The sequence below is a fragment of the Lonchura striata genome, chromosome 18 (genome assembly GCF_046129695.1).
Source record: "Lonchura striata isolate bLonStr1 chromosome 18, bLonStr1.mat, whole genome shotgun sequence".
Lineage (NCBI taxonomy): Eukaryota > Metazoa > Chordata > Aves > Passeriformes > Estrildidae > Lonchura > Lonchura striata.
This window is the reverse complement of record NC_134620.1, coordinates 1,982,974-2,124,124: the sequence shown is the minus strand read 5'-3', so window position 1 is coordinate 2,124,124 and position 141,151 is coordinate 1,982,974. Positions and strand designations below refer to the sequence as shown.

The window sequence follows — 141,151 nt, the reverse complement described above, 5'->3', positions numbered from 1 at the left end:
ACCCAAATCATTGTCTGGTATCCCATAAATCCAGTTTATTTTGAGCTCTATGGCCCTGAAATGCCTCATTTTGTCTCTCCCTTGCTCACTGACTTGTGAATTAAACAAGCTCCCCAGGGATGGAGCAGCACAGGTGCTGGATTCCAGAATCCCAGAGGGATTTGGGTTGGGTTGGAAGGATCCTTAAACATCATCTCTGCCATCCGCAGGATTATCCAGGGTGTCATCCCACATTTCCTGGAACAAGCCAAGTGCAGCATCCCCAAACCCACAGCTGGACTCTGACATCCCCTTCCAGGTGCTGTTCGTGGGACTCCAGCCTTCCCTGCACAGCCTTTCCCTCCACACTCCTAAGGAAAAGTCCTGGGACACCCAGCACCATGTGTGTGTCCATCGGAGCTCACCTGATCCCAGGATTTTGGGAGGTTGGGGACCACCAGCTGTACAAAAAAACAGAGCCTGAAGCAGCATCAGCAGCCAGGGAAATTTTGCTTTCAGGGCTGGGTTTTGTCAGAATGAAAATGTCTCTAGAAAATTATTTTAGTATTTCCCTCAGCATTTTCTATTATTCATTAAAAAATTAAAGCCAAGGGTTTATCTGAAGTGGTTTTGTGAGAAGTTCAACAGCCTGCACAGGAAAAACTTGGGGGAAAAAAAAGGAGTAGTTTAGGAAAAAATATTCAATTCTCTATCAAAATAGGACTTAACTGGGGAAATATTAAGCAGCTGTAACAATATTGGATCAGGAGGGAAATCGCTGCAGACAGAAGCTCATTTCTCAGAGCTGACTTTTCATCAAAGCTCTCCCTTTCCTTCGGTCTCAGAATTTCAGTTGAAAATATGATTTCGCATCCCTACAGGAATCAGGAACTTTCTGAAATCAATTTTGTTTAGTCAAGAATCCAAGAAAAATTTGGTCAGGAAATCCTTGCCCATCTCTTTACATTGCAAGTGACTCCCTGTTCCCATCCCCCAGACCCCTCTCCTGCACATCCCAGGAATTGCTGGTTAATTTGTTCAGAAACACTCACAGTCCCCAAAGAGGTCATTAAGCATTTCTTGGATTTGATTCCCTCCTCACTGTTTTCCTCTTTTTATGCTTGATCTTTTTTCTCCTCTGAGTATGATGAAAGTCTCACCTGGCATCTGGACTTCCCATTTTTGTTGGGATTTGGGGCCATAATGAGCATAACAGTCTCCCTCAAATACTGATCCTTATCCAGGGAGCTGCATATTCATGGGAGGGGCCCAAAGGAGCTGGGTTTGCCATAAATCCCTGAGCACTGTGGAATAACTGATGGCACCTCATCAGTTCCAGGCTGGTGTGGCTTTGGGATGGTGCATGGGGACACAGGAGCGGTGCTGGGCATTCCCAGGAATGCCTGGGAATTGAACAACATCATGGACATGCTGGCACATCTGCATGAGCGGCATTCAGGCTTTCCAGAGCTTTCCCTGGTCCTTGCATTTTCCCTGATCCTGAGCACCCAGGATGAATTCCCAGCACATGGAGAAGCCCTCAGCAGTCAGCGGGAAGAATGCCCACGGATTCTCCACATGCAGCATTCCAGCTTTCCTCAGCATCAAAGGGCCTCTTTGCTCTGTTCCTAATTTGGCTTTTTCCAAGAGCAAAACCATCCCCATTTTCTGATAAGAAGGCAGGCAGGTGCTGCCGAGGAAAATGCTGACACTTCCCCGCTGAAGTGAAAGGTTTTTCATGGAAGCTGTGCCAAAGGCAAGGATTTGGTCAGCTGGGAACCCCTCGCTGGCACAGCCGGGGTTGGCCTCAGGCTCTGTGTACGAGGGGGCTTCCAACAAATCCCTAATTGGAGAATTCGGTGCTGCCTGAGCAAAAAGCAAACAGCCACTGCCAATTTCTCCAGGTCTTAAAAGCACTGGAGAGGGAGATTCCTCTCAAGGATAATGAGCCATGGAATATTTGTCACAGAGCTGAGCAGCTGATGTGGCACTGCCGAGGCTCGGGGCGGCTGCTGGGCTGGGCAATGTGCCCTGCTTCTTATGAGATCCTGCAGCTGGGGGTTCCCGGGGATCCCCTCAGCCTGGGAGAACTTGGAATGAGCGCCAGCTCCTGCCAGAGCTGGGCTCCTCCCAGGAGCAGGAGTCCCAGATGGAGCAGGGATGTGTTGTGGTGCCCATGGGCATGGGGGCAGTGGGAACAGCACAACCTCATCACTCTGCACAGCTCCTGGAAGGTGGCTGTGCTCAGGTGGGGCTGGGCTGTCTCCAGGCAGCACTGACAGAACCAGAGGACACAGTCTGATGCTGCACCAAGGGAAATATAGGTTGGATATTAGGAAAAAGTTTTTCACTGAAAGAGTGATAAAATACTGGAATGGTTTTCCCAGGGAGGTGGTGGAGTCACCATCCCTGGATGTGTTTAAAACAAGCCTGGGTGTGGCTCTGTGTGCCAGGGTTGAGTTGAGGTGTTGGGGCTGGGTTGGACTCGATCTTTAAGGTCTCTTCCAACCCAGTCACTCTGTGAATTCTGTGATTCTGTGAACCAGGACACCTCAGCATCTCCGTGGTGGGTCTGCCCAAGCCCTCAGGCTTGGATTGTTTTGGCTCCCAGAGCTGCCTTGGGGCTTGGAAAAAAGCATTTGGAAAGTTGTTCCTCTGAGCTGAGGGATTGCCCATGGCCTTTGGGAAACTGCCTTTGGAAAACTGCCACTTCCAGGTGATGCACCGGGCCCAGGAGGTGAAAACACCTGGAAGAGCTGCTGGGGGTGGAGCTGAAGGGAGAACACATCTGAAAAATATTCCAGAAAAACTGGAATTTGCCTTCAAGCAGCACAGGCACATTCATGCTGGAGAAAGGCTCAGGAAAGGTTCTCCAGTCCCCAGGGAATCCAGGGCTGCGTCCTCATCCTGCTTGGAGGAAGAGCTGGGGACTCCTTGGCTCAAGCCCAAGGGTTTTCCTTGGCTCTGGGGGTGGCCCTGGATGATCCACACACAGGTGTCTGTACTGGAGCCATCTCCAGGCAGGGAGTTGGATCCCACTTTGGTGCTTCTCTCTCAGGGAAGGTTTGGATTTGCCAGACTGGCAAGTAGGACAGCTCCCAGGAACTCTGCCAAAGGAAAACCAAATACAAAAACCCTCTGAAGCAAGCAAGCAAGCAAACAAACAAAACCAAAAAACAAAAAACAAAACAAACAAATAAAAAAACCCCACCAAAACTCAACAAAATAAACCAAACAAACAAAAGAACAAAAAAAAAAAAAAAAAGAAAATAAAACCAAACAAAAGTGACTCTCAATGGTTGGGTGGGATATTGGGCAGGAATTGTTTCCTGTGAGGGTGGGCAGGCCCTGGCACAGGTGCCCAGAGCAGCTGTGGCTGCCCCTGGATCCCTGGCAGTGCCCAAGGTCAGGCTGGACAGGGCTTGGAGCAGCCTGGGACAGTGGGAGGTGTCCCTGCCATGGCAGGGGTGGGAATGGAATGGGTTTTAAGGTCCCTTCCAACCCAAAACATTCCATGATTCTGTAAAAAAATTTAAAAAGAAAACTCTGACATCACTATTTGCAGTCTGGGCTAGCTCTGTCCCAAGAAACCTTGGTGCCAGTGAATATTCCCAGTTCAGCTCCATCCAGACATGAAATCCCTTCCTTGGGAAGCTGGAGCACTGTCTGCTCTCCAAGAGTGGATTTGTGTCACTGTTCATCCCCACTGGCCTTTTCTAACTGATTTTTTACTGAATTCCCATATAGTCCTGTTGGAATGAGACAGCCCTTGGCCTGCAGGCTGCAGATCCCTTCCTGCTGCTCTGCTCCTCATTCCTCACCCTTCCAAGTTCCCTTTGCTTCCAGCTAGTCAGAGCCCACCGAAGCCCTCACAGCCTTGTCCAGCTCTTCCCCTTCCCAACTGGGATTTTTTTGGAGCTCATTCCTGTACTCAGGTGGGAAGGATTGATGATTATTTCCCCATCTATTTTCTTTTGCCTTTATCAATCTTCATTCTGAGCAACAAACTCCCAGCCTGTGGATGCTGTTGATTCCTGCTCCCTTTCCCACCAGCAGCCTCAGATTTGGCTGCTCTCTAAACACACACCCTGTGCAAATGTTGCCACCTTTTAATGTGCTCCTTTTCAGGTAGTTTCGGAATATTACACATCCCAAATCCCAGCAGAGACCTTTGGTGAGCATGCGTGGCAACCACTTCCATTTATTTCTGCTCTTTATTCTTCTTCCTTAACCCATGATGTGCTCCCACCAAAGCCAAGGTTCCTGAGGAGCTCCTAATGAGGCAACATGCAGGAGGCCTCTGGGAAATCCAGGATCAGCCTCCTCTCCATGTTTGCCAGCTCCTTCAAAGGGCTCAGGTGTCTGAGGCATTTCTCCCTGCTGCTCATCCATTCTGCACTGCAGCTCTTCCCAGTCCTGCCAGGGCAGCAGTCAGACTGCTCCGTGCTTCCCAGCTTCCCTGGGAGCTCCTTTCAGACCTTGGCATCTCCTCTGCCACCTCCCTTCCCTCTGGCACCGGGGCCAGAACCCCAGCAAGGGGTTCCCAAGCACAGGGAAAGCTCAGCAATTCCATATCTGGGCTCCTTGATGTCCTGGCTTGTAAGATCAGCATTCTATTTGCCATCTGTTGGAGGTGGGGCAGGTATCTTTCTTATCTCTCCCAAGAACAATGTCTCCCTCCGGGGAGAGATCTTCTGTTAATGGGCCATTAATGACTCCCTGCATGGCTGGGAAAGTTCCATCATCCCATGGTGAGATGCTCCACCCAGAGGGAGGAGCCAAGCACCCCTACCTGCATAAAATCAGCATTTTTGGGACACCAGAGCAGCCCTTTGCTGGATTCCCAGAGGAGCAGCTTCTTCCCTGCTGGATCCCCAGAGGAAGACCAGGCCCATCTACTCCATCCCCAGACCTTCAGAGAAAACCCCACCCTTGTACAGAATCACTGCTTTTCAGCAGCATTTCATCTGCCACTGCAGGAGGAGCAGCCACCATTTAACTGGACTATCACCAACACCCTGACTCCCCAGGGTGTCAGGTTTCTGACTCCATTACTAGCTTTGTTTGTACTAATTACATTTATTATTATTATTTTTATTTCGTTTTTCTCCTAGTAAATAACTGTTATTCCCATTCCCATATCTTTTCCTGAGAGCCTTTTTTAAAATTGTGGTAATGTGGAGGGAGGGGGTTTACCTTTTCCATTTCACAGGAGGCTCTTGCCTTCCTTCACAGACTCCTGTCTCTTCAAACCAAGACACTTGACAAAGGCTGTGACTCCAGATGGGATGGACAGTTTGTCATTATTCCCTTGATGGATTCAGTCTGAAATCCCCTCTTCTGGCTCCTCAGCTCCTCCGATTTGTCTCTCCCAGCACCCAAAGACCTTGGCCAAGGATTGTCCCCGTGTTCCAGTGCAAAGAACCAACAGGAACAGGGATTTTCTGCTATCACTTCTCCATAACAAACCCTCCACCACCCTTGGCTCACCTTTGGCTCCTGAGGGATTCAGCAGGTTCCCTGAGCTCCTCTCCTCCCCAGGATTTGCTGGGGGAGGACTGAGCAGAGCTGAGACAAGGCTTTGCCCTTCCCTGTTTTTTTTCCATGGTGGTTTTTCCCCAGTGTCCATCCAAGGGATGGGGTGTCCCAGTGAGGAGCCCTTGGTGTGGCCTCTGCAGCCACGCCTGGGAGCAGCAGAGCTCAGCACCTGCCTGCATGTCCTGCCACTGCTTGGAAATGGAACGTGTGGCAGAGCTTTGGGAAAGATTTAAGGAGTCTTGGGTATTTTCTTTTTAATTTGGCGTTTTCCCCTCCATTAATTAAAAAACATTGGGGATGAAATGGAATTCTTCACCCACTGCTCCCCACTCCCCTTGGCACCTTCCTGGAACCCTTCCAGCAGGGTCTGGAGTTGCTACAAACCCAAAGCAGCCCTCCTCAAAGCAGAATCATGGAATCATGGAATGGTTTGGGTGGGAAGGGATCCCAAAGCCCATCCCATTCCAAGCCCCTGCCATGGACAGGGACACCTTCCACTGGCCAGGTGCTCAGAACATGTGGCTCAGCTGGGCTGAGGAACACTGAAGAGGGGAGGGAAATGGGAATACAGCTTCCAACCATTATATACAACCCCACATCCAGGATGCCACCCTCTTCTCCATCACAACAACCATAAAAATGGCCAAAGTCCTTTAAATGCTGGGAAAGCCTTTCCCCTCTACCACTCTGGGAAAACCTTTAAAACCTTTCCCATCTGCCAGACTGGGAAAACCTTTCTCTTCTACCAGACTGCCTTTAAAACACAACTAAAAACCCCAAACTCTGAGCTCCTTCTTACCAGGCCCATGTGTAATTGGTGTTCCAAAATTCCATGACCCACCAATAAATATCCTTAGAGGAGCTCTGTGCCTGCTTCTGGGCTCTGCCCACCACAGCCATGATTTCCTGCTCTGCTCCACACAATCCCTGTCCCCCTGCCCACTGCCCGGATTCCTGGAATAAATGTTTGATTGTCATGAGCAGGGAGCTGCAAAGGCTGCTCCACGCTGGCACCCCATGGCAGCCATTCCTCAGGCTTCTCATTAGTGCTTAACGAAGAGCTCTAATGAAAGCCTGAGGAATTGGAACTGGAAGGGCACCACCTGGACTGGCAGACTCCATCCTGGGCATTCCAATGCTCCATTTCCAGGGAGCTGCCAGGGTGAGGGGATGAAGCTGCAGAGGAGCACAAGGGGAGGATGTGCCCACATCCATTCACACAATCCCTTATGGATGCAGCTCCCAGCAGAGCCTGGAGCTCCTGGAAGTGGTGGTGGCACAGCGGCTGCTCCCAGCATCACGTGGGGAGCAAGAACCAGGGTGCTGTAGTGGCCTCTATCAAATCATGGAATGGTTTGGGTGGGAAGGGACCTTTTTGAAGCCCACCCCTGCCATGGCAGGGACACCTCCCACTGTCCCAGGCTGTTCCAAGTCCCATCCAACCTGACCTTGGGCACTGCCAGGGATCCAGGAAGAGTCACAGCTGCTCTGGGCACCTGTGCCAGGGCCTGCCCACCCTCACAGGGAACAATTCCTGCCCAATATCCCACCTAAATCTATGCTCTTTCAGTATAAAGCCATTCCCCCTTGTCCTGTTGTCCCTCCATCCCTTGTCCCCAGTCCCTCTCCAGCTCTCCTGGAGCCCCTTTAGGCCCTGGAAGGGCTCTGAGCTCTCCCTGGAGCCTTCTCCTCTCCAGGTGAGCACCCCCAGCTCTCCCAGCCAGGCTCCAGAGCAGAGGGGCTCCAGCCCTTGCAGCATCTCTGGTTCCTCCTCTGGACTCTCTCCAGCAGCTCCAGTTCCTCCCTGTGCTGGGCCCAGGGCTGGGGCAGCTCTGCAGGTGGGGCAGAGGAGCAGAAACCCCCCTGCCCTGCTGCCCAGGCTGGGGCTCAGCACAGGGCTGAGGGGCTTTCAGGGCTGGGGCAGGTGCAGCCCTCACCCAGCAGCACCCCAAATCTTCTCCCAGAGCTGCTCCCCAGCCATTCCTGGCTCCTTGTGGACTGCCCCAGACAGGGGCAGGATCTGCTCTGTGGCAGAGCAGAAGGACAAGTCCTCCCAGTGGGGATAGGGCTGTGGAGCAGCCTCAGCTGCAGGTACGGAACTTTTTCTGCCTTTTGATTTTGGGCCAGAGAAGGGCCCTTGGCTGGGCACGAGGGGATCTCTGCTGAGGATCCCATGGCTGGGAGATCTGTGCCTTCCACCTCCTGCGTGTCCACACTCTGGCTTTTCCTACCACCTCCATTTATTCGTGGGCTCAACCTCCCTTCCTGAGTTATCCCCCCAGACCAGATCTCCCCCCACAGCATTTATTCCTCGGGACAAATCTGCCCCAATAAAAGCAGCAGTCGGAGCGCTGAGCGCAGCCCCAGCAGCAGGAGAAGCTCCACACAAATTCCAAAATGTCACTTTGGAAGTTCGCACTTCATCTTTTTTAGCTGTGGAGGGGAAAGATCCTCCTCAATGCAAATTAGCACTGCAGCAAAGATGCCAAAGCTTCTTTGCCTCCCCCAGTCGTGGTAAGATTCAAGATTGCTGCATGATTAAGCCCTGGCAGCTTTGCCTCCCCTCCTTTTTCTAAAACAAACATTAAATTATGAAAATAAATGTAAAAAATCCCTTCTGCTCCTGCAATCTGGATGTTATGGATCCAATGGACCACAGTCAGAATATAGAAATTCAAAAGGTTACAGAGAAATATCAGCTCTTCATCCTTCATTTCACAGCCTTTAAATCAGGATTAAAAGATTGCATTAAGGCAGCCGAATATTAGAGAGGGAATTGCCTGAAATTTTGCAGGAATACTTCTAGTCAGGGAAAATGTAAATGTGGGGAAAACAAAATGTTTTGCAAATCCATATTTGTTTTGCAGCTTGTGCATTTATTAGAGACACTTGGGCAATGTCACATTCCTTGGGTTCCCATCATTGTGCTTTTGAGAGTTTGAGGTTAATTAAAAAAGGAGAGAGAGAAAAGAGGATGTCCCAGTTTTCAATTGAGATGTATGTGGTTTGTCAAACTAATTTTCACTTTAGCCATAAGAAATTCTTCTTTGAGTTTCTGCTTTTCCAAAAATTTCAGTTTGGCTTTAGCTTGGAATTGAGTTCTGTGATTCTGTAAAAGATCTGGGTTTGTACACAATTCAAGTTGCCACCAAATCCTCTCCTTTTTGTGTTTCCCAGCTCCTCAATTTGCATCCCAAGTTTAGGGAGCTTTTCTCTTTAATTGCTCCAGTCTATTTTAATAAATACTCAGTCAGCAGATCAGTCAGAGGCTCTTCTCCTTCCTTTCTTCTTCCTTTCATCTGCAAAAACCCAGATGAGATCTGCATCAGGGCTGGGAACTGAAGGACACGGGAAGGGACGTTCTCCATTCCCAGCTAATTTTCCTGAGAAAGGCCCTGGGAAATTGTCGTGTTTGACATTTTGGCATTTGCTGGGGATGCTGTTGTCCTCCCTCCGCAGAGGTGCTCGGCATCTCCCTGTGCTTGGAATGCTGCCCATGGATGGACCAGAGCTCCACTGGGAGCCCCTCCATGGAGCCCCTTCCTTGGAGAGCCACAGGTGGGAAGGGAAATCCCAGTGGAAAATGGGAGAAATCAGAGGTTTTGGAGGAGGGGGCCCAGGAGATGGATACCAAAATTCCCAGGAGGACTTTTCCATGTGCTGTTCAGTGAGGAAACGCCACAGCCAAACCATGGGAGAAGGCCAAGGGCACCATGGCACTGCTCCCCTGCATCCCTCAGGCCCTGGGCAGGAAGGAAGGAGAGATCCCAGGCTGTGGAACACAGCAGGTGCCTCCCATGTCTTCATAGAAGATTTCCATCACCCAGGAAGGCAGGAGAGTGTTTCCATTTCCTGGGCAGATAGTAATGGGAAAGAAGGAAAAAAAAAAAAACAAACCACTATGGAAAAACGAGGGAAGGAAGTGTGCAATGCTTGATTGAGTGAGAAAACTTTTTGGGGCTTATTCTACATTTATTGTGGGAATAAAGTAAACATTTCTCTTTCCTGGAGCAGACAACCTTCATTCATGCTCCCTACCCTCCTGACAAAGCTGGATTTCCAGCTGGGAAACCCAACAGCCATGGCTGGGATTCAGTGAATCAGCCACCAAGGGGTGGGGAAAGACAAAGAAACCCCACACCCTGGCTCCAGGAGGGAATTCCCAAACCCAGGCTCCAGGTGGGAACTCCCAAACCCTGGCTCCAGGTGGGAATTCCGAAACCCTGGCTCCAGGAGGAAATTCCCAAACCCTGGCTTCAGGTGGGAACTCCCTAACCCTGGAGTGGGAGAACCTGGGTAAGGAGCAGCTTCTGCCTGTGTAGAGCAGCCCACAGGGACTGGGGGAGCAGCAAGAAAGGAGAAATTAATCAGCCCAAATTTATCCTTTGACAGCCTCAGCACATGGAGCCAAGTGGAGAAAAATCCACGTTTCAGCAGGAAAATCACTGCTGTCACTTAGAGATCTCCCTGAGGGATTCCTGGCAGGGAGGATCCCTCACTGCTGACCATGATGGGACTCTGGATCATTCCTGGGATGGAGACTTCTCCATTCTGCCCCAGTGTCTGTGCAGACAGATCCTGCCGGGCACCTGATCCCTCTGGCACCCACGGACATCCAGAGGGAGCCCCATGCTCCCCCTGTTCTGAGGGACACATCCCATCCTCCTGATCCCCTGCTCCCTGTCCCTGTTCCCAGAGCAGCTGGGGCTGCCCCTGGATCCCTGGCAGTGCCCAAGGCCAGGTTGGTCATTGTGGTTTGGAGCCTGGGACAGTGGAAGTTGTCCCTGCCATGGCAGGGGTGGCACTGGATGGGCTTCAAGGTCCTTTCCAACCCAAACCATTCCAGGATTCTGTGTCTCTTCCCCATATCTCAGTGTAGGTTGTGTCCATACAGCCTCTGGGTTCCCATCCCAGCTCCAACACAAGCCAGGTGAGCAGCTGGGGATTAATATTCCCCCTTTCCTACAAATCATAATTAGAAAAGAACCCCCAACATAAATAACCCAATTCTTGTCAGAGAAAATGTTTCATTTGGCACTGAACCCTAAAAGGAGCAGTTTCACTTCACCAAAATCTCTTTAAAGTTGTAATTTTGGGTCAACCTCATGCTATTATTTTTTTCTGGCTCACTGGCTAAGTCCAGGGAACAACTCCTCGCAGATCCTTGCTCCTGACACTCCGACGAGGCAGCCGTGCCCCCATCTGCAAGGAGCAGAAGGAGGTGGAAGATCTGAGCTGTCACCACCACACCTGAGCTGCTGCCAGCTCCCAGGGCCCACAAAAACAAGGGATTTGACAGGAAAGTGAATTATTCTCTGAGTTCCTTCGCCCGGAGCGGTGAGGGCGGGCGGGGCTGTGATTCAGAGAATGGATGTGGTTTGGAGATTCACGGAAAAGCCGGGGTTAGGGAAGGGAAATGAGATGCCACGTCAGAGGCAGCATTGATGTTTCCAGGAAAGGCAGAGCAGCCCTCAATGAGAGCCCAGCACCTCCATTCAGGGCTGTTCCCAATTAGACTGATTACAGCCACGACGGATCCTGGCCCAGAGCTATCGATAATTAAATATTCGCAGTTTCTTAGCGACATCCTGGGGATTTTTTTCCACTGCAGGACAGCTCTGTGCTTGTTGCTGCCATCGCTTTCAGCCAACAAGGGCACATAAATCTGAGAAATTCACAAAACAGGGAGAAATTACATTGTGAGTTCAACATAACAAAAGGAACAACATTTCCCAAGGATTTCAGCTGCAGGTCTCTGTGGGAATCCAGATCTTCCCTCTGGCTGCCCTGGGACCCTGGCAGGGGTCAGGAACCCCCCTGGACAGAGCCCCCAGAGACACTGGCTGTGATCTCTGGCCATGGAAAAGAGTTTTCAGTCTTACAGGATGAATTACCAGCTCTGAGTGTTTGATATCAGTAATAATTAAGTGTGGCATGGGTGCAAAAGTAAAATTTTAGGATTCTAGATGAGGGGTCCAAAGGGGACAAGATGGAGGAAATTAGGTGTGCCTTGTCCTTTTTCTCCTTCTTCATGCCCTCCATGTCTCACTGCGGTGTTGGCATTTTTCTGTTGGTTCAGGCTGGGGACACACTGTCCAACGTAGGTGACAGATATTGGCACGTTCTTGTAAATGCAGCCCAGGGAGTTTCTGGTATTGAATGTTTGTCACATCCCACTGAGGGCAGAGCCCCACACGCTGCCCTGCAGGACAGAGCTGGGCAGGGCAGCAGAACATGTGAGAGATCAACAGAATAAACAACCTGGAAACCAGCACAGACCAATTATGGCTTCTGCTTTGGCAGCGGGGCTGACAGACAGAGACTTTCTACAATCTCAGAATCACCAATACCACAAATTCCACCAGATCCCATCTTTTTTTCTAGCAAATCCCACATCCCTCCCTCCATGGGGGGATTCCAGAGGAAGCTCCATGTCTGCCCAAGCCCTGGCACCTGTGCAGTGGTGATGGGATGCAGGTTCCAGGCAGGACGGATGGAAGGTGGGTTTTCCTTTTCATTGCTCATTCTTGGATTGATTTCCAGTGGTTTCCACTGTGTCCCCTGGATTTTTTTGTCTAATTTCCATCTCCATGGAAAGGAGGAACCAAATCACACCTTGGTAGGAGGGACTGACACCAGCATTTTCTTGTTTTTATATCCATGATCAGGAGCTAATTCCTCATGGTTTGTGGAATGCTGGCAGCAGGATGCCCCCAGCGAGCAGAGAATATTTGGGATTCAGAGTTAGGGAAGCAGCCTGGCATCAGACACAGAATGACCTTGCTCCTTCTGCCTGAAATGGGAATGCATGGCAGAATTCCCTCCTTCCTTGAGAAAATTGAAGGATTGGGGTCCACCAAAGCAACACCCAGGAACATGTGGGTGGCCCTGCCTCGGGCTATAGTTCAGGAATATCCAAAATTTCCTAAAATGTCATCTCGGATTGCTGCCTAAAAATCTCTCACTTTGGGCTCTTTGTAGCCCCAGGGCTCTGGATTTCTGTGCAAGATCCAGCCCTTCCAGCCTGGCCCCCTGGTGCAGAGTGTGTCTGGTTTTCAGAGGTTCTAACAACGGATCCGGAGCTTTTTAAAGAGCTCCTGTTATCAGGAGCGGAGTCCCTGCGTCATTCCCAGCCTCAGCCTCCCATGCCTGCAATTTCCTACCCCTGGATCTTGATCTGTGCTTATCTACAAAATTAGACATTGTTTTGCTATCAGGAATCTGCACCCTCCGGGGGGATTTTTGTGCTGTACTATTATTCACAAACTTCACTTTAATAAACTGAAGGATGGAGCTGCTTCTGTTTGGCACACTCGGTTTCCCAAGCCTTGACTCATCCTTGTGAGGCTTTGTCTGCCTTTTGCAGCATGACAACGTGTTTTAACAATGTGGATATCAACTCTAGGGGCACAGTTTATCTCTCCCCATTGTTGGATGCAGAAATCACAGCACCTCTTTCTCTCCACTTGGCATTTCCCTATGAATAAATTCCTGGCTCCTGTTCACCATCCCCATTTCCTTATCTGGGAGTGAGCTCCCATTAAGTTGCTATCTCTGCTCATCTTGCAGTCATTGGTGGGGTCATGGCTTCATCATTTCTCATATCACCAATCTGATCTGTGCTGTCTGTGCCTTGATTGAGGCTCTTGTGTCTGGTGATGCACATCGATCACACAATCACAGAATGATGGAATATCCTGAGCTGGGTCCCCCAGGATGACCCAGTCCCACCCCTGTCCCTGCCCAGACCCCCAACAACCCCACCCTGTCCATCCCTGGTGTCCAAAGGCTCCTGGAGCTCTGGCAGCCTCAGGGCCGTGCCCATTCCCTGGGCAGTGCCAGCACCTCTGGGGGAAGAACCTTTCCTGATCTCCAGCCTGAGCTGCCCTGGCCCAGCTCCAGCCATTCCCTATCCCAGGGCAGAGATGGGAGCTGCCTGGGGAGGAGCTGCAGCTCCTGTGAAATCACCCCTCAGTCTTCTCCAGCTGAACATTCCAAGTCCCCTCAGCTGCTCCACAAGGAGTTGACCCTTCCCAGCTGACCTGGAATTCTCAGTGTTTTTCCTGTAGCTTCCCCCAGCTCAGCTAGGCAGGAGTTGAAAGGTTTGGGGCTGGAAAGGTCCCCAAGGCAGCAGAGGGTGGGGGGCAGCTGCCAGCTGGGGCTGGGCAGCTCCGTGGGGATTTGCTTCCCATGCGGAATGACACCATGGGGAAAAAAGTGACTCCTCACCCTCTTCCTCAGTGAGAGGAGGATTCTAAGTGATTCCTGTGCAGGAATTTAAAGTGCATTGAGAGGAAGCTGCCAGTTACTCATATCACACCTTTCTCCTGCCCTGCTCTGTGTTTTCCATCATGGCTTTTACCAGGATATTCCATTCTTCCCTTGCCAGTTGGAAAAGAGCAAGTCCCAGAGCAGCTGGCCACTTCCCTCACAGCATCCCAGGCTCCTGGAGGAGCTCAGGAGTGACACCTGACAGCTCAGAAGTGACACCCAGGCCCCGGAGCTGCAATCTGGTGCTTGTAGGGCTCACAGGGAGCTGCTCTTTTCCAAGGACAAAGCCATGGGAGTCTCAGCTCCTCAGCCATAGCTCTGTGTGCACCACAGCCCTGGGAGTGCTGCACAGAAAATCCACCCAGCAGCTGCAGAAATCCAGGGGAATTCCCAGCGTTGCTCCAGGTGGGATGTCAAGCCAGGCTGAGCATGGCTCTGGGGTTTGATCCATGCAGGCCCAGCCGTGCAGGACAACACGGGGCTCAGGAGGGCACAAGAACACCCCAGCAGTGCCAGGAGCTCTCCCCAAAAATGCATATCACCCAGGCTCCTGAATTACCACCTGGCAAGAGGACATGGAACAGCAGCTACCTGGGAGAGGATTTTGCAGGAGCAGCCAAGGGAAGGAGAGATCTGTGGCCAGAGGTGCAGCTCCATCCCCTCCAGCTGCAGCAGCCCTGCAAACCCAGCTCCTGACACCAACACCACACTGGGACAGTACTGAAATCATAATCCCATCATGTTAGGGGAGAAATTCGCTTTTAAGTATAATAATGCACTTTAAAATAGAAGAGAATTGGTTTGCAATTGGTTTGCAGAGCAGCCCCTTGCCTGCAGGTGGGCAGGGATGAAGGCACAATCCCAGGAGTTTGTGCCTGTCAGGAAAATTAACCCACAAACTCCAGACGTTTGTGTCCAAAAAGGAGACAGAGGAGTCCTTTTATTTTATTCAAATAAAGGGAGAGGCTATGGGGCATTCCCCTGGGGGTCTCTCCAGTTTTTGGGGGACACAGCCACCTTTTTATCCTAATTCCTGACCGCATTTCCCTTCTCTCTTTTCCAGCTGGCTGAGGTACTTGAGAGGTACTTCCCAAAACACCTCATACTAAAGATTCCCCTCTAACTATAACCTCCCTTTTAATTTTTAATTCTTATGGAATGCATGCTTCCCCCCCATTCGTTCTTTCCTCTTTCAATATCCAATTTCATTATCAGCCAACCCACAGTTTGTTTGTAAAAGCAAATATCTTTATTCCATTCATCAGTCGGTGGAATCCTCCCCATTGTTTCTTTTATCTCTCAGTGCTGGTTTTATCTGCCAGCAGACCCACAGCTGGTCTGGAAGGACAAATCCCTCATCCCAGGGCTGCTCCTGCCTGGCACCTGTGGTGGCAGTGCCCTGTCACACACAGGGGACACCAGTGCTGCTCTTCTCCCATCCCCTTCTCTCCCCAGTGGCCATCCAGCCCCTTTTTATGGCTGAGGGAGAACAGCTGTTCCAGCAGCACCTGAAATTCACCCCAAATGCTCTGTCTGCACAGAATGCTGCACCTTTGGAGGCTGAGGGATGAACTTTTTGCCGCTTTAAGGGGGGCAGCTCCTCCTCTCCTGCTCTGAGAGCCTCTCTGTGCCCCCTCAGAGCTCTGCCCCAGTGGCAAAGGCACCCCAGCAGCCCAGGGCTCCTGTGCCAGGAGATCGTGGTGCTGGGATCCATCCCCTCACTTCCACGGATCCCCAGTGCTCTTCCTCCAAAGAACCCCGGCCAGGAAGTTTCCTGCTGCCTCCCTGCTCCCCATCCCTCCCCACACAAATGAGGCCTCCCAAGCACGTCTAATTCCCATGAATAATTTATGCAAAGGAATAAGTTCCTGATGGCAATAAACAGGATAAATACAACTCCCAGAGACCACATTACCAAGCAGAATTCATTTTTACACGGATATAAAACTGTTATGATGGAGTAAGGGGAGAAATAATCTCCATCAATAACATTCCCTTATTTCCTCATTGTTTTATTTGCACAGGGCTCTGTCTCTGTGGAGTGCCCCATCCATCCAGCTGTCCTGGGGATGCCAAAGAAGCTATTCCAGCAAGGACTGGATTAATCATTTCTCATCAGTACCCAGACAATGGTGGAGCCTGTTCTTGTTTCCCTCTCAACATTAGATCACTTTGAGAACAAGCAGGGTGAGACCTAAACTTATTTTCCAGGTAGTGAAAGCCAGCCTTATTTATAAAAATCCATATTTTCCTGGTTAATTCCACACTGGCACTCAGTGCACAGGACATAAAACGTCATTATTGGACACCAGGAGTGTTTGAATTCCGAGCTAAAAGTCCCTGGAAATGCTCAGTGTCACTGGTAGCTTGATTAGGTTTTTGCAGATGGGTTTTTCCATTTGGGTCCAGATTATCTTTTCCCATTATTTCCCAGCTTTTTCCATTCGATCATTCACTAAAGGGTTTGAGAGGCTCAACAGACACCTTTTGAGGCAGCATTTACTTAGCAGTGGCTGCATTCTGTGCCCGACTCTAATATCCATAACAAGCATTCCCTTGCCATGGATGTGGGAAAAGGGGCCTTGGTGGGTAACTGCTGCTTTTCCTCGTTGCTCACCTGATTTCCTGAGCTCTGAAAAGCTCAGGCTGGGCAGCAATCGCCTGAAATTTCTGTGCTTTCATATTTTGACGGGGATCGGGACTGGCAGTAGATAAAAACAAAAAAAAACCCAAAAAACCAAAAAACAAACAAACAAACAAACAAAAAAACCCCAAAAAAAACCCCACCAATTTGATACTTTGCAACTTTTATCCTGAGCTCAGATTCCAGCGAGGACAACACTTCCTCATCAGCACAAATGAGCTCCCTCAGTGGGAATCTCTCCTGCTCAGCACGGAAAACATCAGGTCCCTTCGGAGGGGAAACACCTACCTCGGCAACGCTTAATTGCGCTGTTAATTGCGGGGCTGGAAGCGCTGCCTGGCAGCCGAGATAAAGGCGAGATGAAAGGAGAACAAAGGCAGCGGCAGAGGGCAAAGGCGGGGATGTGGGGACAGCTGGGGACAGGGATGGGACAGGGATGAGGACAGGGATGGGACAGGGAATGGGGGCAGGGAATGGGGACGGGGATGAGGACAGGGATGGGACAGGGAATGGGGACAGGGATGAGGACAGGGATGGGACAGGGAATGGGGACGGGGATGGGAACAGGGATGGGGAAAGGGAACAGGAACAGGGAATGGGGGCAGGGATGGGGACAGGGATGGGGACAGGGATGGGGACAGGGATGGGGACAGGGAACAGGAACAGGGAATGGGGGCAGGGATGGGGACAGGGATGGGGACAGGGATGGGGACAGGGATGGGACAGGGATGGGAACAGGGAATGGGGACAAGGATGGGAACAGGGAATGGGACAGGGAATGGAACAGGGATGGGGACAGGGAATGGGGACGGGGATGGGACAGGGATGGGGACAGGGAACTGGAACAGGGAACAGGAACAGGGAATGGGGACAGGGATGGGGACAGGGAATGGGACAGGGAATGGAACAGGGCTGGGAACAGGGATGGGGACAGGGAATGGGAACAGGGATGGGGACAGGGAATGGGAACAGGGATGGGGACGGGGATGGGGACAGGGAATGGGAACAGGGATGGGGACGGGGATGGGGACAGGGATGGGGACAGGGATGGGACAGGAATGGGACAGGGACGGGGATGGCTGGGGACAGGGATGGGGACAGAACCAGGGACAGGGATGGGAACAGAGCCAGGACGCAGCTGGGACACAGCCAGGGGACACAGCCAGGGGACAGAGCCAGGGGACACAGCCAGGGGACACAGCCAGGGGACACAGCCAGGGGACACAGCCAGGGGACAGAGCCGTGTCACAGCAGCTCGTGGCAGCGCAGGCAGCCCGGTGGTGCCGGGGAAGGGCTGGCTTTGGCTCAGCCAGCGGGGCTGCCCCCAAAGCCCCCCCGGGGCTGCGGCTCTGGGCTCCCACCGTGGCCTTGGCTTCTCCGAGCAGCAGCTCCGGGATCAGCTCCAGCACAGGCTGTGGGAAGATGAGGAAGAGCTTGGTGGCCCAGCCCAGCTGGTTCTGAGCCCACAAGGAATGGAACCGCAGGATGATGGAGTCATTCAGGCTGGGAAGGATCTCCAAGGTCACCAAGCCTGATCTTCAACCACTGAGCCCTGTCCCCAGGTGCCACATCTGCTCCTTCCTTGGACACCTCTGGGGATGGGGACTCTGCCATCCCCCTGGGCAGCCCCTGCCAAGGTTTAACCACTCATTCAGAGAAGGAATTTTCCCAAAATCCACCCTGAGCCTGCCCTGGCCCAGCCTGAGGCCGTTCCCTCTCCTCCTGTCCCTGTTCCCTGGAGCAGAGCCCGACCCCCCGGCTGTCCCCTCCTGTCAGGAGCTGTGAGAGCCACAAGGTCCCCCCTGAGCCTCCTTTTCTCCAGGCTGAGCTGTGGAATTGCCCAGCTCCTATCCCAGGCTTATTCTCAGACCACCCTTCCCAGGGTTGAATCCCATGGAGGGAGATAAATGTGATTTAATGCCCACAGCTATGGTGCCAGAGCAGGCTTTTCCCAAAAAGAAACAATTCCTTAGCAATTATCTGGGATTCCTAGCAGGATCCATTTGCCACAATGTGCAGGTCTTGGGAATAAATTTTCCTTGGTTTGTCTCCACCAGCAGTCAGAGAAAAATCTTGGAAAATGGCTCAGATAAATAATAACACTAAAACTGATAAGAGAACTGAGGTGGTGTCTGATTGGTTTATTTTCAATTACAGCATTTTCAGGAAGCAAAGAAATCTCCTTACAGTTCCTTTCACAGGAGGATTTCATTTTCACATGTGGAGTTTCCCTCTTGTTTGAACTTTGTCCTCTTCAAGAACACGGGCAAGCAGAGGAGAGCTCCTCATGTTTAACAAGTGAAGTCTTGGTTTGAAATATTCATGATTTCATAAAGCTAACTTTGGAAAAAAGCTGATTTTATCAGGTGGAAGCCAATATCCACATGGGAGATGCTGAGTTGTCTTCATTTTCATGGGGTTTTAAGTGGCCAAAGAGAAGAAAAAAACCCACACTCAACAAAGTGCACTTTCAAAGTCTTGTGAAGTTTTCTTTTTGTTTGCTTAAAATAGGACCAGAGAATGAAAAAAATATTGAAAATTAGTGTCAGTCTCTCAAAGCAATTTCCTTCAGAGAAACACTGGCTCTTCAATTAAGAAAGACATTTATTTTGGGATTTTTTCCATGCTCCTCCGATTAGCACCATCTAAACAAACACTTGCTTCTGAGAGCAGGACAAAGCAGGCAAATCCACAAACATTGGGTTTTTTACATTCCCACAGCATTGGAACTGGTTCCTCTCTGTCCTCAGCCACTCTCTAAAAACCCCAAGGGCATTTTCCATTGACCCACTTCAAACCAAAGTTCTGTTCCCCTGGGACATTTCCTGGTGATTTTCCATGCAGAGCAGGGATGGATGTAACAGCTCCTGCCAGGAATCTGCTCTTGACAGTTTTTTGGTTTTTTGCTTTTCCTTCCCTCTCATTTTGAGTAGCTCATCTGGGCACTGGCTTTAGCACCAAGGAAACCTTGGGTTCCTCCACACCAGGATTGGATTCTGGATGGTTTCAGCTTAAAATAGAGACCAACCTTTCAAAATGGTTGCTCTGTGTTGTCTTCTGGAGGTGCCCAGAGCTCTGGGCTCCTCTCAAGGAGCAGCTCAGGTTTGTGTGGCACCTTCAGCTCCTCACCTGGTTTGCAGCCCTTTGAGGGTGAGCCAGGCTGGGAGAGCTGGGGGTGCTCACCTGGAGAGGAGAAGCTCCAGGGAGAGCTCAGAGCCCTTCCAGGGCCTAAAGGGGATCCAGGAGAGCTGGAGAGGGACTGGGGACAAGGGATGGAGGGACAGGACACAGGGAATGGCTCCCAGTGCCAGGGGCAGGGATGGATAGGATATTGGGAATTGGGAATTGTTCCCTGGCAGGGTGGGCAGGCCCTGGCACAGGTGCCCAGAGCAACTGTGGCTGCCCCTGGATCCCTGGCAGTGCCCAAGGCCAGGCTGGATGGGGCTGGGAGCAGCCTGGGATGGTGGAAGGTGTCCCTGCCATGGCAGGGGGTGGAACAGGATGAGCTTTAAGGTCCCTTCCCACCCAAACTATTCCATGATTCCATAAAAACTCACTCCTCATCTGCAAGGTGTGAAACAGCCAAGGCCAGTCTGGCTGGGGCTGGGAGCAGCCTGGGATAATGGAAGGTGTCCCTGCCATGGCAGGGTGGCACTGGATGGGCTTTAAGGTCCCTCCCATTCCAAACAATTCCCTAATTCTGTGCTCTCAAGGCTCCTCTGCCCCTGCAGGTCTGTCTGAAGGGCAGGATGGGGACAGGGGCTGCTCCCTGTCCCCAGAGAGCCTCACACCTGCCCAGGGCTGTGCCCCAGGGTGAGCATCCCTCCCACAGCCCCTCCTGGGACCTGCCTTGCAGCAGAATTCAAAGCAGCTTTTTCACTCTCCGAAAGGATGATCAAAGCCTCCCTCCCCTGAGCTGATTCCAGCAATATTCCTCATCAAAAAGCAAGGGAAGAAAAAAGAACATATTTGCCTCTGGTTGTCTTCTAAATAAATCCCCCTCTCTCAGGAGGCTCGGGGCTGCTGTGTCACCCCCAATCAGCTCCGGGGCTGCTGGTAAAATTCTTCTTTTCTCTTCAGCACCTCCAGAAAAAGTATCTCCCTATTGTAGGTATTGGAGATGTTTACATCTGCTTATCTTCCCTCTGATCTCAGGATTGCTGTAACATTCCAGCTCCCTCTTTACATGTATCATTAGTTCTCCACAGATGACTGACAAAAGCCTCCTTGCAGAGCTGAAACCAGCCCAGCATCCCAGAGCATCCCCACCTTCCTCTCCTCTGGCCTCAGCTCCCTTTATTTATGTCTCTGGACAGGCTGGGGAAGGATTCCCACCCAGGTTTGATGGAGCAGCTCTCTCTGCAGCAGTGGCTGCAGCCAGACCCTGCCCCTCCTCTGTAACCTCTAAGGCTGCATGGACAGAGCCTGCAAAACGTGATATTCCTACTAAAATTCTTCTTCCAGAGGCACTTTGCTGTTTCTTTTCCAGGCACCTGCCTGTGCTGGAGCCCTGCATCCATGGAAATGGCAGGTTCCTTCCATCCCTCTGCTGGTCAGGCAAGAGGGAAGGTCCAGCTCTGGCCTCAGAGCTGGACAAGCTGTGCCTGATGTCACATAAATGCCCTCACAGGACATTTGTAACCTGCCACGGAGCAGGAACAGGTTTGAAATGCAGAATTGCAGGAGCCCCTGGGACACAGCTTCAGCCAGGGCTGTTCCTACTCAGGTGTAAAATTGAAATGATTTAAATGCAACAGAGCCGAGACAAAATAGATCATCCCAAAGCCTTGTTCAGGTCCCTTGGACCCCGAAGCCTTTCTGTGATTCTGTGATGTGCTGAGGGACATTTTTAAAGTCATTTGCATCCACACAACCAGGCTGGAGCATTCCCAACTCCTGCTGCTCCTCAGGGATCCCAGAGCAGTGTCCACCGGGGTCCAACCTGGCATAAATCCCCTGGGAAGAGAGAAGGAGCTGCAAAGTTGTGTTTGACTCGTTCCTCTGTTGGCCCAGGAGGTGCAGAGGGACCCCAGGGCTGGGTCCCACTGAGGGCTCTGTGTCACACCTGGGACAGCTGTCCTGGTGCATCCAAGCCTGGTGGAAACGCCTCCAGTGATCCATGCGGGGCACCCTGAGCGTTCCCTGGAACACAGCCCAGCACCCAGCACCCCTGCAGGGATATCCTGCAGGAATTCGGGGATGGAATCTCCCTGTGATTCCTGCCTGAGGGGAGCTGCATCACCCCGAGGGCACGGGGAGCTGTCCAAAGCAGTGCCCCAGTCTGGCTGTGAGCTGACAGCACGCTGCCCACCAGTTACACCAGTAACACCAGTAACACCAGCTGTTAACCCCACAGCATCAATATTCCTTGGAACTCACTAAGCAGAGTGTCAGAGGAAAAGCAGCTTTCTACCAGTCCCACTAGTGGCTCGTATAAAGCCAAAATCAGCTTTGCTCCCCTGCCCTGGATGCTGTGAAATCCCACGCCAAGGTGCTGGCCTGGCAGTGACACCCAGCTGTCACTGTGCCCTTCCCCTGCTCCCTGCCAGGGCTGGAGCCTCCAGCCGCTCCAGGTGCCCTGCCCCAAACCATCCCACACTCATCTGCTGGTGAGAAAACACATTTTAATGGAGCAGCCCCGCTCTGCTCCCGGGAATTATCTCAGGCTGCCGAGCTGCCTGCTTTTATCTGCACATCCATCCTGCTAGGCCTGGTGTTATCTGCAAATTCGCATTTATTTTTAGATAATTGATAGAAAAGTTGAAAAGTACAGAGGCTTCAGTGTTTCCTTGCGATGCCAGCAGAAATGTCCCCATTCAGTGACAGTTTTGTGTTGATTACTCGTGTTCAGGAGTTTGTTGTCACTTCCCAACCTATTTCACATGGATTAGGTAATGCCCAATGCTAATGTTTAAAAACAGAGGATGATGTCAGGTCTCTTTCATGGTTATATCTGTCAGCTCCAAGCTGAGAGGGCCCTCAGTGGCCTGGAGTCGAGTATTGTGTCACTGTCCTGCTTTTGTCACACCACACACAAAGGTCTTGGAACCTCACAGCAGCTCAGAGCAAAAATTGAGCTCCTGGAAGTGTCCTAGGCCAGGCTGGACAGGGCTTGGAGCAACCTGGGACAGTGGAAGGTGTCCCTGCCCTGAGACAGGCTTGGAACTGGATGAGATTCACGTCCCCTTCCGACCCAAACCACTTTGGGATTCTCTCATCCACGTCCAGTCAGGAATTCCCTCTGCCCTGAAGATTGGAGCTCTATTCCCACTGCTCCTCCTGAGGGAAATCTCCTGGTGCCCCAGCAGCAGCACAGCCGTTCTGCAAGTCCCTGCCGTGCCCCTGTGCTTTTTCCAGCACGGCCAGTGGATTATCCATGGGGAACAGGGAGTGGAGCTCCTGCCCTGTCCCCAGAGGCGGGCTGTCCCTGTCCCTGTCCCTGTCCCTGTCCCTGTCCCTGTCCCTGTCCCCTGTCCCTGTCCCTGTCCCTGTCCCCGTCCCTGTCCCTGGTGGTGCTGCAGCACTGCCTGGCACATCCCAGCCTCCCTGGAGCCATCCTGCCATCCTCCCTCTCCCCATCCTGCCCACCCAGCAGGGAGCAGGGATGAGGCAGCTCTGCCGGGCTGCCTCTGACAGCCTCGTCTGCCTCTCTGCAATTAATTCTCCCTCCTGTCCACCGGCTCCTGGAGGTGTAAACAGGGGCTGTGCCAGCGCCTGGCAGCGCTCCAGGACCAGCTCCCAGTGTCAGGATGCAACAGGGGATTTTTAGGTTTTTTTCTTTATCGTCGAGCTCAGCTCCAAACAAACCTTTAATTAATTCCTCCACAAAGTTCTGCTGAGCTCGTGGCCTCCAATTCCTCCGGGCTGCTAATTAACCTGATCTTCTCCCTCCCTGCTCCTTCCTCGTGATTGTCAGTTTGCACTTGTTGAATCCTAATGCCTTTCCCTGGTGCAACAATCTGCTCCTGTTCCCCAGACGCCTTCGCCCCCAGAGCACAGGCTCCACTTCTATTTTGCCTCTATGAGCTCATGCTCCAGCTGCCTGAGGAACAGCAACAGCTCCCACTCCTTCGCAGCAAAATTCCACTTTTTTTCAACATTTCCCCTTAGTGTTGGGAAAGGAAATCACCCAGGGATTGCAGTTTTCCACTAAAAGTTTCATTTTTTTTAAAGCTGTTGTCTTTTGGTTTTTTCAGTGACAGTTACAGTGCTGTGGATTCATGGAATCATGGCATGGTTTGAGTTGGAAAAGGCCTTAAACCCCATCCAGCTCCACCCCTGCCATGGCAGAGACACTTCCACTGTCCCAGGCTGCTCCAAACCCCATCCAGCCTGGCCTTGGGCACTGCCAGGGATCCAGGGGCAGCCACAGCTGTGCCAGGGCCTGCCCACTCTCCCAGGCAAGAATTTCCTCTCAGTATCCAATTTAAATATCTTCTCCTCCAGCTTAAAGCCATTCCCTATGTCCTGTCACTCTGTGCTCCTGTGAGAAATCCATCAGCATGTTCCTGTTGTAAATGTTTCCTGCAAAAACTTGAGGAAAAGGAATCCAGACTCTTAGCAGATTCACAGATGTCCACAGGCATTTTGGGCAAAAGCCTGGTTTTTTGGGGGGGATTTTCTTCCCTCAGCTCCATCTTGACCAAAAGCCCATTGATTTCAGGCAGGAGGTACCCAGGCTGTTCTCAACATGCAAAGCATTTCTTGAGGCTGAAAAAAAAGGAGCTCCTGAAAGGAACTGAGATGTTTTGGAGACATTTTAGTCTTTGTGTGACTCAGTTCCCTGAGACTGATGTGGGAGCGCTGAGCCTTCCAAACTTCCATGTGTGGTGACACTGGGCACAAAAATGTTTGGAAAGCTTCCGGCTTTCAGGAGAGGTTCAGGTTGGATATTTGGAAAATTTCTTCCCTGAAAGGATGGTCAGGCAGTGGTGGAGCGTTCAAAAAATGAGCAGAGGTGGTACCTGGGGACTACCGGGCGTGGTCGAAGGTTGGACTTGATGGTCTTGGAGGTCTTTTCCAAACTGGGTGACTCTGGGATTGTTTCCATGATTCTGCAACACACATGGGTACTGTGTGGCCATGGGAATGCTGAGGGTGGTGCTGAGGAGGGGTGAGTTTGCCCCTCAGCACCAGTCCAGTGTGGGATGTGGCACCACGGGGACACTGAGGCACAAACGCCGCCTTTGCTCCAAGTGGGAAAGCAGGGCTCTGGACAGAGGGGAGGGAAGGCCGAGGTGCTGCCCAGGCTGCAGGGACAGGTGGGATTGCCCACCTGCATGGCCGTGGGAAGGGCCTGGCACGGCGCTGCAGTGAGGAAATGACCCCAGAGGAGGAGGGAGCTGGGATTTCACACCGAGCCCACCGCGCACCCTGAGAAGAACAAAGGGACGCCCTGGGACCTGCACTGGCCTCCAGTGCCCTCTCTGCTGCCTGGCACTGCTGGGATCGCTCTCAGAGGGGCAGAAGCAGAGCAGGGACCAGCCTGTGCTCCTCACCCTGGGCAGAGCTCGCAGGGCTGGCCTGGGGGACAGGAGGTGGCTTCCACCCACCTCTCTCAGAGACTGGCACCTCACTGCAGGCTGCTGTTACTGAGCTTCTGCTTCCAGTGTCAAACCTGAAATAGAATCGATCCCACAGCTTTTTTTATTTTTTTTCTGTTGAACACACAGTTTTTGTCTTTCCAGTCCTCCTGAGGCAAAAAAAAAAAAAAAAAAAAAAATTAGAAAAATGCTGATATTTTCACTGGGTCGACTCTTCTGGCCTCAAGGATTACTGGGATGTTGGGTGGCTCAGCTCCCTGCTGAGACTGAGGCAGGAGCACTGAGACTGCCAAACTGCCCTGGGCGGTGGCACTGGGAGCAAAAAAATGCTGGAAAAGCTTCAAGACACTGATGTGGCCATGGAAATGCTGAGGGTTGGTGTGGGGTCCAAATTCAGGGAATGAACTTGCACCCCAAAACACTTTCAATCAGACACACAGGGAGATTTGCCCAGGGCAGCTGTGGCTGCCCCTGGATCCCTGGCAGTGCCCAAGGCCAGGCTGGACAGGGCTTGGAGCAGCCTGGACAGTGGGAGGTGTCCCTGCCATGGCAGGGGTGGGAGTAGATGTCCTTTAAAGGCCCCTCCCAACACAAACCATTCTATGATTTTATAAATGCTGCCTGTTAGCTGAATGCTTGGGATGGAAAGAATAGAAATGCCACAATTTTGAAGTTTTTTTTCGTTATTCTTGTGGCTTTTGTTTGGGTTTTTTTTAACTTGTGTGTCATCCTCAGAGCAGTCCAATCGCGGGTATTTTGTTTGCTGGAAAGGAGGAGTTTGGGAGCAGCTTCCTGGCTCTTTGCTGCTCTAATAACCCAACAACCCAGGTGCATTTTGGGCAGATGAGAGGTCACCAACCCCAACCTGCTCTCCAAGCACCTGGAAAAAAACAATGCTGATAAAATACCTTCCCTATTTCCCAGGGTTTACAAACCTTCCCGGATGCTGGGAAGCGCCTGGGCACCACGGCGATGAGCAGCAGCCCATTTTTAGTGCTGTATCCAGAGCAAGGCTGGGGGGAAGAGGGCACACATGGAATGGTGCCTGTGGGAAGCAGAACAGAGCTGCTCTTCCACCCCCGGTGCTCTCGAGGTTGAGCGAGGTGAGGCCACGGGGAAAATGATGCGACCATTTCGTTCCTCATGCGAAGGAATGTTTGCCAGGACTCTGACCCCACGGGGGGCAGCCCTGGAATTCCTGCCTCATTCCACCACAAGCCGCTCCCCGGGCCAGGCTTTCCAGCTCCAGCTGCCTATCCCCAGCGGGGAAAGGTCTCCGAAATCCACTCAGACCTGATATATTCCTCTGGTGGTGAGACATGAGAGGAAACGCAAAGGAGAAAACATACGTAAGTGAGCTTATATATTTGGGAAAGATGCTGACTGTTGCTCAGTTCGGGATTTAAATTCTGACGATTTTGTGAGCCCTGGATGAAAACACAACAGTTTGTGCCCAAATCCCACTTCTGAGGAGAAGGAGAATCCCACTCCTGAGGAGAAGGAGAATCCCACTTCTGAGGCCACCTGGGGCATTTCAGGCCCCCAGTCCCTCCGTTGCCCTGTGAGCAGTGACAGCACAGGCTGAGCCCTTCCTGGAGGGAATGGGGCGTGGGAGAGCGGCTCTGCCTGTCTCTGTGGCACTCCTGGCACACAGGGCTCTGGTGACTCTGCCTTGGCTGCGTTTAGCTCTTGCACAGGGGAAGCAGAAGTCCCAGGAGCCCTAAAGGAGCAGCTTCCCAGGGTGCAGGCACCTTCCAGGGGCTGAGCCCGTTCCCTGGGGACCCTCCCGTGTCCAGCACAGCACCTGGGCTCCATCCCCCGGGCAGGAGACAGCACCCCGGGGCACCTGTGACATCTCCAGTGGGCAAAGCAGACCTGGAGCTGGGGAGAGCGGGGAGAACAGCCTTAAAATAAGATTCTTGGGGAAAGAAAAAAAAAGGAAAAAAATAAACCAACCCACCACGCCCCCTCTCCAACTGAAGTGCTTTGGAAATGTGAGAGTTTCTCTGAGGCTGATGACAAAGAAAGAGCCCCAGAGAGAGAGGCTCGGTGGGAAGGAGAGAGCCCAGCAGGGCTTGGCCACGGCCCGGGGGTGCAGGGGGATGCAGGGGGGATGCAGGGGGGATGCTGGTTATCCCATCACAGCCCGTCGTGCCCTTTCTTTGCGTGTTATTGTCCTCCTGGTGCTACAGCCATTCAACCCAGCCTGTAAATAGCTCGGTGTGGTGATTTCCTAATTGAGTTAACTGGGCTGCAGTGGCTGTGCTGCTGAAGGATGGGGCTGGTGATTCGATAAGAGCCTTGCCCCTTGCAGAACGAACACCACATTAAGGGGTTTTTCTAGGTCAGGCCGGGCTCAGCACAGCTCTGGCAGAGCCCGTGGCCCCAGCCCAAGACAGACACTCATTACAGCTAATGAAGGGCTGTGCTGTCCTTCCCCCGGGGAGCCAGGGTGGAAAACAGCAGCATCTTCATGCTGGAATCGGTGTCCTGTGCCTCAGAGGCCAGGCTGGACACCTCAGGCTGCTCGGGCTTGCCAGGCGTGGAGAATGAGGGGTCCCTGAGCTCCCTGGGGCTCTGAGCATCCACAGGATCAGTCCCTGGCCATGGCCTCAGTGCAGAGCACAGCACTCTGGGGTGTGAGGGTCCCTCAGGGCAAACCCCGCTGGTGCCCTGCCTGCAGACCCAGAGGTGCCAGCCCCACGCTGAGCCCGGCCGGGAGCAGAGAACTCTGGCTCAGACTGTTCTGCCCTGGGTCACGTCTCAGATGCACCTCCAAGGCTGCTGAGATCCAGACCCACATCAGGGTACCCACAGCTCCAGGTGCAGGCCTTGGTGCCCGGACTCCCTGGGATGCCCACAGGAGAGCTGATGGAATTGGTGGGTCACAGAATCACAGAATCAAGTAATGGTTTGGGTTGGAAGGGACCCTGAAGCCCATTGTGTCACACCCACTGCCATGGCAGGGACACCTCCCATGGTCCCAGGCTGCTCCCAGCCCCGTCCAGCCTGGCCTTGGGCACTGCCAGGGATCCAGGGGCACCCACAGCTGCCCTGGGAACCTCTGCTTGGGCCTCTCCAGCCTCCCAAGGAACAATTCCTTCCCAACACCCCACCTAACCCCGGGCTCAGTCATAGCACCAGCAGCCCAGGCCAGACACCAAGTGGGTGATGCTGTGGGGCCACCGACCCCAAGGGCTTCACCCCTCCAGAGTCAGCCCAGAAGCACAATGGGGTCGCAGCAAGCCCTGGGGTTTCTCAGTCCCTCATGTCCTCCAGCTCAGAGGGACAAAGAGTTGGAGGCAAACCCCTCATCTCCGATATGACAGGACTCAGAACAAAAGGATTCTTGTGCTGCGGCACCTAAAGCTGCACTATATCCCAAAGGAGTGGCCAAGGGAACAGCAGGGCTGGGGACAAGCCATGAGGGAACACTACCATGGCCACATCCCTGGATTCACTCCTCCACTGGAGGCGATATCCCAGAGGAGAGCAGCTCCGTGTGACACCCCCAACACCTGCACTGCTCCAGGGCTGAATGCAGAGCCTGCTCCGGCCTGGCTGAAAGCACAGAAGGAGCTGCAGGACATCTCAGCTCTCCCTGGAGCTTCTCCTCTCCAGGTGAGCACCCCCAGCTGTCCCAGCCTGGCTCCAGAGCAGAGGGGCTCCAGCCCTTGCAGCTTTTCTGTGGCCTCCTCTGGACTCTCTCCAGCAGCTCCAGTTCCTCCCTGTGCTGGGCCCAGGGCTGGGGCAGCTCTGCAGGTGGGGCAGAGGAGCAGAAACCCCCCTGCCCTGCTGCCCAGGCTGGGGCTCAGCACAGGGCTGAGGGGCTTTCAGGGCTGGGGCTGAGCTGCCCCCTCACACTCAAACACCAGCCAGGCAGGGAACATGAAAGAAACCCCTTTTAACAAGAACTGAACGTTTTAAAGAGTGAAATCGTGTTTTCCCTGTCAGCCCAGAGCTGGAATTGGCAGCACACGAGCACCTGCCAGGGCTGGGCTGGAGTCATTAGCAGGATCAGAGCCCTGGCAGAGCAGCAGGAGCCTGGACTCGCTGACCTAATTTGCGTCCCTTCCAGCTCCGAGAGGCCTGTGATGTATTTTTAATGAAGCACACACAATAAACTGCTAACATAATATGAGAGGCTCACTTCAAAGCTCCACCAGGCAGGGAAATCAAGGTGAAAGTTTCTGGATTCATCATTATTATGTGTCACTCATCTTCACTATGACAACCCCTGGGCACACCAGATGCTTCTTTTCCATCCTTTGGAACGTGGTTTGGAGCCCACTCTCCTCCTCATTTTTTCCCCAAGCAAACCAAAAATAACCTGGAAAATAGAAATCTTGCCTAGATTCTCCTTATATACACATGCATTGTTCCAGCACCACAAAAGGTTTTGCAAGCAGCAGAATTTAGCAGCTCTGGAGAAGGCTAAGGCTGCTTCAGACCAGTTTTCGGCCACCTAGGTGGCTTTTTGTTCTGCTCACCCATTCTGAGCTGGAGTCTGTGAGGTTTGGGATGTGTCAGAGCACGGCTGCTCCCTCAGGGAAGGCCAGGAATAGAATGCCATGACTGGAAAAGGCCCCTCCAGACACAGCTTTCCCCACAGGACCTGGGTGAGGGAGCAAATCAAGGGCTGCTGGCCAGGTCCAGCCAGGAGCCCACAGAGCTCCAAGGGGAAGCCACAAAATCTGTCCATGCAGAAGCCAGGAGGGACATGGCAATGGCCAGTGAAGAGCAGCACTCCCCAGTATGGCCTGGAGGCACCAGGCTGGACAAAACTGGAGCTCCTGGGAGACACCAAACAAGGCTGGCCAGGACCAGGAGCACCCAGAGTTAGAGCAGGGCCCCAGCAAGGTGGGAGCTGCACCACCACACAACAGAAAACAGGGCTGCTGAGGGTCACTGTGCTCCTGCCCTCAGCTCCCAGGCCACTCTTTCTCCCAAATATTTTCTCCCAGAAAGCCAAGCCCAGGCTGGGGTTGTTGGGGTGTCTGTGCAGGACCAGGAGTTGGACTGATGATCCTTGTGGGCCCCTTTCAACTCAGGATATTCCGTGATTCTACAAAGCCCCCATTCCTTCTGGGATGGCTCTGCTTCCCCCAGTGGCTGGAAATCATCTCTTAGGTTGTATAGAGCCCTCAAATCTGCTGGAAATTAAGAATATATTCCAAGGGAGAGAACTAATCAAAAACTGAAGGGTCCTCTGATGTCACCTAAATATTCCCGACCCCTCCAGCTGACAAGAGCTGGCCAAGAGCAACATGGCTCAAAGTCCAAAGCACCTCTCAGGTCCTAAAAAAAGAAACAGTTTAGAACTTACCCACACGAAGCGTGGAGAAAGCTGGGATTCAACACCTCTGGTAAGCTGGAATTGTTGGAAAATTCCTAAAAGTGATAGGCAAATTAAAACATACAGAGAAAAGCTAAATGTCCTGGGTTTTTTCCACTCCCACAGCTAATTCACAGGGATTGGGTGTGTGTGGCTATGCATTCCCAGACTTCAAGTTGCTTCTTCTCCGTCCCCACATCCCAGCAAGGTCAGTCTGGCAGCAAGGCAGGAAAAGAGCAAAGAAAAGGCATTTAGTGCAATACAGAGTGTAACAGTCTGGCTCGGAAACCTCGTTAGAATTCCAGCTTTTACTGCCCAAAGCCAACGGGAACATTTAGTCCCGGAGTCCTGAAGTGAGCCTGGAATTGGTGCGAGCGCCTGGCGGGGGTGAGGAGCTGCTGCTGCCCAGCCTGCTGCACCTCCAGGGCAGGCAGAGACCCCAGCCCTGCGCTGGCTGGGGACAGCGTGGGGATGCTGCTGCTGGAGCGATGGTGATCGATTCCTGCCCAGTGTGAGGACACGGGAATGTCACAGGGGTTTGTAAAGCCCTTGTAACCATCACACGCAGCGAGAATCACTCAGGATAACCCTCCCAGCCCGCTGCTCCGAGAGGGTGTTGGTACAACTGCCGCCTCTTCTTGACATTTCTGCAAACAGCTCATAAATATTCCATTGTTGTTGTGGTTTGAATGGAAACACCGGGGAGAAAAGAGCGGCTCTGCCCTTATTTAGCAGCTTGCAGCTCAATCCGAGTCCTCAGGCAGCCACTCCAGGGCTGGGCTCCTGTGGCAGCAGCTCAGTGTCCTGCCCTTCTCCTGCTGCAGGACAGGCTGGGATGTGTGGAGAGCCAGCCACGCAGCCAGCCGGGCCCTGGGAAGGGGCTGAAGGGCACACCCGTGGTGTCACCGTGGGCTGTGACACTGCTGCGGGCTGCAGCATCCCCCAGGGCTCAAACAGAGCTCCTGGGGATGATGGCTGAGGGGCTGGGGTGCTGTGAAGGAAGGTGCTGGGCCCCTCCTGGCAGCCACAGGTCCAGGAGAGCCCAGCACAGCCCCTGGGCCCAGGGGCTCCCCAGCCCGTCAGGGCGGTGAAAGGTGCTCCTGTCACGCAGAAAGGTTCCCTGTACCACTGCCATGCCAGGAAACTCCTGCTCCTCCTCCAGAGCTGCTGGGTTAGCCTGCACTGGACAGGCTGGGGCAGAAAGCAGAGCAGGATGTCCCGGCTCAGCAGGAATTCCAGTTTAAACCCCAGCAACCACCACCACCCGAGAGGTGCAGCCTCACTGCTTCAAAAACGTGAGCTACGCACTCCCACGGAGAAGTCCAGCACTCCCTCCTCACACCAGGCCCTGCAGTTGTTCCCTTCCTAGTTGAAATTCCAGGGATAACACTCCAGACCAGCCACAGAACAACAAATGCAGATGGCACCCACAGCAGCAGAGAGGAGCTGAGCAGTCAGCAAAGCCCTGCCCACAGCCCCGACCCAGAGCTAACCCCTGAGGGTGGAACCTGGAGCAAATAAACCCCTGACGGTGGAACCTGGCCCAAATAAACCCCTGACGGTGGAACCTGGAGCAAATAAACCCTTGAGGGTGGAACATGGCACAAATAAACTCCTGAGGGTGGAACCTGACACAAATAAACCACTGAGGGTGGAACCTGGAGCAAATAAACCACTGAGGGTGGAACCTGGAGCAAATAAACCACTGAGGGTGGAACCTGGAGCAAGGTCCACCCTGCAGGAGAACCCTGACACCAGTAAATCCGTGCAGAAGGACCCTGACACCAGTAAGGTCCTGCAGGAGGACCCTGACACCAGTAAAGCCCTGCAGGAGGACCCTGACACCAGTAAATCCGTGCAGGTGGACCCTGACACCAGTAAGGTCCTGCAGGAGGACCCTGACACCAGTAAGGCCCTGCAGGAGGACCCTGACACCAGTAAAGCCCTGCAGATGGACCCTGACACCAGTAAATCCATGCAGGAGGACCCTGACTCCAGTAAATCCCTGCAGATGGAGCCGCCCACCCGCGAGAGGCTGCGAAGGAGCCCAGCCCGTGAGTCATGCGAGCAGCGCCCGTGTCGCTGCCATGTGGAGTGCAGCAGGCTATCAAAAGCGATGATTTCATCCCAAAAAACGGCCCTGTTTTTGTGCTCGGTGACAGCTGGGCCGTTTTGGTACCTGCTGACCTAGAACAAGTCTCTCCTCCGGCACGGAAGGTGGGTCACTCTGCGATTGGAAGCGCCTCATCCTTCAGTGAGTGGGCAGGGTGCACCGTTATTTTCATTGTGCCTCTTTTTGCCCAGCCTCTGTTATCCCTATTTATAGATACCCTGGGATGCAATTCCAATAAGTCTCACCTGCCTCAGCAGTTCCCCCTGCAGTGTCCTACTTATGGCACAAATCAAGGGGGCTCTAATTAGAGTTTCTGGCCTGAGCCAGACTCAGATGTTTGAGTTTGGATTTATAAGAAAGGTTTTCACAGAGTCCTTGCCCTCACCATGGTTGTAGGCAGAATTCCTGCTGTCTCCAGAGCTTCCCACCAGCAATCATGCACTGTGGTCCGATATCATCCCTAAAAAAACTCCTGTCTCTCCTGCCCACCCCCAGCTCTCAATGACTCTGGGATTTTTTATCCTTTCCTGATTTTGAGAAGGAGGCAGAACAGCAAAAACTCTACTCCCTGACTGCCTAATGATGGGGAACTAATCCAGAAACACAGCTTGGAATTAAAAACCCTTCCAGCCTTTATTATTTCTATGCATCATGTTTGTTTGGAGCAAAACTCAGCAGCTCAGATAATCTGCTCTGTGTCAGAGAGGAGATGTGGAAACGCAGCTTGCTCACAGGGTTATGGGGAATCTCTTTAGGAGCAGAGATCTCATCCCTGTGGAGTCACAGCCAGCTGGGAATCTTCCCCAGGATCTTCTTTTGGGGCAGGATGGAACAGAGATGGCTCCTGCCTGCAGCCCAGGTGTCCCCACGGACAGGTGAGGACAGGAGCTCCCTGACACAGAGGAGTGGAGAGATTCCAGCCTCAGATGAGAAACCCTGGGAAAAGGGTCTCCAGACCCAGAATGCAGCTAAGCAGGATTCAGGTGAGCTTTGTTAAGGAGCTGATTTCAGCTCAGGAAGATGAGCTGAGCCCCAGTGCCGTTGTTGGGGGGACAGCTCAGAAATGGGAGCTCCCTGTCCCAGGGGAAGGGCAGGAGAGGCAAAGGCATCCAGTGGAAGAGAGGGAAGTGGGGGAACAAACACATTTGAGACAATATTGGATTCCTCAAGTCTGAAGGTAAGAAACACCACCAGAGCAGGCACCAAGGGAGGCAGGACAGGGACAGCAGCCAGGGCACAGCTGGAGCTGGGCCAGGGCAGCTCAGGCTGGAGATCAGGAAAGGTTCTTCCCCCAGAGGTGCTGGCACTGCCCAGGGAATGGGCACGGCCCCGAGGCTGCCAGAGCTCCAGGAGCCTTTGGACACCAGGGATGGACAGGGTGGGGTTGTGGGGGTCTGGGCAGGGCTGGGGGGGACTGCATGATCCTTGTCCTGTCCAGCTCAGCACATTCCATGGTTCTGTCATTCTCCATGGAGCAAAATGCCTGGAACACTCCTGGGGACACAGCCTGCTGTGGGCAGTGGACGGAGGCAGTGCCCCAGCTGCCTGCCCATGATCCCTCCGGCTGCCCCCGTGCTGCTCCCGGTCTCTCCCAGTCGCCTGCCGGTGTTCCAGCAGGGCTGGCTCAGCAGCTGCAGCCACCAGCTCCAGCCCCACGGGGCACTGTCACTGCCCGGACTCAGAGCGTTCATATTCCAAAGGCTTGGAGGGGCTCTGGACAGGAACAGGGAGGGATCCTCAGAACACAGCTTGTACTCGAACTGCCTGAGCCACAGCTCAGGCCTTCCTGATCCATGGCCAGCATATTTTCCTAATCCATGGTCAGGACATCTGCTGAACCAGGCCATCAGGGGGGCTTCTTCCACATTGCATTACCCCTCTCTTGCCGATGGGAAAGGTCTCGCTGATGGACATTACATCAGAGCCACAACATCCCTCCATCAAGTTTTTGTCCTGGTGAGTCACAGTTATCCATTAGCAAAAGGAAAAAAACATCTTCCAAAACCAGTTGGATGAAATTCCTCTTCCATAAAATCTGTCTACATCAGGTGTTGAGATGGGGTCCCCTGGAGTGGGGGGTCACCACACCTGTGCGTCAGGAACCCCATTCAGGATGGGACAAATCCCCACCTGCACAGGCCTTTGGAGTCCACTTCCCCACCCACAGGCAGAGGAACAGCCCCATCCCCTGTGTCCAAGGATGGGAAGTGGGAGGGCAGGGCAGAGGATGAACACCCTTCCATCCTTCCACCACGACAAGGAGGGGCACAATCATCTCCTTGCCAGCTCGGGTTGTCCTTCCAGATGGACCTGAAAACATGTCAGAAGGGTTTCTCTTCTGGTTCTGTTCCTGTTTGGAACTACCAGCCAGCAATCCATGGAGACAAATTCTGGAGAATTAAGGATGAGCACGGTTCCCACTGCTGGTGGAGGTCCTGTGGTGTGGCTGCCTCCTCAGCAGTGCCAGAGGTCTGGTGGGGACAGCACCAGGGGACTGTGGGTGCTGAGTGCTGCAGCTCTCTGCTGATGATGGGGAGCCCCTTCTTCCCAGGGCTCCCATCCCTCATCCCTCCTGGCTCCTTGCTGCTGCCTTTGTCTCTGATTTCATTGCTGCCACCAGTGACAGGAGCAGAAAATTGAGTGTGACTTGCACAGTGAGAAAGGAAGGGAGAGGAAGGATCCTGAGATGAGGAACAGCCAAAAGGTCCTGAGCCCTGCTGGATGAATCCCACTCAACTCAGTGACATCCGAGTGTAAAATAAGTCTGTGTCAACCCCAGCAAAGCTCAAAGCAAGGGTGAAACTCCCTTCATTTGAACTCCTTTCCTACCTCACCAGTACCAGAACTCAGCCTTTGGAAGACCTAACTTCTATGGGAATTCCTACTGCCCACTGCATTCCCTTCTTCAATATTTGTCATTCTAATGGCTGTAAACACAGGAATTGGCATCTGGACAGCAGGAAATCTAGGAAATTAGCACGAGGAACTCTCCTGGGCTTGTGGCCAATGTATAGTCCTAGGAGCCACTGAAAGCACAGCAGAGCCGAGCTGTAGAAAGCAGGAACGGTGTCACTGGGTTGGCAGAGTGCAGCTCCCGCTCCATTCAGGATAAGTGACAGGAATTCCTTCTCTGCTTTGTAATGTCCATAGGGAGCCAAACTCCCCAAGATCCTGCTTTGGGCAGGGCAAGCCCAGCTCCCAGCTCTGCCCTTCAGCTGCTGGGGGAAAGCCACAATGGTCTCTTTTTTCTCAATTTTTTCCTTCCAGATTCATCCTGAATTTTTGCCACCTGGTCTGGCTTCCTCATGCCCATGGAGCAGGAATTTGGACCAAGACTTGTTAATTGCTGTACAAGGGAGTCACACTGGGCCTATGACCCAAACAGGAGGGTCCATGGGAGCCCATCACAGCATCCAGCAAATCTTCCAGCTTTTCCATGGGCTTTGGGGTGCTGCTGACCCCATGCTGCTGACCCCAAGCTGCTCTCTGCTCCTGAGCTTCAGATTCCAGTGTAGGTTTGAATTCTTCAAGAGTCTCGATGGTGCTTTTTGGAATGAGACAGAGCATGCAGGACCTTGGGAAATCCTTCTGTGCTGGCATGATGGGACAGATCTGAGCAGGAATGGCAGGAAGTGGCTGGGGAGGTCCCAGTCAGTGGCCTGTGAGTGTGGACAAGTGCACCCTGAACTGGGCACACACAGCAGGGCTGGCAGGGCTGGCTGGCTCACCCAGCACTGTCCCAGCACAGGCACTGGTTTCCCGCTCCATCCTGCTGCAGGGCAATGAATTTGCACCCAAGCACACCTGGAGCCTCTCCAGGATCACGGAGCTGGGCTGGCAGGAATGGGATCTGCTGGGATCCCAGAGCTGTCCTGCACAGCAGCTCCTGCCCAGCTGGCAAACAGGCCTTGTCCCCATCGCGGTGACACAAGGCAGATGTTCACTCCCAGGGGTCTGTTCCATACCTTTTTGGCAGTCCCAGGGATGGATTTGGAGACAGACCACAACTGCAGCACTTTGGGCTGTCCCTTGTCACTCCCTGACACTCACCCAGGTGGGAACTGGCTGTGGCAGAGGTGGGAAGAGCCAGCAGCACCCCAGAGTGGGGCACAGACCCTGCCCCACAGCATCCCCAGGTGGGACATTGGCCATCCAAGCATCCTCCTTCTCCTCCCCGTGGTCTCTGCTCTCTCCTCGTGAGCCATCAGGTCTAGGACAAGGCTGGAAGGAAGCCATGGCCCTGCTGATGCCCTTCACTCCTGGCTGGCAGTGCCTCACACCTTCTGGGAAGCTCAGCACCAATGCCAGTGCTGGGAACCCCAAAGGATGGTGCGACCTGGAGTCCCCTAGTCTGACTTCCACACATAATCCTGGAGTCCCTGGCAGCTGTGTGACAGGCTGCTCCTGCCTTCAGAGACCTCCAAACCCCAGGAGAGAGGGGCACAGGACAACCTCTGTGCTTTGATAAGGAAAAGCAGCCCTCTGATAAACTCAGTGCCCAACCCTTCCTATCCTGGCCCAGAGGGTGGCTGTGGGAGTCTTTAAAATTAGAGGGTTTTGGGCATGTTGCAAAAGGTAGGCTTTAAGGACAGTAGGAAGGTGATTAGAGCTAAGCAGTAGCTATTAGAGTTGTCAGCAGAAAGATTATACAAGAAGTAGAAAGAAAGGACAAATAAAACAATGGTCTGTGTTCTACTTGGGTAGAACAACTTCCTAAGTTGCAGAAAAGTATCTCTGGTGAGATATTAGGAAGGTCTAAGCTTAATAATGGAGCTCTGTGCATTGTATCTTGAGGCTTACAAGCAAGTACTGTATTTGAAATAAGCATTGTTTTAACCAAAGATACATATGCTTATAGTGGTTGATAGAACTACTGTCAATTTTGCTTTGTGTGATTTGTCAAAAAGTTTATAAAATAAATTGTGACATTAAGTTCTTAGTCTGTTGCCTTTATGTAAGCTGCTAGCATCTTCCCATTGTCATAACCATGTAATGAGACTAATGCTAAAATAAAACCAGCTCAAAACACATGCCACAGCAATCCCATCCCGTTCATAACTTATATATAACCCCCAACCAACAATAGGTGGCTGCAGTGCCAGGAGGGCACAGCCAGCTCCACTTTATGGCCCACTGGGTCCCATGGGGTGGCATCCAGTGCATGTGGATAGCAATGGTTTGTTTTCTCAGCATCCCAAGGTCACCCTGGAGATGAAGCCACTGGCACAGTGACTCCAGGGATAGGTGCCTGAGCTGCCAGGCCCGCTGTTTCTGGGGAGAGCCACCCTATTTCCTGCATCCCAGTGCTGCTCCACTCGGGACCTACCACAGAGCTCAGCCCATCTGTGCAGAGCAGGAGAAAAATGGCCCTGCCCAAAGCTTGGGATTGTTCCTGACACTCCTCTACTCCAGCTCCAAGGGGCTGGGCCAGCATTTCCTGCTCTTCTCCTGGAATCCAAGTGATGCTGGGAGGAGGTGGGATAGTTTGCAGGGAAACAGGAGCATGAGCAGGGCATGTTTCACACAACCAAACTCTTTGCTGGCACCACTTATGGGTTGCATAACCATCTAAAATTGCCTTATTTATCACTGTGGTGTTAAATGCTCAGATCACACTCCACATCCTCTTAAATCTTCAGCTTTTTAGCTGCTCCGAGTCCTTCACCCCTCGCAGATGACAGCCACTTAGGAAAAAGAAATCTTTATTTTATAGGGTTTTTTTTGTATACTTGTACACAAGTAAAATAAAATGCATATCTATATATACTGCAATCTTGTGAAGGGGCAGGCAGCATTCTTTAACAAATGCTGCCTGTAAACGTGGTGTGAAGGATGAAATGGAGACGGAAAAACTGCAAGAGTCATCAACATAGGATTAAAACAGCATCAAATCCATTACCTCTGCAAATGGGAACCTGCAACATTGTTCAGTGAGATGGTGAGTTACAAACAGATTTTAGACATTCTTTTCAGAGCATTTCTTACATTTCTTTTTTTTTTTTTTTTCCTGTAAATAAACCATATTTCTTTACCATCTGCTGTAGCAAAAGCTGCTTTGTGGGCAAATGCAGTTCCGAAGACCAAAGGTATAATTCACAGGTTTCAGGACAAATAAATTATGTACATCTCAGTATTTGTCTTTTTGTTTTGTTTTTTGATTGTTTGTGTGTTTGTTTGTTTTAATAAAGGCATCCAGTTAAGTTTTGTGTAACAAAGCTTTCTCAGGGTGGATGGGAGTCCTGCTTTTGTTTGCAACATTTATGGAGGTCAGCAAAAGTCGAGTATTAAAGTGTCATCAACCCAGGAAAAGAGTTAATTTTAGCAGAATAACAGTAAGCTCCACACCAAGGGGGGGATCAAAAGGCTTAGGCTGAGCTGTAACGTGGAGCTGTTCCCCTGCTGGGTGAGGCGGCACTGGGCCTTTGATCTGTTCTTTTTAGAGCAGCCCTGCCTCTTTTTGGTTGGGACTGTGGAAGGTTCAATGGGCTCTAGAAATTCGGGTCTCAACTTGGTCAAAGGAGGGTCTACAATGCTGGGGAAGGTCCCAAAGGGGGAATCGTTTATCTGCTTGTTGCTGCCATTTTTGGAAGGGTCCGTCTCCATGTACTTGGGCCTGGACATGTTCTCCTTCTCCTTGAGGTGGTTGTTGGACGAGCGGCTGCTGTGGGAGGAGGGCCCTGCCTTGCCCTTGGCCTCGTAAATAAAAGACTTGTCCATCTCTGGCTGGCAGCACTTGGAGGAGCCGTCGTGGGAGCCCAGCGGGGGCAGCCCCGTCGGGAACTTCCCCGACCTGGTTTTGGTGCTGAAGACGCTGGTGCGGATCTGGTTGAAGGAATCCACGCAGCTGTCCAGCTCGGAGCTCTGCAGCCGCTTCAGGTCCCGCCCTGCCAGGCGAGGGGGCAGGTGGCACTCCAGCTCCGAGGAGGAGCCCTTGAACTGCTTAAACCAATTCCAGAGCGAGCGGGCCTGGCAGTCGCAGATCCACTGGTTGCCGTTGAGGCGCAGGTACTGCAGGGACACCAGGGGGGCCATGGTGTCCCCCGTCAGCACGGTCAGGTTGTTGTTGAACAGGTACAAGGTCATCACCTTCCCCAGGTCGTGGAAGGCGCGCCGGTGCACCACGCTTACCCTGTTCTGGTGCAGCAGCAGCCGGTCCAGGTTGATCAGCCCACGGAAGACGTTCTCTGACAAGCTCTTGATCTTGTTCCCGTGCAAAAACAGGTAGGTGAGGTTCGCCAGGTCGATGAAGGTGTCGTCCAGCAGGATCTGGAGGTTATTATCCTGAAGGTAGAGGTACTGCAAGGAGAACAACCCTCGGAAAAGCCCTGTGGAGAGCTCCAGGAGCCCGCAGCGATCCAGGTGGAGGGTGTGGAGGTGCACAAGCCCCCGGAAGGTGACAGGGTTGATGGATTTCAGGTTCGTGTTGTCGCTGAGGTCCAGCTCCTCCAGCTTGGTGAGCCCGTAGAAGGCCCCGGGCTCGATGAGGCTGATGTTGTTGGAGTGGATCCACAGGATGGTCATGTTGCGGCAGGAGGTGAAGCTGGTGGCCCTCACCAGGGTTATGCGGTTGTTGTGCAGGAAGATGCGCTGGCTCTGGATGGGGATCTCCGCGGGGATGGCTGTCAGCCCCTGCTGCTGGCAGCTGATGGTGATCTTGGGCTCACTGTAGCATACGCACGCCCCGGGGCAGGACTCCACTTCTGATGGGATGTTCAAGCAAAGCACCAAAATCAGCAGTTTGCTTCCTGAGGAAGGACAGAGATAGGGTGGGGATTAGGCAGGGTCATGGAGAGCGCTTCTCTTGGCAGAGGAACCTGAAATTCCCCCTCCGGGTGTGGCACCACCAACCACAAACAGATCCCAGGGCAGCTAGTGATTAAAATGTAGGATTAAAACCGGGATTCTGCCACTCAGCTCAAGAGCTTAAATCAATGTACACTTGTAGAGATGAAACCCCAGTGCCTCCTCTGCCCTGCACCGTCAGGAGGTGAGAGAGAGGTATCAGCACTTTGGATTTGCACATCCAACACCAGCCCTGTTCCCAAGATCTAACCTGTGAGCAAAGGGACCAAATTCTGGGACATTTCCCTCTGCCATGGGCATGCCTGGCACAGCTCAGCCACTGGAAAAGCAGCTGGATGTACCAGGAAACCCCAAATCCCATCCCAGCAGTGCCATCAGCTCCTCGCTTTGCCGGGTCACGGAACAACTCTTCCAAACAAACAGGTGTCCCCACACTGCTCTCAAAACATAACTGTGACTTTCCACAAATAATTTTGGACTGATTTGATCTCCTGGGAGAAATAACTGTGAGACATTCCCAGAATAACTTTCAGGTCAGACCTGCCTGGAGAAGTCTCAGGGCCAAAAGGATCCTTTCCTTCTCCTGCTCAAAACTTTAGGCCGCATATTCCTGCTTCCTCTCTCCCCATATTTTTTTCCTTTGAACCTGTGCAGCCACTGAGGAAGAGGAGGAAACAGCGGGATTTTCCATCGTGCTGTTGTAGGAGAAAGTCACGTGCAAGGCTTCATTCGGGGATCCCACCAAGTGTGCAAGGCATGTGTCCCAAGCATGCTGGCAGCCCCATGGGGCTGGAAAACCCCAGAGAGGAACAATTTTTTTTTCCTGCCCACCCACTTCCCCAGGAGCTGGGCTGCACAGGAATCCCAAGGAAGCATTTTGGTTCACCAAATTCATGAGCTGGGAATGAGCCTGGAGGGAGGGAAGGGATGGACAGAGCAGCACCTTCTCCAAAGGGCCCTCGAGGGTCCCTGAAGGTCCTGCTGAGAAATCTGAGGAGACCCAGGCTGTTCCCTGCTACTGGTGGGAAGGGAGGCAGTGCCAGCAGTGCTTTCCCAGCAATTAGCAGCCAGTAATTAGTCTGATTCCTCCAAACAGGAGTTAAAACGAATGGACAGCAGCCAGGGCAGCAGGAGGCTCCATTTGGGAATGCCACATGTGAGCAGAAACAACTGTGACTCTTCCCAGCTCTGCCACAGGGACATTTCTCTCTCAGGATTTTTCCTAGAGGTGCACAGAGAGAAATGAAAGAGAAAACAATTTATATTTCTGCTCCTTGTTTTTCCCGTGTGGAATGTGTTTGGAGAATTGTTTACCTGGGGTGATTGCTTGGTTGGATTCTGGTGAGGATTTTTTGAGCCTGGTGGCCAATCCAACCCACCTGGGGCTGGGCTCTGGAGAGAGGGTCACGAGTTGTAGTGAGTTAGATATGGTAGCTAGAGAAAGTAGTATGTGGTTTTAGTATCTTCCTTTATATAGTATATTAATGTATTTTAGCATAGTTATAATAAATAAATCATTCAGCCTTCTGAACTGAGTCAGACATCATCATTTCTTCCCACTGGGTTCACCTACATTTCCAATACAGCTCCTCACAGCACCTCTGGACAAAGGACACGTCCTGTCCTCCCCATCGCTGGGAATCTGCAGCCCAGGGAAAAGAGCAGCTTTGCCTCTCTTGTGGGAGGGTTCTTGCCTCTATTGTGGAAGGGTTTTTCCTTTGAAAAACTCAAAACATTTTTCTGGAATGTTGATGCCTCATTCCAAAGTAAGGTGGAAAAGCAGAATGCAAAAAGCCATTCAGGAAAGCCCAGTGGAGAAGAATGGGATGAACTGGGGAGACTGGAGCCAAATCCAGCCTTGCAAATTCCCGGGGGGAATCTGAAGGCAGTGGCTGCAGCTCCCTTCGAGCCTGGCAGATGCTGATGTGGCCAATGAAACCACACCAAACACCAACAATAACAGATTTTAATCACATGGAAACCTCACCAAATCTTTACTGAAGGAATAACGATTGGAAAATCTAGGGTGGGAAAGTCTCCTTCCTGCAAGAACAGCCCAGGATCCCAGTTCTGGGTGTCAGTCTGGTCAGAACAACTCACCGTGTGTGGTTAATAAATCTGATGTGATCCAATCGTCCAATACAGGCAGGAGACTCCCATATATCATATTCCACAAGGGATAAAAACCCCAGCTCAGCATGCAGAGATAATTGGAGCCTGATGCTATCAGCTGCTGAGCAGCCCTGCAAGGCAGAGTTCGAGTGCAGTGTTGTGACACATTTTGGCTGCCTTGTCATGTTTTGACATGTCACGTCCCATTGCATGAAGCTCAGTAAAACGAGACAACTGAGACTCGGCGCTACAGCCATGGCACACCAAGAGCAGCCTCCTGGGAAATTAAAACAGTGCTGGCGACTCTCTGGCCATCCCTCTGCAGCTGATAATGAAACCCATGGGCACAGAAATGGGACTTTCTGGAGCCTCCCTTGTCAGCTCCGTCATTTGGGTGACGGGGCCGGGAGTGACACCGGGGCAGCAGGAGTCACCTCCTTATGCAACATCCCGCTGCCCCCAGGCTGTTCCTCCCTGTCACGGCCCACGGACACCTGGATGCTGCCCCAGTGGCCCAGTCCCAGCTGTTTTGCTGGAATAAATGGGATAGAGCACAGGGAACGCAAAACCCATTCCCAAGCGAGAGGAATCAGAGTGACACGATCCCTGTCCCAACTCCAGCTAAGGGACAGTAAATCCATGTAAATCCATGTGGACATGGGGAGAGAGCTGCTGGCAGAGGTGAGCCATGAGCATCACCCTGCCCTGTGCCACCCATGCCCACAGCTGAGCAGGCACAGGCGATCCACAGGATCTCTCTTCCCCGGGAAGCTCCCGGGCCAGGCAGCAGGATCCTGCCCAGCTGCTGGCTGTGCCCAGGGCTGGAGCACTGCGGCCCCAGGAGGGAAGGAGCGCATCCTGCCCCAGGCTCGGCCCCCTGTCCCACTCCCATGCCCCAGAGGCCGCCAGCAGCGCTGAGTCAGTGGCACTGAGAGCGCTGCCAGCCAGCAGCACTGGGAAATTAATTACAGCAGGGCCAGGCTGTGCGCTTTAATTAGGGACCTGGTGTTCATGAGCTGCTCGGATTAGCTCCTTCCACTGAGACAGTTCCTGTCAATCATCCCCCAAAGCCTTTTTCCAGTGGCTTTCCCACCGTGCAGCCCAGCTGTGTCCTGGCTGATCCATGGCACAGCCCAGCCCCTGTCGGTCCCCAGCCGGGGCAGGGCCAGGGGGAAGGGCAGGAGTGGGTGAAGCCATGGGAAGCCAAGGTGACCCTTTTGTCCCCAGCCAGGCTGGTGTGCCGTGACAGAGGCCCCAGGGACCCTGCCACAGCTTTCCTTGATCCTCCAAAACCCTTCTCCAGTGACTGGAGTTCAACCAGCAGCCGTGCCTGGTCTCAGCATGTCCCAGACCCCAGGGGACACCAAGTGCCATCAGCTACCCAGACCTCGCACAGGGATATTTTAATTTGTTTTCCTGGGTTCAGCTCTGGCTGTAAGCTCCTTAGTTTTCCAGGAAAAAACCCCACTGCCCTTGGCCAGAAGGGCAGGAGACATTCAAGGCCATGTTGAAGGGGGCTTGGAGCAACTTGGGGTAGTGGAAGGCATCAGGGGGTGGAGCAAGTTAAGCTTAAAGGTCCTTCCCAACCCAAACATTCCAGGATTCTGTGATTAACACCTGTCAGGGAGGAGGGAGGTCAGAAGGTTCCCTGTCTGCCCATTCCCAGAACGTGCCACACTCAGCTCCTGGAGGGGAGCAGCATCTTCCCTTCACCTTCCAGATAAATCCATCCCAACTTCTGTATCTGCACTGAGCTCCCACCACCAATGGATGCTGGATCCTCCTCCTCCAGCTGGCCTCTTCCACCTCAGCACCCGTCTCAGTGCCCATCCCTGAGGAAAAGGCTCTTGGAATGACACCCATCCCCTCCTCTCAGCTGAGAAACCATCCCTCCCTCTTCCAGAACATGATTAAAACCTAACTCAAGAGTTCCTGTGAAAAGCAAAACATGAAAGAAATTCCAGAACCTGGAACCTTCAGTCCCTCCAAGACTTCGGCTTTCAGTTTAGCATTTGTTCTTCCAGAGCTTTCTTGAAAGCCAGAAAGCTCCTTCAGTGAAGCTGCAGCACTTCCCCTTTGCCATTCCCCAGTGTTCTGAGTCATGGAACTGGAAGCAATTAAAGTGGGTCCATTATCTGCCTCTCGAAGCTCCCCCGGGCCACCGCCTTGTCAAACTGGCAATTAGAAAGAAAAGGCTCCGGGGGCCTCCAACAGATGCTTTGCAAACTTTTTTACCAGGAGGCCAAAGCGAGCTGCAATGTGATGCCCTTTGCAGAGCCACGGCCTCTCCCCACTGCTCTGCTCTGCTCTCCATTGATTTGGAGATATTCTAATGTGGCTTTCCTGCAGTGCAGGGTCAATAATCATCTGAATTCTCTCCTGCTTGGACATAAAGGGCACATTTTACAATACAAAGCCTTTTGCTGATGCACACAGCGTTTCGCCTTTGTTTATAGCAGGGACGCACTGGAGCTGCTGATTTCCCACTCGGAGTGGGCACCGTTTGAAATTCCGTGGGCACCATTTCAGATTCCGTGGGCACCGTTTGAAATTCCGCACTTGGTGCCTCTTGCTTTGTCCTGTGGCCAAAGATGGGGCTGTGCCTGTGCCACAGGGAAGAGGGCAGCGCTTCCATGCATTTCAAGTGGAGGTGAATGGAGAGGTCAGTGAGGAAGGACAGTCGGCTCGGAGTCGTCTGGAATTTCCCTCCCTTCTGCTGCGGAGAGGAAGGATGGAGCATGAAGGACAGAGCATGAAGGCACAGCTGGAGTGGCTCCAGCTGGGAGGAGAGGATGGGGGTGAAGCTTTGCCACCATGAAACACCTGGGAGAGGCACCAGAGTCACATCTCTGGGGCAGAGCAGGTCCCTGCCATCCTCAGGCAGCTGTAGCACAACATTTTGGGGCTGAAGCAGGTTCTGGGGCACCTCTGTATCTCCATGGGGATTTTGGGGTGTCAGACACCCCTCTCAGGTGGGACAGTCAGTGAGGTCACTGGGGTGGGTGAGCTCTGAATCTCTCCCCAGGTTCTTCTGGGGATTCTCCATGTCCAGGGGCTGGAGCTCATACCGAAACACTGCTGATGAATCCCAGAGGCCTGAAAATATGGAGCTAATTCCCTTCTGGGCAGCCCTGCGGGTCTGAGGCAGCAGGAGTGCTGCGGGCAGGTTTGGCACAGCTCTGTGTGAGACCTGTGCCAGCCCTGCCTGGAGCTGCTGGGATGTGAGCAGCAGCAGGGTCAGTGATTTAGGCACCTGAGCCCCACCTCTGGCTTGTCCCTGATCCCACATCCTCTGGGACTGTATCCAGACCCATTAACCTTTGGGACTGAGGTGCTCTTCCTTGCCTTTGGCAGCACAGCCCCTCTGGAACGTCCTGAACAGGGCTTGAGCAGGGCTGACAGGTCATTTCTGTAATGCATCCCGGCAGGGAGGCAGGCAGTGCGTGTGCCATCTCCTCACTTCGGGTGTTCATCTTCCCCTCTTCAGTCACACTCCCTTAATGCGCTTTTTAGACTTAAGATTGCAGGGATATTTTGAAGGGAAGAAGGTAAAACCGAGTTACATCTTGTGCAATTCTTCCACTCCATCTTCCCAAGCCTCCAGGGGGGTTTGAACGCTGGTTCTTCAGCAGCGCTCGGGGCTGAGCTCCACAGCTCATTCCAGGAGCTCAGGGCAGCACAAACCTTCCCTGGGACAGCTCCATCCTTCCCTGGGATGTGCCAAAGCAGCTCCCACTCACAGGTCTCCCCATCCCTGCCAGTGGCTCTCTCTCACTCCCTAAATTTTGTCAGCAGCCTGGATTTAGCCTAAGAACATTTGGTCAGGGTTTTGCTTTTGGTGCTTTGCCAGCATTTCCCTGGGCAGCAGCAGGGAGAGGAAGGAGAAGGACGGAGTGAACAGTTTGTATTTCAGCCCATTTGAATGAGAACCCGGTGAGGAGCACAAAAATTAAAAAGTTTCTTCTGTAGCCAGAGGGTTTCCATCCTGCTGAATTCCCAAGGCTTGCTGCAAGGCATGGAGGTGTGAGAGCTGCTCAGAGAAAAGGTCACCAGAACCCTTCTGAGGGAAATATCAAGGGAGTCATCAGGTCCATGGTTAACAATAACAATTATCAATTATTACAGCCCAGGAGTGCCCTGGGAGGCCAGGGAATGGGAAAAGTCCTGATTCCAATAAAATAAGGTGACAAGAGCTGCAGGGAGCCAGGCCAGGGACATTTGAGCTGGGCTGAGGTGGGATCCAGGAGCAGACAGGGGTGGGAATGCAGCTCTAAATAGTGGGAGCGTTTCCCTGGCACCTTCTCCAAGCCCTGGGCAAGCAGTGGCCTGAGGCAGAGCTTCCCTGGCTCCCTACCAGACAGAAAACCTTCTTTCCCCTCCTGGGGATTCTTCCAAGCCTGGTCCCTGTAGGAATGCTGCTGCAGACTTTTTGCTGTACTCCACAGTTGGATACTTGGGGTGCAAGGGCAGCTTGGACCATGGCAGATGTGCAGATGGGATTGGGCAGAGATTTAGAGGGAATTTTGCAGAAGTTCAGATGGAAAATTGCAGAGGATCAGATGGAGTTTTGTTGTTCAGAGGGACCATGGCAGAGGTTCAGATGGAATTTCCCAGGTGTAAAGATGGAAAATTGTAGAGCTTCAGGTGGACAATTGCAGAGGTTCAGATGGAATTTTGCAGAGGTTCAGATGGACATCTGCAGAGACTTAGATGAACTTTGCAGAGCTTTGGATGGACAATTGCAGAGATTCAGACAGAATTGTGCACAGATTTCCATGGACAGCTGCAGAGGTTTAAACAAACACATGCAGCAGTTCAGATGGACTTTTACAGAAGTTCCACAGCTTCTCTGGAAATTCCATTTTAGCACCTCCCCTCCCTCGCAGGGAACAATAAATAAGGACTTGGTCAAACCCACACAGGTTAAAGATGGTATTTAAAATTATTTTCATGAAATCAGGAATAATCTTTGAGGTTCTTAAGCACTGAAAACCTGACCTAGTTATTCCTGTTTCCTTTGGATAGGCACTGGGAAATCCAATGGGTATGCCAGCCCATTTTGCAGTGAGTGCTCCTGCCACTGCTCTGCCCCTCACCTGGTGGGGCTCTCTCTGCCAGGTCAATCAGCACAAGCAGAATTTCCAGCTGTTCTCATGTAGTACAAAATAAATCTGCATGGTTGCCACCTGACCTCTTCCTATTTGTGCACATCTGGAAGGGGAAAGCTCCTGACCTTTTAAAGGGAGAAAATTATGAGCTTAAAGTAAAACATGGAGCATTCCTGTGGAAAAGGCCTCTTAGGTGGGTTTATTCCAGTCCTGGGCCTGACACAGGTCAGCCTTGGTCCTGTCTGTGCAGACACTGCAGCTCTCAGGTGCTGCTGGCCCAGCCAAACTCCCAGTATTCCCCATTCCTTCCTCAGAACTGGTTTCCCCGGTGCAATCAGGAGTGTGGCCCTTTGCAGGAGGTGATCGTGTCTGGAACTGGAATAATCATGGTTATGTCCATGGCTCTCCTGAACACACACTGCAAAGCCTTGTCCTGGAGCCCTCTCCAGCAGTGGGACACCACAGAGCCCCTGCAGCACAGCAGCAGTCTCTGGACCCTGGGGAGTACATGGATTTGTGGGGATTTGGCTCAGAGCCTTGATCTTTTGCCAGGTACCAAATTCCACAGCGACAGCAGGAGGAGAGGGCAGAATCTCCAGGAGATGCCCAAAGCAGGGGCCAGCTGTGCCAAAGGCAGGGACACAGGCTGTGGGAGCTGGATGAGAAGCAGAAAAAGCCCAGTGCCCAAAGAGAAGGTGAAAGCACATGGCCTGGAATGTGCATTTGGAGAATTTGAGGCACAGCTGGGAAAAATGGGCACCAAAAGGGGAAGGGAATGGGCAGGAAGGCTGCAGGACAGGGGGAGATCCCTGAAAGCCTGCAGGCAACTGCTGAGCTCTCCAAATCCCACCAAATGAATCTTGGAGAGCAGCTCTGAGTAGCTGCTGTGATCCTGATCCGCCTGCCAGGGCTGCACTGGGCACCTGCCAGGCAGGGCCGAGCCACACTGAGCACAGGGAGCTGAGGAGGAGGAGGAGGGAGGGCTCCTTCCTCGCAGCCCGGGAGAACCAGATGGATTGGAATGAGTTCATCTTTAAGGTGTCTTCCCACCCAAACCATTCCAGGTTATATGAAATGTCACAGTTGCATTTTCTCCAAGTGACAGCCACCTATGGCCATGGCATTGTCACAGCTGTCACAGGATTATGGGATGGTTTGGGTGGGAAGGGACCTTAAAGCCCATCTCATTCCCACCCTGCCGTGGCAGGGACACCTTCCACCTTCCCAGGTTGCTCCAAGCCCCATTCAGCCTGGCTTTGGGCACTGCCAGGGATCCAGGGGCAGCCACAACTGCTCTGGACACCCTGTGCCAGGGCCTGCCCACCCTCCCAGGAAAGGATTTCTTCCCCAAATCTGTCCCTGTCATGCTGTTTTTTTCCAAGAGTCCTGTGGCCAAAACCCACACCCAGCCCAGTAAAGCCAAACCCAGCAGATCCCTAAGAATGAGACCAGAAAAGCTGTTCCTGGTTCCAGCACTCTGCTGAGGGCATCTTAAATCATCCCAATCCTCATTCCCATCCTACCCAGATGGGATGCATCCAGCACACTGCACAAGCAAGATCACGTGTGATCCTGCCACCATTCCATCCCCACACTGGGAAGAATGAAGTGACAAAATATTCACTGTGAATCACAAGCAGCTCCTCTAGAAGTCGGGATTATCTGTGCCATAGCTGTAAAAAAATCAGGCACGAACAGGTGTCCAAAGGAAGGAAATGCAGGTTCCTGAGACGATTTAGGTCTCCCAAGGGGCACAAAGTACCTCAGGAGTGCTTCAAAACCTTCTCAGGAAGGAGAATTTCCTGCAGCTCCAAACCTGGCGCTGGTGGCTGCTCTGTGTGTGAGTGACTCAGGGAGAGGAGAGGTGAAGCTCCAGATGGAATTCACACCTGCTCTCCCCCAGCCATCTGGGACTGCACCCCCTGCCAGCTGCAAATCCCACCCCCACAGCTTCTGGAAGAGCCCCCTTGCCCAAGGCAGCGTTCTCCTTGGTTTTCCTCTACAATAACATTATCTCAGTTTTTGCTCACAGCCCCAGCTTCTGCAGCCTGTGGAGTGCACCGATGAAGTTTAGGAAAGAGCCTGGAAGGGAAAGTTCTTCCAAACATTCCCCATGGCCCAGTTTGGTGTGTCTGTGTGGATGCATGTCAGAACTCAAAATGTCCCTCAGACATTTTTGGATGTTCTGGGCCCAGGTCAGAAGCATTTGAGACCCTGGCAGGCAGCTGGAAACAGCTGTGATTTTGGGTTTGAACCATGGAATGATTTACCAACCTTGCAGGAAGAGCAAGAAGTCACAAAAGTTTAGATATTAGAGTAGAAGTAGTCACAAAGGGAAGAATTTCTGAGTGCTGTACAGGGGGTTTTGGTTTTGTACATGGGGGTCAGAGGTTTTAAGATGGATTTGGGATTTGGGCCTGCCCTGTCCTCCCTCTTTCTCCTTCCTTACCTCCATGTTCTTGGTGATGTTGGCACTCACAGATTGGTTTAGAGTAGAAAGGCACCATTTAATATAGGTAATAGTCATTGGGGGAAAACTGCAAACATGCAACACATAATGTACCAAATAAAAGACAGCAGCAGCCCTGGCGGGGAGAGAAGAAGCAGTCGGGGTCAGAGAGGATGTCAGGGTGTGTGTGTGCCTCTGCCTGAGCTGTGAGCAAACAACAGCAGCCCCAGGAGAAAATCTTTTAGATAACTTGCAATAAGCTGCCTTGAGACCGGACAACAGAGACTGCTGAGCCTTTCTTTGGAAGCACGGGTTGGAGGAGAGACTTTTCCACCACACGGAGCCACCTGCGACCCAGGGTGGGCTCCGTAGATGCAGAGTGAGCAAACAGCCTCAAACAGCCTCAGGCAGGACAGGGAGGGGGAGAACATTCCAACTCCAACCTGGGACACAGCCAAGGTCCCAGAGGACAGCTGGAAGCCACTCCAGAAGAGAGCAGGCACGGGGGGCTGGAGACCAGGTTTCTGTGCCCTGCTCACAACTTGTTTGTCCCCTTGCTGGGCCTGGAGGATCAGAGCTCTCCAGATACCCCCAGGTTTGCCACCTGGAGCAGATGAGGAGCAGAGCTGTGATCTGTGAGGTCTCCACCGCAGTGTGGCCTTCAGCAGGCTCAGGACATTCCTCATCGCCCCTGGGACACCTGGCCCCTCCAGCCTGGCCACATTCCCCCTCTCCCCCCTTTCCCCTTTTCCCCCAGCATCTCTCCCAGCTCCTGGCACACATCCCTGGCTCATCCCTTCATTCCCAGATCAAACTGGGACTGGTTTTTGGTACCTGCGTGTCTCAGGTGAGTGCAGCTCACTCAGCCAGGTGGGGAGCACAACACCCACAGCTCTGTAAATAAACATATTCTCTGAAATGTGTTCTCAGAGCCAAGCTGAACAAGGACACAACAGGCTGCTAATGACACAGTTTTCCTGGGAATCAGGATTTCCCCTGAGCAATGGGAAAAGGATCCTGCAGCCCAGCAGGGTTTGAGTCCCCGGTGCTGGGCTGAGCTGCCCTCACCTCACACCCCCCTGATATCCCACAGAATTCCACCAGGAATTAACACCAGACTTCCATGCCCAAAGTCCTCAGTTCAAGGTGTGAAAAATGCATATTTTATGATTGGCTTTTCACAAATATTATAATGAATATTATATGTGTAATGTTAGAAAGTTACGCTGTATTAATTCTGTTACGTAGTGTGTTAAGTGTAGTTTTAGGTTACAACATAATGTTAAAATAGAGATTATGTATGTGGGGGAAGTTTTATTTTAGGAATGAGACACTCACTTTGAGGAACACCTAAATCTTCCAAAGGAAAGGAATTTATGGCTTCTTATCAGAAGAAGCCAATTTCTTCAGGCCTTGCTCAGACTTGAAGATGCCAAGGGGTTAAAGGAAACAGCTGACATACAACAGAGTTTCTTGTTTAGAATAGAATGTATGCATAACCATGAAGGTGTATGAATATGCAACAAGTGTATTGGTTTAAGGGTGATTCCTTTGTTCACAAGGGATGCTTCTCCTGACCAAGTGTCCAAGAGCATCTGGACATCTGTAATTCTTTATTTTTTATTATCTTATAATTGTCCTAACTCTAAATTTTATTACTCTAATTGTATTATTATTTTTATAACCATTTTATTATTACTAAACTTTTAAAATTAAAAAAAAAAAAAAGTGATTGGCATTTTTCACAAAGGTCTCATTGCAGGCAGAGAAATGAGAGCCCCCTCCTGCTTTTCACTCCAGGTAAATAAAACTCTTGTTCCACCTGCAGCCTCCCCTCTTCCTTGTGTCCATCCATTTCCCCACTAAGGCATTAAATTCCCATAATCACCTGCCCTCCAATGGGCTTTAAATCAGTTTTAGGCCCCCATTCCCTGCTCCCAGGCCGAGCACCTGCTGGATTAAATTCCCTGTTCCCCTGCTGCCCCTCTCCCAGGCAGCTGCAGTTGCTCTGCATTAGAGCCCTGCCTTCAGCTTTATTTGTTTATTTATTTTAAAATCCCAGTCAGCTGCCAACTGCATGGGCAGTAATTTATAGCTATTTTCTGGATCATTCATGAAAATAGGGAAATACAGCAGGGTGGAAGCTGAATCCTGCAAAGCTCCTGTGCAAGCAGCTTGTTCTGCACTGATCCTCCACCAACAATCGCATTTTGAGGGCTTTAAGCTGCCTGTTTCTTAATCCATTTAATAACTGCCCATTGATTCCATAGACAGGATATTCTCCACCATGGAAATCGAGCATCTGACATAAATCTGAATTTATTATGATAATCCAGATCCATGAGCAGAGGCTGGGGGAATTTGTGCACATCTCATCCAGCAGGACATTCCTCCAAGCCTGGGGCTTGCTGGCATCAAGGTGATGCCACAATAAATAATTGTGACACCAGTACCTTCAAAAGCAACACCAGAAAAAAAAAAAAAAAAAAAAAAAAAAAAAAAAAAAAAAAAGAAGACAACTGGGTTTAGAAAAAAAATCTGAGAAATATAGCAGTGGAAATTATTGGTGTTTCATGGAATTGTAGAATCAATATGGTTGGAAAAGCCCTCTAAGATTTCCAAGTATCAACCCAGTGCCACATCCCCAGCTGCCACAGGGAGACGTTTCTGGAGCACTCCCAGGGATGGTGACTCCCTGAACAGCCTGGTCCAGTGCTTTCCCAGGCATTTTTCTCTGGATTTCTGTGCCTTTGATCCTTGGCTCTGTTAACATCTCCCCTTTCTCCACAGCACAGATCCTGAGCTGAGCAGCCTCTCCTCACCTCCAGGGCTTTCACACTTGCTGCTTCCAACCTTCCCTAACCTTCCCTGCCCCTGGGAATCCTCTTGTTTTCAGGTTTATAAGGAATTAGAGCCAGGATCTTGTCAGCAAGTTCTGGCCACGCTCCCACACGCAGTCCTTAGAAAAGGCTGGAGCATGCATCCATGTGGGATTATTGTCCATAAACCAGCCTGGTGGATGGGCTGGATCCCAGCTGGGCATGCCTCTCCACAGCTGTTTGAGCATTCAGGATCATTGCAGAGGACAGAAAAGATTTCCTTGAATAAACAGTATTTTCTCCTTCCCATGGGAGCTGTTTGTCCCCAGGACTGGGCGTTGCTGTCCCCCCTCCAGCCCTGGTGGCAGGGCCATGTGTCCTTCCCCTTCCCCACCACAGGCTCAGCCCGTCCCTGACCTCAGCCCCTGGGGCTCATTTCTCAATTGAAGGAACCAAACCACGAATTTGATTGAAGACAAGCACCACCCCATAGCCTCAGATGTCCTGGGGGACAGAGAATTCCCACCCTGCAGGTGCCTCCCTCCGGCAGAGCCCTTCCAGAGCAGCAGGGCTCTCTTCCCATAAGTGCCTGTTAATATTTCATGGGACTAAGTGAATTTCTTTCCGTTTCATTTGCCATCTTTGTTTAATTCACCTCCCGCAGCACGAAAGGGAGACCAAGGCCCAGCTGCTGATGTGGGGGAAATAGGAATAATCTCGTCAAAGGAATGAACTCAAGTGAAAAAAAGGAAGAAATCGGTGAAATTATGAATAGAAATTACAGCAGAATCACAGAAACACTACTGGAAAGCTCAAACCTTCAGGAGCAATAACATCAGGCACCCAAATGGCAACCAAATGGTGCCATATATTAATTTCCAAGCAGAATATCCCATCACTTCCAGCCTGGAAAAGCCTAATCCCAGCATATTCACAAGGGTTTTTTTTAGGGGGATTTCTCATATAATGCAAATCAAGGAAAAAGAAGAGTAAATCTTGTGGATTTGAAGACAAAAATCCCCATCTCTTCGTGTTCTCCTGCTGTTTTTCCTGGCAAAGTGAAAGCCAACTCTCCTTTCCCTGGGGAAATGATTTGTGCAGCTTCTGACGGGAGCCAGGACAAGGAGCACAAACCCCGCTGGTTCCAGCAGGAGCGCTCCAGACATCACTTCCCAAAATGTTCTTGGTGCTGGCCTTGGTTCCCAAACCTGCTCAGTACCTCCCACCTCTCAACCCCAAAAGTGCACCAAAAGTGTCCAGCAAATCCCCTCCCAGCCTCATGGGGGGCATCGTGGGACCTCTCACAGGAAAAACAGGAATGCTTTGGAGTGAAGCTGGGAATTCCAAATTGTGGCTACTTCTGATGCTTCTGTCTCTGCCTTCCCTTCCTGGAGGACTTTTCCAGAGCAAATTCAGCCAATCTCCCCTCAGTTCCAGACCCCAAATCTCAATCACTACTTGTGGAAATGTTTCCTCCCAGGATGTGATGCTGCTGGTCCTGTTTCACCAATTTGACCTCTTCCTTCCCGTTTTCCTCCTTAGCTGTTATTTGGGATGACACCCCCCTCACACCCCCCTTTTTCTGAAAAGAGCCCAAACTCTCTTCCCCTTTGCACAGCCTGCTCAGACCCACACCGGGCTCTGCAGGAAGCTGACAGCAAATCAGGGTGACAAAGAAACCAGGGGCAAATTCTGCTCTGTTTTGTGCAAGTCCTGGGCTGATCCCACAGAGTGAGGGACCAAGGGAATGGATTCTGCCCCTCTGCCCTGCTCAGGTGAGACCCCACCTGCAGAGCTGCCCCAGCCCTGGGCAGGCACAGGAGGGACCTGGAGCTGCTGCAGAGAGTCCAGAGGAGCCACAGAGATGCTGCAAGGGCTGGAGCCCCTCTGGAGCCAGGCTGGGAGAGCTGGGGGTGCTCACCTGGAGAGGAGAAGGCTCCAGGGAGAGCTCAGAGCCCTTCCAGGGCCTAAAGGGGCTCCAGGAGAGCTGGAGAGGGACTGGGGACAAGGGATGGAGGGACAGGACACAGGGAATGGCTTCCACTGCCAGAGGCAGGGATGGATGGGATATTGGGAATTGGGAATTGTTCCCTGGGAGGATGGGCAGGCCCTGGCACAGGGTGCCCAGAGCAGCTGTGGCTGTCCCTGGATCCCTGGCAGTGCCCAAGGCCAGGCTGGGTGGGGCTGGGAGCAGCCTGGGACAGTGAGAGGTGTCCCTGCCATGGCAGGGGGTGGCAGGGGGTGGCATTTAAAAGGTTCCTTCCAACCCAGACTGTTCTGTGGTTCCATGAGTGAAGCAGCAGCAGGGACCTGTCCTTGGGACAAGGGGGGCTCTGGCAGTGGCACATGTCCCCAGGAGCTGCCAGCAGCTGAACTGCAGCTGCCACTGCACCTCTGCAACTCATCCAACTCCCTGGAAAGTTTAGGTGCGGAATTTAGATGAAATTCCAGGTACTTCTCTGGCACATGAGTTCTCTTGCCACCCAGCAGTGTGAGGGTGCACATTTCCATCCCCAGGTGCCAGTGGAGCACGCAGGGTTTGCTTGGCCAGCTGGGCATGGGGAGGCTTCCAGAGGTGTCCAGGGCTGTGTCACCATTCCTTTGCCATTCCTAAGGCACCCAGGAGCACAATGGAAGGAGATCTGTTTGTTTTATCCTTCCAAAGCCCGGCCTGCCAGCCCTGTACCCTCCCCCCAGCTGCAGCATCAGCAGCTCCTTCCTGACAGCTCTGCTGGACTGGGGGAAGCACTGGTCTGTTGTTCTTGTGTTAAGGATGGATGAATGAAGTGATACAACTTCTTAGGTTTTTAGAAGGTCAAATGTTGAGTTTATTAGATATTGCACATTATTTTAAAGATCTGACAAAGCTGAACTTGATTGGTTCTTAATTAATACTTCTTATACTATTGGTTAATTAGGAATAACGCTTTTTTTTGTATACATCTTACACGTAAACAACACATTTAAAACACTTGTTGCAAAGATTAAAGATTGTTTTAATTTTTTTCTCTGAACTTTCTCAAACATTCCCAGAGTAGTGCCTGAGAAAGTTCATCTGACTCTTTCTCTGGCCAGAGTGCCAGCATCCACACTGGTCCACATAATTCCCTAGAGAAATCCCTTCTTCTGCCTGCCAGATCCCAGCTCAGTGTTCAGTGGCTGATGGATGGAGAGGACAGGAGCTGTGACAGGCCACCGGGACCACCATCACACCCAACTCATCAGAACTCTCCTTAATGAGCTAATGAGAAGGGCGGGAAATAGCAGGTTAATTAACTGCCCCTCCTGAGCTGGGGAAGGTGTCAGCTTTAGTGGGGATGGATAAATGACAGGGAGGGCTGTGGCAAGAGCTGGCAGATTGTTCTGGGCTGGAAAACTGCTCCTCGTGGGGAAAATCAGCCTCCTTCAGCTCATCAGGAAGGGGAGGCTGGAGATAAAAGAGCTGCGTGTGAGGAGCTGCCAGGAGCTGAGGTGATGCCTGATAATGAGAGAAGGAAGAGCTGGGGCACTTGGGAGGGACTTTTTTGCTCTGAGCTTCTGGTGCCAAATGTTCCTCCTTGCCTGGGGCTCCTGGAGCCGATCAGAAAGAATCCAATTGTTATTGATCCCTATTCCAGCAGCTCTTAGGGGCTGATGTTCTTCCTCAACCAAAACACCAAGAAACTCAGAGACAGGGGGAGAGAAAGAGCTTTATCCACAGGTGAACTTGGAGCAGCACAGGTGGAAATGTCTTAATTGTGTGTCCAAGGAGCTGGTGAATCATGGAAATACAGGATGGAGTAGCGTGGGACAGTGAATTCACTAAGCTGGAGGAGGAGCTCCAGGACTTCCAGGGCTCGTCACCAAGGAGATATGCAAAGAGAGCAGAGAAAAATATTGTGGCCTCTCCAGTTCAAATGCACCTCCTCACTGAGCTGTGCCATGACAGGGAAGCCTGTGTGGGCTGGTACCACAGGGACACAGCACGGGACCACCAGAACAACCCCTGGCAGCTTGCAAAGAGCTGGGAAACCAAAAACCCCCAGGAAATTATGGGAAAAATAGTCCCAGCCTAAAGTCTGTGTCACACTGGGATGCTGCAACTGGCAGTGTCCAAGGCCAGGTTGGACATTGGGGCTTGGAGCACCCTTAGACAGTGGAAGGTGTCACTGCTCATGGCAGGGGTGAAATTCCATGATCCTAAAGGTCCCTTCCCACCCAGACCATTCTGGGATTCTGTGATTTGGCTGTAAAATCATCCCTCAAACCAGCACAGCACCACAGGGCAGACTGTTATTGGTTATTTGGCCTCTTTTTGTCATCCCTATCCAAGGGAAAGGAAGGAAAGGACAGTTGGTGCTCCACAAAAAGAAATATTTCAGGAGAAAAAGCTTGAAGAAAAGGGGACAACAAAATGTCACCTTTCCAAGACAGAAATGTGGGCAGAGTGTGTCTGTCCCAGGTTCTGCTCTCCCCAGAGTCAGAACTTCCCTGGAATCCTCCAACTTAAACCAGCTGCAGTCCAAGTGCTCTCTGAAACCACAGCAGTGAAAGCCTAAATGACTTAAACCCTTTTCTAAAGGCAGGGACTTCAAACAAGAGCGAGAAGATATTCAAGGCAAATGTGGAAGTCTGACTACTTAAAACAGCTCCTGAAGAGCAGAGACGAGGCAATAAAGCAAGCTTTGAGGGGAAAAAAAAAATAGGTGTTAAGGCTTGAGAGCAGCATTAATGCACAAAATCAAAGCAATTTCTCTAAGCTGTCAAAATAATCCCTGGACGTTGGGAGGAGCAGCCCCACAATTGGAGAAGGAAGGGATCCCTCCTGCCTGGGGGTGGGAATTCAACCGTTCCTGACAATCACAATAGGAGCAAAGCCCATGGCTGAGTGGCATTTACAGGAGACTAAGAAGAAAATCTAAATGAGAAAGAGAGAATTGAAAAGCCTCGGCAAGCAGGGACACAAAAGGTTTCTGTTGAGATGCTTGTAAGCCTTGGTGCATCTGAGACGTGCAGAAATTAATAAATCAGTGGTTTAGGGCTCTGATTTAAAAAATAAACCAATATATAAATAAGAGGTTGTCAGCTCCCAAGCACTTGTCTGAATCCACGTTGTGTCACCACTGATCAGATCTCACCCAGCAGGACCAACTCAGCACCACAGTGAAATTAAAGACAACAGGCAAGAAATCAGCATTTCTGATTTATGAGCTTTTTATAAACCCACTAATCTGAGAGGAGAAACCTGCCAGGGTAAGAGGGACAGACCAAAGGGCTTCGGGCAAGTTTGGCTTGGGGTGGAGCTCCTGGAGCTGGGCAAGGGCCTGGAGCATCTCCGTGCCCAGGAGAGGCTGAGGGAGCTGGGGCTGCTCAGCCTGGAGAGAGCCCAGAGAGAGGGGCCCCAGCCCTGGGTGAACCTGGGTGAACCTGGGTGAACCTGTCTGTCTGTCCTGTCTGTCCCAGTCTGTCCCAGTCTGTCCCAGTCTGTCTGTCCCGTGTCCCCCAGTCTGTCCCAGTCTGTCCCTGTCTGTCCCAGTCTGTCTGTCCCGTGTCCCCCAGTCTGTCCCAGTCTGTCCCAGTCTGTCTGTCCCCGTGTCCCCCAGTCTGTCCCTGTGTGCAGCACTCAGAGCAGCCCCAGGCTCTGCTCCAGCCCCAGCGCTGCCCCAGAGCCCCGGGCAGGGCTGAGCCCAGGAGCTGCCCCTGCCCAGGAGGCAGAACTGCTGCCCTGGGCAGTGCCAGCCCTGACAGAGCCCAGAGAGGCTGTGGGGTCTCCTCCTGGGGCCATGGCAGAGCTGTGAGCACAGCCTGAGTGCCCTGAGCTCTGGGATGGCCCTGCTGGAGCAGGGAGGTGCCCCAGGGACCCGCTGGGCTCCCTCCAGCCTGACCCATCCCTGGATCCTGTAACTGTGGCTTTGGGGAGTCTGGGCATGTGTGGCACTTTAAACAATGTCCGAATGGGCTCTGAGGGAGCAGAAGATCCCACCCAGTGTTCCAGAGAGTGGGGTACCAGCTGAAAGGGCCCATCCCCACCTCTGCCTCTTCTGCACTTTCCTGAGGTGTGGATCTGGAGGCCGGGATGGATTTCCCATCCCTCACCGTGTCCCTGGGACTGTCAGGAATGACAGCAGGAGGAGGGCCGGGGCCAGGGCTCTGCCTGAGACCATTACCAGCATCTGCATGAAGGCCCAACCTTTAAGAGGAATGGTCGGAGCTGACCTTCAGCTGCAATCCCTGCCCCGAAATCCCCCCGAGGAAGCACAAACAATGTGACATTTCAGAGCAGGGCCTCTGCGGCCACTCTGACATTACAGAGAGAGAAAACAACTTCAGACTGCAAGGGGAGTTTGCATCAGCTGCAGCCACCTGGGCTGAAGGGAGCACCAGGGCTGGGGTGACAATGTGGGCTGGGGAAGGGCTGAGCTGGGCATGGCTGCCAAGCACAGCACAGACAGTCCCAGATGCTGATGGGCTCCATCCCTACACAAAAACAAAGATGTAAATTGAGGAATTCTTGCTTATGAAGAGATTGAATCATTTCAGACACTGTTAACAGCAGCACCCTGAATGAGTCAGGTTGGAGGGACCCCAGATCCTAGGAAAATGGGAATGTGAATTAAAAGGGTGGAAGGCAAAGCCCCTGGGTGTAAATCATGATTTTTTTAACAACCAAGCCCCTCCTGGACGATCAGCTGCAGCTCTGCCCCAGCACCACAGCTCTGCACACACTCTCACACACTCCCATAACTGCTGGGTGAGAAGAGCTATCCCTCAGGTGCTCTCCAAGGCACATAAATCTGGGCAGCAGAGCTGTCAGATCCCATGTGCAGGTTAAAAACCACCAGTTTCTTGCAAAAGACAGCCCCTGCACTGATTCACAGTGCTAATGTTGATGCAGGAGCATTACAGCATTAGGAAGAGGCTCCTGCACAGCCCTGGTGACCTGTGAAACTCTGTCTCTGCACTTCCCAGGCAAATTCCCAAGCTTAAAGCTGTGCCTGTGCATCCCTGAGCATCTCAGTGCTCGGTGGGAGCCTCCAGAGAAAGAGGGGCCACTGAGCATGGAACTGTCCAGCTCACAGCCACATCCAAGTGGATTGGAGGGCAGCAAATGGGCTGGGTCAGGAACCTTGTCAAGAAGGACTGGAAATTGAAACAGTTCTGCCATGACAAATACAACCAGAGCTTGCAGAAAATGAGGCAGGAGATGAACTCGAGAGCAGGACAGAGAGCAGAAGGAAATGTTTATTTCAGGCCCTGCTCTGAGGACTGTTCCTGTATCTGACATGACACAGCTGGGAATTAAAAACCAGAAATGCTCTGCTGAGAAGAGTGGGGGAAAGGGTTCCTTCCTCCCCCCGCCTGCTCCTGCTATCCTCTGCTTGCTCCCTCAGGATCCTTGCACTGCTGGATGCATGTGGGATGGGAAGGAAGAGCTGCAGCTCACCTCTTCCCTCCCCTCTCCCTTCCCAACTGCCCATCTCGGGGTGGCTGCTGGCCACAGCCTGGACCTCAAATCTCCAGCCTTTGCCTTGGCTCCCCCACTTGTGAGCCTGACGGCAAAGCTCAGGGAGGTGTCACATCAAGCTGTCACCAATTATTTGGAGTTCAGTCTTTGCTGACCTCTGGTCCACCTGGAGCACTGCATCCAGCCCTGGGTCCAACAGCAGAAGGACCTGGAGCTGCTGGAGAGAGCCCAGAGGAGACACAGAGATGCTGCAAGGGCTGGAGCCCCTCTGCTCTGGAGCCAGGCTGGGAGAGCTGGGGGTGCTCACCTGGAGAGAAGAAGCTCCAGGGAGAGCTCAGAGCCCTTCCAGGGCCTAGGAGCTGGGGTTGGTTAGGTGAGCGTGACCAGGTTTGGGCACACTCAGCGCAGAAAAATAATAAATACTTCAGTGAAAAGTGTCGGACCCTGGAGAGAGAGAGGTCACCAAGGGTTTGTCATCCTCAGACATTGTTTTCATGACAGTTGCCACCCAGCTCTGCTCTCCCTGTGCTGAATTCCAGATCCTGCTCCCCTTTCTGCACCCCAAAAACGCCCCAGCCTGTCAGAAACCCACAGCTGCAGGTATGATATCCTGGGGACAGATGACATTTATCACCACTCCCCTGACATTACAGACAAGAGGGAGCTCTGAAACACTTTTAAAGCCGGAGAATTCCGAGAAGGAACTCCAAACATCACCTGTGGTTTCCTCGAGAGAGGCTGACCCACGGGATGACTCTCCCCAGGGAGATTACAGAGCTGTCACTCACTGCCAGCAGCGGCAGGGGAATGATGGGCTCGGGCTGCTGGGGAGTGTCTGTGTTCCTGTTAAACACAGGCTGCTCCATCCCTGCTCCTCAGGCTCAGGACGAGAGGCAGGGAGGGGGCAGGAGCCCCCCGGAGCCCTGAGACAGGGATGTGAGGCACTCCCACGATGCAGCTCTCCCACATTTCAGGGTTTGCCACTGATCTCAGGGTATTGAGCACACTGCCAGCTTCTGGATTTGGGGCTCCTCACAACTTCCTTTACAATGCTATTTTATTTTTCTGGCAAAGAAGATGAAAACATGAATTCTACCCAAACCTCAGCAAGAAGAAGGGGCATGAAATATCCCAAACTGTGTTCTCTGGGAATCTCCTTCCCTGCTCCTGAGGTTTGCAGGTGTTTGCAAACAGGGTGGATGAGGAAAGGCTCAGGGACAGGCTCCCAGATCACACCACCCCTGCAGAGAGCAACACCTCTTCCTCAGCAGCAGGGCAGCATTTTCCATGATTTTCTGATTTTGTGTGGGCTCCAAGCAGGGCAGTGTGGAAAGAGCAGAAGGGCTCAAAACCAGAGCCTGAGCGCTGAAGAGGATGGTGTGGAAGGACAGGGAATGGTGTGGAAGGACAGGGGATGGTGTGGAAGGACAGGAGATGGTTTGGAAGGACAGGGGATGGTGTGGAAGGACAGGGGATGGTGTGGAAGGACAGGGGATGGTGTGGAAGGATAAAGGATGGTGTGGAAGGACAGGGAATGGTGTGGAAGGACAGGGGATGGTGTGGAAGGACAGGAGATGGTGTGGAAGGACAGGAGATGGTTTGGAAGGACAGGGGATGGTGTGGAAGGACAGGGGATGGTGTGGAAAGCCAGCAGAGAGGGAGGACACTGCCGACAATCCTCCAGCACAGGCTGAGCTCCAGGCTTGGCTCGAGGGCTCTGATTTACACGGCTGTGCCTTCTGGAGTGCAGATGACCAATAAGTGCTCGTCGCTTTTAAGAAAGCCCTGGTGCCTCGCAATAACTCAGCGCTGATTGCCCGCATTTCCTTAAAAGAGCTCATTTAGGGTTGATTTAAGCACTCCTGGGGAGGGCAGGCAGGCGGGGGGAGGTGATTTACAGAGCTGGAGTAGCCGCAGAGGCAGCTCAGGAGCTCCTGCCTGAAACGTGGGACTGGCTGGAGAGCCAGGGATGCCCCAGAAAGGCTCCTGGAGCTGATCCATGGAAGGTTGAATTATTTTCCCCCTTTTCAAGGGCCAGCTGTGGTTCAAGCATGGATTTGCTGTGCCCCACAGATGCCAGAGGTCAGATTGTGTTTGTAGCTGCATTTCACCACTCGGATTTGGGGGAGGGCATCAGTCTGGGCTCCAGACTCTGAGAAATGCTGCTCAGGAGAGAACACCATGCCCTGGACTCCACTGAGGGCAGAGGTGACCTGCAGGGACTTGCAAATTATCCAATAAACACTGGACAAGGAGACTGGATGCACACATCCCCATGGGGCTGATCCCTCTTTTTTTTTTGCAGTGACACCTGTTATAGATGCATATTATAATATTGGCTTTTCACAAATATTAAAATAGATTTTATATGTGTAGTGTTAAAGTAGGTTTGTTATAAAGGTACAGTTTTGATTTCTGTTGTTAATTAAGCTTAGTGAAATAGCTGATATCAGTGTGCTTGTGTTAAATTGCTGCTGGGATGGGATAAAATCCACTGCACACAGGATGAGGACACTGCTATTGATATTCCAATTATCAGCACTCGCTGTCTGAAGGCAGTGTGCACCAAGACCCAAAAATTGGAGAGGATAAAAAAAGATCAAAAGCACAGCCAAGGAGGAGCCAGGCTGAACAGTTCTTGAAACATGTAAACTGGTTTGGGGAAAAGTTTACTGTGCATAAGGGTCTGTGAGTATGCAACAGGCTGATGGAGGGAAAAGGAATTGAAGGGGTACCCCAAAGGTAACAGGGTGGTCGGGGCTAATAACCGGCCCTAATAACCTTTGCTCTGTGGTCCTTGTCTCCTATTGTCCTTTACTGAACTTTCTAAATGCTCTCAGGAGAGTGAAGGTGTTTTTCACACAGTCCTGCAAAGCCTCTAACGAGGCCCTGAGGGGAGGAGGTTTTGCTCCTGTTTTGCCCCTGTTTTACAAAGCCTCCTCGTCTCTCCTGGCTCTGCAGAGAGTGGAACAGCCCTGGCAGCAGAGGCTGGCAATGTGGGCAGGCAAAGCCCCCATGGGTTCGCCATTCCCGAGCACTCAGGGCGTTTCTGCCATGCCAGAGGTGCCCGAGGATGACAGGAAAATGATGCCCAGGGCTGGCCAGCTCTTCCTCTCAGCCACAGCCTCTGACAGTCCCAGGAGCTGCCTGGCAGGTCCCTGCCGTGCTCCTGGCAAAAGCAGAAAAGCAGGAACAACCCAAACTTTTAATGACACATCTGCTAGTTTGTAAGTGTGCTGCCTCTTTAAAACACTGCCTGACATTTCTGTGCATCCCTGTCTGGAGGGGCTGGAAAACACTGAGAAGAGAAATAATGAGGAGAAAAGGATCCGCTTTAAAAATGAGCAGAATGGGGAGAATTCTGCTGTTCTGCCCGCCCTGTGCCCAGTCCCCCTCTCTTCTCCTGCCCTCCCAAATTGGGAGCAAGGCTGGAAAGCCAAGCAGCTGCCCCACATTGCCCCATGAGGAGCAGCTCAGGGTCTCTCTGGTGCTCCTTGTCCCACCCTGGAGCCTTGTCTCTGCTCCCTGGCTGCCGAGGCCGGGGCTTCGGAGCAGGGCCTGGTTTCCATAGCAAACGTGTGCAGAGGGAGAGGCTCGGCGCAGCAGAGCCGGGAAGAAAAGCCTTTATTCCCCCACGAGCAGGAAGGGCACGCAGAGCTCCGCTGGCACGTGTGGTTTAGATTCCACGAGCTCCCCAAAGCAGGGAGAGCCTGGGAGCCAGAGCCTGCTGGCAGCTTTTGTCTCCTGCTCAGCCCCTTCACAAGCCTTTGTGGAGCTGAGCTTTGCTCCCAGCTCATGGATTTGCTGTTCTCCCAAAGGAGAGGGTTGGGCTGCTCCTGCCCCACCAAGCACAGAGGGAAACCTGCTCAGGGCAAGAAGCACCAGCACGTCCTGGCAGGACTGAAGGGAGATGGAGATGCCCAAAAGCGCTGAGTCCTGTGGGAGGCAGGGAAAACAAGGCCCAGGCACCTGGGATGAAGGCCCTGGAAAACCATCAGGGAGGGGCTGGGCGTTGCCAGGGCCACAAAAGGTGAAAGGCCCCGGATCAGGGGTGGTGGGACATTCCTGTTGTGGCTCTGCTCTGTCCCACCCCGGTCCCAGGGACCCCGAGGCTGCCCCCAGGGTGTTCCCCCTCCCACAGCAGCTGGGAAAGCAGCACAGAGGCCACACTGCTGCCCCAGCACTGCAGGGCCACTGCCACCCACCAGCACCTCTGCTGCTGGTGCCAAGCCGCCGGCACAGGGCCACAGCCGGGCTTTGGCTCTGGCTGCATGGAGAGCAGGAGAGGACATTTCCACATCCACCTGCCCGGCACCGCCCAGCTGATGGCATCTCCTGCAGCCCACCGGGGCTGCTGAGCTCTGCTTCTGTGTGCGAGTCCAAAGGGCTGGGCTGTGTCACCTCATCTCATCTCATCTCATCTCATCTCATCTCATCTCAATCTCCTCTCCTCTCTCTGCTCTGCTGTCAGGACCACAGACTGCTCCCACAGCCACAGCCCTGCTCTAGCAGCTCCAGTTCCCCACCAGGACTGGGCTGCAGAGGGCTGGAGGAGACACTGGTTCAGCTGACAGAGGAGAGGGAGGGAGATCCAAGGTCACAAAGGCTTGCAGAAGCCTTAATGGGAATTATTTCTCCCTGCCCTGTGGCTGGGGATCCCCAGCTCACTTGGCACAGGCTGTGCCAGGCAGGCCCTGCGGTGTCCCCTGCGAGCCTCTGGGACTGGGAAGGGCTGCAGGGTGCTGGGGACATCTCTGCCTGCACAGGGGCTGGTTCCACATTCCCAGGGGCACACGGGAATCCATCCTCTCCTGGACTGGTCCTTGGCAGGCCCCCAGGAGCAGAGGGATCACCCAGCCCACCCTGCCTGGGGCAGCTGTGACAGTCCTGTCCCGTCCCCTGGGCAGGACCTGAGGGCTGTGTCCATGTCCTCCTGAGGGGCTCCTGAGCAGAGCAGAGCAGAGCAGCCTCCTCCCCTCCTCCAGATGCAGAGATCTGCATTTGCAGTGGACATTAAACCCACAGCAATGACAAAAAAGAAAAACTGTGCTGCAGCCATGAAGCTCCTTCCCTCAGGCAGAGCCCAGGGAGTGCCTGCGGTGGCAGGGACACTGCCACCGGGCCAGGCCAGGCAGCAGGGGACACGGTGACCTCTGAAGTGCCACCTTTCTCACAGCTACCCGAGGGCAGGACAAGCATCCAGTTCTTGCCCTGCTGGATTCCTGTGCAGGAGCGCACCAGGACACTGGAATGTGCTGGCAAGAATTCCCTGGGCCCAGCAACCCCGGGGATTTTCCGTGGCTCTGGAGTGCTGGGGCACAGCTGGGCTGAGCACCCTGCAGGTGAAGGGAGCTGGATGCTGGGCACAGGCTCCTCCATGCTCCCTCTGTCCCCTGCCTTCCCTTTCCCGAGGGAGCTGCAACAGCCCATCCTGCAGCCCTGTGCCCAGCCCTGTGCAGAAGGAGAATTCCAAACTCCTTTCCAAATGGTTGGTCAAAGAAAGGCAGTGAAGGAGGGAAGATGCTCTTTTATATGTTAATTACACATTAACTAATTTGCTCTAGAGCTACACCAGGAACACATGAAGAATTACTGCATTAATTAGGGAGGAAATGACCCTAAACTCATCCGTGACAGCTCCCAGCCCTGGCAGCTGTTTGTTACCAGCAAGAAAAAGCCCCAGATTCCACTGCAGAGCAGAACAGAGAATGACCACACACTCAGCACTTCAACATTCCCCTGCCAGAGCACAGGGAATTAATTGTCTGTCCCCCTGGGATCAGCCAGAGCTGTTCCATATAATGCTCCCAGCATCTCATACCTTTGATTTTGGGACCAAGAGATTTTTCCTCCAGCTGAAAATCTCTGCAGCAGCACATCAGAGCAATGACCAGGGGCAGCTTTCACTCCTGCACTGCTCATCCCCTGCCAGAACCCCAGCAGCCTGTGCATTCTTAATTGACAGAATTAGGAAGCTTATTTGAAGAATACTCGAGTCCTCAGAGTCTAATTTCCTGCTGTATAAATAATACATCAGCAACAGCAGGCTCTGGGAAAACCAAATAAATAAATAAATAAATAAAAACAGAGAACCAAAGGAGCCCAGATGAGTATTCCAGCTTCCATCACACTGTGAGAAATCCTTTGCAGAGGCTTTTCACAATAGCCCCCAACTGCATTGTACCATTTCTCGCCTTGTCTGCTGGAACCAAGGGGATGGGAGCTGAAAATTATTCTTGGGGCCCTCTCTCTGCAGGTGTGATCACACCTTGTGATGAGCACAGCCAGCGCTGGGCTGGCCAAAATAAACATTCCAGCCCCCCAGAGCCCAGCCTGCAGCTCTGACCTGCACCAGCATTCCCAGGAGACCTCAGCCCTGATGCCATGGCCACAAGGGCTCATGACCAAAAACCACCATGAATCTCCCAGCCAGTGCCAACTCCCAGTGCTCCCAGTTCAGCCAATCCCAGACTGGTTTGGGTGGGAAGGGACCTTAAAGCCCATCTCATTTCACCTCCCTGCCCTGGGCAGGGACACCTCCCACTGTCCCAGGTGCTCCAAGCCCTGTCCAGCCTGGCCTTGGGCACTGCCAGGGGTCCAGGGGCTGTCCCTGCCCATGGCACAGCCCCAGGAGCTCAAGGAACAAGTGCTGGTGTTACTGAATCCTTATTCCTGGGCAGGGAGGGGTGAGAGCTGCACAGGCACCTGGAATTTGGGCACAGTGCACATTCTCAGGGCTGCATTGAAGCTGCATCTCCCTCAGCAGGTCCATCTCCAGCCCCAGGGTGACAGGGAAGCCCAGGCTGTTGGCTTGGAAAGTGCCACTCTGGTGCCCCTGGAGCACTCCATGTGCCAGCATCATCCCCTGCTCCTGCGATCCATCCCAGGACCTGCAGCCCTGCCCAGCAAAGCTGCACTCAGCAGCTGCCACCCGGATTCACCTGGAATTGCTCAGCCCTGGGCCTGACTTCTGATTTCATTCTTGCTTCAGCCCCACACTGCTCTGCAGACACCACTGAGAGGTCCAGGGAACCAGAGAAATCATGGAATGGTTTGGATGGGAAGGGACTTTAAAGCTCATCCAGTGCCACCCCTGCCATGGCAGGGACACCTTCCACCGTCCCAGGCTACTCCCAGTCCCAGTGTCCAACCTGGACTTGGGCACTTCCAGGGATCCAGGGGCAGCCACAGCTGCTCTGGGCACCCTGTGCCAGGGCCTGCACACCCTTCCAGGGAGGAATTCCTTCTTAATATCTGATCTAAATCTCTCCTATTTAAATTCAAAACCACTTCCCTCACCCTTCCTATCTCTGCAAAAGCAGCTCCAGGTCCCACAGCCCAGGAAGTGCAACAGACCCGTGAAAGGCTGAAGGAATTGAGCATGGGAGTTCCAGGAGTTCATGGGAAGTGTTTCCGCAGCACAAATATTTGTATTCCTCTGCTGTGGGATTTACAAGCACACACTCGACTCCAGCAGGGATAGCCTGCAAACACAGGCGATGTTTCTGTGTACTCACCACTTGCTCCTGCCTTTCTCCCTTCCTCTGGCTTCTCCCTCATGTTATCTCCATTTTCTCCTGTGCCTGACCCAGGGAATTGTGACTTCTGGAAAGAGAAAGCCATCACTGGGTGCTCTCATCAGAGGCAAAGCAACCCCTGAGATTGGGAGCACACAGTGACCACTCAGACTGTCCCTTTCCTTCCTGGAATCCTGGAATCTCAGGGTCCTTGAGGTTGAAAAAGCCCTCTAAGATCATTGAGTCCATCTGTCAGCTCAGCACTGCCAAGGCCACCACTGGCCCCTGTCCCCAAGTGCCACATCCACACAGCTGTTAAATCCCTGCAGGGATGAGAACTCCAGCCCTGCCCTGGGCAGCTGTGCCAGTGCCTGACCACCCTTTCCATGCAGAAATGTTCCCAAAATCCACCCTGAGCCTGCCCTGGCCCAGCCTGAGGCCGTTCCCTCTCCTCCTGTCCCTGTTCCCTGGAGCAGAGCCCGACCCCCCGGCTGTCCCCTCCTGTCAGGAGCTGTGCAGAGCCACAGGGTCCCCCCTGAGCCTCCTTTTCTCCAGGCTGAGCCCCCTCAGCTCCCTCAGCCTCTCCTGGGGCTCCAGCCCCTTCCCAGCTCCCTCAGCCTCTCCCGGGGCTCCAGCCCCTTCCCAGCTCCGTTCCCTGCCCTGGACACGCTCCAGCCCCTCCAGGTCTCTCCTGGCAGGAGGCTCCCAGCGCTGCCCCAGCTCTGGAGGTGCCCCAGCAGTGCCAGCTCATCTCCTCATTCCCCGAGTGCCAGCAGCTGCAGGGAGCACGGGAGGGGCACTCAGCGCATGCTGCTCCTCCAAAACCCCTCCAGAAGCGCTCCCAGCCATCCCTGCTGTGAGCCAGCCTGCAGGAGCCATGGATCTGCCCAGGACAGTGTGTGGGGGATGGAGGTTCCAGCTGCCACCCCCCTGCCCCCAGCACGGAGCTGATGCCAGAGCATCATCCTGTGAAAAATGCGTATTATATGGCTCTACGCAGATAGTTACTATATGTGTTATGTTATATTGATTAGTTGTGCTTTTGTAGTTAAAATGAAGAGTTTAGTAGTTAAAAAAAATATATAGAGACTCTGTATGGGGGGGGGAAGTTTTTTTTTTTCTTTTTTTAAGGATGAGATACTCGCTTGGAGGAACACCTAAATCTTCCAAAGGAAAGGAATTTATGGCTTCTTATCAGAAGAAGCTAATTTCTTCAGGCCTTGCTCACACTTGAAGATGCCAAAGAATTAAAAGAAACACTTGACATACAACAGAGAGAGTTTCTTGTTTAGAATAGAATGTATGCATAACCATGAAGGATGTATGAATATGCAACAAGTGTATTGGTTTAAGGGTGATTCCTTTGTTCACAAGGGATGCTTTTCCTGACTTAGTGTCCGAGAGCATCTGGACATCCGTAATCCTTTGCCTTTTATTGTCTTGTAATTGTCCTAACTCTAAGCTTTATTACTCTAATTGTATTATTATTTTTATAACCACTTTATTATTATTAAACTTTTAAGATTTTTTTAAAAACCAAGTGATTGGCGTTTTTCACAATCCTGCATTTGTCACAACGCCCGGTGCCCTCAGGTGCCCTGGTGCCCGTCCTGCAGGGGTTGAACGTTCCCAGGGGCGCTGGCAGAGCAGGATGTGTCACACGCTGCTCAGGAGCTGCTTTTTCCATCCCCACCGAGACGGGAGCATCGGGAGCGGGACCAAGCCCAGAGGAGTGGCTCTGCAGCCGTGTGGAGCACGGTAATTTGGGGGTGCCACCTTTCCCACGTCTCCCCGAGCCCTCTGAGGGACAGTGGGGAGTGTGAGGGGCAGGGCTGTGCCCCCCCAGTCCAGAGCAGATCGCTTGTGTTATGTGTAGTAGATATAACTCGCGCCATTTCTAATGTGATATATGTGATTTTCATTTATAACACTTGTACAGACCTTTCATCTCATCGCCCTCATCCTGCCCCACCAGCAGCATCCCAAAAATGTGAGAGAGGAGCGTGAGCTGCTTAAGGAGGCATCGGTGCAGCCAGCAGCGCAATGCCAAGGTGCTGGGAAGAACCTGAACCAAATCCAGAGCCTTGGCATTGGGAGGTTCAAGCACTTTTTCAGCATGTGACAGGCCAAGGCAGCTGCCACCAGCTCCTGCTCCCAGCCTGCCATAAATCAGCAGTAGAGGAACAAGGTGACTTGTCTCCACTCCAGGTTGTCCCTCTTTGGAGCTGGCACTGACACAGTTTTCATGAAAAATTTATTTTGCAAGAAAATGGGTTTTCAATCAAAGCAAGCGTTTCTGCATGAAATATTATTTACATTGACATTTCCCCATTTTTTTTTCAATGATACACTTCCCTTCCTTCTATCTCCCACTTTCTTCCAAAGAGACAAGCCCAAAAATAATTCAGAGGCAGTGTTAATTTTTCAGTGAAAGTGTCTGGCTTTGGGTAACAGAGGACTGCATATTTTGAGAAAAAAATCAAATATTTTCCCTCCAAACTGAAGAAAAGTCAGTTTTTAGAAATGAAACCATCAACTGGTAATGGAGTGGGGGTATCAGAACAATCTGGGGAAGGGTTTGCAGAGAGGAATGGGGGATGCTGTGTCCCACAGCAGCCCTGAGCACAGGGAGGGGACAGCAGTGTCCCTGCCCTCAGGTCCATCCTCCTCCTCATGAGCCAGCACCCACGATGTGCCAGGATTCCCTGTGCCCATCTCCTGCTCTCTGCCTAGCCCTTAGTTTGAGCCGAATGAGGCTGGATGAGGCACGTAATTAAGGCACCTAATTAATCCCCTCTGGAGGCCCTGGAGGGAGGAGGCACCATTCTGGTCCCTGGGGACAGCAGCTCCCAGACCGCCACAGGTCCCAGGTGGGCTGGCTGCTGCTGGGGCCATGCCAGCCCCTGGTACCCTGGATTCAGCTTCCTCTGCCCTATTCCTGCCTGGCACATCGAAGGGCCAAGGCAGGCTCAGCTTTCCAGAAGTATTCCACAGGTAAAGGCTTTGCTTCTCCGAGCCAGAGTGGATCATCCCTGGATGTGCCTGGGAGCAGAGAGCATCACCTGCGGGTTCTGCATCCTCTGGGTGCTGGGCTCCCCTGGTGCAGGGCTCGGGGCCAGCCTGAGGGATGCCAGGGGCACCTGGAATGTTCAGCTGGAGCAGAGGGGATGAGGGCAGAGCTCCCCAGGGGCTGCAGCTCCCAGCTCTGCCCTGGGACAGGGACAGCAGCCAGGGCACGGCTGGAGCTGGGCCAGGGCAGCTCAGCCTGGAGAGCAGGAAAGGTTCTTCCCCCAGAGGTGCTGGCACTGCCCAGGGAATGGGCACGGCCCCGAGGCTGCCAGAGCTCCAGGAGCCTTTGGACACCAGGGATGGACAGGGTGGGGTTGTGGGGGTCTGGGCAGGGACAGGGATTGGGCTGGAAGATCCTCGTGCATCCCTCCAGCTCAGGATATTCCATCATTCTGTGACTGTGATCCCACAGCAGCCTGAGCTGGGTGTTATCCCCTCTCCCTGAGCCAGAGAGGGTCCGAGGCCGTGGCAGTGCAGAGCAGCCGCAGCTTTGAGGCGCTGCCCCTGCTCCTGCCCCGGGATGCTCCCGCCCGCCCTTCCAAGGAGCAGAGCCAGCTCCAGAGGGGCCGGGGGATGCTCCCCGTGCCAGCTGTGGCTGGCAGCTGGCTGGGCATGCGGCCTTGAGAAATTCTTGCTGTTTTCCAGCTCTTGCTCTTTTGCAGGGCTAGCAGAATTTCTCAGTGTGGAGACATTTGTCAATTTGCATAATTAAAGCATTGCAAACTCATCCAGATTCACAGATCCCTTGCGCTGGCTCCCTGGAGACTCCCCACTTCTCTCTCATGAATTATTTATGGGCAGTGCTGGTTCTAACAGGGCCCTTTGTCTGTGCCTTTGCTCCACATTTCAGAGCTCCCAGGTAGAATTGAGGCGGCTCCCGCGGGGCAGAGCTGGGACAGGAACAGCTCCTGTCCCACAGCCCTGCCTTCGGGTGGGAACAACGGGAATTCCTGGAAGCTGTGGGGCTGCCTGTGGAGAGGGAGATGAAGGGGTTTGGTCCAAGGCTGGACTCGATGATCCTGGAGCTCTTTTCCAGCAGCAGGGATGCTGTGAGTGAGCTGCCTGTGGAGATGGAGGTATCTGCAGTAGGGCAGCCCCAGGGCTGTCCCCACACTGCTTCAGGCCTTGGCTGCATCACCAGCTCAGGGTGTCTGGCACCTCTGTCCCCATGTCCCAGCCTGGCCCTGGGAACGTCCATCCATGTCCCCTGAGCTGGCACTGCTGGGGCACCTCCAGAGCTGGGGCAGCGCTGGGAGCCTCCTGCCAGGAGAGACCTGGAGGGGCTGGAGCGTGTCCAGGGCAGGGAACGGAGCTGGGAAGGGGCTGGAGCCCCAGGAGAGGCTGAGGGAGCTGGGAAGGGGCTGGAGCCCCAGGAGAGGCTGAGGGAGCTGGGAAGGGGCTCAGCCTGGAGAAAAGGAGGCTCAGCGGGGACCTTGTGGCTCTGCACAGCTCCTGACAGGAGGGGACAGCCGGGGGGTTGGGCTCTGCTCCAGGGAACAGGGACAGGAGGAGAGGGAACGGCCTCAGGCTGGGCCAGGGGAGGCTCAGGGTGGATTTTGGGAACATTTCTGCATGGAGAGGGCAGTCAGGCATTGAAAGGAAATGCCCAGGGAAGTTTGGAGTCCCTGGAGGTGTCCAAGGAAGACCTGGATGTGGCACTCAGTGCTCTGGGCTGGGGACAAGGTGGGGATTGGGCACAGCTGGGTCTTGATGGGTTGGGGGGGATTTTTCAGCCTCAGTGATCCTGGGATTCCATGACCATGAACTTCATGTGAGAAAGGTGACGTGGCCACAGGCCCTCCCTGGTGACCAGCTGCCATGCCCTGGCTATTCCCTGCACTGCCAGATGTACCCCAAGAGCATTGATTATCCCCTGAATTCCAGGCAAATTTTGGATACCCCAGTGTGCCACCAGCCCCAGGACAGACTGCAGGAGCCTTGACTGGACTGCAGCAGATCCTGGATGAATTTTTGGGTGTGTCTTCAGGTCTCTGCACTGCTAGTCATCTGCCACAGCCATCAGCCCTGGGAATGCACCAGCTCCAGCCATGCTTCCTGCTGCCCTTGGGCAGGGAGCTGGGAGCTCCCCTGTGCCAGCGAGACACAGCCCAGTGTCACCGAGAGCATGAAGGGACCACAGCTTGTCCTCAGGACCTGCCATGAGAGTGGAGGGACACAGCATGGTCCTACTGCAGAGCCAGCAGGTCCTCTGCAGCACAGGGCTGCTCCTTTCCCTGCAACCAGAGGCTCCTGACCCACTGCATCAGCTCCATGGAACCACAGATCCATGGAATGGTTTGGTGGGAAGGGACCTTAAACTCATCCTTTCCACCCCTGCCATGGCAGGGACACCTCCCACTATGCCAGGGTGGTCCAAGCCTTGCCAAGCCTGGCCTTGGGCACCGCCAGGGATCCAGGGGCAGCCACAGCTGCTCTGGGCACCCTGTGCCAGGGCCTGCCCACCCTCACAGGGAAAAATTCCTGCCCAGCATCCCATCTAAACCCACTCGATCCCCGTTAGAGCCACTCCCCTGTGTCCCATCTCTCTGTGCCCTTGTGACGAGGCAGTGGCCACATTTCTTGGGACCACTGAAGCCTTTGCAGGGCTGCGCTGGCAGCTCTGGCTCCTCTGCCTGCTCGCTGCTCCTCCTGCTCGCAGGGATCCGTGGGGTGGGCACAGCCTCATTTGGCAGCTCTGCCTGGGCTCCTTGGCCCAGGGGATCAGCGGTCCCTGCACCCTGCTCCATGGCATGGCCAAAGAGGAGAGGGCCCTGTTCTCTTCTGCCTCAGCACTGCGGACAGACAGCAGCGCCTTCAAACAGGATCCTCTCATCAATCATTTATTGGATTTATGCAGCTTCACTTAGGAGCCTGATTTATATTTCTCTCAATTTACTGCATTTGAATTGTTTGCAAATAGGCACGTGAATCATCGGCTGGAGAGGGGAAAAAAAAAGCTATTTTCAAGCTTCATTTAGGCCTTTCCAAGCATTAATTTTTAGTTGCAAAGGCTATTTTTTGCTAAATTGGTTTTTAGATCTTGTCTTCCTTGTGCTGGCTTATAAATTTTGTGCAGCTGGAGCAAAAATGAGCAGAATTGGATATTTTTCAGCCTTCTGAGGCAGGTGCAAGGGCCCAACCCTGTGCTGGGTTGTGCTGTGGGATGAGAGGAGAGAATCTGACAGAAATACCCACCTTGCCCTCAGCACAATTCAGCAGAAGAGCTTCAGGACAAGCCCTGGGCACACTCCCTTATGTTTCCTTGGTATCAGGGCTGGATCTTTCCTTTGAGAAGATTACAAATCCTTCAGCTGCACTCCAAGGGTGCCTTTGCTCCTGGAGCATCACCTCGGAATGCAGCAGGAGAAAAGCCTCCAGCTCAGCTGTTTTAAAGGTGAACTCTTTCCAGGGCCACGGCCTCCAGCAGCTTTTGTGGGTGGCTGGTGGCTGATGTTTTATTTAAACACAAAGCCATGAGATTCCAGCTCAGTTAAACAAATCCTTTGCTGGGAAAATATGCACATATTTTTGACACAAATCTGTCCACGGCTCCATTAATTCTCCACCAAAGTGCTTTACCTGCTGGAGCAGATGATAATTCAGCAATGTAAACAGAGCCTTTTAATTTCATTTAGGGATCACGAAGGGAAACAAACTGATTAACAAAAGCAGGGTAAACAATGGTTCTGCCTCCTCCTGTTAGGATTACTGCTCGCCTGGAGCTGAGGCTGCTCTCCCAGAGCCAGGCATGCCGTGCCCAGCTCAGGGCCTGGCCCAGCCAAGGAGTGGGGCAGGGCCAGCAGGGTGGCTCTGGCTGTCCGGACACAGGGATGGAGCCTTCTCATCACTGGGATGCCCCAGCACCAAGGGAATGCAGCCCCGTGGTGTCTGCAGTGCCCCAGGAGCTCCGTCCCTGCTGCCAGGGCTGCCCCACCACCCACGGGGGCGGCTCATGCAGGCAGCACAGAATCCCAGAATGGTTGGGCTGGGAAGGACCTTAAATTCCATCCATTCCCACCCCTGCCATGGCAGGGACACCTCCCACTGTCCCAGGCTGCTCCAGCCCCAGTGTCCAACCTGGCCTTGGGCACTGCCAGGGATCCAGGGGCAGCCACAGCTGCTCTGGGCACCTGTGCCAGGGCCTGCCCACCCTCCCAGGGAACAATTCCTTCCCAACATCCCATCTAACCCTACTCTTTATCAGTGTGAACCCCTTTCCCTTTGTCCTGGCTCTCCAGGCCCTTTCAATTGTCTCCGCCATCCTTGTCATCTCCTCCAGGCATTTCCCTGCACACGCCGAGCAAACACTGCCAGGGAGGGACTCGAGCTGGGGCAGGGAAGCCTGTGCTGGGATTTGGGGTGTCTGGGCTGGATGATCCTGGTGGGGCCATTCCCGCTCGGGAGATTCCATGTTTATATGATTTACTTGCCAGGGAGCCTTCAGGCAGCCCAGAAGGGTTTTGGTCAGGAGCAAGGGGAAGGAATAAATCTCTACCAACAGAGGTTTTGTTCCTGACAGCAGGAGGATGGCAGCCCCAGCCCCAGCTCCAGCTCCAGCCCTGCTCATCCCGAGCTGCAGAAAGGGCTCGGTGTTGGAACTCAAAATGTCCCTCAGACATTTTTGGTTGTTCCAGGCCCAGGTCAGAAGCATTTGAGACCCTGGCAGGCAGCTGGAAACAGCTGTGATTTTGGGTTTGAACCATGGAATGATTTACCAACCTTGCAGGAAGAACAAGAAGTCACAAAAGTTTAGATATTATAGTAGAAGTAGTCACAAAGTAAAGGGAAGAGTTTTTGAGTGCTGTACAGGGGAGTTTTGGTTTCATACATGAGGGTCAGAAGTTTTAAGATGGATTTGGGATTTGGGCCTGCCCTGTCCTCCCTCATTCTTCTTCCTCACCTCCATGTTCTGGGTGATGTTGGCACTCACAGATTGGTTTAGAGTAGAAAGGCACCATTTAATATAGGTAATAGGCATTGGGGAAAAACTGTAACCATGTAACATGTAATGTACCATAGAAAAGATAGAAAATCACCATTTAATATAGGTAATAGGCATTGGGGAAAACTGTAACCATGTAACATGTAATGTACCATATAAAAGATAGAAAATCACCATTTAATATAGGTAATAGGCATTGGGGGAAACTGTAACCATGTCACACGTAATGTCCCATATAAAAGACAGCAGCAGCCCTGGGTGGGAGAGAAGAAGCAGTCGGGGTCAGAGAGGATGTCAGGGTGTGTGTGTGCCTCTGCCTGAGCTGTGAGCAAACCACAGCAGCCCCAGAAGAAAATCTTTTAGATAACTTGCAATAAACTGCCTTGAGACTGGACAACAGAGACTGCTGAGCCTTTCTTTGGAAGCTCGGGTTGGAGGAGACACTTTTCCACCACACGGAGCCACCCCCGACTGACCCCCGACCCAGGGTGAGCTCTGGCAGCTGGGAATGCCAGAGCTCCTCTGCAGGTGTCAGGAATGCTTGTGGGATCCGTGTAACCATGGGGAGGGACAAAACGCTATCCCAGCTGGAGCAAGGGCACAGGGAGAAGCTCAGAGCTCTTGTTCCTGACACCTCATCCCACGCTGCAAAGCCAAGCTCCAGGGAAGAGCTGGAACCTCAGGGATGGCAGGGCACAGACTGGGGCTGGGGACAGGGGACATCGCAGCTGCTCCTTCTCCACAACACCCGAGCAATAAAAAGCAGTTCAAGCACTAAAAGAGAGCAAGACGTGGCTCCTGGGTGGACAACAGCTCCATTCCCTCCTGACTGGACCTGATCCATGCTGAGATGTGGGCAGGGAGGCAGATGGAGAAGGGAAAGGGCTGCAGGACAAGTACAGAGATCACATTCAAGCCACAGGCTGAATTAAATCTTGATGATCTTGTTCGTGCTGCAGCTGCCAGAGGAGGCAAAGCCATGATTTTGGTGCTGCTGTTTGGGTCTTTGCTCTGGAGAATGTCAGGCTGGACCTCTGCAGGACACAGCAGGGGAGCAGCTCCTGGCAGAGCTGTGAGCCAGAGTGAGCCTCGAGCACCACGGGGCAGAGCTGGGCAGGAGGACACAGAGCCGGGCACCAGGGATCCCTGGGGAAGCCCCAGAGGAAGAGTTCGTGTGTGTGCACAAAGAGAATCCAGCTGGGCTCCTAAGAGGTGTTCACAGGAGACCAGGGAGGTGAAGGGAAGGCAGAGCACCCACACCTGGCTTTGCTGGGCCTGGCCTTACAGAGGGGATGTACAAACCAGCAACTCACTGAGACAGCTTACACAGATATCCTGAAGCTCTGGATATCTGCAAAGAGCAGGTTTCCCTGGCTGTGGCACAGTGGTTACCTCATCCTGGGCACTCCAAGCTGCTGGAGATGTTAAACCTGGGAGACCCCAGCAGCTCATCACAGTGCTCCAAGGGCTGGAGCCCCTCTGGAGCCAGGCTGGGAGAGCTGGGAGTGCTCACCTGGAGAGGAGAAGCTCCAGGGAGAGCTCAGAGCCCTTCCAGGGCCTAAAGGGGCTCCAGGAGAGCTGGAGAGGGACTGGGGACAAGGGATGGAGGGACAGGACACAGGGAATGGCTCCCACTGCCAGAGGGCAGGGATGGATGGGATATTGGGAATTGGGAATTGTTCCCTGTGAGGGTTGGCAGGCCCTGGCACAGGGTGCCCAGAGCAGCTGTGGCTGCCCCTGGATCCCTGGCAGTGCCCAAGGCCAGGCTGGACAGGGCTGGGAGCAGCCTGGGACAGTGGGAGGTGTCCCTGCCATGGCAGGGGTGGCATTGGATGGGTTTTAGGGTCCCTTTCCACCCAGGCCATTCCATGGTTCCATTGTCTTCCTGCTCAAACTGTGTCAAGTCCAGCTCAGGGAGACCCCTCCCTCTCCTGCTCCAGGACTTGAGGGCAGGGATGGAAGGAAATCCACGGAGAGTGGTGAAGTACAGAGCTCCCAGGCACCATCAGAGCATTGCAAGGAATCCATGGAAAATCAGGGCTCCAGGAGGGTAATTCAGGAATTGTGTAGGATCAAAGCACCCACCTGTGTGCTCGTTCGTTACAACTTAATTTGCATTGCAAGGTTGTCATAAATATTGAATAAACAATGATTTTGGAAATGATCTTTTTGCAAGTTCTTTGTGAAGGAGTGAAAAGGTTCCTGTGGAAAGGGAAGGAGGAGAAAAATGAGCTCAAATGAGTGGGGACACCGAGGGCCTGGTGTAGTGTGTGAGCTGCAAAGAGCTGCAAAGCCTTCTTCCCACTGCAGTTCAACTGCCTCTTGCAAGAAGAGGCAAACGGGCAGAAAATCAGCACTTGAGGGTCTCTTTTTCTTATCCAAGAGATTCCTTCTCAAATCGACTAAAGAACATTTGCTCAGCACGCCCTCAGCTGCTTGAGGGGCAGCAGCAGGATACCAATGTAAGGAAGCTCCAAGAGCAGCAGAATAAAAAGCTCCTTGAGATGGTGTCTGGGATGGGCGTGGATGGGATTCCAGAGGCCTCAGGACATCTCTGGATCCTGCTGTTGAGCTCTGAGTTCTCCCTGGCAAGGGCATGCACGAGAGGTCACAGAACCCAGAATCCCAGACTGGGTTGGGTGGGAAGAGACCTTAAAGCCCATCCACTGCCACCCCTGCCATTGCAGTGACACCTCCCACCATCCCAGGCTGCTCCAAGCCATGTCCAACCTGGCCTTGGACACTGCCAGGGATCCAGGGGCAGCCACAGCTGCTCTGGGCACCTGTGCCAGGGCCTGCCCACCCTCACAGGGAACAATTCCTAATTCCCAATATCCCATCCATCCCTGCCCTCTGGCAGTGGAAGCCAGTCCCTGTGTCCTGTCCCTCCATCCCTTGTCCCCAGTCCCTCTCCAGCTCTCCTGGAACTCCTTTAGGCACTGACCCATCACAGAGTTAAGGTTGGAAAAGACCTCCAAGGCCACGGAGCCCAAGCACTGACCTCATTAACCAGACATTGCCCAGGCCAGCACTGAACACTTCCTCCATCACCACATCTGCACCTGCAGGGATGGAGACTCCCCCGCTCCCCTGGTTCCTCCCCCAAGCAGGACTTTCTGTGGTGTGGAACGTCCCTCTGGCCAGTGTGGGTCAGCTCTCCTGGCCACCTTTCATCCCAGCTCACTGCCAGAGCCTGGCATCCTGAGAACTCCGGGCTGGTAGCGAGCACAGCTTGGCACCAACCCCCACCTCAGGCTGTTCTCAACGTTATCCTCACACCAAATCCCAAACACGGCCCTGCACTGTCCATTTCTTCTCTCTCAGGGTTCCTGAAGGTCAGGGTGACCCCAAGAGAGATCCGAAAAGAGTTTTTGCTTCCCTAGCCCGGATGCAGTTAAATGAGGAGTCTTGGAATGCTTCCAGTTGTGCTTTCAAGGTTGTTTATTTCTTCTAATCTATCATACTTTCTCTGTGACCTGCCGTGGTCTGCCTAGTACAGAAGCCATGGCTGGCCTCGAGTGCTGGGCAGCTCCCACATTGTATACTCAAAACTACGTGTGTATGTTTACAATTGCTTCACCAATTCCCATCACCTATGTTAGACAGTGAATCTCTACCCCAAACCAACAGAAAAGTGTCACTATCACAGCAAGACGTGGAGGACAAGAACAACAAGAAGGTCAGGACATACCCAAATGCCTCCATCTTGTCCCCTGAACCCCTTATCTTAAAAAACCCAAAATTCTATTTTTTCCATTCTGTGTTAGTTCAAATATCACACTACTCAGACCCTTGTGACTTGTAATTCCTCATCCAGAGATGACAGCTTTCCACGGGCTAAAATCAAAGCCACAGCTGTTTTTGACCTCCTGCCAGGGTCTCTGAGACCTCTGCCAGGGGCTTGAGCCATCCAGAGGGATGTCCTGGACCTGGACACTGCACCAGCTCCAGGAAAGAAGGGATCCTATTCCAGACCAGAGCAGGACAACAGTGACAGCATCTTGCTGAAGGTGCCAGTGGTCCAGCCAGAGTGCCTCTGACCCCAGCACACACAGAGAGGGGATGGAAAGCTGGGATAGATTTGTCACCACCCTGCACTTGTGGGCTGGTGACATTAGGTGTGCTGAGCACAGAAATGTCCTCGGGAGGTGACAGCCAGGCCCTGGCTCGGAGCCAGCTTGGGGAGGGGGATTCTTGTTCTCATCCCACTCCCAGCAAAACTTCCAGTGGAGCGAGCAGAGCATGGAGAACTGGCCAAGTCAGTGAAGTTGTTTGGAGCTTCAATTTAAAAAGAGTTCTGGCTGTTTCAGAACACCTGCAGGGATTTTAGAAGGTTTGTGCTGGCCCTGTGATCCGTGACTAGCACAGAGCAGCTGTGGCTGCCCCTGGACCCCTGGCAGTGCCCAAGGCCAGGCTGGACAATTCCTAATTCCTGCTTGGAGCAGCCTGGGACAGTGGGAGGTGTCCCTGCCATGGCAGGGGTGGAGTGGAAGAGCTTTGAGGTCCCTTCCCACCCAACCCATCCCACAGTTCTGTGACATTCATTTCACCAATCAGCTGCAGGGTCTGTGTGTCTCTGCAGACCAAGCAGGGAGCACTAACATGCTGTGGATTTTCACACTCACACACAATAAACCAATCAGAACTCCACCATCTGTGGATGCCTTTTGGTAATTTTAGAAAACCATTTAAAAAAAAAAAAAGAAAAAAAAAAAAAAGACAGACGTGAGCCAGGATGAAATCTGCAGCTTCTAAAAGTTAAATCCCCGTTTCTGCAGCACCCAAGCAGCTCGGAATCTGGGTCTTGGCTGCTCCCGTGAACCCTTTTAAAATTCTTTTTTTTGTACAAGCACTGGAATATTGAAGCACTACAAAGATCACGGGGCTTTCATCCTGCCCTGGCACAGCAGAGGCTCCACGTGGGTCCGAGCAGGTGAGGCAGGGCAGAGTGTGACAGCCCTGCCACAGGGAACAGAGCTCTGCAGAGCTCCAGATTTGGGATTATTCACATGCACCACCCACTCCACAGCCACAGGGCATCCCAGAAAGCCACTCTGCCTTTCCTCTCTTCAGCCTCACTCTGTCCTTCAGCTCCCACGGCATCCTGGGGCAAAGCCCTCCACAAGTGATGGATACGAGGTGAGGTCCCAGCCTCACCTGGTCCCCGAGTGCCACCAGGGTTAGGAATGTGACCAGTTCCTCAGTGCCCCCCTGCCCTGCTCTGGACACCTCTGGCAAAAAGGTGTCAAACCTCCTTGTGGGTCCTTGCCCACCCCAGCCCTCTGATCACCCTGGCTGCCCTTCTCAGCAGCTTTTCCTGTACTCCAGCATCTTTTCTGAGGCAGGACAATGAGAAATCCATGGATTATTCAAACCATGGGCATAGCATAAGGCTTATTATATCCATATTAAAAACACTTCTCTCTTAGTGGCATAAAATCTTTGCACATTCAAAACAAATTGATTCCTTGTTAGCATTAAAAAGTGATCTCGGCTTGCAAGGCACGAGGTGGCTGTAAAATTCTTGTGCACAGGGGCTGACATGTCCAAAGGGAGCAGGATAAAATCATCCCTGTGCTCCAGCCAAAGGGAACAGGGAAGGGTTTGCTGAAGAATTTCAATGCTTGAGGTGCCCAAGTCCCGAAAAGTTCAATCTGGAAACTCTGGATGTAAAACCATGGAATTCTTTGGGCGGGAAGAGACCTTACAGCCCATCCAGTGCCACCCCTGCCATGGCAGGGACACCTTCCACCATCCCAGGCTGCTCCAAGCCCTGTCCAGCCTGGCTTTGGGCACTGCCAGGGATCCAGGGGTAGCCACAGCTGCTCTGGGCACCCTGTGCCAGGGCCTGCCCACCCTCCCAGGGAACAATTCCCAATTCCCAATGTCCCATCCATCCCTGCCCTCTGGCAGTGGGAGCCATTCTCTGTGTCCTGTCCCTCCATCCCTTGTCCCCAGTCCCTCTCCAGCTCTCCTGGATCCCCTTCAGGCTCTGGAAGGGGCTCTGAGCTCTCTCCTGAGCTTTCTCTTATCCAGGCTAAGTATTTCCAATCTCTCATTTGATTCCAATTCCAATTCTCTCATTGGAATCTCTCATTCCAATCTCTAATTTTCCTAACAGGAAAAGTGCTTCAGTCCTCTGCCCATTTCTGTGGTGATTGATGATGATCAATCTTTGTGACCCGTAAGGTCAAATCCCAGCCCCCGGATCTCTCCCAGTGCATCAGAACTGGCCACTGAGGCCCAGCAATCGTGTCTGCATCATTCCTGCAGCCAGGCTTTCCCTTTCACTTCATGTCTTTCCGTATGGATGAGCTTTTTTAAGCCCAACCTTAATAAAATCAACTTCAGAAGAAGAAGTCTCCATAGGAAAGCTGGGAAGCTGCTAAGAAACTAATTAAAGGAACAAGCACAAAACAACCACTTCAGCAGTACCAGCCTCTAAGAGATGCAGAAAATGATGGAAACAAAATGCAGCCTTGCGACATGAAAAGAAATAAAACTCATTTAAATTTTAAAAACTTTTAAAAAATGTATTTATTTTAATATTTTTTCCCCAGTTGCTTTGTGCTTACCCTGGTTCCTCTGCACACAACAGCCCTGGACCACAGCTCAGCCACTGCCACCTCCCACTCAGGGAATTCTGTGCAAAGCTGGATTTTGAGCTCGTTTGGATCACCAGATCCCCCAGCAGGGCCAGGAGCAGTGTCCAGGGCAAGGTGTGTACCTTCAGGGAGATGTTCCTGCTCTGGGCATGCAGTCATGGAGTCAGGCTGGAAAAGCCCTCGGAGACCAGCAGCTCCAACCCTTCCCATGCCCATTCCCATTCCCATTCCTGGGGCACTGTCCTGCAGCCCGAGTGTGCCAGGGCGAGCAGAGGGCAGGGAATGCAGGCCAGCACTAGGAGTTGTTCCTCTGACCTCCTCAAAAGCAGGCACAACAAAACTCCTTGGATTTCACTCTCTTCCACAGCTGGTCAGGAGGGAAATGCCAGCTCTGGCCAGGCTGCCCCAGACCCCACCTCATCCCAGCAGACACCTCCTGCTCCCCAAACACGGATTTTAGCTCCAGCAGCAGCAGCAAGCCCTGCCTGTGAAACGTACATTTTAAGGAATTTAGAGATTTTAGAGGAGCTAAGATTTTAGTTAGAGATAAACATTACTAGAGTTAATTAAAATAAATGAGTAGGCCTTGATGAAGTTAAGAGTTAGTAGTTAAATAATAATAGAGTGCTTGTCAGCACAATGTTCAGTTAGCTGGGTTTATAATGAAGAATATAAACTGATAAATTGCTTTTAGGAACATAAGACAATTGTGGGCCTCCTCTATTCTGAAACCAACTGAAGACAAGGAATGGGAGTTCTACCAAGAGTTCATTTGTCATATTGGCATTGAAAAGGTAGAAAGATTGGAACGAGGAAGACTTCATTGACTTCCTCATTTTGGGACCCCTCCCCATGAAAGGGAACACCGACCTGTTTCAAGGAACAAACTACACATGCTGAATGGCTTTTGGAGTGATTGGCATATGAAGTGAGGAATGGGATGTACCAAAATTATGAAATGTATTTGTATTTCGGGTATTCAATACTTGTATGGATAAGAGGGCTCTGTAATCACTTGAAAGGCACGGTGTGGATTTGGGAGCTATCCCCCACGCTGCCCGGCGTAGAATAAACATAAAACACACACTTTCTAACTTTAAATTGTTAGAGAGTTTTGTCCATCACAGTTGGATATCAGTGCTAGATCAACATCCATATTTTTTAATAAATCACCTGACCAAAGGAGCTCCCTGCACTCTGCTGCCTCAGTGTCTGAGCCACTCCAAAGCTCTGCAGCTCCAAGGTGGAACCTGAGCCATAGCTCTGCCCCACACAGCCCCTGCCTCTGCTGCTGGGAGCTGCTCCTGCACTGTGGAATCGGAGTCATGGAGTCATTCAGGCTGGAAAAGAACTTCAGGGTCACCAAATCAAATTTGTGCTGATCCCACCTTGTCCCCAGCCCAGAGCACTGAGTGCCACATCCAGGACACCTCCAGGGATGGGCACTCCAAACCCCCCTGGGCAGTTCCAAGGCCTGAGCCCCCTTTCCATGGGGAAATTCCTGCTGCTGCCCATCCTGAGCCTCCCCTGGCCCAGCCTGAGGCCATTCCCTCTGTTCCTGTCCCTGTTCCCTGGAGCAGAGCCCTGGAGGCTGTCCCCTCCTGTCAGAAGCTGTGGAGTTCCCAGCAGGGATCCCAGGGGCCTCCTCCAGCTCCCAGTCCACATTCCTGGGATCACTGGGCTCCCCTGACTTCTTCCAGGGAAACTTGGAGACCCAAACCAGCAGCACAACCCAGTATGACCCAGTGAAACCCAGTACAACCTACCCATATAACCTAGTTATATGGGTACAACCATATAACTACCACAACCCTGTACAACCCAGCACGCCCCAGCATGACTGAGCACAACCCAGCACGACCCTGTACAACCCAGTATAACCCAGTATGAGCCAGTAAAACCCAGTATGACACAGTGAAATCCAGTATGAGCCAGTAAAACCCAGTATGACACAGTGAAATCCAGTATGAGCCAGTGAAACCCAGTATGAGCCAGCACAACCCAGTACAAGCCTGTATAACCCCATATAACCTGGTAAGTACCTGTACAACCCAGCACGACTGAGCACAACCCAGCACGACCCTGTACAACCCAGTATAGCCCAGTATGACCCAGTATAGCCCAGTATGACCCAGTAGAACCCCAGTCTCCCTCCTTCCCCAGAGCAGTGCCCGTGGCAGAGCCGTGTGTGCTGCTCTGCCAGCAGCTTTCACCAGCAGCAGCCCTGCAGAGGGTGGCCCAGGTGTCCCCTTCACAGCAGCTGAGGGTGCCAGCGCAGCCCCTCGGTCCAGCTGCAGCTCTGCTCTCTGCCAAGCCCAGGCTGGGTGGGGTCAGAAGCATCCCCAGGCACTTCCCAACCTGAGCCTGGCACTCAGGAGCTGCAGGGAGATGGGAAAGGTGGAGCAGTAAGAGCCCTTGATGCGATTCTTTGCTGAAGCACTCTGGAAGCTGGAGACACTCAGGCTGCTATTTCCAGGGAAGGCTTTCCTGGGAGAGGTTGGAGTCATCACCCTCCCTGCACTGTGTCTGGGAGAGCTTCCCTGGGCCCAAACCCATGGGAACACCTGGAATGGATGTTGCAGGACCCGTGGGGAAGGGAATTCCTGCAGGAATGGCCAAGCATAGGAAAGGAGGGAAGCAAGCAGTGCCTGCTTGGAGGTTTGTGCAGACCTGAGTGTCACTGCCTCTCTGTGTCCCCAGGGGTAGGACAAGCCTCTGGCTGAGGGAGGTGTGATGTGACCATCGCCATCATCAGGAGGTGTGATGTGACCATCTCCATCATCAGATGTGCTGCTCCCTTCAGCTGAGGGAATTCTCTTTGCTGGTGGGGACAGATCATCCATGAAGAGGAACAGGGAAAGTGAATCTCAGAGTGACCAAGGACACAGACACCAAACAGCTCAGCATAGCAGGACACAGGACCAGGCACACATGGATGCACCACAGGTCAGTGGGTGCTGTTCCTCCTGGGATGGAGGTTTTGTAGGATTTGAGATAATTTTGACTAAAATCAGACTGTCTTGTCCAGCTGCCAGGGCTTTGTGTCCTTTCAGACACAAGCAAAGCTCTGCATCCCCCTGCAGCCAGGACCCGCAGCCCAGCCCGGCCCGGCCCAGCCCATCCCATCCCAGCTGCTGGGGGACAGGGGCAGCAGGGCAGCTCAGGAATTCTGGGGTTCACGCTTGTCCTGGCTCTCCTGGAAGCCCCAAGGAAAGCTACCCAATGTCTAAAGTCTGCCCCAGGCAGCGCTGGCAGCCTCAGGAAAGGGTCCTGGGCTGGCTCCTATTCCCAAGGGATCGCCATCCCACCAGCCTGAGCTGCACAAGCAGTTCCCTGCTTTGGCCATGGTCCCCAGCTCTCTGGGGTGGGCAAAGGCCCTGGGATGTCCTCTCTGTCCAGCTGAGCCAGCATTTCTGGCTCCTCCAGGGCAATGACATTTCCCTGCCCTCACCTGGGAAGCCCCGGGCTGCAGCTCCCTGCAGCTGCCACAAACAGGGATCACTCCTGGCTTTGGGCCTCAGGGAGACTGGCAGTCACTCCCTGGGGCAGGGGTGGGCATGGAGCTCAGCCTGCCTCTGCCACCCTGCACTGCATGCTCCTGGATGAGCCTTGAGCCAAGATTCAGCCCCATGGAGAGGGGAATAAAACAAAATAAAACTTCATTTTCCCTGTCCAAACACAGCAGATCCAGCTCTGCCTGCCCCACCCATCCATGAGTCCATGGTATGTCCAAAACCAGCAATTGCTCATAAGAAATGCAGCTTCCAGCCAGTGTCAGCTCCAGCCACAGTGCTGGGACTGAACTCCACCATTAATCCCACCTGGGTGGCCTTCTGCAAGTCCAGGAGGGAACTGGCTGTCCAAGACTGGAGCACCAAGATGTTTCCTATGACCATCCAGTAGCAGCTGCCTCTGGGCAGTTTTCCTTATCTCCTGTTAATGGCCCATCAATGTCTTGCCCCATGGCTCACAGATAACACTCTCCAGAGCCAGTTCTGGTTAACAGGTGATTAAGGACACACCTCATGACTCAGAATAACATCAGCCCATTGTGAGATGCTCTGCCCAGGGGGAGGAGCCAGGCATTCCCACCTGGATAAATCCGGGGATTTCTAGCCAGAGAGGCAGCCTTTCCACAGGTTTGTGAGAAAACACAGCAACCACATCTGCCATCCCAAGAGGACTGCAGCCACTCCAATCTGGACTGCTACCAGCACGCTGGCCAGAGGGCTGTCAGGTTGTATTCTGACTTTGTCAGTGGTTTTCCTTTTGTATCATTGCATGTATTTTTGTCGTTTTTTCAATTTTCCCAATAAATTGTATTTCTGACTTGGAGTCTCCCACTGGTTTTGCTCTCAAGCCAGAACACTGGCTCACGGTGCACCAAAAGGAAGGCAGGATTAGAATATTGCTCCAGTGGAAGTCTGTCCCAAGGACGTGTAGAGAAAGGCACAAGGCTGAGACCAGTTGTGAAGAAGAGCCTAAAATGATGTCAAGAGCCAGGACAAATGGTGTGAATAAAGACACCTGATCTGACTGTCCCCTGAGGAAAAGCTAAAAGCTGACCTGATAACAGTCCCTGAGCACTTCCAGGGGAGCAAACCAGTGGACACTCAAAGGCTCTTTAATCCAGCAGAAGATGGCAAAGCCAGACCCAGGTTCCAGCCAGGGAATTCAGTTCAGGGTCACAGTGGTCAAGCACAGCCAGGAAGGCTGGGGGGAGCAGCAGCTGCTCCATCAGCCAAGCCAATGTCCAGAACGCAGCCTGCACCCTGCAGTGCTGCATTCCTGCAGCCAGTCGCTGCAGCTGTGGCTGCAGAGGCGCTCCTGGCCCTGCTCCTGAGCCTTGGCAATGGGAGGCAGGCAGCCCTGGCTCCAGACAGTGTTTGCAATGCACAGCCCAGGCACAGAGGCAGGGGAGGCTCCGGGCCTGCCTTTGTCAGAGTCTTCCCATTCCCCCCTGGCACCGAGTCACAGAATGCTTTGGGTGGGAAGGGACCATAAAGCCCGTCCAGTGCCACCCCTGCCATGGCAGGGACACCTTCCACTGTCCCAGGTGCTCCAAGCCCCAGTGTCCAGCCTGGCCTTGGGCACTGCCAGGGATCCAGGGGCAGCCACAGCTGCTCTGGGCACCTGTGCCAGGGCCTGCCCACCCTCCCAGGGAACAATTCCTGCCCAATATCCCATCCATCCCTGCCCTCTGGCAGGGTGAATCCATTGTCCCTTGTCCTGTTGCTCCCCTGGGACACTGCACTGCTGAGCCCCTGCTCCATCCCTCTCCCAGCAGAGCCCTTCAGGGGTATCAGGCTGGACCCAGCACCTGCAGCTCAAGCCAGGGGTCCCTGCTCTGGGTCCTCAAGGGGATGTCACAGCTCTGTTTCTATCCCAGCCTGTGCCTGACACCCCAAAATGGCCATTTTCAAGGTGGCACTCCCAGCATTCCTAAAAGCAGTGGTGGAGCAGGCAGCGAAGCCAGCACTGCCCACAGCTCCTTCTGGAATGATGGGACAAGGCCCTGCTCAGGCCTGGTGCCTTCTCCACTCCAGGGTTTCCAGGGACTTGCTGGAATTCCAGAGCAGCCAGTGGCAGAGTGACCCCGGGTTGCAGTGTGCAGCTCGGGCATCAAAGGAGCCCTGCCCAGGAGCACACAGAACACAAGTCCCATGACTAGTTTGCCCCGGGCCAGCTTTGCCCTGGGTCATTTGTGGCTGAGCTGAGCAGGATCCAGTTGTGCCTGGTTTGCAGCCCCGTCTGGGGGTCCAGACCCGCGGAGCTGACGTGACACCTTTTGGCTCCATGCCACTTTTCAGCCCCGTGCCACCTTTGTGCCACTTTTCAGCTCTGTGCCATCTCTCATCCCCGTGCCACCCTTCAGTCCCGTGCCACCTTTCAGCCCCGTGCCACCTTTGTGCCACTTTTCAGCTCTGTGCCATCTCTCATCCCCGTGCCACCCTTCAGTCCCGTGCCACCTTTCAGCCCCGTGCCACCTTTGTGCCCCTTTTCAGCTCTGTGCCATCTCTCAGCCCTGTGCCACCCTTCAGTCCCATGCCACCTTTCACCTTTGTGCCACCTTTCAGCCCTGTGCCACCTTTCAGCCCTGTGCCACCTTTCAGCTCCTGCCACCCGCGGTGCCACCCTCACTAATGAAGGTGCTAATGAGAGCGTGAATTGCCCAGCACATGCCCCTGCCCCCAGCCTCCAGGCAGCTTCCAAACTCATCCCCGAGACAAAGGCTCCCTGAGAATCCGCTCCAAATGCTTTGGAAACCTCCACCGTGCCCGGTCTCCTCCTTGGGATGCCAGTGCCCAGGGTGGAGCCAGAGGAGGGGTTTTTGACAGGCCCTTTAGAAGGGCACACAATGAGGGATCTCTTTTGGCAGAGCTCCCCAAACAAACACCTCAACACAATTTGCTTCATTTTCCTGACTTCCTGAGCATCAATTCCAAAATGGATCCTGTGGCTGTGTTTTTATCGGTGCAAAGCCTGCTTGGGAAGCACAGAGAGAGAGAGAGAGGGATGCTCCCATGTTTGCAAAGCAGCCAAGATCACATTTCCATGGGAAAACTTCAGAGTTATTTTTGTTCTTCCTTGGGAAATCTGGGGTGGGGAGAAGAGGGGCTAACACTGGGCTCTCACAAAGAATACAAATGGTGGGTTTTCAGCATCTCTCCTGAACAGTAATCCCATTTTCTAAACAGGATTAATTCCTGATAATCCTGGAGTCGGGTTTGCCCTGGGATCAGCTCTTTGCTCAGCCCTCGTTCCTGAGTTTGCAGGGTCAGAGGAGCGGTGCCATGAGGTGACCCTGCAGCAGGACGGGCTCCTGCATGCCAGAGCTCCTCTTCTCCACTTACCCCACGTCTGCCAGAGCTGCTGCCCAGGGAAGGGGCCCATTCCGGCTGGGAGGAGCACACACCAGGGCTCCAGTCCCACCGAGCTGCACATTCCGTGCTTCCCTCTCCCACAGAATTCCTGGGAGGAGGCTCCAGCTCCAGAGCTGGAGCAAAGGAGCAGTGCCCAGCGGGCTGAGGGAAGGACAGAGCTGCTTGTGTCCCCAGGGCAGCTCTCTATTCCAAGGACACGGCTCTGCCCTCCCACCCCTGGGAATCACTCAGGGAATCTGGGTCTTGGCTTCCCCGGAGGAGCTCCAAGCTCCACTGCAGGAAGTGTCCCCTGGGACCTCGTGCCACCATCCACGTTTGCCACAGAGCGGCTCCGTGCTGGGACACAGCTGGGACACAGCTCTGTGCTGGAACACAGCTGGGACACATCTGGGACACATCTGGGACACAGCTCCATGCTGGGACAAGCTGGGACACAGCTTGGACATAGCTGGGACACATCTGGGACACAGCTCTGTGCTAGGACACAGCTGGGACACAGTTCTGTGCTGGGACACGGCTGGAAAACATCTGGGACACAGCTGGGACACAGCTCTGTGCTGAAATCCAGCTGGGACACAGCTGGGACGCAGCTCTGTGCTGGGACACAGCTGGAACACATCTGGGACACATCTGTGACACATCTGGGACACAGTTCTGTGCTGGAACACATCTGGGACACAGCTGGGACATATCTGGGACAGCTGGGACACAGCTCTGTACTGGGACACAGCTGGGACACAGCTGGGGCACAGCTGGGACACAGCTGGGACACAGCTGCCTCGGGCCCAGCCCATCCCTGTTCTCCCCCATTCCCTGGTGTTCAGGGGTGGGAGTTGGCACTGTCCCTGCTGCCCGGTGACACCCTGGGTGCCCGGCCAGAGCAGCCCCAGCCCGGGGGGTGTCCCCATCAGGAAAATCCACCTTCACCTGAGCACAGCCAAGTGCCAGGGCAGCTGAAAACACGCCCGGGGCTGAGGAGCCCCGCTGGCTCCCTGCTGGCTGAGCAGGGCAAGGGCATCCTCATCCTGCAGTTTCTCCAGGGCCGGGGCTCTGCAGGGTTGGCACATGAAGGTGCAGGTGTGGCCGTGGGCAGCTCAGGCTCCCGGTGTGGGGGAGCTCCAGGACACAACCAGGGAGGATCTCTGTGCCTGGAGAGGGAAGGTGAATTCACAGCTCAGCAGAACACAACAGCATCCAACCGACTGGAGCACATCTTCTGTTTGTCAAAATAAAATGTAGATGCTTAATAATTAATCAGCTCATATGCAAAACAGGTATCATAGCAGAAGGGGAGGGGGGGGAACGCATTGTTCCTTTAGAATAAATATTTAACATGATACAGAACAGCATGAATTTTTAAAGACTAGTTTTTGTAACTGCTGAGGCTCTGTTAAAGAAGCAGAACATCCTCAAGCAGCAGTGCCACCTTCTTGAGTGGGCACCGCCGTTTCCACACAGGGACCGCAGAGAAGGAGGAGAAGGAGGAGGAGGAGGAGGAGGAGGAGGAGGAGAAGGAGGAGGAGGAGGAGGAGGAGGAGGAGGAGGAGGAGGAGGAGGAGGAGGAGGAGGAGGAGGAGGAGGAGGAGGAGGAGGAGGAGGAGGAGGAGGAGGAGGAGGAAGGACAAGAGAGCCTGGCCCCAGGAATAGCAGATTTTCAACCCCCCTCCTCCTGCAGCCACAGCAAAGCAGCTCTGAAGGTGCACCTCCAGCTGGAGGGATGGGAAAGGGCTCAGCCTGCCCTGGGGGGTCTCTGAGGAAATCCAGGGAATTCCTGCTGATTTCAGGCTTTTCAGGATGTCAGTGGGAGCAAAGGCCCGGGGAGCAGAGATGCTCCAGCCATTTCTGCTTTCTGGGATGTGAGGAAGGTTTGTGCTCTACCCTGTGCGGGTGCAGCTCCCAGTGCCCGGGACCCTACCCAACCCTGCCCATGCTCTCACCTTTCCCTCTCTCCCCTCACCACCCAGTGCCTCTGCACCATCAGCAGCTTCGGGAATGAGTTACAAAGGGATTTATCCTGCAGGGAATGCAGCTGCTCCAGCCCAGTTCACCCCACAGCTCTCCCAGCACCGAACCCAGCAGAGCCTTTGCCAGCCCTGGCTGCTCCAGGCTCACCCAGCAGCTCCCACTGGCTCCTGCTGAGGTTTCCAGCAATTCCAGGAATGTCCTGACTGGCTGGATTCCCCCAGGATCCTGTTCCACAGATGGTTCCAGCCACCCCCACCTCAGCTCTTCTGCCTGGGCAGCCCCTGGGCCATCCCTAGGTGTGGGAAGGACAATGGGGCACAGGGGCACGGGGCAGGGAGAGGACAGAGATCACCCCACGGCTCCATCCCCACCTTCCCAAGGGCTCTGGGCTGCTCAGAGGGGCTTTGGGAATGGGAAGTGAGAGGGAAGGGCCAATCTGTCCCTCCAGCTCTCTGCCTGTTCCACCAGCCAAGGGACACTGAGGGCATTTCCGCAGGCAGCAGCAGCAGCAGGTGACACTGCCTGAAGGGACACCTTGGGCCAGCAGGCAGAGAGAGCCCTGGAACTGCTCCAGCAGCTCTGGGTACGAGCAGGGAGGGACAGGAAGGACAAACTGGCCCTGGTGGGGGCAGGGGCATGGAGAGGGGCTGGGCACGGACAGGTCGGTGGGCACGGGAAGGTCCTGCAGGAAGGGCACGGAGCTGGGTGGGTTGAGCTTTGGGAAATCTCCCCTGAAGTTTCCCATTCACTGCCAGAAGGCAAAGGGTTTGGATCCCACTGCCAGCTTCCTCCCAGCACAGGTTTGGCACTCTGGGCAGTGTGGGGCAGTGGCAGGACTGTCCCGTCCTGCTGCTGACTGAAGGAGTTGAAGCAGTGCCACTGGTGGGTGCTCCCACAGCTGTCCCTGCTCCCAGAGACCCCAGGACGTCCCCCCAGGAGATGGGCCACAGGAAAGCTGTTACACTGTGCCTGATATATACCTCCCATAAATCCAGGGCCCATAAATTAGGGTAACCTTCTGCTTTAAGAGCTGTCTGAATCTGCAAAGACATCCCAAAGTCAGGCACATCCTCGCTGGAGACTCAGGAACTCTGTCCTCACTTCCCTTGGGATCATGGCCCTGGGGCAAGGGACAAACAGCCCAGCCCAGGGGGGCAGAGGAGCTGTGCCAGCAGCTCAGGGCCTGGGGAAACCTCCAATTCCTGTCCCCAGAGGGGACCAGGGGTGCTGCCTCAGCTGTTCCTGTGTCCTCAGGGCCTATCCTCCTCCTCCTCCTCCTCCTCCTCCTCCTCCTCCTCCAAGGTTGTTTATTCTGTTTATCTCTCACATGTTCTGCTGCCCTGCCCAGCTCTGTCCTGCAGGGCAGCGTGTGGGGCTCTGCCCTCAGTGGGATGTGACAAACATTCAATACCAGAAACTCCCTGGGCTGCATTTACAAGAACGTGCCAATATCTGTCACCTACGTTGGACAGTGTGTCCCCAGCCTGAACCAACAGAAAAATGCCAACAACACAGTGAGACATGGAGGGCATGAAGAAGGAGAAAAAGGACAAGACACACCCAATTTCCTCCATCTTGTCCCCTTTGGACCCCTCATCTAGAATCCTAAAATTTTACTTTTGCACCCGTGCCACACTTAATTATTACTCATATCAAACCCTCAGAGCTGGTAATTGATCCTGTAAGATTGAAAACTCTTTTCCATGGCCAGAGATCACAGCCAGTGTCTCTGGGGGCTCTGTCCAGGGGGGTTCCTGACCCCTGCCAGGGTCCCAGGGCAGCCAGAGGGAAGCTCTGGACTCCCACACCAAACACCATCCCAGGCTGTACTGGGATCCCCAGGGATGAGAGCAACACAAATGGAAATGGATCTAAACTGGGATTTACCCTCCTGGATCCAGCTCCAGGTTGATGGCAGGAATAACAACCCTGACCACAGCCCCAGGGGAACGGGATCCACTGGTCCACCACTGCCCTTGGGCAGCTGAAACCCCTCATGGAATTACAGCCATTCTGCTTCCACCTCATTCCTTCCCAGTCTTCTCTTGCCTCTCCTTGGGAATTTCTCCTGGCAAAGCAATTAGTCCTAGAATCATGGATTTTGGGTTGGAAGGGACCTTAAAGGTTCCAGCCCCCTGCCAGGGACAGGGACACCTTCCATCATGCCGGGCTGCAGGAGCTGGGAGGTGACATTGCTGAGGGGAAGCATGCCAGCCGTGATCCAGCTTCCATCCCTGAGAAAATCCTTCCATCCCTGAGAAAATCCTGCCTTTCCAGCAGCAGGGTCCTGCAGGGGCTCCAAAGGCAGCAGAGCACAGCCAGGGCAGGAGGGAGCAGAGCCCCAGCACCACGGGCTGCCAGGAGCTCCAGGGCGCGAGGCAGCCCTGCCCAGAGCCCTTCAGAGCCCCGGGCTGTCAGGGATGTCCCCCGGGTGCCAGGGCTGCAGGGGACAGGCCCCACACCTGGAGCAGCCTGCTGTGAACATTGCAGGTCCCAGCCTGGCCCTGCAGCATTTCCCACACACCAGCATTCAAGCTGAAACTAAACAGGATCAGCTTCCCAGCAGAAACCACCCCCCAACCCAGCCTGCTCATCTGTTCCGGGATGAGGAATCTAATAAAGTCATCGAGGTGACTCCAGGCCGGGCACCATTATTCTGCCCCAATTTGAGCTGTCAGCCCCTTGTAAAACATGACATATGGCCCTGAAAATTCATCTTGGGCACCAAACTGGATTTATTCTGCTGTAAAAAAGAAAAGAGACAGTGAGCAGTGGCCCAGGGACCTCCACACCACTGCAAACACACCCTCACTGATCTCAGCAAACAATTTATTTGATTCCCCACCGCCGCCATCCGTCTCCACTCCATCCACTGCCTGACCAGGCTGGCAGCAGAAGATGAGTTTTAAAGGTCACCACTTAATGATGTTAAGGAGCCATCCTCCCTCCCAGATAAAATACAGATCAATCTGTAATATTTCTGACGGGACACTGCTCGAGAAGAAGCTACAGGGGGATTCTGTTCTTCTTTGTGCTTCCTGTGGACGCCGAGCCTCTGCTGGCCCCAGGCTGGAGCCAGACCCGGCTGGAAGCAGCACATCCCGGGTGCAGGAGCAGGCAGGAGGGGGATGGAGCTGGGATTGCTCTGCAGCTTCAAGTGCAGCTAAATCCTAGCGTAATTTAAGGCACAAACCTTTGGCTCTTGCGTCTCCTGTCACCTGTGGGAATCAGAACAGTTGGAGCAGCTCTGGACCCACTTTCCCCTCTTTGGGTGCCCAGAAGGAGCTCACCCCCAGCTCAGAGGTGCTCAGCAGCCCTGGAGCATCACCTGCCACATGGATGTGGGATGTCTGGGATGCTGAGCAGGCTCAGGGACAGGGACAGCAGGGACAGGGACAGCAGGGACAGGGACACCCTCTGAGTGTGGCATCCCAGGGACCTCCTGATCCCCGAGACAGGCCTGGGCTCCCCCAGTGAGGCTCCTGGGCTCTGGCAAGACGTTCCCAAATCTTTGCTGAGCCATTTCTGGCTGGTCCCAAAGCACAGCAGCCACCAGGGCTCTGTGTGACAGCTCTGGCCACCAGGGTGGTGTGACACAGGGGTTTGTGTGACACCAGGGCTCTGTGTGACACCAGGGGTTTGTGTGACACCAGGGTTTTCTGTGACACAGGGCTCTGTGTGGCACCAGGAGTTTGTGTGACACCAGGGTTTTCTGTGACACAGGGCTCTGTGTGACAGCTCTGGCCCCTACAGCCCATCCCTGCTCCGAGGAGAGCCAGCAGCATCCCGGGCCCATCCCGAGGGATGCCCAGGGCTGCCCTGTGCCAGCCCAGCCCTGGCACCTCGGCTCCCCTGGCTCTGAAAGGCTCCTGAGCCCTCTCTGGAGAGCATCACACCCCCTGCCCCACCCAGCCCTGCCCAGCCGGGCTCCCAAGCGGACATTCCCCTCCTGAGCAGCCTGAGCAAAAGGGAAATACTCGGAATCCACAGTCCTCAAGCTGAAGCAAACATCTCCATTTGATATTGCACTGAAGAGGATTTAATTTGTTTTTGGCTGTGCAGCCTCTGCCCGAGAATGGTGTTTATAATTTATTCAGCAGCCAGAGCATTTCCGAGTCTGTCAGAAGTTCCTCACAAAGAAAGCCACGGGGGTGGGGTTGTGCAGCTGAATTTTATTTATATTTTAATTTTTTTAAACAAAGCAAGCAGGGTCAGCTCTGAATTTCTAAAGCGTCTGCGAGATGAGCAGACTTTTAAAGCTCTCCTGAGAGAGCACTCACATCTTTTCTTCCATCGTTCTGCTCTGCAAAGTCGATCCCTGAAACTTTGTTTTGCAAACAAACCAACACAAACCTGCCTGCCTTGCTCACCGAGCAGCCAGGCTCCAACCCCCCCGTGGTTCCTTTGGCGAAAACAGAGAGAAAATTAACACCCCAGACCTCTCTTTACTCTCAAACAATTCCACAGGAAAACAATTTAGCTTTTGCTAATCGAGGCCAGGAGTTGAAAGCAGCCGCAAACAGAAGCGGGGCAGGTTTTGCCTCTCCCTCGGGCTGGGCTTCAGGAGCTCCAGGGGTGGTGCTGCTCCAGCTGAGCTGCGGGATGCAGGGTCAGGAGGGCTGCAGGGAGGGTGGATGTGTGGCACAGCCTCCTGAACCCACTGCCCCGTGTCCTCGGCTCCCAGAGCCAGCCCCAGCTGCTCCTTCCTGCTGCTCCAGCAGAGGCAAAACAGAGAGAGCACTTTGAGGATGCCCGAACTGAGGGATCCCCGGAAGGGATTTCCCAGGAGGAGCTGGCGGGACTGCCAGGGGCTCCTCTTGGACCCCTCAGCAGGGCAGGGGGGTTTCTGCTCCTCTGCCCCACCTGCAGTGCTGCCCCAGCCCTGGGCTCAGCACAGGGAGGAACTGGAGCTTCTGGAGAGAGTCCAGAGGAGGCCACAGAGATGCTGCAAGGGCTGGAGCCCCTCTGCTCTGGAGCCAGGCTGGGAGAGCTGGGGGTGCTCACCTGGAGAGGAGAAGCTCCAGGGAGAGCTCAGAGCCCTTCCAGGGCCTAAAGGGGCTCCAGGAGAGCTGGAGAGGGACTGGGGACAAGGGATGGAGGGACAGGACACAGGGAATGGCTCCCAGTGCCACAGGGCAGGAATCAGGTGTCTTTAAATCAAACTGTGGGCCTGCTGGTAGATAAAGCCAGATGCTGAGAAGTGAAAGAAGCAGTGGGACGAACCACAAATTCCAGAGGAATTCCACTAATTGACAGAGACTGTTCACGGAAGGCTGTGCTAAATCCCTGGACTTAGAGAAAGAACAGAGACACAAAGAAAAAGAAGGAGGGGGATGCACGGTAGAAGGGGATCTGTACCAGGCCATTCGGGAAGTCTGTGCCTTGCAGGTAACTCAGCCGATGGGGAAATTGGGATAAAAAGGAGGCTGTGTCCTCTAGCAATGTGAGAGACCCACAGGGCTCCTATGCCTCCTTTTTGGACATAAACCTCTGGTGTTTGTGGATTAATTTTCCTGACAATGGGATATTGGGAAAATACTGTGAGGGTGGGCAGGCCCTGGCACAGGTGCCCAGAGCAGCTGTGGCTGCCCCTGGATCCCTGGCAGTGCCCAAGGCCAGGCTGGATGGGGCTTGGAGCACCCTGGGACAGTGGGAGGTGACCCTGCCCATGGCAGGGGTGTCATTGGGTTGGATTTAATGCCCATCCCAATCCGAAGCAGCTCATGATTTGAAGAATTTACAAGCAGATGGAATCCCTGACCCAAGTCAGATCCCATCCCAGTGCTCCTGCAGGCACAATCCCTGTGGAAAGGGCTGAGCAGGGCAGGCTGAGGGGTGTGGAGGCAGCCCAGGGCTGCCAGGGCTGCACCACAACACCACCACAACACCCAGGGCAGCTGAGACACAGCTGGGTGCCAGGGCTGGGGCTGCCCCGGCTGGCACAGACACAAGGCCTGAGGTTTGGGAAGGAGCAGCAGCTGGAATTCCTGTCTGTGTTCCACTGGACACAGCCCTGGCTGGAGCCCTCCACTCTGCTGGAACAGAGTCCAGCACTGGCTGCAGGTGTGCTCAGAACCACACCAGGGACTGCCTCAGGAATCCCTGCGGGATCTCCTCTGGGGCAGCTGGGGCTGGTCTTGGGACCTGCAAAGGGAAAAACTCTCCCAGAAAACTCCGAGACCCAAACCCACAAGCACAAGGGGAATCCACCTGCCAGCCATGGAGCCTGTGGGGCTGCAGCAGCAGTGGTGTTGGAATCTGAGCTATTGATGGTCCCGAGATTGTAGAAAGTCTCTGTCTGTCAGCCCCGCTGCCAAAGCAGAAGCCATAATTGGTCTGTGCTGTTTCAAGGCTGTTTATTCTGTTTATCTCTCACATGTTCTGCTGCCCTGCCCAGCTCTGTCCTGCAGGGCAGCGTGTGGGGCTCTGCCCTCAGTGGGATGTGACAAACATTCAATACCAGAAACTCCCTGGGCTGCATTTACAAGAACGTGCCAATATCTGTCACCTACGTTGGACAGTGTGTCCCCAGCCTGAACCAACAGAAAAATGCCAACACCACAGTGAGACATGGAGGGCATGAAGAAGGAGAAAAAGGACAAGACACACCCAATTTCCTCCATCTTGTCCCCTTTGGACCCCTCATCTAGAATCCTAAAGTTTTACTTTTGCACCCGTGCCACACTTAATTATTACTGATATCAAACACTCAGAGATGGTAATTCACCCTGTAAGATTGAAAACTCTTTTCCATGGCCAGAGATCACAGACAGTGTCTCTGGGGGCTCTGTCCAGGGGGTTCCTGACCCCTGCCAGGGTCCCAGACCTGCCAGGGCAGCCAGAGGGAAGCCCTGGATTCCCACACAGTGGGATTCTCCAGCTGGACACTTGGAATGCTTCCACACAGGGAATTTGTCACTCAGGCTGGGAAGGGTCCCCATGGGGGTGAGACAGGCACAGACACCCCTGCCACACCAGGGGCTGGGGGTGGAGAGGCACAAAACAAACAATCATGGAGTCAGAAAGGCTGGAAAAGCCCCCTGAGATCCCCAATTCCAACTTCTCCCCCAGCACTGCCCAGGGCATCACTGCTCCACATCCACAGGGATGGGGACTCCTCCCCTACCCTGGGCAGCTGTGCCAGGGCTGGATTTCCTCTTCCTCAGGTGTTCCCCCAGATCCTCCCCAAACTCAGGGCCCAGCTCCCACTGGCTGCACCTCAGGCCCCAAACCACCAGGAGTGAGCAGCAGCTCTGGCACTGGGCACCTCCCTCTCCATGGGGACCCCTCCGCTGCCCACCTGGCTGGGAGGGCAGCTCAGGGGCCAGCAGGGGCTGGCACTGCCCATGGACTGCCCAAAGGAAAGGGGATTGCACACCTCAGCTGGCCGGGGAGCAGGGATGGCACAGGGGAGCTGCTGGGAGAGGAGGAAGGGAAAATCAGGGTTGGGCAGGCTGGGCATGGGGGCAGTGAGGTGAGGCTGCAGCCCCAGGGAGGGCTGTCCCTGCTGATGGTGCTCCTGCTCCACTCTCCTCAGAAAAGCAGGATGGAGCAGAGGATGTGAGCAGGAAAAGGTGCTCAGGACGAGGCCCAGGGGGCAGAGCAGGAGATCCAGGCAGACATGGAAGAGCTGCATTTCCCAGCCCAACTCTGGAGCAGTGTGAATAGAAAAGAAATAAAGGTCTTAAATATGACAGATTAATGGGCTAGAGCTGAAATATGAGATTAGAAATTTCAGAATATGCCTGCATATTCCAGGTGCTCTTTAAATTTGTACAATCCAGTTACTCTATTATGTGCAATTTAATTGCCTAAGAAATCCATATCACTCTGTGCTCTCAGCAGCTGGAGTGGGGGCTCCTTACTTCTGCAATCTTTATTCAGGCTGGTTTTAAAGATTGAAATGTGAGCTCTCCTGGGTGCGGGGAGTTGACTAAATCAAGTGCCAGCCTTAGGCTGGAGCACAAAAGGAGCTGTCCAGCAGCAGAGGAAGGCAGGGTCTGCCTGGCCAGGCTGCCCATCAGAGCCTGGGGTTAACAAAATCCATGGAATCACAGAATCATGGAATTGCTTGAGTTGGAAGAGATCTTGCAGCCCATCCAGTGCCACCCCTGCCATGGCAGGGACACCTCCCACTGTCCCAGGCTGCTCCCAGCCTCATCCAGCCTGACCTTGGGCACTGCCAGGGATCCAGGGGCAGCCACAGCTGCTCTGGGTACCCTGTGCCAGGGCCTGCCCACCCTGCCAGGGAACAATTCCCAATTCCCAATATCCCATCCATCCCTGCCCTCTGGCAGTGGGAGCCATTCCATGTGTCCTGTCCCTCCATCCCTTGTCCCCAGTCCCTCTCCAGGTCTCCTGGAGCCCCTTTAGGCCCTGCAAGGGGCTCTGAGCTCTCCCTGGAGCTTCTCCTCTCCAGGTGAGCACCCCCAGCTCTCCCAGGCTGGCTCCAGCCCTTGGAGCACCCCATGGCCTCCCCTGAACCCAAACTGGGAGGGTTGGGCACAGCCTGGGCAGCAGAGCAGGGCTGGCACCGCAGCAGGACACAGGAGGGCTCAGGGGCTTCTGCTGCCCAGCTTTGGAGGATGCTGAGCAGACACTGAGGGGGGCAGAGCCAGACCCCAGAGACCCCAGGGCAGGGTCAGCACCACCCACCCCCTCAACTCTGTCCCTGTGAGCAGAGGGATGGAGAGAGGACTCAGAGCCACTGCAGTCACCGACTCCCTGAGCTCTGGCAGCCCTTTCTGAGAAAATCCCAGCTCCCGTGCCTGATCTGGCAGGACAGGAGGACCAGGACTGATCCTGACTGGGCAGGGAGCCCATGGGATGGGCAGGAGCCTCAGCAGGGGCTGAATGCATCGTGAGCCTTCTCCAGGGCTCAGCGTGTCTACCTGGACTGGGGACAAGGGATGGAGGGACAGGACACAGGGAATGGCTCCCACTGACAGAGGGCAGGGATGGATGGGATATTGGGAATTGGGAATTGTTCCCTGGGAGGGTGGGCAGGCCCTGGCACAGAGTGCCCAGAGCAGCTGTGGCTGCCCCTGGATCCCTGGCAGTGTCCAAGGCCAGGCTGGACAGGGTTGAACACTCTGTCTTCTTGTCCCTGCCCATGGCATCCTGTGGTTCTGGGGGATATCAGGCACTGAACAGCAATCCCTGATGAAAATCTCACCTGCAAATCCACTCAGGCCCCTCTCGGAGGCACTGGGCAGAGCCAGGTGCTGTGCAGAGAAATCTCTGTGAACAATTCTCTCTCAGACACTCAGCCTTGCACAGGCAGAGCAACCAGCTGAGGGATATTTAGGGTTGCTCCTGAGCACTTAATATAGTTTATATTTACAGCTTAATGGCTTTTCAGCATCACTAACTTCCACTCCAGCAAAAAGACTTCTACTGTATTGCCTCGGCTTAAGTGCTAACGACATCTTCACATTAATAAATATTTTAAAACAGTGGAACTCTAAACTCCTCTGGCAGCGAGCCGGCATCTGCTCAGCTGGAGACATCAGCACACGTGGAAAACAGACAAGGGGAAAACCCCCTCGGGATGCTGCAGCCCTGCTCGAGGCTGCCTGCCTGCCTCTGCACATCCCAGGCACGGCCACAGGGATCCCTGCCCCGCAGCCCTGCTCCAGCCTGTTGTAGAACAAAAATCAAATTAAAGACACACCACCGCTCCAGCCTGTGTCACACCTCTCGTCATGCCCAGGGGCCTCCTGCCCTTCACTCCTGGTGATGGGGTCAAGCCCTCAGCTCTGTGCCCCGCTGCTCCTCAGCATTCCCCTTCCCTCTCCTGATCCCTCTCATGTCTGAGCCCTGCTGGGAGCAGCAGGAGGAACCTTCTGTGTGTGCTCCCACACCTCACAGGCACCCCAAAGCTTCCATGCACACCCCAAGCCCCCACATCCACCCCAAACATCCCACATGAGCCCCAAAGGCCACAGTATGTACCTCAAACCTCCACATCCACCCCAAAATCTCCATGAACACCCCAAACCTCCACATCCACCCCAAAATCTCCATGAACACCCCAAACTCCACTCACACCTCAGAGCCTCCAGAGACCCCAAACCTCCATACAGGCCCCAAAGTCTCTCTGTATACCCCAAACCTCAAAATACACCCCAAACCTCCCCATACACCCCAAAGTCTCCATGTACACCCCAAACCTCCATGTGTGCCCCAAACCTCCACATAAACCCCAAACCTCCACATACACCCCAAAGCCTTCACGCACACCCCAAAGCTTTCATGTGCACCCCAAACCTCCATGTACACCCCTAAGCCCCCACATACACCCCAAAGCCTCCACATACACCCCAAACCTCCACGTGCACCCCAAATCTCCATGTGCACCCCAGCTCCCTCCCAAAGCCCCAGAGCCTTCTCCTGGCAGCCCCAGCAGCCACTGCTGCCCCCAGTGCCAGGGCCCATGTTGGGGTGTCCCTGGGCTGTCCCCAGGCCCGAGGTATCCCCAGGATCCAAAGAGAGCCAGAGGAGGGCAAATGTCCGGGCTGGCGGAGCGGAGCCCTCAGCCAGGAGCTCAGCAGCTCCCAGTGGCTGTCCCACAGGGATGGAGCTGCCGTGGAGCAGGACAGGCAGAGGAGGGCTCCTGGCACACAGAGGGCTCTGCTGCCCCACAGGATCCTCCCCTGCTGAAATGGGGATGCTCTGCTCCTGCGGAGGCCCTGCACCATTGCCCTGTGCCAGAGCCAGGAGCTGGGCAGTGCTGAGGAGCTCCCCTCTCCTTGCTGAAACCCCGGGCTCCTGCCCAGCCCCTTGAGCTGCCCGTGCCAGCCACACCAGCCTTCCCAAACCCAGAGCTCCTGCTGGAAACTCCCCTTGCCATCAGCCCTGGGCATCCCTCTGGCAAGGGAAGGGATTCTCGAAACTCAAAATGTCCCTCAGACATTTTTGGAGGTTCCAGGCCCTGGTCAGAAGCATTTGAGACCCTGGCACAGCTGCAAACAGCTGTGATTTTGGATTTGAACCATGGAATGATTTACCAACCTTGCAGGAAGAACCAGAAGTCACAAAAGTTTAGATATTAGAGTAGAAATAGTCACAAAGTAAAGGGAAGAATTTTTGAGTGCTGTACAGGGGGGTTTTGGTTTTGTACATGGGGGTCAGAGGTTTTAAGATGGATTTGGGATTTGGGGCTGCCCTGTCCTCCCTCGTTCTTCTTCCTCACCTCCATGTTCTTGGTGATGTTGGCACTCACAGATTGGTTTAGAGTAGAAAGGCACCATTTAATATAGGTAATAGGCATTGGGAAAAACTGTAACCATGTAACACGTAATGTACCATATAAAAGATAGAAAATCACCATTTAATATAGGTAATAGGCATTGGGGAAAACTGTAACCATGTAACACGTAATGTACCATATAAAAGATAGAAAATCACCATTTAATATAGGTAATAGTCATTGGGGAAAAACTGTGAACATGTAACACGTAATGTACCATATAAAAGAGAGCAGCAGCCCTGGGTGGGAGAGAAGAAGCAGTCGGGGTCAGAGAGGATGTCAGGGTGTGTGTGTGCCTCTGCCTGAGCTGTGAGCAAACCACAGCAGCCCCAGAAGAAAATCTTTTAGATAACTTGTAATAAACTGCCTTGAGACCGGACAACAGAGACTGCTGAGCCTTTCTTTGGAAGCTCGGGTTGGAGGAGAGACTTTTCCACCACACAGAACCTCTGAACCAGGTCTGGGTTCCGTCAAGGGATGGGATGGGGGTTTTGTGTCCCTTCAAAGGAGACAATGGCACCAGAGCCTCACCTCTGCCACTCCAACCAGCAAAACCAGGGCTGAGAGCAGCAAACACATCAAGAACATGCTGGGCCAGCTCTGCTTTGCATTCTTGGGATGGTTTCCTACAGGAGGGAGGGAAAAACCCCACCCCACCTGGCTATGAAGGATCCAGCTCTGAAGCAATGTTTGGATTGTACAGGAAATTTTACAAAGCTCAGCTGAAGGAGAGCCTTGCCTTGTACAGGGAGGGATAAAAATCCTCCGTGCTCACAAATGAATGTTCACATCTGCTGTGCACAGCATTATCTCACTCAAAGAGGGGAGAAAAGAAAGAAAGGGGAAGGAAAAAAAAAAGGAAGTGAATGGAACTTAGGATGCTTTTCATTTCCCAACAATGTGCAGCAAACTGTGATTCCTATTCATTAAGAGAGAAGATTGACATTCATTAGAGTGAGCATTAAATTCCTCATTCTTCTCTCTCCTCAAAATGAATCCACAGAGGGTCGTACGCAGTGCTTTCGATATTGAATTTCTAGGAACTACAGCGGGGTTTTTTCCCAATAAGCCAGGCAATTACAACAGGACATGCTTCTCCCTGGATGGGAAAACAGGCAGTGCCTCTGAACCCACTGCTGCTTCCCTTTCCAGGGGCAGCTCCACATCTGCACCAGCAGCCCACATTTGCTTCTGAAGGAATTTGGGAAGCAACAGCTCTGCCCCAGAGCTCAGAATCACAGAATCCCAGACTGGTTTGGGTTGGGAGGGACCCTACAGCCCATCCAGTGCCAGCCCTGCCATGGCAGGGACACCTCCCACTGTCCCAGGTTTCTCCCAGCCCCATCCAGCCTGGCCTTGGGCACTGCCAGGGATCCAGGGGCAGCCACAGCTGCTCTGGGCACCTGTGCCTGGGCCTGCCACCCTCCCAGGGAACAATTCCCAATTCCCAATATCCCATCCATCCCTGTCTGCTGGCTGCTCAAATCCATTGCCCCTTCTCCTGTCTGTGCATTGCCTTGTAAATTGTCTGCCAATGTTTACCAATTGTCTGCCATGTTGGGGTTTGTGTAACCACGAGGTGTGCTCAGATGTGGGAACCCCACCATCCTCCAGGCACACGTGGCTGTGGCTAGGAAGGCCACAATATCACAAATATTCCCATTCCCACTGCACAGGGAGATCTGATCCCTGCAGAGGTGCCTCTGCATGGACTTGGCTCCCCCACCATTTGTCCTTCCTGAGCTGAATGCCAGAGATTTGGTCCATCCATTCTGGAATCTCAGGCTGCCCAGAGCAGCTGTGGCTGCCCCTGGATCCCTGGCAGTGCCCAAGGCCAGGCTGGACAGGGCTGGGCACTGCCTGGGATAGTGGGAGGTGTCCCTGCCCATGGCAGGGCTCTCTAGATGACCTTTAAAGATCCCTTCCCACCCAAACCATCCCGTGGATCTGTGACAGTGGTGGCTGGACACCTTTAGCACAGGTACCCACACAGGTGGGCCGGGGTGGTCCCTGGGACCCCCTTGCTGGGATAAGGGACATGGCACTTGGTGTGTCAACCAGGGTTTGTCGGACTAAGCCCTTTTCTGAGCCAGAGATGGGGCAGCTGAGAGCTGTTTTAAAAACTTTCATTCCATTTTCAGTCTCATGAGAAGGGTGAGGCAATACAGATGTTATAATTCACACCATCACAATCAGAAGCCAGCTATTTCCTAATTACAAAACACTGTAAGTATTTCCTGGCCTATCAGCTTTAGCCACACCATGCTGTAGATGTCTTAAAGCAAATAATCTAAAATTACCTCTCGTGAGTCCCACTACAATGCATTTTCATAGTTCAGTTTCTCCAAAGTATCCAGTCTTGTTTGCAAGGCCAGCTTTGAAGCTTGTTTCTAGCTCCATTTCTCTCCCAGCAATGCCTGCCCTATTCCGTGGCATTTCTAAGTCAGCATTTCTTGTCTCAAGGTTTGCACACAGATGCACACTGGGTGGGCCTTCTGTCAGGCTTGGAGAATTCCCTACAAATCCATTTCCCACTCCAGGGCAGCACATCTGGAGAGGAGCCTGTGAGAGCCTCCAGCACCCAGGCCCTGCTCCTGCAGACATGCAGACCCCCATGGAGACTGGGAAGCCTCAGACCAGACAGAGGCTTCTCACCAAAGCACAGCAATTTGGGTGTTTTGCTATTCCCAGGCCACACTCCAAGGTCCAACCTCTGTCCTTAAGGAGCAAACTCACAGCCACTGAATCTCCTGGCCAGGCAGAAGATCTCCTGGAGGAGAGCCTCGGCTGTCCTTAGGGAGCTCCTGCCCTGCTGACCCTGAGCACTGGTCCCACCCAGAGACAGACCCCAAGTGACAGCTCAGGTCACTCTGCAGAGGACACAGCACCAGGGCTACCCCCCCATGCTGCTTACGGGGCTCTCCAGGTGTGCTCTGCTCAAAGGCACAGCTGGGGCTGGCACAGCCCACGGGGAATCACAGAATCATCGGGAGAAACCTCTGAGATGGTTGAGTCCAACCCTTAGGCCAGCAGCACCATGTTCACCACTAAGCCATGTCCCAGTGCCACATCCACACTGCTTCCTGAGCTTTTCCAGGGATGGGCATCCAGCACTGCCTTGAGCAGCTGTGCCACCCTGACCACCCTTTCCATGCAGAAATGTTCCCAAAATCCACCCTGAGCCTGCCCTGGCCCAGCCTGAGGCCGTTCCCTCTCCTCCTGTCCCTGTTCCCTGGAGCAGAGCCCGACCCCCCGGCTGTCCCCTCCTGTCAGGAGCTGTGCAGAGCCACAAGGTCCCCCCTGAGCCTCCTTTTCTCCAGGCTGAGCCCCTTCCCAGCTCCCTCAGCCTCTCCTGGGGCTCCAGCCCCTTCCCAGCTCCCTCAGCTGCTCCTCAGTGGAATAATGGAATGATTCCATGAGAATGGTGCAGAGATCAGCACATCCACCCTGGCAGGGGCTGCCAAAAGCCACAAAGCTGATGTGGCAGCACCTTCAGGGGTGTTAATAAAGGCTTTGGTTGTTGTGATGCTGAAATTCCTCTCCCTCCCATAGTCCTGCCCCCACTGCAATGTCCCTTTGTTTGTCCCACAGGTGCTTCCCAGGAAAGTCAGCCCTTCACCCCGGTCTGAACTGAGCTGGGACAGTCCCATCAGCCATTCCCAGTTCCCTTCCTCTCTCCAGCCAACAGGGAGCTCCTCCTGCCACAGCAGCACCCTCTGGACCCATCCCTGGAGCACAGCACTGGCTTCCAAGCCTCTCCCAGCAGCAGGAGGTGTGTCACTGCTGACAGCTCCGCCAGCCCCGGGAACACAAGGGACACAGCCCTCCCTCTGTCACTCAGGAGCTGGCTCCGGCCACCCTCATGTTCCACCCATGCCATGCCATGCCATGCCATGCCATGCCATGCCATGCCATGCCACGCCACGCCATGCCACGCCACACCATCCCACCCCATCCCATCCCATCCCATCCCATCCCATCCCATCCCATCCCACCCCACCCCATCCCATCCCATCCCATCCCATCCCATCCCATCCCACCCCATCCCATCCCATCCCATCCCATCCCATCCCATCCCATCCCATCCCATCCCATCCCATCCCATCCATGCCTGCAGGCATCAGGACAGGGCAGGGCGGGGCAGGGCAGCTCCAGAGCTCTCCCAGAGGAGCCAGCTCCATGCTGGATCATCCCCAGGAGCCGGGCACACACCACTGCTGCTCTTTCCCCGATGCCAGGAGCAGGAGATCCCAGCTTGGTGCCCCCAGTGACATTTCCCAGGAAAAGAACAGCACAGTAAATGCAAAGGTTAAATTTGCATTTTCCCTGTGCTGCTGCAGAGAGCCAGGCAGACATCCAGGAACTGCTGCCAGCCCGGGGCACGGAGCACCAACAGCCTGTGCCAGCAGGCTCAGGGACCTGCTCAGGTGGCACCAGGCACCTGAGCAAGTGGGAAAGGGGAAACGGCCTCAAGCTGCACACCAGGGGAGCTTCAGGTTGGAAATTAGGGAAAATTTCTTTACTCAGAGAGTGGTCAGGCCCTGGATCAGGCTGGAATCACCATCCCTGGAGGTGTTCAAAAAGTGAGCAGACGTGACACTTCACAATATGGTTTGGTGGCCAGGGGTGTTGTTCAGAGGTTGGATGTGATGGTCTCGGAGATCTTTTCCAGCCCTAATGATTCCATGATTCTCTGACTCTCCACAGTGGCCTTTGGCACAAAGGAAAGGACCACAGGCAGTGGAGAGGACAGCGCTGTGGTCCTGCCTCTGCAGGGAGGAGAAAACCACCACCACCGCCTCGTCCCCTGGGAGGGACCTGGGAAGGGCCATGGAGCCACCTCTGCATTTACTAACACAACATCTGCTCCAGGGAGGCCCCAAAAACCTGCCCAGCAGAGCTGCAGAGGCCCCAGATGAGCAGAGTGCTCCCACTGATGCCTCGTGGGATGGTTCCACACCCAAGTGACCCATCCAGGAGGGAATCGGCCCTCAGGGAAGGGTGGGAAGGGCTGGTCCTGGCTGAGCAAGGAGGGCTCTCTGGGACAGCACTCAGGCTCAGCCTAAAGCCCCCAGGCACAGGAGAGCCCCTGGGGCAGGGGAGGAACAGAGGGGTCCCCTCAAGGGTGGCACAGGACCCCCAGCTCAGCACAGTCACGGAACCCCAGGGTCACTGAGGTTGGAGAAGATCTCCACGTTCATAGAGTCCATCCTTCCATCCTCTGGCACCACTAAGCTGTTAAAAGAGCATCCCAGATTCATCATTTCCTATCGTCTTCTGCTTCCCAAGCCTTGGCTGCCCCTCCAGGTGTTTGTGCTGTACTCTGAGGGGTCTCCATTCCTGATCTCACCTCCTTGAAAGCTCCTCTGGAACACAAACTGAGGTGGCAATGCCTGAGAGGGAGCAGAGTTTGGGGATGCCCCTGAGCCCAGAACTGTCCCCTGAGGAGAACACAGGGTTCCCAGAGGGGCAGAGGGCACCAGCTGCTGGTTTTGCAGGAGGAGCTGCTCACTGGTGGTGACCCCTTCCTGCATTCCCACAGGGAGCAGGGCTCTCTCCAAGCCTTGGCTCTCCTGCAGCCCTGCCAGAGGTGGGAGAGCTGCAGGCAGGCTGGTGTCCTGAAAATACAACATTGCCCTTGCTGTGCCTGCCCTGGACTTGGGGCCCTGGAGGCCTCTCCTGCCCATGGATGTTCTCCTGTGCCATTTGTCACCACCCTGTCTCGTGTACTCTGTCCCCCTGTTCCATCTTCCTTTGCAGCTGCAGCCCCTTGAGCCCCGTCCATGCCAAACTCTTGGTGTGTCCTCAGCATTTTGGGTCCTTTAGGAGAGAAAGGGATAAGGAAACTGTAATTCCCCAGGGGAGGAGGCACCAATTTACATCTACACTTTCCATTTCCTACTCACCCAGGGTTTATCCCCCTTCCCACTTCCTCTCAGACATGTGGGAGATGAGAAAAAAAAGAAAGAAGGAGAAGGAGAAGAAGGAGAAGGAGAAGGAGAAGGAGAAGGAGAAGGAGAAGGAGAAGGAGAAGGAGAAGGAGAAGGAGAAGGAGAAGGAGAAGGAGAAGGAGAAAGAAGGAGAAGGAGAAGGAGGAGAAGGAGGAGAAGGAGAAGAAGGAGGAGAAGCCTTTTACCAGCTCCAAACCCAAGGGCTCACACACTGCCCATGCACTGCTGACCCCAGCCCAGATGCCTGGCAGAGCCTGTCCTTACCCTGTGCTCAACACAACCCTTTTGTTTCATTGTTTTTGATTCATGCCCCTGATTTTTGTGTCCCTCCTGGGTGACAAACAAGCCATGGCCCATTCACCTTCATGATTCGTGTGCCCATCCCACGCTGATTTTCAGCCCTGTCCCATGACAGACCAAGGGTGCAGATGTCCCCATGCCCTGCCTGCTCCCCACGTGTGTGCAGAGTGTCACACAGCCAGCCCAGTGTCACACAGCCAGCCCAGGGTGTGCAGTGTCACAGGCATGTCCCTGCTCTGTGATTTTGGCTCCATCCTGGGTCCCCACAGGGCTGTGCCCATCCCCTCCTCCTTCCAGGGCACGAGGGGAGCTGCTCTGGCAGGATGGCCCCTGGCTGGCTCGGGCTCCTTCCCAGGAGCTGTGGGGCTGCCCTTGCAAACCCTGCTCACTCCCTCTCCCCTCTGCCCCTCCCAGCCAGGTTCTGGCTCCCATCACGGTGAGAATTCCTGTGCTGTTTGTGAAGAATGCATATTTTATGATTGGCTTTACACAAATGTTACAATGAATATTATATATGTAATGTTAGAAAGTTACGCTGTCTTAATTCTCTTACATAGTGTGTTAAGTGTAGTTTTAGGTTACAACATAATGTTAAAATAGAGACTGTGTATGTGGGGGAAGTTTTCTTTTAGGAATGAGATACTTGCTTTGAAGAACACCTAAATCTTCCAAAGGAGAGGCATTTATGGCTTCTTATCAGAAGAAGCTAATTTCTTCAGGCCTTGCTGAGACTCGAAGATGCCAAAGAATTAAAAGAAACACTTGACATACAACAGAGAGAGTTTCTTGTTTAGAACAGAATGTATGCATAACCATGAAGGATGTATGAATATGCAACAAGTGTATTGGTTTAAGAGTGATTCTTTTGTTCACAAGTCATGCTTTCATGACTTAGTGTCCGAGAGCATCCGGACGTCCATAATTCTTTATTTTTTATTATCTTATAATTGTCCTAACTCTAAACCTTATTACTCTAATTGTATTATTATTTTTATAACCATTTTATTATTATTAAACTTCTAAAATTTTAAAAACCAAGTAATTAGCATTTTTTGCATTGTTAAATCCCTGTCCATCACTGCCCACCTCGCCCCACAGAGCTTTAGGGGCTTTCACACCAGATATGCCACAGAGCTTTAGGGACTTTCACACCAGTGTTCCCACACCGATCCTGAGGGGTGGCTTCAGGAGCACCACTCAGGGCACAAGGTGGCAGGGAGTCGTGCTCACATGGGCCATGGCAAGGCCCTGATTTTAGGAGGAGTTAGAACTCTCAGAAACCCGGTGAGACCAGCAGAGCCCCCACACTTCCAGAGGGTCCATCCAGCCAGGGCAGGGAGGAGAGTGCAGAGCACCCAGGAGCTGGGAGGGAGCAGGGCTGGAGCAGGCACAGGCTGAGCTGGGGGGTCCTTGTGGCTACAAAAACAGGATCGCAGAATCCTGGGATGGTTTGGACTGGGGGGACCTTAAAGTTCATCCAGTGCCACCCCTGCCATGGGCAGGGACACATCCCCTGGCCCAGCTGTCTCTCCATGCAAAGCACTCTGCACATGGCCCAGCTGGCCCCAGGTTAAACTTTTCCAAGCTCCCAGTAAATCCAAGCTCCCCAGGAAATGGCCAAACCCAGTGTTCTGAGTCAGACTCTGGCCCTGCAGCCCAGCTGGCCACCCCAAAGCTCAGGATTAATTGTAAGCCTTGAGAAACTCTAGGAAAGCCAAAAATAAACAGAGAGAGCAAAGCATTTCCCACAGAAAAGCTATGGCAAAGGAAAGGCTCTCCTGAGCTGGCTCCCCAGGGCAGCTCAGGGATCATTTATTGTGCCACTGGCACAAATGTCTCTCCTTGGCTGCACTGTCCCCTGGAGCTCCCTTCCAGCCTGGGAGAGAAGGGAACAGGGACTGGACACGATCCCCGGCCAGCAGCACCCCCAGCCCCTCACAGAGGCCCTTCCCAGGGCTTTGGGACCACGCTCTGCACCCAGCAGAGGACACGGCCTCAGGAAAACAGGAACAGTGCTCGAGTTTAAACAACCACTGTCTGATTTCCAGGCCCCACATTGACCCCAGAGCCTCAGCAGCAAAATTTGTGTCATGGTAGAAGCTGGGTCTTGGTGAAAGCTTGGGAGAAACAGCTCCTTGGGCTTGTGGGTGACACCAAACCCAAGGGTGTGACCTTGGAGGTCACCTGAAGATGAAGCTGCACCCCTCAGCCAGGCTCTGCTGCCAAGCCCAGCCAAACCCTGATGTCAGAACTGGAGCTTCAAACCTCGAACATCAATCCTGGAACATCAATCCTGGATAATCAATCCTGCAGGAGCTGAGCCAGATCCCCCTGTCATGCCCAGGGAGGCTGGGGGAGCACAATTCCTTTGTTTCCCACCCAGAAGGGCCAAAATCCATTTTGTGGCCTGAAACGAACCCAGCCAAGTGGGGGATCCAGCAGCTCTGCCCAGAGCTGTGCAAATGTGGGGGAGCAGGGTGGGGTGAGAGATGCAGCCCATTGTGGGAATCCAGAGCTTCCCTCTGGCTGCCCTGGGACCCTGGCAGGGGTCAGGAACCCCCCTGGACAGAGCCCCCAGAGACACTGGCTGTGATCTCTGGCCATGCAAAAGAGTTTTCAGTCTCACAGGGTGAATTACAAGCTCTGAGTGTTTGATAGAAGTAATAATTAAGTGTGGCACGGGTGCAAAAGTAAAATTTTAGGATTCTAGATGAGGGGTCCAAAGGGGACAAGATGGAGGAAATTGGGTGTGCCTTGTCCTTTTTCTCCTTCTTCATGCCCTCCATGTCTCACTGTGGTGTTGGCATTTTTCTGTTGGTTCAGGCTGGGGACACACTGTCCAACGCAGGTGACAGATATTGGCACGTTATTGTAAATGCAGCACAGGGAGTTTCTGGTATTTAATGTTTGTCACATCCCACTGAGGGCAGAGCCCCACACGCTGCCCTGCAGGACAGAGCTGGGCAGGGCAGCAGAACATGTGAGAGATCAACAGAATAAACAACCTGGAAACCAGCACAGACCAATGATGGCTTCTGCTTTGGCAGCGGGGCTGACAGACAGAGACTTTCTACAATCTCAGGATCATCAATAGCTCAGATTCTGACAGCCCATGAACCCAGCCTGGGCAGCTGCCCCTGGATCCCTGGCAGTGCCAAGGCCAGGTTGGACAGGGTTTGGAGCAGCCTGGGATGGTGGGAGTTGTCCCTGCCATGGCAGGGTGGCGCTGGATGGGCTGTAGGGTCCCTCCAAACCAACCCAACCCATTCCATGTTTGTGTGGCTCCTGAGCTGCCCTGCCTGGCTGGCACATGGGTAGGGCACGGCAGCTCTGGGCCCTCCTGCCTGCCCACAGCTCCCAGCTGTGCCCTGGGTGACAGGACAGGGACAGCAGGCGATGCTGCCTGCAGCAGTGATCCTGGGGACATCCCTGTCCTGAGCCCAGGGGACAGCAGGCCCCACTGCTCCCACTGCTGCTCCTGTGCCAGCCGTGGGTGCAGAGCAGGTCCAACACCTGGTCCCCATGGCCCAGCAGTGTCCCACCACCCTCCCTGGGACAGGGTGGCACATCACTGGACAGGAGCAGCTCCCACTGCTCCAGGAATTCAGGAACAGGAAAATTCAGTGCCACAAATGCATGGCATGAGGCACGCGGGAGGCACTGGGAGGGGTTGTGTTTGGGGCTGGAATTCTCCAGGCAGGCCTGAATTCAAACCATGTCTGTCAGGCAAAGGCAAGCTTCAGCTGGTTCCATCTTGACCAACTTTACAAGTTAAAGGTGAATGGAGACAGAATTAAACCAACCAATTAAATTCAGCCAGCAGGAAGTTGTGCCAGGGCAGCTCAGGCTGGAGATCAGGAAAGGTTCTTCCCCAGAGGTGCTGGCACTGCCCAGGGAATGGGCACGGCCCCGAGGCTGCCAGAGCTCCAGGAGCCTTTGGACAGCACTGCCAGGGATGGACAGGGTGGGGTTGTGGGGGTCTGGGCAGGGCAGGGGCTGGGCTGGATGATCCTGTGGGTCCCTCCAGCTCAGGAGATTCTGTGATTCCATGAAGCAAATGGCAGCAGGGGTCCAAAGCAACCAGGCTTCATGGTGGCAATGTCCCCAGAGGTCCCAGCCCCCCAGACGTCCCACAGGAGAGCCAGAGGAGCTGTCCCAGCTGAACTTTCAGGCAGAAGCTGCCAAATCTCTTTCAGCCCTGGGACACTGAAGGCTCCTCCAGCCCCCAGAGCCATTTCCAAAGCCATTCCTGTCTGTCAGCCCACAGCTGGATGTGCAGCTGTTCCAGGCTGCAGATCCTCCCAGGGCAGGGCAGCAGCAGGAATTGTCACACTCCTGGAGACCCAGGGCAGCCCTGTGCCACCGCAGAGTGCTCTGCGCCTGGCAGCAAAAGGGGCCTGGAAAACCAGGAGGGGAAGTGTCCTAGGTTATAATATTGGGACTATTCCGTTGCACCTGAGCTGCAATCCCTTTCTTTCCTTATCTCGTGACTCGGAGATGAGTCCCTCCAGGGGACCTGTTCTTTTAGCCACATGGCTGATAAGATCACAACGTTCTATTGTGAGAGGCTCCGCCCAGAGGGAGGAGCCAAACGATGCCATCAAGGTTATAAGCGGGGTTGTACAGACAGCAAGGAGATCCCCTCTTCGAGAGGAACAGCTGAGACCTTCTCTACACTGGACCTCCAGAGAGAAACTACATCAGTCTCCAGGAGCACTGCTTGGACAGAACCATATCTGCCACCACTGCCCCAGCCAGTGAGTGTCAGGTTGTATCCCTAACTCTGTCAGTGCTTCTTCTTTTGTGCTATTGTATGTATTTGGTTCTTTGTTCCCTTTTCCTAATAAATTGTATTTCTGACTTCGAGCCTCTCGCTGGTTTTGCTCTTCAAACAGGACAGGAAGGAATCCTGTTTGGAAACTGCTGCTCCCTGCTGAGCTGGAGAGGGGGCAGAGCCAGAGAGCACCAGAACAGCTCCAAAGGCCTGGGGCGCAGGGCAGGGATGCTGAGAGCAGCACGGGGAGCGCAGCTGAGCAGCAGGGAGCAGCCTGCAGCCCTCCCCACCCCGCGGGACGCGATGCTGCGAGCGGGGGATGCTGCCGGGACCGCTCCCGGCACACGGGCTGCTCGCAGAGGGAAAGGACAGACAGCCCTCTAGTGTAAAGCCAATGCTAGCCGTGCTTGCAGGCCACACAGAGCATTGATCGGGGCCACATCCGCCAGGGAGTGTGCTTGGCAAGGAGCCCGAGCGCGGGACGGGGATTTGCTCACACCACAGCTCCCACTGCTCCTGAAAGCGTGCCAGTGCCACAGGGATGTGCCATCCCAGAGTCCCAGACTGGTCTGGGTTGGGAGGGACCTTAAATCCCATCCCACCCCTGCCATGGCAGGGACACCTCCCACTGTCCCAGGCTGCTGCAAGCCTCACCCAGCCTGGCCTTGGGCACTGCCAGGGATCCAGGGGCAGCCACAGCTGCTCTGGGCACCCTGTGCCAGGGCCTGCCCAGCCTCCCAGGGAAGGATCCTGATACTCAACTTAGACCCACTCTCTGTGTGTTTGAAGCCGTTCCCCATGTCCTGTCCCTCCAGATCTTCGTAGTGCAAAGATCTCTGACCATGTCTCTCTGCAGAGACAAATCCCACATTCCCAAACTCTGGACTTGCTCTGAGGCTTTCCAACGACCCCTGTGGACAGGGGAGAGTGTGGAGCCCTCCCAGCCTTACCCTGGCACCCCCAAAGGGATTCTGAGAGCCCAGCTTGGCCAGCAGCTCATGGCACATCCCTGCAAAGCCCCCATGGGAGCAGGAAAAGCTGAGTTTGGGGGCTGCAAAGGTATTTTCCTTTCCCTCCCTCCCCTCTGCTGAAGAGCCAGGCTGAGTTCCCACCTCCCAGTGCACATGGCTGTGTTGTGCTCAAGGATTATTGTCCATGGCTCCCACCATCACTTACAGCCTTAAGAAAGAGGCACAATTAAAATCAATATTTAAAGTCATCAAACAAGCAGAGGCAAATTTGAACAGCCCCACAATTCACTGTGACATAACAACCCAGGGTGCAGGGCTGAGCGCTGAGCTGCAGTGCCAAGAGCACACTTCTGCCCACAGTCTTCAAAATTTAATGAAAACACACCAGTTTTAAACACTTCCCCAAATCCAGCTCACAAAACCTGTCACTTTGATGTGAATGGTCCCAGTCTCAGACTAATCAGTCACTTTTACTTCCTCTTTAGTAGCTAAAGACGCAAATGAACTCCCTGCAAACCGCACAGCTCCGGGAGGAGAATTTAACAGCCAGATGGTTCTTGCAAAAGATTGGTTTTTAACAAAAAAATAAAAGTGAACCCGTTTCCCCCACGAGCAGCTCACGGGAGATGAGGTGACACATCACAAGGCACTGCGAAGTGTGACATTAGAGCATCACTTCTGCCACAGAAATGCCCCTTCCTAGAGCACCATGTAAATCACAATTATCACTAATAAGGGACCAATTAGTGCAAGGCACTGCAATTATCCCCTGCACTCCGGGAAGAAAGGGAAGCATGGCACTGGAATGCAAACATCCCTTTGTTTCCAGCAGAAGGTGCAGCGCGGAGAGGGAAAACCAAGCAGGAGTGCTGGAAAGGCAGCAGGTTCCAGAGGCAGGCAGGGAAGGTGTCCAGCTGCAGTGGGACAGAGAAGCTGGGATGGGCTGGAAGCTCCCCAGCTCCCCTCCAGGCACTGAGCTCCCCCACTGCTGGATCCCTTTGCTCTCCCTGGACCGTCCCTCCTCCGTGTGGAATTGCAGCTGGGGGTGGGATCAGAGCACAGCTGGCAAGAAAGGCTCTGCAGCCCATGATCAAGGACAGAAATGCCTGGCCAGGAGGTTTCTGTGGGTCAGCTCCAGCAAACAAGCACCATGGAGCAAAATGGTTTGGATCCTCTCAGGATGCAGGTCCTGGTGATAGTAAAAGGGTTTAAAATCATGGGGATTTAGGGTTAAAAGGAAAATTAAGCTTAGTAGGCCCTGACAAGAAAATAAATACCCAAAATACAGGAAGACTTTGTACCTTACTAGAACTGCACCTGTGTAGCTGGTACACGATAAATGATAGAAGTGTTGGATGTGATGATTGTTTAGTAATTAAATATAATTACTGTTTAATTGTAAGAATAATCATGAGAAACTGTGGTCAGGGGCCTAAGAAAGATCACGAGAAACTCATGGTTGAATAAAGTCAATCTATACAATAGAACAATATAAGTTTAATAATTAATATGTAAGTTACATAATGATAGAATATAAAATACGTTCAGCTCGAAAGCCGTGTCGGAGTCAGATTTGGGGCTGTACCCCTGATCCCAGAGCTCTCAATAGAAGCACCTGCAGATAATCATATCCTGTGATTTTTTTGTGTTCCTGAATGCTGACACTGGAAGGAAGAAGAAGCCGATGTCCAGTCCTTGTCCTCGGCTGGCTGGGCTGGAACTCCACCAGCCCCATCCAGCCTGGCCTTGGCACTGCCAGGGATCCAGGGGCAGCCACAGCTGCTCTGGGCACCTGTGCCAGGGCCTGCCCACCCTCCCAGGGAATGCTCCCCTCCCATATATGCCCTAGTATATCCTACAGGGTCAGACAGAGGGAATTATGATGGTTGGACTTGGCAAAGAGAAGGTGAAGGGAGATTTAATTCCAGCCTCCAGCTACTCCAGGGCAGTCAGAAGGATGGCAAAGCAAACCACACCTTTGTGTGCCAGGTGACACAGCAAGGAGCCACAGCCAAGAACTACAGCTTGGGAGCTTCAGTTTGGAATCAGGAAAAGCTTTTCAATCAGCTCCAGCACTGGGAAAGGCCAGCGAGGCTCCATCACTGGAGGTTTCCAAAGCTTGGACAGAGAAATCCACAGCAGAGCTGAGCTGAGGTGCAACAGCCCCGTTCTGGAGCCCCCCAGCAGCCCCTCCAGGATTCTGGGATTTGGCCAGGTTTGTGTGTCCTCAGAGAAGCCCCTGCCCCTGCAGGCTGCCAGGAAAGGCTCCCAGCACAGGGGGCATCTGAGGATACAGAGCTCCAGGGGAGCTGTTTAATTACCATTGATGTGGACACCAGGCTGGGGCAGCTGGAGCCAGGCCACATAAACCTGGCCAGGGGCTTCTTCCCAGCCACCAAAGCAAACACCAGCACAGGAACACATCTGCAAGGGTCTGCTGCCACCCTGAGTGTTCCTGCTGCCACCCCGAGTGTCCCTGCTCCATCCTGAGTGTCCCTGCTGCCACCCCGAGTGTCCCTGCTCCATCCTGAGTGTTCCTGCTGCCACCCCGAGTGTCCCTGCTCCATCCTGAGTGTCCCTGCTCCACCCTGAGTGTCCCTGCTCCATCCTGAGTGTTCCTGCTGCCACCCCGAGTGTCCCTGCTCCATCCTGAGTGTCCCTGCTGCAACACCGAGTGTCCTGCTGCCACCCTGAGTGTCCCTGCTCCACCCTGAGTGTCCCTGCTCCATCCTGAGTGTCCCTGCTCCACCCTGAGTGTTCCTGCTGCCACTCTGAGTGTCCCTGTTGCCACCCTGAGTGTCCCTGCTCTACCCTGAGTGTCCCTGCTCCATCCTGAGTGTCCCTGCTGCCACACCGAGTGTCCCTGCTGCCATCCAGAATGTCTCTGCCACTGCACCTGGCTGTGACCTGGCTTTTAGCCCTCTTTGATACCTGCCCAGCACCTCACAGGGAGCCAGCACAAAGGTCAGCATCACTGCTGCCCCAGCCCTGCCACGCCCAGGGACAGAGCCAGGCACCCCCCGCTCAGCAGAGGGACAGGGAGCACCCATGGGTGCTGACCCAGGCAGGTGACAAAGGGCTTGGGCTGCCTCGGCCACACAGCCCATGGAACTGAGGAGGAGGACAGGGTATCTCCATCCTGGGAAAGACATCCATGCTGGAAGGACAAACCCCTGAGCAACCAGATCTAGACAGCTCCAGAGGTACTCCAGGTGTATCCAGGTGATTCCTCCCAAATACTCCATGATTTCATGAAAGCAAATATTCTGAGCCTGGCCTTGCCTGACCCATGCAGACAGGAGCCAGCACTGCTATGTGAGAGTCATCAGGGTGATGCCTCACACTGCTGAGCTTTCCTGAGACAGAACCAAAAACCCTGGAGTGTTTGTGTTTTCTTGTTTCCAGTCTCCTCAATGCTTTGCATGTGCTTGTGGAGTGTTTCTGCTTTCCTTGACAACCGAGGAGGATTCCAAATAAAACTCAAGTGCTTTTCTAATCTCCTGGTTCCAGGAGAGGGACAATAAATGCTGTAAAATCTGCTGGTGCTGTTGATCAGCTGCAGCGTGAAGGCTGGGAGGAAGGTGGGCCAGCCCAGCGACACAAACCTGCTGTGGATGCAGCAACAGCCCTCAGGAGATCATCAGTCTTGTCACCTGGCACTGTGGCACTGCTGAGGAGGTGATCAGTGACTGCTCAGACTCTACAGTCCAGCTCTGGGCTGAGTTTCAGCATCTCCTGGGTCCCTTGGGACATAGCTCAGCATCACTCTGAGGGACATGCTGGAAAAGCTGAGACTACATCACAGAAAGGCTCATTGACCTGGGCAAGGATACAAAGGAGGCAGCAGCAGGGCCAAGACCAGAGTCCAGAGCCCTTCTGGGAGCACTCCAAAAGCAAAGCAGGCACGGCCAGGGTCTGTGCCACACCACGGGATGTGCTCTGCCCACACACAGAGCCCAAGGGAAACAGCTGTGTCACCTGGTGCCACTGCCCTGAGCCCACACACCCTCTGAACACCACACAAGGGGCAGCCAGCCACTCCAGACTCCCATTCCTGTGTCTCCCAGTGGGCTCAGGCACACAGCTCAGGCTGAGGTCAGTTTGCACATTTGAGCAAACTCTGCACGAATTCCTCCAGCATCTCTGTGCAAGCACGGCAGGATCCACCCTCAGCCTCTTTCAGCTGATTAAGACTTTTCAGTGCAATTGTCCCCTTTTCCCTCAGCCTCTGGAACCTCCAGGAGTTGCAGCCACAGCAGGAAAGGGGAGGAGAAGGTGGGCTTTGTGTCTCACCAGCCTCACTCCTCCCTCCCACGCCGCTGTGATGGAGAAGCCCTGACACCCTGCGACTCACAAATCCCAGACGGATCCACCTGGCTCCGGGACACAGCACAGAGCTTCCCACATGGCCAGGAGGGACCAGCCCTCCCAGAAACTCCCAGCTGCTGCCTCTGACAGCCCCTCTGTGCGGTGGTGCAGGGTACTCCTGTTCCACGGGGGCTGTGCCTCCTGCATAAAGAGAGAAATCCTCCTCAGGAACATCAAAAGAGGAGCCTGGCACTCGGAGAGCCGTCTTACTGAAGGTGACGGCAGCAGAGAGCATTGCAAACCCAAGGGGAAGAGGAGGCACAGCTGGTGAGAGCGGCTCCTTCCTCACCCTGCAGGTGAGTCCCGGGCTGCAGCTCCCAGCTCAGCCCCCGAGCCGCCGGCACAGCAGCCCAGGGAGGCTCAGAGCAGAAATCCGAGCTCAGCTCTGTGCAATCTGCCTCCTCCTGCTTTGTGTGCAGGCTCTGGCTCCGGCGATTCTCCCTCTCCTTGCGCATGGCTCAGGAGGATGCCAAGGGAAGGAGCCCCAGTGCCCTCCCAGCAGGGTGTGCGTGCAGGGGTGCAGCAGCCTCCGAGCATCCTCCTCTTCCCTGCCCCCAGTCACAGGCTCCTCACTGATTCCGAGACAGAAAATGTGGAAAATTCCCATCTGTGCTGCTGGATTTTGGTTATTCCTTTGGAAGGCTCGGAGGCCAAAGTCGTTGTTGGGGTGAGAATTGCACAGCACAGGGCCCGTGGCAGCAGGCGCAGCCTGGCACAGGGAATGTGGGATCCCAGCTGTGCATCCCCGTGGCCCTTGCCAGCTTCCAGCTCCACGGGAGGAGCGGATGGAGCAGCAGCCGCTCCCCTGCCCTTGCATTCCCGGCCCCTGGAGCAGTGGGAGCAGGGCAGAGCAGAGCGGGATGCTGTGAGACAAACTGTGCCCTTGCTCCTTCCCACCAGTGACTCCTTCTCCTTCCCACTCCTTTATGGACACAGCAGGCTCCCGAAGGTTTTCCCAAAGCAAGCCCGGAGCTCCTGGGCTCGGGATTGCGGGAATGAATGAGGGGCCCGGCTGGTTCGGCACGTGCTGCCCACAGCCCTCCACACTCCTCACTGCTTCTCATTAACTCCTCCTCTGGCCCAGCTTTGTCTGGGAAAACATCCCAGATCCAGCAGGGAACAGCGATGTCTGCACCAGCTCAGCGCCCAGGCACCGAGTGGCGCAACAGCACCTCCACCTTTTTGCCCTAAAATTCCTCTTGGAGCACATTCCTCTTTAGAAAACCTCTCCAAACGCAGCCTTTGTTGGGCCCAAGGAATACAGGTCTGAGGTCTGTGCCGCCGGCTGGGAAAGGGGGACAAAGCCCAGAAAATGCAGAGCACCCTTGATAAAAAATTTACATTATAAAGACAGGAAATACAAGATAATGCAGTGAATGGTGTCTTCTCTCAAGAGGAAAAAAGAGAGCTGCTCTCACATCGGTGATGTTGATGAAGGTTCTCATATTACAAGGGTTTGTAGTCGGGTTAAAAAAAAAAAAAGAATAAGCATAGAAAGCCCTTTTTCAGTAAAAATGAATCGTGTTAATAAGGCAGCAAGTGCTGAGAACAGGGAAAGCTCTGCCTGTCCAACTGCCCCTGGTGGCTATTTCTGGCTTACAAGGCACTTGAAGCATCCTGGCAGCCCACAGTGGGAAATGTAGTCCAGATCCAGCAGGATGGACACTCAGCTAAACAGAATCCCCCAGGTTTGTAAGGACTTTCCAGCCAAACCTGCCAGCAAGCCAGCCTCTCACAGGAGCAATTCATAAACTGCAGCAAAAAAGCAAATAATTCAACCCCAAACTCCTCCAAGCCTTGTTCTATAAATAAAGCCGTTGTAACACAGTTTTTATATTTCATTATTCCCCGCGTCGCTCCGCACGCTGCTGGCGGCAGCCGGGAGTGTCACTGCGTGGGGAGGGCAGCGCTGCAGCAGCAGCGGGGATGGAGCAGGGGGGACCGGGGTGTCCGCACCACACCCAGCGCCCGGACTGCTCTGCCAGCCCCGCGGGTGGCACAGAGCCCCGCACAGCCCGGCCCCGGCGGGCCGAGCCGGGCACCGAGCCGCCGGGCTCCGGTCGATGGCAACCCCCGCGCCCCGGCAAATGGAGGCTCGGGTACCAGCATCCCCTCAGGGCCCGGGGAGAAGCTGGCAGCCGAGCCTGCTCCCGAGGTGTTCCCCGAACGAGAATAATAAATTGGCCATTTCGCGTTTCAGATGGACACAAAGCCTCTCGAGGAGGCGGTGTGCGGTGTGGATCACAGCTTGGATGTGTCCTTTGATCGTCACTAATAAATCAGCCAGAGTGCCCTCCAAAATAGAAAGGAAAAGAGAATTATATCTGTGTCACTGACGGGAACGGGAAGCGAGCTGGAGGCAGCGCAGCCGGGAGCAGAGTCCGAGCAGCCAGAGGCTCCGCACGCCCAATCCTGCCCTGGCCAGCGCCTGGCCAGCCCGGCAGCTCCCACGGTGGGCCGATCCCTCCAGTTAAAAACTGCAATCCGTGGGCTGGGTTCCCGCGAACACACCTGGGTGGCAAAGGCTTCCCGAGCGGGCTGAGCCCGCAGCCCGGCAGCGAGGGTCCCTCCCGGGCTGGGGCCGTATCCCGGTGCCCCCGGAGCCCCCGCAAGCGGCCAAGGCACGGCGGGACCGGGGGGCTCCGAGCGCCGCCGCAGCCCCCGGCCCCCGTGCCAGCCCTGCCCCAGCCCCAGCCCGCACACCGGGGCCGGGAAACAAAGATTGTCGCCAAAGTCCACGGAAAAGGGCTGGCTCAGGCGCAGTCCTGCCGTGCCAGCCTGCGAGCTCCGTGCCTCTCCCCCGGCGCAGAGAGCAAGTGGAAAGGGGGTTCAGTCCCTGCACCCCCAGCCCTTCCCAGCCTCTGGCTGGCGAACACGAAGCGGCGGGACCCTCAGGGAGGGCTCTGCGGAGAGCCCCACCGCAGCCCGGGAGCCGCTGCCCCCCGGGAACTTCCCCGTCCGGAGGCTCCGCGGGCGGGACGGGCTCGGGGAGCGGGGCCGGAGCTCCCCGGGTGGCCGGGCTGCGAGCGGGGCGAGCCGGGCTGCCCCATCCCCTCTCCCGCCCGGCCCGGCCCCTCCGCCGCGGGCTGCGGGATGTGGGCTGCGGGCTGGGGACGCGCTTCCCCCCGAGGCACCAACTTCGCCCGGTCACCCCAAGGCCGAGCTGAGCCAAGCCGAGGCTGGGCGGCGGCTGGGGGGGCTTAGCCCGCTGCTCTCCTTCCACCTCTCTGCTCCCTTTCCATCATCGCTCTGTCCTCCTTCCATCCCGCTGCCGTGCTCCGCGGCTGGAGCCGAGCCGTGCCCGGCGCTCGCTCCCCCTCCGGCCTCGCCTCCGCTCCGCGCCCTCCCCGCCGCCTCTCCCGGCCCGGCCCCCGGCCCCTCTTCCCCTCGTGGGACCTCGGCCGCTCCCGAAGACCCCACGGGGAAAAAAAAGTTGCAGCGAGGGAAGTTAGCGGCGCCGGGCGAAGTTGGGGCCGCGGCGGCCGTGCCCTGCCCGGGGGAGCCGCGGCGGCGCAGGGGGACCGGGGCGCACCTACCTTCTGCTATCGCCCTCTTCATCTTAGGGCTCGGGGAAGGCACGTCTGGAGGCGCAAAGTGGAGCGGCGGCAGTACAATCCTTGGGAAAGCGGGGCAGATCCCGGAGCCAAACTTCAGCCCGAACGGGGAGCGGCGGCGCACGGGGATGGGGGGGCGCTCCCGGTGCCGGCGCCCTCGCTCATCGGGGGAATGAGCAGCCCCCGAGCTGGAGTCAGCATCCAGGCGAGGCTCCCCCTCCCTGCCTCGCCTCGCCTGCCTCCTCCTCCCTCCGCCCGCCCGCCGCACGCACGGGGCCGGGGCTGCGGCGGATCCCGCGGCGGGGAGCGGAGCCGGCTGCGCTGGATCCCGGGAGCCAGCGGCGAGCGAGCGGGGATGGAGAGGCGATGAATGTTTTATGGGATCATGTGGTTTGACGTGAGAGGAATCAGCCTAGATCGGATTTACTGGCTGGAGGAGTGAGCGGGAGGACGGGGGAGCCGGGCACGGGCTGGCGAGGGGAGGAGGGGCCGCTCCGACGGCGGCGGCTCCGCGGCGGAGCCCCCGCGGTGCGCGGCCGCGGCCCGGGCAGGGCTGCGCGGGGCCGGGGCCTCATTCCTGGAGGAGAGGTGCCACCTAAAGGAAGCGGCGGAGAGGGACGCGGCGGCACCGGGCCGCTCCTCCTCCCACCTCCCGCCGCAGCCGCGCCCGCACCGCCCCGGGGACCGCGGGGACCGCGGCTCGGAGCCCCTCGGGAGGCACCGGAGAGCTCGGCGGCTGTTTTCACCTGCTCTGGATCTGCGCACCGCCGAGGCGGCGAGAGACATGCGAACCCGCGGTGCCTCCTCTTCCTCACCAGATTCGGCTGCTGCGGGTGCGGGGCCGCTGCTTTCCCGAGGGATGAGGATGTCAGGGAGCCCTTTGGGTACAGCCCGAAGGAGAACTCTTCCCTGTGCTGAGCCTTCTCGTCATCCCTGCCCTTTGGGGTCAGTCTCCCGCGGGCAGGAAGGACAGCGGCTTGCCTCAGTTTACCCAAAGAGCACGAGGGTTACACGGTAGCTGAAGCAGGGTGAAGCTGGAGTCCCACCCTGCTGAGCCCTCCGGCAGCCTTCCCTCTCCGGGAGGGTCAAGGGCTCCTGCACAGGCAGATCCCATCTGCAGCCATCCCTTCTGAGAAACAGAAATGCGGATTTTTATTAAGTGAACTCGTTTGCTCAGTGAGGAAAGGAGGAGGGAAGGATTGTGCCGGGGAAAGCTGAACAATATGGGGAGGTGGTGGCTCTGTCCCTGTTAGGCAGACGTTCAGCTGCCACCAGAGCCACGGACAATGGGTGATATGTCTGTATGCATGTGAAACCCCACTTGGAACTCTGCATACAGTCCTGGTGTCCCCAGCACATGGGACACAGAACTCTGGGAGCAGGTCTGGACTGGAGCCTCTCCCCTATGGAGCCACGCTGGGAGCTGGGATTGCTCAGCCTGGAGAGGAGAAGGTTGTGTGGAGACCTCACAGCACCTTCCAGGGCCTGAAGGGGCTGCAAGGAAGACAGAGAGGGACTTTTCATCAAGAACCAGAGTGCCAGGACACAGGGAATGGCTTCCCAGTGCCAGAGGGCAGGGATGGATGGGAGATTGGGAAGGAATTGTTCCCTGGGAGGGTGGGCAGGCCCTGGCATAGGGTGCCCAGAGCAGCTGTGGCTGCCCCTGGATCCCTGGCAGTGCCCAAGGTCAGGTTGGACACTGGGCTTGGAGCAGCCTGGGCTGGTGGAAGGTGTCCCTGCCATGGCAGGGGTGGGAATGGATGAGCTGGTTCCTTCCAGCCCAACCCATTCTGACATTCTATAATGTGTCTAATTACCTTTACCTGTGTACACCAGGAATAGGAATGCTACTGAGCCTTCACTCCTCACTTGTGGTTTGTCACCCCAATATTGGCCTTCTCTTCCAGCTTGCCCTCAGGATTGTTGTCACAACCACATCCCTCCAATTTCCACCTTTCCTGTAGGCATCACTGCACGGTGAGCCAGGGTTCAGTTTCTCCTGTGTGCCAGATCCTCTCACCACACCCAGAGGGTCCCTCACACTGACCCAGCCCACAGCCATCTATGGAAAAAAGAAGCTCACCCAAAGACAACCAGCTGGACACTTGGGGCAGCTGGAGGTGATTTGCTCAGTGTGGGCCTTATTTGTGCAACAGCCTCAACTAGCCCAAGGTCCTGGGCTCAGAATCACAGGATGGATTGGGTTAGAAGGGATCTTAAAGCTCACCTGGTTCCAATCCCACTGCCGTGGGCAGAGATACCTTCATTAGGTCATTGAAAACCCATCTGAAAATGACCCAGAAGAGCTGTCCAGACACCCTCTAATGGCAAATGAAGTTCTGTGCAGCCCAGGGCCTGCAGCCCCTTCCTGCAGCCCCCTGGAGGACAGCTGGCACCTGGGGAGGGCAGGGGGCTCCCTCTGGCCGCTCTCTTTCTGCTCCTCCAGAGTGCAAAGGTGCAGAGATGATTCCCTAAAGCTCTCCCTTCCCACACCTGCAGTCCAGCTGAAGCATCCCCTGATCTTCTCCAGCCCTTCTGCCTCACCTGCCCCCTTCCCTCTGTTTGCTCTGGGTGACTCCAGCTGTATCCTGCCCATCCTGGACTTTCCAGGAGGCCTGCACACACTTAATGAACAGGAGAGCTCTTAATGAATGTGCTGCCAGAGGAGCATTGTGCCCACAGGGCCACAGCTGGGCCACAGCTGGAACACTTGAGTCACTTTTGGATGCTTGGGCCAGTCCATGGCAGGTCTGCTCTGAAGGAACAGAAGGGTTTGCTGGGAATGCCAGGAGAAGTGAGGTCTGGGAAGAGACAAGGAACATTCCTGTGCAATCTGCTGCAGCACATTCTGCTGTTGGTTTATGGACATCTCCTGGGAGGGAGGATGATCCCACCCTGCCCAGCTACTGCTGCAGTGGCAGCCCAGCTAGCACAGGTCAGGAACGTGCTGCTCCTTCCCTTTGAACACACCTGCCAGCACTCCTGTTTCAGCAGTGCCCTTCCACTCCACCATCCCAAGCGGTGCAGCAGGGGAGAGAGGTCACCGACGTGTGGGGCATCAAAATAGCTGCAGAAGAAAGGACCCTGGAGCTGGAATTCCCTGGGAGAGGGCTGGAAGGTGAGCAGGAGCACTGAAGGAGTTAATTGAAGCTCTAGTCACAGGCCTGAAAATTCCAGGTTGTACCAGGGAGGCAGCGGTTGTTTTTTGGCTGACATTTCTGAAAGGTTAATCTGGAAACGGAGAGAGCACATCTGTACAGGGCTGGGGCTGACTCCGGCTGCAGATTCCTGCCCCTCCTTGGGCTGCTTGGCCCAGCAGCTGTGACAGAGTCACCATGAGGCAGCGTGGGGCTGTGACCTTGGCAGGCAGTGATGCTCCACAGTGTCCTGGAGCAGCTCTGCCTGCAGGCCGGTGTGACAAGGCACAGGGAACTGGCTCTGCCCTGTGCTGCACGTCTGCACTTCCCATTTCTCCGTGTGGCAAGGGGTGTCCTGCAAGAGCTGGGTGAAGGAGGGGAGTCCCAACAGGAGATCTCCTGGGGGAGCTGGGGTGCTCGCAGTTGCAGCGGGAGTAACTCTGGAGAGGAGCCAAGGCTCCCCGAGGTGCAGACACCTTGCTTTGAATGGATATGTTTGTCTCTACCAGTTGCTTAATGTTCTGGTTTGAAAGCAAAATCAGTGAGACTCCAAGTCAGAAATACAATTTATTGGGAAAAGGGAAAAAAGACAAAAATACATGCAATGATACAAAAGGAAAACCACTGACAAAGTCAGAATACAACCTGACAGCCCTCTGGCCAGCGTGCTGGTAGCAGTCCAGATTGGAGTGGCTGCAGTCCTCTTAGAATGGCAGATGTGGTTGTTGTGTCTTCTCACAAACCTGTGGAAAGGCTGCCTCTCTGTCTAGAAATCCCCGGATTTATCCAGGTGGGAATGCCTGGCTCCTCCCCCTGGGCGGAGCATCTCACAATGGGCTGATGTTATTCTGAGTCACGAGGTGTGTCCTTAATCACCTGTTAACCAGAACTGGCTCTGGAGAGTGTTATCTGTGAGCCATGGGGCAAGACATTGATGGGCCATTAACAGGAGATAAGGAAAACTGCCCAGAGGCAGCTGCTACTGGATGGTCATAGGAAACATCTTGGTGCTCCAGTCTTGGGCACTTAATCATGCTGGGATCAATTCTCTTCCTGCAGGTTGGGAGTCCTGTTTGTAAAGTGCTATCCCTCCCTGCTCTCTTCAACCTGGCTGTGAGCACAGGGCTCCCGAAGGATTTAGGGCACATTCCTGGGCCTGTGGGCACTGAGACAGGTGGATATGGGGAAACAGGGCACGTGAAATGGGAATTCATTGCCTTTTGCTGTGCTCACACCCACCTCTTTCTTTTTTAACAGAGCCTGAAGGAATTGACACCTGAATCCCAATGTTGACTAAAGTACATCTTGTTCTGGTCCAGAAAAGGCTTTTCACCCTTTCTTCCCCATGGCCTTGTGGCTGCAGCTGTGTCTGATGTGGCTGGGAGCACCTGAAAACACCTTTGAGAGGGGCAAGGAGGCAGAAAAGGGCACCAAAAGACCAGGTTTTGTTCTCTTTCCAGTGGAAGGGGGACGAGATGCTCTTTTAAGGTCCCTTCCTATCCAGAGCCTCCTGGGACTCTGCCTTGTGCCTCTGCCAGGCTCTGGCACTGCCTGTGCTCCCAGGAGACAGGAGGAGCTGTGGGCAAGCAGCAGCTGAGGGAATGTCACCTGCTCAGGGGTAACCATCCCTCTGGGCCTCTGGAAGAGTCACCCTGCAGACACAAGAAGATCTTTCTGAAGCAGTCTCCACCTGCTCTGAGGCCAGGGATGGGCACAACGTGGGGCAGACTCTCAGCCATAAACCCAAAAGGGCTCCCCAGAGCCACCACCACTATTGACAAAGTTTAAGTTTGACACCTTCTACCTGCTGGCTTTGGTGAAGGGCACCAAGACCATGGCTCTTTCCTGGACATTTCCAGCAGCTGGAACATGGCCCTGCAGACTGGGAGGCACTGGGAGGCTCTACATCAGCAGGGCTCCTGGGTTGGGCAGCACTTGGGGAGGATCTGTGCTGGCAGGATTTATCCAGGCACCCAGAGCAGCTCCTGCTCCATTTTCAGTGCCTGAACTGGGGCACTCCAGCGGGCAGAGAAGTTCTGTGCTGGCAGAGTGACTCTTCCAGCAGAACAGAGTACCAAGACTGAACCATCCTACCTGCACACCAAACATTTATAATATAAAACAGGTATTTTACACGTAACTGTAGGAGCAGTTGATGTGAAGTTGTGGCAGGTGGGATCTTATTCTTGGATTGTTCTCCAGAATAGCTCAGTTCCCACAGGAAGTGTGCACAGAGAGAAGGAGCCAGGTGTGCACAGGAGGAATTTCCTGGGGAAGCAGAGGGGCAGGCACCGAGGTCTGGGACAGGGACAGCAGCCAGGGCATGGCTGGAGCTGGGCCAGGGCAGGTCAGGCTGGAGATCAGGAAAGGTTCTTCCCCCAGAGGTGCTGGCATTGCCCAGGGAATGGGCACAGCCCCGAGGCTGCCAGAGCTCCAGGAGCCTTTGGGCAGCACTGCCAGGGATGGACAGGGTGGCGTTGTGGGGGTCTGGGCAGGGCAGGGGCTGGGCTGGATGATGCTCTGGGTCCCTCCAGCTCACACAGGTGATGTGCCAGGTCTGATTTCTCCCTACAGTTGGTCTGCTCTGGGTACCAGAACACCCCAGAGGCCACTCGGGGCCAGCAGTGGCAGGGCCAGCCCGGTGCCCAGGGGACAGAGGCACGGCCGGCCACCCCTGGGCCCTGTGCAGGGACACAGGACAGGGCAGGGGCCCTGGTGTGAGCTCTGCCTGGCTCCAGCCTGGCCGGCAGGGCACTCCATCCCTGCCAGCTGCTCAGCTCATAGGCTCAGGGAGAGGCTCCGGGTGTCTGCTGCTCCGTGGGCTGCTTTGCTCCTCCTGCCATGAAAAACTGCACCAGAGCCTGGCTGGGCAGGGCAGGGCCGGGAGAGAACAGCTCCCCTCTGCCAGTCCGTGGCAGGCCTGCTCGGAAGGAACAGAAGGGTTTTCTGGGAATGCCAGGAGAGGTGAGGTCTGGGAAGAGACAAGGAACATTCCTGTGCAATCTGCCCCTCTGTCAGTGCAGCCAGCCCGGGGCTGCTGCTGCCAGCAGTGAGTGATGGCCCTCGCAGCTCCTGCTCCGTGATTTCCCTCACATTTCAGCCTCTCCTGCCTGAGCAATGGGGTCGGCGTGGACGAGTTGTTCCTGTAAATCATCCCAGCACCGCTCCAGCCTGACACATCAATCCCCTCTGTAAAAGGTTCCCACCTGGTCCTGGCGGTGCTGCTGAGATTGGGATGTGCCAGGAATCCTTCAGAAGGCTCTGCAGGAAGGGCTGATGATTTATTCAGGCATCTCTTGCAGAAAGCTGCTCCCTTTCCAGCCTCGGGGAGACTCACCTGGCTGAGGGCTGCCCCTGGGCTTGGGGCTGTCCTGAGCAGCCTGCCCCAAGCCCTGCACTCGCTGTGAAGCAGCTGGGAACAGGCAGGGAATCCCAGAATGGTTTGGGGGACACCTCCCACTGTCCCAGGCTGCTCCAAGCCCCAGTGTCCAGCCTGGCCTTGGACACTGCCAGGGATCCAGGGGCAGCCACAGCTGCTCTGGGCACCTGTGCCAGGGCCTGCCCACCCTCCCAGGGAACAATTCCCAATTCCCAATATCCCATCCATCCCTGCCCTCTGGCAGTGGGAGCCATTCCCTGTCTCCTGTCCCTCCATCCCTTGTCCCCAGTCCCTCTCCAGCTCTCCTGGAGCCCCTTTAGGCCCTGCAAGGGCTCTGAGCTCTCCCTGGAGCCTTCTCCTCTCCAGGTGAGCACCCCCAGCTCTCCCAGCCTGGCTCCAGAGCAAAGAGAACAGGAGGGATGGAGAGGTGGCAGAAAATTGTTTCTAATGTTTATTTTATTCTCATTGTCCTGCTCTGATTTTTTGGCAATAAATTCAATCTTTCTCCCCAGGTTCAGGCTGTTGTGCCTGTGATGGTGACCAGGGAGGGATCTCTCCCAGTGTTTACCTCTCCCTTCATTTTCTCTCCCCTTTCCAGTTGCAGAGGGCACTGATAAAGCAGCTTTAGTGGGCACCCAACATCCAGCTGGGGCCAGCCCACCCCAGAGATTCTGCACTTGCAGGGGGAGCCAAGGGGACTGACAGAGGTGCAGGAAAATCTGAAGAAAGACAAGAAAATCTGCTCCTCCCCATGTTAGCGTTCAGGAACACACAGAATCACAGGATATGATTATCTGCAGGTGCTTCTATTGAGAGCTCCGGGAGTTGGGTACAAACCCAAATCTGACTCCGACACGGCTTTCGAGCTGAACGCATTTTATTTTCTATCATTATATAACTTACATATTAATTATTAAACTTACATTGTTCTATTGTATACATTGACTTTATTCAACCATGAGTTTCTCGTGATCTTTCTTAGGTCCCTGACCACAGTTTCTCATGATTATTCTTATGATTAAACAGTAATTATATTTAATTACTAAACAATCATCACATCTACACAATTATATCATTTATTAGGTACACAGTTCTAGCAAGGTACAAGGCCTTCATGTACCTAGGGTATTTATTTTTTCAGGTTGTACTAAACTTAATTTTCCTTTTAACCCTAAATCCCCATGATTTTAAAACCCTTTTACTATCACCCAGAGCTGGGCCAGGGGAGCCCTGTGCATGCCACGGGTGTTGGAGGCTGGGCTGGATGGGAGTGCTGGGTGTCCCCCAGGCAGATAGGAGCCTGTCGGAAATCAAAATGTCCCTCAGACATTTTTGGAGGTTCCAGGTCCAGGTCAGAAGCATTTGAGACCCTGGCAGGCAGCTGGAAACAGCTGTGATTTTGGATTTGAACCATGGAATGGTTTACCAGCCTTGCAGGAAGAGCAAGAAGTCACAAAAGTTTAGATATTATAGTAGAAGTAGTCACAAAGGGAAGAATTTTTGAGTGCTGTACAGGGGGGTTTGGTTTTGTACATGGGGGTCAGGGGGTTTAAGATGGAGGGATTTGGGCCTGCCCTGTCCTCCCTCTTTCTTCTTCCTTACCTCCCTGTCTCACTGTGGTGTTGGCATTTTTCTGTTGGTTCAGGCTGGGGACACACTGTCCAACGTAGGTGACAGATATTGGCACGTTCTTGTAAATGCAGCCCAGGGAGTTTCTGGTATTTAATGTTTGTCACATCCCACTGAGGGCAGAGCCCCACACGCTGCCCTGCAGGACAGAGCTGGGCAGGGCAGCAGAACATGTGAGAGATAAACAGAATAAACAACCTTGGAACCAGCACAGACCAATTATGGCTTCTGCTTTGGCAGCGGGGCTGACAGACAGAGACTTTCTACAACCTCAGGATCATCAATAGCTCAGATTCCAACAATAGGCAGCACAGTGGCACCAGCAGGATCAAGCTGGGGTCTCTGCTCTGAGCTCTGCCTTCCAGGGGCTCTGCTGTCCCCAGGGGCAGGACTTGGGGGTGGGCTGCAATCCATGGGTTTATCTGTGTGTTATCTGAGGGCTCAGCTTTGTGTCTTCCTTCAGTCCAGCGCTGTCTCCTCTGGGGTGGAGCCTGGGATGGACATCGCTGCCCAGACTCCCTCTGCCTCGAGGTACTGGCACGTGGCTTCTCCTCCTCACTCTGTTTGTTTGGTTGTTTGGTTGTTTTCCATTTCCTTGTGCATTTCTCAGGCTGACCCCTCCTCCCCAAAGCCCCTGGCTGTCCTGGCAGCTGCTGGCACTTGCAGGAAGGCTGCTGGAGAGCACTGGCAGAAAATGAACGTGGGATTTGTGAGCGGGAGCAGCCACCCTTGCAGCCCCATCGAGCGTCAGAGATGTCACAGAGGAATGAGAGCATGGCAGCACCACCTGACCAGCCACAGCAGCTCTGATTTCAGCTCTGCAGTGCTCCCAGCAGAGTTAGCAAATGACTTGCAGACCGGGAACTATCTGCAAATAGTTTCCAATAATGAATTGAGGTGTGAAAGCTGCAATCTGCTCTGAGACAATCTGTAAACACAGGGAAGGAAAATTCACCAAAATAAATTATTCATTTTGGATTACTCCTCTAGCTCATGTCTTAACTTGCCGATCTCCAGGGCCTGCGGAGACTTCCGGGGACGCTCCTGTACCTCGAGCAGAGCTGCTGGGGCAGGCACAGGGATGTGAGACAGAGCAGGGAGTCCTATCAACACCTGGCCAGCTCCTCTGCCCCACTGATGGCATCTGCTACCAAACACGGACCAGCTCCACGGGCTGTCCAAGGGCACTGAGGGTAGATCTATTCCTGGCCAAAAACTGGACTCTTCCCCTTTCGCTCCTGCCATCAACAAAGAGGAAAGGGAACCACCCTGGAGCAGGAACCAAAGCAGGGGTGGGATGGGAATAGGGGAAGGAGAGGACACAGGGATAGAGGAGCAGGGCAGGCTGGAGGCAAATCACAACTTCAAGCTGGAGCAGACCTTGTGGGACACACAGATGTGCCCACCATGGAGGGACAGGGATAGGGGCACTGGAGGGACTGGGTGAGGTGTGATGCACCAGGAACTGTGCCCAGCCACCCTCTGAAACCTTCCAAACAGCCTGAGGAGGAGAAATCGGCCCTGAGGAAGAAGGAGATCCCCAAGAACAGCCTGGAGGTCCCAGAGGGCACAACAGGAAGAAACCCCCTGGCCCCAGGCAAGGGGAGCCATGAGCAGGCTGTGCCTGAGGAATGTGAGGGATGCAGTGTCCCACCCCCTGCACAGCTCCTGATGAATCTGGGACTGGCATGGCACTTGGCATGGCACTTGGCACGGCTTGGTGCTGGAGAAACTGGCCAAAGAGCAGAAAAACTCCACATGGAAAAGAGAAACCTGTGGAGCTGGAGGAAGGTGCAAGGTGGGAAGCTGGGGTAGAGCAATGATCACTTGTTCAGTTATCTGCACAGATTGGCTTGGGCTGCTCCTGGGTCCTCCTAGGTGGGATCTTCAGCTGGGACAGGCCAGGTTTAAGCAGCTTTGTCGTTTTGCCCTACAGATCTCCAAGTGCCACAGTCTGGCTCTTCAGTTTTTAGCCCTTTTAGTCAGTCCCAGGTCTTCAACCTCCCCATGGAAAGCAGCAGAGTGGACTGGAGCATACTGAAGCATTTCAGAGAGCTGCAAGGCAGTATTGTCTTCTTTAGTAAGAATTAAGCAAGTAAATAAAATTCTAGTGTGTATTTCCCTGAAAATGTAATGCAGGGAAGGGCAAAGTTCACAGCAGAATTCTCCAGTAATGACCATGACAAACTGGGCAAAAGATTGCAGAACCAAAGTATTGCTCACACTCCAAGAAGGTTTTAGACTAAACCTGACCCCAGACATTGCCTGGAGAGAACCTGTGGCAAGCTGGACTTCTTCAAACCTTTTTTTTTCTGCCCTGGAACTTGCTCTATATTCAGGGGAGTGCAGGAATAGTCAAACAGCTCAAATCTGGTGGATTTGTCTTTGATCCAGTTTGGCAATTATCGTCCCAAACTGCCATGATCCCAGCAAATGCCGGGTCTGGCCTTGTGGAGCTGCAGGTGTTAGAGCCCAGCTCACCTGCTCACCAGGCACGGAATTACTGGGCATTGTTGCTGCTCTGGACTACAGAGGTTTTCCAGGGGATGTCCTGGAACCTGCAAGGCTTTACAGGAATTATCTCAGCTTTAAGAAATAACCCCAAGAAAATGCTGTCAGCACTGTTGAACCAGCTTTTAATGAAGGCTTTAGAAACATCCCTGTCAAGGTCATGGCTTTGCTCTGCTGCCAAAGGGCAGGGGAACATCTGGGCACCCAATTCCACAGGAGAGCTGGCAAATGAAAGTCATGGAATTGAGTATTTTGGCAAAAAAACACAGAGTACAGTGAGAAGGAGGTGTGGTTTTGACAGTGGCCTGAGCCTAGAAGAGTTCCTGGGATCAGGCCCCCTCCTGAACCCCCCTGGCTGGTGACCCCTCCATTGGCACCCTTGCCCAGAGCAGTGCAGACACCGCAGTGACAGCTGAGAACTGCTCCTGCAGAGTGCCCCAGGAAAAGCCATGTTCTTCCTAAAGCAAGTGGCTTTCAGGAAAAGGCAGCAGGCTGCAGGACAGCAGAATGCAGCTCTGTGGGAAGGCTCAGCAGCCCATGGAAATCTGCTCGTCTCATTGCAAACTTGACTCTGCAGAGCAGCTGCTGGTTCAGAGCCCTGGCGGCAGCACCAGGAGCTGGAATCCGAAGCCACGGCTCCATGTCCTGCAGGACCAGCACTCCTGGGGCCGTGCTGGCCGTCCCTGGGCAGGGGACAGCACTCAGGACACTCAGGCCATGATGCTCCTGCAGGGTGAACGTCATAAATGTGTGGAGCTGGAATGCCACCCAGGGTGATGGAGGACTCTGTGACAATGACACACAAACCACATCTCCAGCAAACCCTTCCACATTCCTGGACTGGAGGAACCTCCATGAGGCTCCTGCTTGCCCCAGGGCTGCTGTTTGTGCCACCTCTTGGCTAAGGATGTAAAATGGGCAGCAAAAGGATGCTGGTTTGGGGGTTTTTGTGTTCCAGAGACCTCAGAGCTCTGAGGAGCACCTGAGGATTCTCCCCAGCGCAGGCTCAGCAGCTCAGGGAGCAGGTGCAGGTGCTACAGATGTGCCTGGGCTTGAGCTGGAGGGGGTTCTGGCACTGCAGGTGCTTCTTGGGCTGGGACTGACGGGGCTGTGCAGGGTCCTGTTAGTGGCACCCCAAAGCATCAGAGGGTCTGGCACCAGCTGTTAGTGGCACCCCAAAGCATCAGAGGGTCTGGCACCAGCTGTTAGTGGGACCCCAAAGCATCAGAGGTGCTGGCACCAGCTGTTAGTGGGACCCCAAAGCATCAGAGGGTCTGGCACCAGCTGTTAGTGGGACCCCAAAGCATCAGAGGGTCTGGCACCAGCTGTTAGTGGGACCCCAAAGCATCAGAGGGTCTGGCACCAGGGCTGTGCTCAGGTGTGAGCTCAGGTTTGACCCGTGCTGCCAAACGGGGCAGGGCCAGCGCTGCCCGTTTCTTCCCAATGAAATCATCCTGTTTCCTGGCTGTTTGCAATTAGCCTCCCGCAGCAGATGAATAATCTGTTCTTGTTGATTCGACAGAGCCGCTTGGAAAGGGGACAAACAGCGCGTTCCGCCTCGCCCGGCAGTCGCAGGCAGGAAGGGAGGGAGGCAAACACGGACACGCCGCTAATTCCCAGCAACAATCCCGTAAATTTAGCAGTGCTGGCACAAGGCAGGCGACAAATGCAGCAGCCAGGGCTCGGAGGAGCCGCAGAGCAGCCCCCGGCAGGCAGAGCAGCCCCCGGCAGCCCAGCGGGGCCGGAGAGGGGTCCGGGAGGGCAGGGCAGCCCCCGGGCCGGGCTGCTCGGAGCCGGGGGTGCCAGCCCACGGCCCCCAGCCCCCGTGGGAGAGCTGCTTTCTCGCCGTCAGAAAATCAAAGCCATTTTCAGAAGGAGAACAGATTTTGGTTGGGAGGTGAGGGAAGCGGAGGGCCAAGAATAGAAGGGAACAGTGGGCGGAATTCTGACTCCCTGCTGCGTTCGAAGTAAAGTACAGGACAAGTTTCAAGGAAGCAGCGGGGCAGCCCTCGGAGGGGCTGGCAGGGACCGAGGAGCCTGGCAGGGGCTGGGGCCGGCCCTGCTGCCCGGGGCGCACGGCAGGGCAGCGGTGCAGGGACAGCAGCGAGCAGAGCTGCAGCACCAGTGCAGGGACAGCAGCGAGCAGAGCTGCAGCACCAGTGCAGGGACAGCACCAGATAAAGCTGCAGCACCAGTGCAGGGACAGCAGCGAGCAGAGCTGCAGCACCAGTGCAGGGACAGCAGCGAGCAGAGCTGCAGCACCGGTGCAGGGACAGCACCAAACAGAGTTGCAGCACCTGTGCAGGGACAGCACCAGATAAAGCTGCAGCACCAGTGCAGGGACAGCAGCGAGCAGAGCTGCAGCACCAGTGCAGGGACAGCAGCAAATAAAGCTGCAGCACCCGTGCAGGGACAGCAGCGAGCAGCGCTGCAACACCAGCACAGGGACAGCACCAAACAGAGCTGCAGCACCAGTGCAGGGACAGCAGCGAGCAGCGCTGCAGCACCAGTGCAGGGACAGCAGCGAGCAGCGCTGCAGCACCCCGCTCATCTCAAGCAGCCCCCGAGAGCAGCCGCAGCCCCTGCGGGGATTTCGGGGTTGCACAGCAGGACCGTGCGGTCCTGCTGCCGGGGGCAGCGCTGAGGTGGGTTCAGGAGCGGAGGATCCCGCGGGGCCCCGGCGCTGTCCCAGCCCGGCTCTGGGCTTTGTCCCGGCCCCGCAGGGACGGCACGGGACCGCCCGGGATGCGGGAATGCGGGCCAGGGGAGGAGGGGTGCGGGAATGCAGGTTAGGGAATTCAGGAATTGCACTGGGCCGGCTGGGAATTCGGGAATGCGGGCCAGGGGAGGAGGGATTCGGGAATGTGGGACAGGGGAGGAGGGATTCGGGAATGTGGGACAGGGGAGGCAGGAATTCGGGAATGCGGGTCAGGGGAGGAGGGATTCGGGAAGGCGGGACAGGGGAGGCAGGAATTCAGGAATGCGGGTCAGGGGAGGAGGGATTCGGGAATGTGGGACAGGGGAGGCAGGAATTCGGGAATGCAGGTCAGGGAATTCAGGAATTGCACTGGGCCGGCTGGGAATTCGGGAATGCGGGTCAGGGGAGGCAGGGATTGCCCCGTGAGCCGGAGAAGGACAGGCTGAGGAGAGGGCATCGCTCTGAGCTCCAATGTCACCTCTGTCCCCTCCAAGGGCAACGCTGCCAGGGCTCGGCACAGGGCTGCTGCCATGGGCTCTGTGTGTTGATCCATGAGATTCTGGGAACATCAGGCAAAGCCAGCACGAGGCTGAGGCTGCTGCAGGTGCCAGGCAAGACAGCCCTGAGCATTTCCAGATGCAGGAACTGCAATTTTGGCTTCTTTTCTCCATGAGAGATTCCTGCAGGACTGGAGGTTTTGCCCAGAGTCTGCTGGAAGTGAGAACCTTGGCTTTATTCACAGAATCCCAGAATCACTGAGGCTGGAAAAGCCCTCCAAGGTCATTGATTCCAACCTGGTCCCAACCCCACCTTGTCCCCAGCCCAGAGCCCTGAGTGCCACCTCCAGGGGACTCCAAATCTCCTGGGCAGCCCCTGCCAAGGCCTGAGCACCCTTTCCATAAGGAAATTCCTGCTGGTGTCCAGCCTGACATTTTTGCTGGGTACTGCAGCTCTGGGGTTGTTGTTTGCAGATAGGCTGGAGGCAGAGGCAGTGTGGAAGATGTGCTGCTGCCCTGGGCATCCCGGGGAGGATGGGCAGGGCTGAAAGGGATTTTTCCCTGTGAAATAGGGCTGTGGTGCTGAGGCTGTGTCCCAGCTCCACCTCTGCATCAGGAGTGATGCTCGGGGAGCAGTGCAGAAGCAGGTCAGGTGTGAGAAGACAACAGCTGGCATGGCAAGGACAGCAGGGATTCCTTATTCCTCCTCCTGAGGTTTTTCCAAGCCCAGAGCCCAGCTGGCCCTTTGGCTAAATCCCCCCCATGCTTTTCTCACCTTTCACAATCCTGCTCTTCCTCTCCTGCCACTGCCGTGTTCCCCTGGGCTGCAGTGCCAAGGACAGGGAGCCAAGGAGAGCCAGCACACCCTGCAGGAGCCTGGCTGGGGCTCAGTCCCACCCAGCCTCAGCTCCCCTGGTGCCATTCCTCACCTCAGAACAGGCAGAGGGCAGGAGGATGGGGCTGAGCATGTGCCCAGGTGTGTGGCTGGCTGAGTTCCCAGCAGAGCAGCAAGAGGAACTCCTGGGAACTCCTCCATCTCCCACAGCTGTTGCAGGGACCGTGCTCAGCTCTGCTCCAACAGAACCTTGTGGAGAGGGGCTGTGCCCTGGAGAACTGCAGCCCGGGGAGCTCTTGCACTGCTGCCTGAGTGTGGAAGGACTTTTGGTGTCTGGGGCTGCTCTTTCTCCAGCTCCAGAGGGTCTGTGGATCACATGGACAACTTGATGTCACCCTAAAGCAACAGAGAAGCCACCTGTGAAGGGCGCCTTCCTCTGTGCATGTCACAAGGTGTTCTGAAATACATAAAACATTCTCAGAGTGGGGAAGATCACCGAGAGCTTTACCAGAACTGACTTGAGAAGCTGTTTCAAAGCACTCCGAAAGGGGCTGCAAATAGCTGGCCGTGTTTGCTGTTCCCTGGCAGGAGTGGGTGGTGGTGTCTTCTGCAGTGCTCCCGAGGAGCTGCTGGGAATAAGCACACTGCTGCAGGGTGCTTGGGACGGCAGCACTGGAAAGGGAAGATGGGCTTCAGGCTGAGCGTGCCAGCAGCCCTTCAGCTCAGGTGGGAGCACTCCTTCCCTTTGGCGTGGATGGAAATCTGCTGCTCGTGGCTGGGTCAGCCCCCAGACCAGGATGGTGATGCACTGGAGAATAGAAAACCAGGAGGGAACCTCGCTTCAAATGCAGGTTCAGGATCTTGTGGCAGGGCCCTGGGGCTGTTCCCCTTCCCAGGGAGGTGGGCAAGACCGAGGGGGTTTTCCTGAGCTGAGTCCCCTGAAGGAGGAGGGGGCCGGGGAAGTTCCCAAAGCTGCTGACAGCTGCTGGTGTCCCCTGTCGCTGGGGTTTCCCTGGCAGTCCTGTCCAGGTGTTCTGCCTGCAGCAGGTCCCGAAGTGGACTCTGATCACTCAGGAACTTGGAGAGCCCTGCAACATGTCCAGAACATCTCCCAGCGTGTTTCCCACCCCACATGGATGGTGAGCAGCCTGCCAGCCTCGCAGCTCCTGGCAAACGCAGCTCCCCACTCACTCCCGATAACAACAGCCTGAAAAAAAAATAACAAAACCCGAAAGAAAATGGATTTTCCCCCTTCCTTTTTCAGGAATTCTGGCAAGATGTCAAAATGCTCCGCTGCCACTCAGAGCGGAGAGCGTTGCCCAGCTCTTCCCCGTGCTCGTCTGCCGGGCCTGGAGCGATTGCAGAGCTTATTTTCGGCAGCTGAAGCGGCAGCAGGAGCGGGAGGGGAGGGCTGGGCTATCAGTCACCGGGAGATGCTGCTCACTCCCACGGAGGTGTTTACAGGAGGGGCGTGAGTGTGAGCTGGAGCCAGCTGCCATTAGCATTGCAGATCGGGCACTTGTTAGCGGAGTGCTGCGCCCCTGCTTTACAATTTGCTAATAATAAAGCATTTGTTCCCGGCAAACAAACGCCCAGATTTATGTCTTGCTCACAAAGGACTCCAATAGATATATTGATACCTTGTGAAGCTGCAGCGGGGAGAGGGATTGAAAAGCTGCTGTTTGCTTGACTCCATCCAGCTCCTCTATTGATGACTGGGAGGCATTTATTTCACCGAGGATAGAGCACTCAGAGCTGCGAACCCTCTGTTGCCAATAGTGCCATATTTAAGGTTATTATATCACCATAAAACAGCTTTATGGGGCCGTGAATATTGGGGCACGTCGATAGCCAGCACTGCAGCACGGCTGTGCCGCCTGCCTGGCGGGGCTGGCAGAGCGCAGGCAGCCCTGGAGGCCAGGAAACAGGGAAGAGCAGCTTTCAGGGGAGAAACGGGCACGGGAGGAGCTCCTGGAGCTGCCACTGCCCTGCTGTCCACCGCTGGGGACAGCCGGCGTGCAGACCTGTGCTGGCACTGGGGACGCAGGTCCCCAGCACATCGAGCCAACGCAGGGATGCCCGTGCCCTGGGAATGTGCCAGGCACCAAAAATCAGGGCAGGAGCTGCAGTGCTGCTGCTGTGGGGTCCCAGGGAGGGCTGGAGGGTGCTGTGGTGCTGCCACGGGTGGGACCTGGCACAGCAGCATCCCCTGTTCTCCAGCTTGAAATGGCACCTTGTCCTGGGCTTGTTCTCCAGAACTCCTCAGCCCCCAGGGGCAGCACAGCACGGAGGGAAGGAGCTCAGGTGTCCACAGGAGAAATCTCTTGGGAAGAGGAGGGGCAGCTCTGGGATGGGGACAGCACCCAGGGAACAGCTGGAGCTGGGCCAGGGCAGCTCAGGCTGGAGATCAGGAAAGATTCTTCCCCCAGAGGTGCTGGCACTGCCCAGGGAATGGGCACGGCCCCGAGGCTGCCAGAGCTCCAGGAGCCTTTGGACACCAGGGATGGACAGGGTGGGGTTGTTGGGGGTCTGGGCAGGGCAGGGGCTGGGCTGGATGATCCTGTGGGACCCTTCCAGCTCAGGATATTCTGTGATTCTTCCGTGGGAGGAGCTGCAGCCCCAGGAAGGGCAGACAAGCCCTGCTGGGATCCCCCTGGAGGGGTTGTACCTCCCACAGCCCGAGCACCCCGTGGCGCTGGGCTGGCCTTCCCACCCCATTCCCGTTCACCTGCCCCAGGTGAGCCCTCCTCCCTGCTGATCCATCCAGCCTGGGGTGAGCAGCACAGCCCTGTAACCGCTCCAGAACAGGCTCTCCCTGTCAGCTCCCATCCTCTCTTACATTTTAGATGCTAAATAATGCACTAATGGAAAAGGAAACCTTAGCCAGGGCAGAGAGATTAAGATGCAGAGCAACCACAGCTTTTAGCTTTCATTTTCTGACTCCAAATGCTGCATTTCTTAGCTTTATTTCTATGCATTTTGTTGTTGGTGGGTTTTTCTTCAAGGGCTTTCCAAGAAGAGGAAACAGATTTTGACTGCAGCACTTGAACTTTTGTTACCAGTGTTCTCCTCGCAATAAATTTTGGATTTGATGGGAAGCCACTGGTTCTAAGAAATCACAAACACAGGAAACAAAACACAGAGAAGACGGAGAGGTGCCTTCAGCCTTTTGACAAGACTCTGTCAAGAAGCTCTAACTCTTGGATTGTATTTTAGCCTATCTTTCTGCTCACCACTGTGTTCACCTTTGAGGGGGAGTGGCCTTTCTCTTTACAACCTGAGAGAGTTTTATTCTGACTATTAAATTAGTAATTAGCACTTCATTTAGCTGAGATCTCCAGTGCCCAGACAGTATTGATTTGTCAGAGATAGAAAGATGGAGCCCCTTTCAGCACGGTTTTGGGCACTGAGTCAAGGGGGCTTCTCAGCTATCTAGAGGTGAATTTCCCATGCAGAGGACGGGCAGGCTGGGACAGAGGGGCCAGGGAAGGTTTGTCACTGCAGGTGTCTCATCCCTGCACTGTTCTGCCCAAATCCCACCTGGCAAAGTGCCCCCGGGCAGGACACAGGAGCTGGAGGCTCCCAAGGCTGCAGGGGATGGCCCATTCCCCGCAAGGCACAGTGCCCCGTGTCCTGCTCTGCCAATCCCCACTGACAGACCATTCCCAGAGTCCTTGGGATGTAAAAACCCTTTCCTGCAAGGCTCTGCTGCCTAAGGGGCACTCCAGGCTCAGGGCTCACCTCAGCAGTTGCCAAAGCCACCTGTGTGTTTAAACAAGAGCTTGTGGTTCCTCTGGAGAGTTCTCAGCTGGGTCTGGAGAGACAACGAGTGCAGGAGCTTGGCCAAGGAAAGCCAGGGCAAGGTGGAGTCCCCATCCCTGGAAATGGGGAAAGAATGACAGTGGCAATCGGGACAGGGTTTAGTGACCATGGTGGGCTGGACTTGATCTTGGAGGCCTTTTCCAAGTTAGTGATTCCATGGACGTAAGGAAGGACCTCACGGTGTTTTGTGTGTCATATTCGCTCCTCTTTCACCTGAAGTTTAAACCAGAGCCTAACTCAGCACCACCCCAAAGCTGAGTCCAATCCCAAGCGTTCAGCAAATGTTTTATTTGAAGCAGCCATTGATGAACTGATAAAGCATCGCTGAGGAAAC

General features: G+C 54.3%; 1 protein-coding gene and 1 long non-coding RNA gene across 3 annotated transcripts; one reads left to right on the top strand and one right to left on the bottom strand.

The window, feature by feature from the left end:
* Nucleotides 1-38,108: 38,108 nt before the first annotated feature.
* Nucleotides 38,109-122,781, bottom strand: RTN4R (reticulon 4 receptor). 2 transcript variants are annotated; one of them, XM_021536745.3, is made up of 2 exons: nt 122,292-122,781; nt 38,109-40,168 (listed from the first exon to the last, which is right to left on the bottom strand). In XM_021536745.3, the coding sequence occupies exons 1-2, from the start codon at nt 122,311-122,313 to the stop codon at nt 38,742-38,744; spliced, it is 1,449 nt and encodes a 482-aa protein (XP_021392420.1). In that variant the 5' UTR covers nt 122,314-122,781; the 3' UTR covers nt 38,109-38,741. The 2 variants fall into 2 exon arrangements, with proteins under 2 accessions (XP_021392420.1, XP_021392419.1); XM_021536744.2 differs by lacking the exon at nt 122,292-122,781 and adding an exon at nt 44,306-44,480.
* Nucleotides 122,782-123,931: 1,150 nt separating this feature from the next.
* LOC144247219 (uncharacterized) lies at nt 123,932-127,586 on the top strand. The gene is made up of 2 exons (XR_013340941.1): nt 123,932-125,427; nt 126,704-127,586. It is a non-coding gene; the product is annotated as an uncharacterized LOC144247219 (long non-coding RNA).
* Nucleotides 127,587-141,151: the final 13,565 nt, after the last annotated feature.

Coding starts and splice junctions, on each gene's coding strand:
- RTN4R (XM_021536744.2), bottom strand. CDS start 44,441: ATGACTCAGAACACTGGGGAATGGCAAAGGGGAAGTGCTGCAGCTTCA. Junction 40,169..44,305: donor GGAGGGACTGAAGGTTCCAG/GTTCTGGAATTT, acceptor GTCCTTCCTCAG/GAAGCAAACTGCTGATTTTG.